The 142,872-nt window shown below is 33.2% G+C and overlaps 14 protein-coding genes across 18 annotated transcripts; 4 read left to right on the top strand and 10 right to left on the bottom strand.

Annotated features, from left to right (window-relative positions):
- Window positions 1-24: 24 nt before the first annotated feature.
- Window positions 25-2,928, bottom strand: LOC133293860 (uncharacterized). 4 transcript variants are annotated; one of them, XR_009749123.1, is made up of 8 exons: window positions 2,665-2,928; window positions 2,156-2,374; window positions 1,592-1,678; window positions 1,308-1,484; window positions 1,138-1,164; window positions 927-1,022; window positions 472-829; window positions 25-249 (listed from the first exon to the last, which is right to left on the bottom strand). XR_009749123.1 is itself a non-coding variant. In XM_061492479.1 (7 exons), exons 1-7 carry the CDS (start codon window positions 2,917-2,919, stop codon window positions 629-631), a joined length of 1,062 nt encoding a protein of 353 aa, XP_061348463.1. In that variant the 5' UTR covers window positions 2,920-2,928; the 3' UTR covers window positions 25-628. The 4 variants fall into 4 exon arrangements, 3 of the variants coding, with proteins under 3 accessions (XP_061348463.1, XP_061348464.1, XP_061348465.1); XM_061492479.1 differs by having other exon boundaries at window positions 25-829; XM_061492480.1 differs by having other exon boundaries at window positions 25-829; window positions 1,338-1,484.
- A 1,375-nt stretch (window positions 2,929-4,303) lies between these two features.
- Window positions 4,304-5,186, bottom strand: LOC133293828 (histone H2AX). Its single transcript, XM_061492428.1, has 2 exons — window positions 4,908-5,186; window positions 4,304-4,740 (listed from the first exon to the last, which is right to left on the bottom strand). The coding sequence occupies exons 1-2, from the start codon at window positions 5,106-5,108 to the stop codon at window positions 4,519-4,521; spliced, it is 423 nt and encodes a 140-aa protein (XP_061348412.1). The 5' UTR covers window positions 5,109-5,186; the 3' UTR covers window positions 4,304-4,518.
- Window positions 5,187-20,986: 15,800 nt separating this feature from the next.
- Window positions 20,987-23,008, bottom strand: LOC133293868 (histidine-containing phosphotransfer protein 1-like). Its single transcript, XM_061492491.1, has 6 exons — window positions 22,743-23,008; window positions 22,446-22,576; window positions 22,267-22,335; window positions 21,590-21,661; window positions 21,363-21,435; window positions 20,987-21,264 (listed from the first exon to the last, which is right to left on the bottom strand). Exons 1-6 carry the CDS (start codon window positions 22,803-22,805, stop codon window positions 21,217-21,219), a joined length of 456 nt encoding a protein of 151 aa, XP_061348475.1. The 5' UTR covers window positions 22,806-23,008; the 3' UTR covers window positions 20,987-21,216.
- A 6,794-nt stretch (window positions 23,009-29,802) lies between these two features.
- LOC133293894 (protein BONZAI 3-like) lies at window positions 29,803-45,347 on the bottom strand. The gene is made up of 16 exons (XM_061492515.1): window positions 45,204-45,347; window positions 38,259-38,306; window positions 37,385-37,533; window positions 37,209-37,257; window positions 36,264-36,320; window positions 35,569-35,748; window positions 35,336-35,470; window positions 35,152-35,213; window positions 34,939-35,035; window positions 34,705-34,819; window positions 34,546-34,622; window positions 34,161-34,298; window positions 30,456-30,623; window positions 30,243-30,356; window positions 30,035-30,131; window positions 29,803-29,927 (listed from the first exon to the last, which is right to left on the bottom strand). Exons 1-16 carry the CDS (start codon window positions 45,345-45,347, stop codon window positions 29,803-29,805), a joined length of 1,755 nt encoding a protein of 584 aa, XP_061348499.1.
- Window positions 45,348-51,329: 5,982 nt separating this feature from the next.
- Window positions 51,330-60,986, bottom strand: LOC133293891 (protein BONZAI 3-like). Its single transcript, XM_061492514.1, has 16 exons — window positions 60,843-60,986; window positions 58,922-58,969; window positions 57,423-57,571; window positions 57,246-57,294; window positions 56,216-56,272; window positions 54,687-54,866; window positions 54,453-54,587; window positions 54,269-54,330; window positions 54,065-54,152; window positions 53,861-53,975; window positions 53,702-53,778; window positions 53,316-53,453; window positions 52,474-52,641; window positions 52,261-52,374; window positions 51,564-51,660; window positions 51,330-51,454 (listed from the first exon to the last, which is right to left on the bottom strand). The coding sequence occupies exons 1-16, from the start codon at window positions 60,984-60,986 to the stop codon at window positions 51,330-51,332; spliced, it is 1,746 nt and encodes a 581-aa protein (XP_061348498.1).
- A 13,632-nt stretch (window positions 60,987-74,618) lies between these two features.
- On the bottom strand, window positions 74,619-81,202 carry LOC133293855 (uncharacterized). Of its 2 annotated transcripts, XR_009749122.1 has the most exons (4): window positions 80,982-81,202; window positions 80,753-80,887; window positions 76,011-80,011; window positions 74,619-74,746 (listed from the first exon to the last, which is right to left on the bottom strand). XR_009749122.1 is itself a non-coding variant. In XM_061492473.1 (3 exons), exon 3 carries the CDS (start codon window positions 79,886-79,888, stop codon window positions 76,661-76,663), a length of 3,228 nt encoding a protein of 1,075 aa, XP_061348457.1. In that variant the 5' UTR covers window positions 79,889-80,011; window positions 80,753-80,887; window positions 80,982-81,202; the 3' UTR covers window positions 75,867-76,660. The 2 variants fall into 2 exon arrangements, 1 of the variants encoding a protein (XP_061348457.1); XM_061492473.1 differs by lacking the exon at window positions 74,619-74,746 and having other exon boundaries at window positions 75,867-80,011.
- Window positions 81,203-83,712: 2,510 nt separating this feature from the next.
- On the bottom strand, window positions 83,713-97,841 carry LOC133293864 (bifunctional 3-dehydroquinate dehydratase/shikimate dehydrogenase, chloroplastic-like). Its single transcript, XM_061492487.1, has 11 exons — window positions 97,822-97,841; window positions 97,040-97,275; window positions 92,970-93,075; window positions 87,223-87,441; window positions 86,740-87,089; window positions 86,496-86,559; window positions 86,292-86,397; window positions 86,054-86,197; window positions 84,936-85,084; window positions 84,484-84,646; window positions 83,713-83,762 (listed from the first exon to the last, which is right to left on the bottom strand). Exons 1-11 carry the CDS (start codon window positions 97,834-97,836, stop codon window positions 83,719-83,721), a joined length of 1,596 nt encoding a protein of 531 aa, XP_061348471.1. The 5' UTR covers window positions 97,837-97,841; the 3' UTR covers window positions 83,713-83,718.
- On the top strand, window positions 91,866-92,753 carry LOC133293865 (uncharacterized). The gene is made up of 2 exons (XM_061492488.1): window positions 91,866-92,135; window positions 92,453-92,753. Exons 1-2 carry the CDS (start codon window positions 92,086-92,088, stop codon window positions 92,706-92,708), a joined length of 306 nt encoding a protein of 101 aa, XP_061348472.1. The 5' UTR covers window positions 91,866-92,085; the 3' UTR covers window positions 92,709-92,753.
- Window positions 97,842-100,643: 2,802 nt separating the features above from the next.
- On the bottom strand, window positions 100,644-105,359 carry LOC133293890 (bifunctional 3-dehydroquinate dehydratase/shikimate dehydrogenase, chloroplastic-like). Its single transcript, XM_061492513.1, has 10 exons — window positions 105,145-105,359; window positions 104,868-104,973; window positions 104,160-104,384; window positions 103,616-103,956; window positions 103,034-103,097; window positions 102,241-102,349; window positions 101,702-101,851; window positions 101,289-101,437; window positions 101,050-101,212; window positions 100,644-100,771 (listed from the first exon to the last, which is right to left on the bottom strand). The coding sequence occupies exons 1-10, from the start codon at window positions 105,357-105,359 to the stop codon at window positions 100,728-100,730; spliced, it is 1,566 nt and encodes a 521-aa protein (XP_061348497.1). The 3' UTR covers window positions 100,644-100,727.
- A 119-nt stretch (window positions 105,360-105,478) lies between these two features.
- On the top strand, window positions 105,479-108,072 carry LOC133293889 (uncharacterized). The gene is made up of 6 exons (XM_061492512.1): window positions 105,479-105,525; window positions 105,606-105,674; window positions 107,239-107,359; window positions 107,447-107,579; window positions 107,706-107,897; window positions 107,948-108,072. Exons 1-6 carry the CDS (start codon window positions 105,479-105,481, stop codon window positions 108,070-108,072), a joined length of 687 nt encoding a protein of 228 aa, XP_061348496.1.
- A 6,817-nt stretch (window positions 108,073-114,889) lies between these two features.
- LOC133293853 (uncharacterized) lies at window positions 114,890-119,147 on the bottom strand. Its single transcript, XM_061492469.1, has 4 exons — window positions 118,878-119,147; window positions 118,382-118,499; window positions 118,064-118,295; window positions 114,890-115,259 (listed from the first exon to the last, which is right to left on the bottom strand). Exons 1-4 carry the CDS (start codon window positions 119,027-119,029, stop codon window positions 115,231-115,233), a joined length of 531 nt encoding a protein of 176 aa, XP_061348453.1. The 5' UTR covers window positions 119,030-119,147; the 3' UTR covers window positions 114,890-115,230.
- Window positions 119,148-119,381: 234 nt separating this feature from the next.
- Window positions 119,382-121,577, top strand: LOC133293876 (acyl carrier protein 1, chloroplastic-like). The gene is made up of 4 exons (XM_061492501.1): window positions 119,382-119,515; window positions 119,856-119,966; window positions 120,953-121,075; window positions 121,212-121,577. Exons 1-4 carry the CDS (start codon window positions 119,444-119,446, stop codon window positions 121,338-121,340), a joined length of 435 nt encoding a protein of 144 aa, XP_061348485.1. The 5' UTR covers window positions 119,382-119,443; the 3' UTR covers window positions 121,341-121,577.
- Window positions 121,578-123,020: 1,443 nt separating this feature from the next.
- On the bottom strand, window positions 123,021-126,476 carry LOC133293888 (protein CANDIDATE G-PROTEIN COUPLED RECEPTOR 2). Its single transcript, XM_061492511.1, is given in 8 exon segments — window positions 123,021-123,098; window positions 123,236-123,520; window positions 123,522-123,573; window positions 125,031-125,103; window positions 125,106-125,174; window positions 125,177-125,189; window positions 125,526-125,668; window positions 126,413-126,476. Coding segments are annotated over 8 exon segments (777 nt in total).
- Window positions 126,477-126,784: 308 nt separating this feature from the next.
- On the top strand, window positions 126,785-142,574 carry LOC133293887 (coiled-coil domain-containing protein SCD2-like). The gene is made up of 21 exons (XM_061492510.1): window positions 126,785-127,105; window positions 127,229-127,282; window positions 127,381-127,434; window positions 127,524-127,577; window positions 127,675-128,060; window positions 128,344-128,425; window positions 128,665-128,706; window positions 129,098-129,160; window positions 129,914-129,967; window positions 130,853-130,876; window positions 134,250-134,315; window positions 135,756-135,836; window positions 135,921-135,981; window positions 136,407-136,514; window positions 136,657-136,772; window positions 137,018-137,078; window positions 137,438-137,479; window positions 137,816-137,856; window positions 140,138-140,264; window positions 140,713-140,817; window positions 142,282-142,574. The coding sequence occupies exons 1-21, from the start codon at window positions 126,785-126,787 to the stop codon at window positions 142,572-142,574; spliced, it is 2,235 nt and encodes a 744-aa protein (XP_061348494.1).
- The last annotated feature ends 298 nt before the right edge of the window (window positions 142,575-142,872 follow it).

Below are 142,872 nucleotides of genomic sequence, written 5' to 3'. Positions count from 1 at the left end.
ACTTCTCAATCAAGTTGGATATAAATGATCTAAATTAAGAATAAATTCTTAGTACTACTGTTGTACTATGATTCAGTACATCCAATCAATGGAAACATTACACATCATAAGAGAGAGAGAAAATTTAGCAGAGAAAAGAAAACTTTAGCTAACCAAGATGCCAGCGAATAGGGATAAAGCCTCAGCAACGGGGTCAAAGACTGGGATTTCTTTGGTTGAAATCTTCAAACAATGGTCATGATCTTGATGCTGTATTACCCCATGCATGAATTTAAATATGTTTCAACGATAATGATGAGCTATTTAATAAGAATACCTCAAAAATATAAATTTATTGACAAGTCCATCCTCTTAAATTTAGACTACTTTGAAGGGTTGTATCACTTGTTCTTTTCTCTATTCAAAAGTGATCTTTCACACATAAAGCCTCCGAAAGTGCTAACCAGAAGAATCAAGACACTATTGATTTACCTCTTTCCACTGTAACAAAAGATATTCATTCACATTTTTCTCCCAGAAGAATTGAGCAGGGTAACACAAAATGGAAGTTTCTGGAAATCTGAATCAATATATCCAGGAGCACAATTTAGAGGTGGTGAAGGGAATTATCAAGGGCGTCCAGCTTCAGTTAGAGCTCTGAAACATCGATAGAATTCTCTACAATGTCAATGCAGGCTCCTACAGAGTTTCCCATGGACATGGCCTCAGCAAGCTTAGCTCGAGCTGCTTCATGTCGACGTAAAAGTAAGACTGTGTTCAGCACAGACCATCTAACTTGAGAATCTGCCTTCTTCTGTGTGAAGCCCAGGCCCTTGAGCAATGAATCCAACTATTTACAATTGAAAAATTTACAATTAGTAATGCCAATGCACTTTGAGCTTTCCATTTGTCATGACTAAGAAAGTAAGTTTAAGAACTGCATAAACCTTTCTTATATCATCAAGACCTCCTTCAGCAAAACCATATATAAGATACTCAGCGGACAAACCAGCCAATGCTATACACGAAAATTTGTTCAATGTCTAATAACATGAAACAAAGGTTTTGTCACATAATAAAATTTTGTAATCTTTATGTTATCAATTAAAGCAAACTTATAAGCAGTGAAAATTAGATGTCAGTAAGACGACAACATACTGTAGCTGATAATTTGCCCGAATTAACCTGCAGACATGAAAGGTGCTACCAATCAACAGATATAGTTGTCAACTAAATGCAGTTCACAGGATACTTGATAAGAAAACAGTTTAATGCAAGGTAAAAACATTTATTCCCTCAATTACATAATTGATATGGAGTCACTCAACTGAAATAATCACGTAAATAAAGCAACCTACTTCTTCGAGAAACTCAAAATCCACAAAGGCTGTGCCCGCTTGAACATTGAGAGATCCCTCCATCTTCAGAGCATCCAAACTAGAAAGAGTATATCTTTTGGGAAGTATTCCTACCAGATAAGCAATTAAAAAATGGCCAGCTTCATGCTGCATAATTAAATTGAGATGGTTACTTCACAGTCATTAAGATGATGTAAGTTATTAGAAATAAAATTATTTGAAGGGCTAGCAATAAGAGGATGACTAAATCTGACTTGAATAACCCTATTGTGGTATTTCGGACTGAAGCTGTGACCAATTGTATCAACAACCAAGCTACCAAGACCTCCACCGAAAGACACCTGCAAACAATCAATTTGATGACCATGATCAAGAAAATCTTTCTGCTGTAAGTATTCAAGTAGCACGTCAGTGAAGTGAACAAACATGAATGTGATGGAAGTCTGAGTAACAGCTGATAATGATTCATAGAAAAACTTGATCTCCACTTTTACAAGAATATAATAGTTACAAGGTCCGTTATGACCAAAGGGGGTATATTAGGATGTTGCAAATAAAACCTTTCATTTATATCGGAAACGAATCAAAGCAGAAATAGCATTTCTTTTAAGGTTAACAATTTTCTAACATTGAAACAAGCCAGAATTAGCGAGACAAAGCATGAGAAAAGAGTTGAGCGCAGCCAAATATGCAAGTAGAATGTCTTATTTATCACAAAAGGAAACAAATTCTTATGTTCAGCAGAACATGTGAGGACTTCAATTCATTCATCTGGTCAAATGATGCACTAAGTTTGAGTCCAGGTGCAAGTACAGTACCGAGTCTAGTGTCCATAAAAATAGCAATCCCAATGAAATATAAAAGATTTGTTGTGGGGAAATTCCAAAGGCATTCCATGCAGTAAGCCCTCCAGCAATTGCAGCAATTTGCAGGTTTCTCTCAATCGAACCAAGAGTTGTATCAACCGGTGATAGAAGAGATAAAGTTTCTATTCCATTTAGCTTCAATTCATCCAAGGTGTAAAGCCTTTGAGGCACCTGCACATACATAATTAACACAATGAATGAATGAAGCAAGCCTTGATTTTTCATAATTTGAAACTGCCTGTACATGGGGCGCAGTTACAGAAATGAATAAGTAGCAGAGTTTTGATTTATAAATTAGAATACAAACATCTATGCCATATGATGTAAAGACCGTGACTAGGTTATAAATCATCTGATTGTCTTCAACCCAATTAGTTTGCTAAGACAAGATAATCCCTCGTTTTATATTCTCTAAAATCATAATCAAAGCACCATACAATCGAGGAAGCAACAAGACAAACCTGCCTGGCTGCACCAAAACATCGAAGCCCACCAGGCTTACCCTGTAAATCCTTGACAAGTGCGAGCGCAGCTCTATCATCCCCGTTTGTAAGCTCCTTATCCACTTTCTCCAACACTTGTCGCCGACAGACCCCAACGTTAGAGGAACATCGGATTCTGACCCTAAATTCACAAGATACAAGTTTCAGTTGCCTGGGGTATGATATCACACCCACACCCACACCCACACACTGCATCAAAGGCAAAGCGCCCATTTCATCGAATTTCTTATGATGGATGAAATGAAATTACCTCTGAATCTACTACCGCTTTTGCATTGCATGCGTTCTTCACCACATAAATAACAGATAACCATTTCTGAAATCAAAGAAAAACAATTTGCCTATCCCCCAAACCCGTTAAATTACAAATTCACTAAATATTATTATTTTCATTAAAATAAAAACAGACTAAAGATCATTATAAATTCTTGCCGAAATTTATTTCTTGCTCGGACAATGGACTAAACCTCGTCATTAAACGACGCCGTTAAAAGGGATATAGATGACAATCAGCTAGAAGCGATTTATCCCGCTTTTCTGGTTATTGCTACCCACCTACCCCTTTAGTCCTGAGTCTGAAATTAGTTGTTCACAACTTTAGTTAGAAAATTGAGAAATAATGTGTAGTTTTTCATCCATTTGATACCATTAATTTATTCTCTGACATTCTGATCTAAAACTGTTAAAAAATAATAAACAAAAATAGGCAGAAAAAATAAATAAATAGAATAACTTATCTCTTATTTAAATTACAATGCTTTCATCTGATTTATCAAAACATCCTTCAGTCATTAGTAGTTTTATTCCGGATAACATAAAAAAGACCCATATATTTACTTCCCTGGGAATCATTAAATCCTTATTTCTCATAACGCATTGTTGCACCCGCAAGCTCAATGGGTTGATGCTAAATGCTTTACACATGAATTAGTACTAACAGAGTAACAAACCAAAAAAAATCATGACATTTGCACTTCAAAGTAAGGTGAGTTAAGAAAATCAGGTAATTCGCTATCAGTTCCTCTCACTCAAGTGTTGGAAGCAGTAATGGTTTTTCATGCTTTTTTCCTTCTTCATGGATCCGTAACAAATGCATTACGAACCACGCGCGTGCTTATTTAACAAAGCCACAATTTGGAGGACAATAGAGAACCGAAAACTAAACTCAAATCAATTACCTAGTTATACAAAATTGAAACCATATCTTCGGGATAGATAAGTGAAGCACAACAGAACAACTTAAAGATGAACTCAACATGTACGCATGTTGATATATGTAAAACGAGACACATGACTTCTTTGACAAAGCCAGGAACAAACGACGCATTAAGATGACCACCAGTCTTCAACTCTGATTTTTGACATATTTAACAGCTCAATTAGTTAGGAATGGCCAAAAAGACGGACAGCAAACCTATGAGCAATGTAAAAACAAGTAACAAACATAACAAACACACGTTTCATCAGGCCCAAATTGACAGAAACGAAAAGGCATGACCGCATAAAACCGAAAAAACACAAACGTGAGCAAATATGGAGGACACATCAACTGTCTTTCTTGGCAGCCTAAAATTCAAGCTCAATTATCTGAGAAAACAAAATCATCGGGTGACTATTATTTTCAAACACATGGAACTAAGAATGATTTAACACCAATTTTTGCATTCACCTCATATAAACGACAGAGGTATCCAACCTCAAGTTCAGTGCACTAACAAACATTTTATCCATCCGGGTAAAATAAGATATAGAAAAGATACAAAACATGTATATTACAACTGCAATAAAGGACAACTATCGTCTAAACATATCCTAGAACTCTTGAGAAGCAGAACCAATTTCGCCTTTCCCTTTGCCAGTCTTCTTGGGAAGCAAAGTCTGATGAATATTCGGCAACACACCCCCATTGGCAATAGTTACGGATCCCAAAAGCTTGCTCAGCTCCTCATCGTTCCTCACCGCAAGTTGAATGTGTCTCGGAACAATACGGTTCTTCTTGTTGTCCCTAGCAGCGTTCCCAGCCAATTCCAACACCTAAACACAACACAAAACATCAAAGAATTAATTTTCACATTTTCAAAAAATTACATCCATCAAAATCCCCCAAAACAACCGATCATATTCGTAGCCATAACCCTAAATCCATCCAATCTGCAAAATTGAAAAGAAGAAAAAAGGGAAATTCGAGAAACAAAACAAACCTCAGCAGCGAGATACTCGAGCACCGCAGAGAGGTAAACAGGAGCACCAGCACCGACACGTTCGGCGTATTTTCCAGCCTTGAGAAATCTGGCGATTCTTCCGACGGGGAACTGAAGACCAGCTTTCTGCGACCTCGAAACGGATTTTGAGGCCTTGGGCTTGCCCCTTCCGCCCTTGGTTGAACCACCGGTGGAACTCATTCTCTGATCGACGAAGAAATTGAAAACCCTAAACCTAGAATTTGCAATTCAATTTCAAGGCTCGAAGATAGTGTCTGTAAAAGCACGCACACATTGAAAAACTCGGTGGTATAAGCTTATATAGGAACTGAGCCCCCACGCTGATTGGTCGACATGGAAAGACACGGATCGCCAACGTGGCATCCGCACTAAGATTCGCGGGAAACTCCTTTTTGGTTTTTGAGAATTTTCGAACAGCCCACGCCCAAAAATCTGCTAGGCTGCAATTTTTTTAATCAAGAGCACTTTTATAGTATTTTCATTCAAGTGTTTTTTTCAACACAAACAAACAAATTTAAATACGCACTTTTTTTAATAATTGAAAGGACTAATATTTTCAATTTCCTATGAAAAGGAAAAATTAGTTTCAATTTTATTATCAATTTAAACTTTATTTGTAACCCGTACATCATATGGATAAAAGAAAAAATAAAATAATTTATATTTTCTTCATATTTATATTATTATATGATTACTTTAAAAGATGTTTGTTGAGATTTAAGAAATAATTAATCACATGAGTTTTCTTATTAGAATTTAAAACTAGTTGCTTACCCAAAAAAAAAAAAAAGAATTTAAAACTAATTTGTGACTTAATTAAAATCACAAAAAATACAAATATTTCATAGTCTAATTATAGCTACCAAATATCTTAAGTTGGGATTAAGATTGAGTCACGTCTCCTTGTATAATAGCGTGATCAAGACATGGCAATTAAAAATTGAATGGATAGAGAAATTATGTGGAAACGAGAAAATCAATAAGAGGAATGAAATGATTAAAGGGAAATCTGATCAAGAATCATTGATAGATAATTTGGGAATATAAATAAAATCAGAGAAAGTGAGAAAGATATTGTTACTTATTTTTTATAAGAGTTTGTTTTTTTAAGTTATTTTAGATAAATTTGTCTAATATTTATTGAAACGATATCGTTTTGGGACAGAAATTATGGTGTGTTTGTAATTTTAATTTATTTCAGAATTATAATAATCTTTATCATTTTAATTTTTTAACCCCGAAACAGCATTATTTTGGTGAACATTAGACAAAGTTGTCTAAAGTAACATTAGATATGTTTTTCCTTTTTTCTGATTCATTTGTAAAGAACAGATCCAATTCAAAAATTTAAATTGTTAGATTATACTATATTAATGGTTTTATATTAGAGGAGGGATATTCTAACTACCAAAATTTTTCACTACCAACTTACTACCTATCTAATCACCATTAGATTAACATTTTCTCTCTCTTCAAAAACTTTTTAACATTCTCTCTCTTTAATCCAATGGTGATGTGATGGGTAGTAAGTTAATAGTGAGAGTTTTTGGTAGTTAGAATATCCTCACTCTTTATATTATATCACTTTAATGCACACCCTCATATAATAGCCCATTGGGGTTGAAGGGTGAACAATGCATAGGCCCTTCCTAACTAAGTAACTATGTTAAAAATCTTCATAATATTTAATTATTCATTAATAGAATGAGGGTGGTGAGATTGAACTCGTGACTAGGGCTGTGCATGGGTCAGGTCGGGTCAGGTTTTTGTCCGACTCGACCCAACTTGGTTTTTATAGGTCAGGTATTTTGACCCGACCCGCTTTAATTTGATCCAAGTCAGGTCTGACTTGGATTGGATTTTGTTGAACTAGTTCAGAACCAGTTTGGATATGACCTGACTTGGTTTCTGAAGTGAGTCTGACTTGGTTTCTGAACTGGGTCAAATCTGACCTGACCCGTTTTTGACTTGGTTTTCTCACAAAATTTTGTCGAAATTTTTACGTTGCAAAAGACGAAAATTTTGTCACAAAATAATTTTTTCGTCGAAATTTTTACAAAAAAAAATTTTCTATTGAAATTTAGTTTCCGTCAACAGTTTTGACGAAAATGATTTCTTCCATCAAATGTTTTAAACGAAAAAAGAATTTTGTCAAAAAATTTGACGGAATGTTTTTCGTTCAAAATTTCGATGGAATGTGTTCTGACGAAAATTTTGACAGAAATTATTTCGAGGGAAATGTTTCATTTGAAACTTTCGACGAAATTTAGATTCTCTAAAGAATTTTGACAGAATATTTTTTTCGTCAAAATGTTTTTTTTTGTCAAAAAAATTTACGGAATTTTTTTATAGAAATGTGTTTCGTTGAAAATTTTGATAGAAATTTTTTATCAAAAAGCTTGACGAAAATATTTAGTCTAAAATTTTCGATGGAAATGAGTTTCGCAAAAAATTTCGACGAAAATTTTTTTTGTTAAAAAATTAACGAAAATTTTTTCGTCGAAATTCGAAATCTGTAAAGAATTTTGATGAATTTTTTTGCCGTCGAAATTTTTTGATGACGAAAATGTTTCCGTCGAAAACTTTCGTCAAAATTTGAAATCTGTAAAGAATTTTGATGAAATTTTTTGCCGTCAAAATTTTTTGATGACGCAAATATTTCCGTCGAAAACTTTCGCCGAAATTTGAAATCTGTAAAGAATTTTGATGAAACTTTTTGCCATCGATATTTTTTGCCGTCAAAATTTTTTGATGACGAAAATGTCTTCGTTGAAAACTTTCGCTAAAATTTGAAATCTGTAAAGGATTTTGATGAAATTTTTTGCCGTCAAAAGTTTTTGATGACGAAAATATTTCCGTCGAAAACTTTCGCCAAAATTTGAAATCTATAAAGAATTTTAATGAAATTTTTTGCCATCGAAATTTTTTGATTGAAATGTGTTTCATCGAAATTTTCAATGGAAATTGTTTTGAGGAAAATGTTTCATCTGAAACTTTCGACGAAATTTAGATTCTCTAATGAATTTAGACAAAATATTTTTTGTGTCAAAATTTCTTATCGAAATATTTTTGTCAAAAAAATTTACGAATTTTTTTTACAGAAATGTGTTCCGTTGAAAATTTTGATGGATATATTCTTTATCAAAAAACTTGACGAAAATATTTAGTCGAAAATTTTTTATAGAAATGTGTTTCGCTAAAAATTTTGACGAAATTTTTTTTTGTCAAAAAGTTTAACGAAAATGTTTCCATCGAAAACTTTCGCCGAAATTTGAAATTTGTAAAGAATTTTGATGAAATTTTTTAACGTCAAAGAATTTCGATGAAAATGTGTTTCGTCGAAAGTTTTTATGAATATATTTTTTTGTGAAATATTTTGACGAAATTTAGATTCCGTAAAAAAATTTGACAAAAAAAATATTCCGTCAAATTTTTTTACTGATATGTTTTTAGTCACAAATTTTGATGAAAATATTTTTCGTCAAAAATTCTTGCGAAAATTTTTATGAAAATATTTTCCATAAAAAATTTTGACGTTACGTTAAGACTTTTCTTTTAATGTAATTGTGATTTTTTTTCACATAATGGGTATGGGTCAAGTTTTGGGTCAGTGGGTCAATATTAAAACTAGTCAGGTCTAAAACTGACCCAAATAAAAATGGGTCAGTATTTAAACCAGTTCAAAAAATATGGGTATTTATGGGTCGGGTCAAGGTCGGATCAAGGGTAGGGCAAGTGAACCAGTTTTTTTGCACACCCCTACTCGTGACCACTTAGTCGCATAGACTTCGATACATTATAAAGAACAAATTCAATCAAAAAACTTAAAATATTAGATAAGGTTACATTAATATTTTTATTTATGGGTAAAGTGTGTGTTATTTTAAAGGATGTAAAGTTGTATCATTTAAAGAGAGAAATAGATAGATAAAGAAGGAGAGAGAGTTGACAAAAAAATAAATGTGTGGGTCCCACCTCTTTGTGAGAGTGAAAGAATTAAGTTGTGTCATTTAAAAGAATAAACATTTCCCCTTATATTATATCTCTCAACCACCCTTTTTACTTCTATTGTCATTTTCACTTAAAAATTTGTAACATAATTGGATACGTGGAAGGAAATAGAGAACAACACAAGAACACTATTTCACATATGAATATTGAGTTTATCATCTATCATTTAACATGACCACAAAAAGTTTTCTACACACAAAATATTTTGTGGGGCCCGCAGCAAAAAAAAAAAAAAAAAAAACTTCGACACGCAAAACGAATCTCTATAACATAACACAATTACTTTTTCTACAACATAACTCTTATAAAATTCATGAATATTATGTTATCCACATTTTTTTTTTGGATACATGTGTTATATACATTTACTTCCACAATAAAACTAGCAAGGCCATACTTTTTTTTTGGTAGATAAAGAGAGCCAAATCTCATACAAACAAAACTAAGTTAATACATGATAATTAATCAATCAGAACCAGCATAAAAGAAATTATCAACTAATAAGAGTTGTTGAAGATCCAAAATTATCAACTAATAAGGGGCGTTTGGTATAGGAGAAATTTTTATTTGTCCGAAAATTTCGATTTCAAAAAATATGATTTTTACATTCAGTTTACGATAATATCTGAAAAATTAAAATTTTAAAAATTTCAATTTCTCATAAATTCGTGTACCAAACGGCTAAGAGTTGTTGAAGATCCAAGATCCGTGGGAGCTATATCGTTGTTTTTATTTTCTCTACTTCAAATTGCATCTTTATCAAGCCTATCAACAAATTGATTTTCTTGACTTTGTACATTGGTAATCTACATTTTCAATTCCTTGGCTAGCCAAGCCTGTATCTTGCTCCTTGTGTGATTAAGCTGGGATAGTCAATTGTATCGCATGCCATCTATTTGTTTCATGTGTCACGTTTAGCATGTGCTTTACAGGTGAAGCATAGCATGTTTGCTTGTCATTTCACTAGCGTGAATCATTTAAACCCATATTCACTTGTAAAGTTTTATTGTCCTTTTACATCTTAGTCTTCCACCCTTTTGTCTAGCTCCTTTTTTGACCACCTTTATTTGCATCTTGGCCAAGACTTGCCAAATATGGTTTGGATAAATAATGTGAAGATCACTAGATGTATTTATAAGAACAAAATTTTGTTATCAAGAGCTTTGACACAAAGAGGAGGAGATATGTAATAAAAAAAAATTTAATGGAGAGTGATATGGATTGATGGACGATATGTCTTAGGACGGATTAAAAAAAATCTATTAATATTATGGAAGGTTTAACTTATTTTTCTTCCTATGTTTAAGATAATTCCTCTGTAGTCAAATCTATTAATATTATGGAAGGTTTAACTTATTTTTCTTCCTATGTTTAAGATAATTCCTCTGTAGTCATTTTCGTCCATATCACCATTTATTTTTTCCCTCTTTTTCTTTACTTTTACTTTTTGTTCTTAATTTTTCTTCTATTATTTATTTATGTATGTATGGATGTATTTTTTCCTTTTTTTCTTATCTCTCTATTTCTTTAATTTTTCACTTTATTTTTACTTTCTTCTTATTATTTTCCTCTTATGTATCTTTAATCACAATTTATTTTTTGTAATTTTCCTTTTAATTGTTTACTACTATTTTTTTAATGTCTAGTTTTATTTACATTTTTTAATTTTACTTTTATCTATTTTTTCCTTAAGTTTTCATATTTCTCATTTGAGTTAATCTCCCATGAACCTTAATTAGTTTGGGATAAATATATGGTTGATATTGATATATAATACAATCTCATACAAACTATTCAATCCTCTTATCACTAGCTCACTCTTAGCGGGCTTAAAATAATTTCATCAAGATTGACAAAACTTAATTTTAAGACAAGCATATATATTGGGTGTACAACTGTGAATGAAAAATCCCAAATACTATTAATATCCTCAATCATGATATATGACATTTTTTTTGGCTTTTTGACCCTTTTATCTTTTATTAATTAATTAATAACCATTTTGTCCCTTATTTAAAACTATCTACCAATCTGCCCCTCTTTAATCGATTAACTTGAAGATTTAATCAATTAAATAGTCAAAACTGACAACAATTATTGACTTGAAGATTTAATCGATTAAATCTTTAACTTAATCGATTAAATCTCTCATCTTTACTATTCCAGAACCAGAGGGGCCATATAAAAGAACAGGGCACTTCTGACTCACTGCCAATAGAACTCTCATAACTTTTCTTCACTGCTGAAGTCAATATGAATGTATTACTTACACATATATCATCCCTGAAATTACAGAAGATACCAAAAATTAAGTGGTAATCCAAATGAAACATGGAGTACATTAGTAGAGTTACCAACGAGAAGCTACAAGAAATGAACCAAGCGAAAGCATAAAAAAGTAGCATCTCAGGAACCAAGCACTCTCCAGTATAAAAGTTGAACCACAAACACTATGTTTCAGGGAACTGTACGAGAAGAAGAGATACACAGTTACATTCACGTCTTCTTCTTCAATGCCTTTTGGCACAAACACCTTTGCTCATCTGGAATGGTCGGATGGGAAACATAAGGTCGGATGAGAGATTTAATCGATTAAATCTTCAAGTTAATCGATTAAAAATGGACAAATTGGTAGATAATTTTGAATAAGAGGCAAAATGATTATTAATTAATTAATGAAGGATAAAAAGGTGAAAAAGCCGACATTTTTCACACATCCAACTCTCTAATAAGCTTTTAAGTTGTGCGATGAAAGCACATTCATAATTTTATTATGTTTTTTAACAATATTGAAACACTAATATGACAATAGTTTTTTTTTTTTTTGAAGAAATATTTATTATATGATAAGTTTACTATACGAATCGTGAAAAGATTGTACAGAACTTATTATGATTGCCAAGAACAATATTTTCCACTCAATTTCCCGGGCTTGTTATTTGATAGGGCGGTAGTTATGATCATGGGACATAACTCCTACTATTACATGTGTTATGAAATTACACATTTATAGACAAATATGAGAGGGGCTTCATCTGTCAAGAAAAATTGTTCTTATGTAAGATCAAAATTGATCTATCATAAATCCAAGATGATGCTTATCATATGGTCTTATATAAGAAAGAGCTCACTTATGTTTTGGGCCTAAAGCCCAAAACCCAATAAATATGATTTTTCAATCAATTTGATCCGATATAGCAATTGGTATGAATTATAGGGAATGAGATATTATCATTTAACCAGTTTTTAGTAAACAAAAGAATCAATCAATAGAAGCCCAACTTTAATAAAATTCTTAAAATATCATCTCCGAACCTGATTCACTTACAATATTATTTGTCCTTTTAAGTTTACTTTTCGGGGGCATATACATGAATCTATCTCCCTCTTTTTATTAAACAATCCGAACTGTTTTATATATTGCCTTTCGGGGGACATGTTTGGGAGAAATCCTTGGCGCAGTGATTCTTGTTGCCCATGATCCTTACTTGATCCAATCATTTGAGCCTAAGCCAGTGAAGGTCTTCATAGATGATTACATACCAGATGCTGTACAGTTTGTCATTGACAAAACTAAAAGAAAGTTTGGTGTAAGTGTTGGAAATTTTGGGTACAGTGGCATATTATAGAAGCTTATTAGCAAGAATAGTAGGTGACAGTAGGTAGGTTGTGGTCATCGGAAGCTTTGAATAGTAAAAGAATAAGATGGATTATCATACCTGATGGAACTGATGCCTTTTACTCCCATACAAGGTTTTTTGTTTTTATTAATTTGTAATATGTCGAAAGCAACTTGCATGTGGAGCAGTACCATGTTGAAAGCAAAAGAATTTTTAACAAGTGAAATTTAGTCAATTTACTATTTCTCCATACACTAAAATTTAAATTCCAACCATCCCAAGTGTTATTCTAGTGGCGCTTGTCAATTGATAACTAGTAGGTAGCAGGCTTTAGCTACTTGAGTGGATAGAAATTTCGAGTGTTAAAATGCCATTTTTCTTCTTCTTCATAATTTTGTAGATTCTAGATAGATTAAGACACATCCTTACCCAGTATTTGGAGCTTTTATACGAGAAACCATGTATTTCCTCTAACTTGAATAATTAGTTTGCTAAACCAACACCAAACCACACACGGTTGAGATACCTGAAAGTTGATGAAGAGAAAGGAAATGTGGATATAGTTGCTGTGCTACTAGATGTACTTGTGAGATTTGACGGAGTGTTGACAAGATTGACCCAAGGTTCACCAAAATCTTCTGGATGATTGATGAGCAAATGGGGTACCTTGCAATGACACTCTGACACTCAAGTCAGTTTCACTCTAAGGAGTTCTTAATATTCAAAGTGTGATATCATACCTGAGCTAATGAGCTCTGTATTTATAGTGGTCGTGTGTCTTATTTATCACTGTCATTTCATTAGGCGGCATTCATGTTGATCGATTGAGAGGGATGGTCTTTCTCGCGCTATTGGGGTGTTTGGTATGAGTATTTTGATTAGAATGATGGAAAAGTGGGTTGGGTTTATTTTTTGACCATGTTTGGTATCAGGAAACATAAGAAATTCCCAGCCAAATAATTTCTTCAGCATTTGAGTTTGTAACTACAGATTGGGAAAAAAAATCCCTCCCTACACATGGTATTTTTTCTCCATGAATTCGGATTCTAATTTTTACGTTTTGGGACCAAAATGCCCTCTTGTTTCATGATTGACATACAATATTTTAAAAGATGATGGACAATTTGATAAATTCGATTCACATTTCCATCAACATTTTACCATCAACCAAACGTAGCATCAGTCAAATTAACTCAACTTTCTCAGCCATATTTTGGGCTACCAAATACTTTTTCGTTATTTTTCCGGGCAAAATATTTTCCTACCATATTCCTAAAAATCTTTTTTTTTTTCGATAAAAAAAAATCTTTTGTACCAAATGCCGAGATAAGCCTTTAGATTCATGGGTATGGGGCAAGATGGAGCTGCCAATGACTTATTGGCCTTTAGAAGTGACCAACTTGTCTGAGCTGCTAATGAGCTAATTACTGCCGTAATGATGATTTCTTATAGACTAAGTATTATTGACTTCGTGGCCAAGCATATGCGAGATATATGTTTCTCTCGCGATATAGGTTGTCCTAGGAATATGTCGCCATAGTACAACTAAACAACTAACGAAGGCTTTTGCCTTTTCTTTGTTGGGCCTTACCCTTTCCTATATTGGGTTCAGATCAGTTACATTTCTATTTGTAAATAATTACGTCGATTTTTATATATAAGAGATGTTCACTAATATAAGCTCACTTAAAGAACTTAAGCTAAATTGAGATAGGTATTCACTTCACTTTAAAATATCCTAGAATTATTTCAACTATTTACAAATTAATAGGGGATACTCTTTACCTTTTTTTTTTGTGTGTGTGGAAGGAAGACTACTCTTTACATTAAACTATAGAAGTACTTTTGCCACACACAAAAAAAGCCTACAGAAGATCTTGGTTTCATTTAGGGAATGGGTAGGAGTTAGCTACCTTGACATTGATACTTGCTGACGTATGACAATTTGGTAGACACACTCATTGCAAGAAGTACTTACATAAATGTAATGTACCCAAGTTGGTTATACAAGGCTAATCACATTATTAAATTTTGAAAGTTAATTATTAATAATTGTTATAATTATCTATACTAGGTACACTAGACTAATGAAGTAATTAATCTAGTGTACCTAGTTTAAATGCACTACGTTTATGTATATATTTATTCCGAAGTTGTACATTATTTAGAATTTGTGCCAATTCCAACATAGTTTAAATATGATTTCCCTTTTATTTCATATAAATTTTTTTTGTGCGAGACATGTAGCCTCTTCATGCATGAATCAAATCATATCGATCTTGTAATAAGTTCAAGACATCATGATCGTACATGAAGAATGCAGAACAAGGCACAAACTCCCCTTTTGGTGTGATCCGAAAAAAATAAAATATGAGAAACAACTTAAAAGTGGAATCTTTGCAGCTGTAACCTCTTTGCAAAAGTTTAAAAGTAGTAAAAGGCAATTGTCTGGCATTGTTAATTATCTCAAATGAGAACTCCAAAATAATGGTTTAGATCATCCCCGTAACTTCATTAAGAATCCACTTAACAGGGGATTTTTAATATCGGGAGATTCCTAAACAGAAAAGCATCAACTTCTCAGGTGCTATTAGGAGATAAGGGACAACGTGGGTTAAGAAAATTGAACTTGAAAAATTAAAGCTATTGACATCATGACTTGGAAATCTGACCACGAAACTGTAATTGTTTAATCCCTTGTGCCATATGTTAGGTATAACTCATATTTAGTATTGAGACGACGACTACTGTTGATGTGGGGGCTGAGCCCCTGGGACTGCTGAGGTATGGTAATGATATGTGTCTTTGACTTATTTTATTTTTTTATTTTATTAATAATTTGGGCCTGAACTCATGAATAATTTATGTTGTTTATGATTTTTAATAGAGGTGGTAATATGAATTAACCCGCTCCAACTTGTCCCGACCCACCATCAACTCGTCAAAAACAGGGCAGGTCGGGTTGACCCACCATTGAATACGAGTTAAAAAAAATGAATTCACTCCGTTTTATGGTGGGTTGACGAGTCAACTCACCAACCCGCCAATTAAAAAAAAAATTAATTAAAATTTAAAAATAAATTATATTTTATGAATTTTATAATATTATTTTATTTTATTTCACACTCCTTTTAATTTTTTTTAATTTCAATCTGAAATGTATACTAATATTCAGTTAAACATTCTTTAGAAATTCATTTGTCTCCATATATAGATAACATTTGTCATAAATAAAATTTTTATTCTTTATTTTTTCTAAGAAGTACTAAGATAATTTTTTTCGGATATCATAAAAATTTAATAACAAATAAAATAGTACTTAATTGTAAAAAAAAAAATTTAATTATAACCTAACGAGTCAACCCGCCTCGTGGCGGGTTGAACTCTTTTTTGACTCACTTTTAGGCAGGACAGGTTGAAGTGAGTTGGTGGGTTAAAAACCTCAACCCAATCTGCCCCCGTTTTGACAGGTTGACACATCGAGCTCAATTCATATTACCACGTTTGGTTTTTAATCTTATTTATATTTTCTTTGTAAACTAAATAATTTGTAATGTGTGCGGTGAAGAGAATATAATACATATTACTAAATGTAATTCACAAATCAAGATAAATCACTGTATCACTTTTCTTTCCTTTCTCTCGCTTTTTGTTTTGGATCGTGTGTATGTGAATGCATCAATTCCAACACCGTACCATAGGCATTGAAATAGCCATGTTTGTGGATGTGAATTAAGTTATTATATTAAGAAATCAATCAAAATATATTGGTTGTGTGAACAGTGTTAGCAATAGTAGTAAATAAGTTCAATGTGTACCTAAGAGTTATTAACCTTTTATTTATAGGAGTTAACTCTTAGATTTTGGCTGTGTAGATCTCCAGGACTCACTACTAGAAAAACCCAAATTTTCGACGGAAATTTTCGACGAAATTCATTTTACGTCAAAAATTTTCGACGGAAAATCAATTCTGTCCAAATTATTATATAAAATAAATAAAAAAGAAAATAAATTTATGAATTTTCGACGAAATTTAATTTTCGTCGAAAATCATTATATAAAATAAATAAAAAAGAAATTATATTTATGAATTTTCGACGGAATTAAATTTTCGTCAAAAATCATTATATAAAACAAATAAAAAATAAATTATATATATGAGTTTTCGACGGAATTAAATTTTCGTCGAAAACCATTATATAAAAAGAAATAAAAAAGAAATTATATTTATGAATTTTTGATGGAATTCTATTTCCGTCGAAAACCATTATATAAAAATAAATCAAAAAGAAATTATATTTATGATTTTTTAGCGAAATTCGATTTTCGTCGAAAACCATTATATAAAAATAAATAAAAAAGAAATTATATTTATGAGTTTTTGACGGAATACTATTTCCGTCGAAAACTATTATATAAAAATAAATCAAAAGGAAATTATATTTATGATTTTTCAACGGAATTCGATTTCCGTCGAAAACCATTATATAAAAATAAATAAAAAGAAATTATATTTATGATTTTTCGATAGAATTCGATTTCCGTCGAAAATCATTATATAAAAATAAATAAAAAAGAAATTATATTTATGAGTTTTCGACGGAATTCTATTTCCGTCGAAAATCATTATATAAAAATAAATCAAAAAGAAATTATATTTATTATTTTTTGACAAAATTCGATTTTCGTCGAAAACCATTATATAAAAATAATTCAAAAAGAAATTATATTTATGAGTTTTCGACGGAATTCTATTTCCGTCGAAAACCATTATATAAAAATAATTCAAAAAGAAATTATATTTATGAATTTTCGACGGAATTCGATTTCCGTCGAAAACCATTACACAAAAATAATTCAAAAATAGAAATTTTCGACGGAATTCAATTTCCGTCGAAAACCATTACATAAAATTAAATATAAAAAAATTCAATTTATGAATTTTTCGACGGAATTCGTTTTCCGTCGAAAACCATTATATAAAATTAATAAAAAAGAAATTCAATTTATGAATTTTTCGACGGAATTCGTTTTTCGTCAAAAATGATTAAAAAAATAAATCAATAAAGAAATTATATTTTTGAGATTTTCGATGGAATTCATATTTCGTCGAAGATTTCCAACGGAAAAATAATTCCGTTGAAAAACATTAGAAAATTAATAAATGAAAAAATAAATTATATTTATGAGTTTTTCGACGGAATTCATATTCCGTCAAAAACTATTAGAAAAAAATAAATCAAAAATGAAATTATATTTATGAATTTTTTGACGGAATTCATATTCCGTCAAAGATTTTCTACGGAAAAAGAATTCCGTCGAAAATCATTAGAAAAAAATAAATAAATAAAAAATTATATTTATGAATTTTTCGACGAAATTCATATTTCGTTGAAGATTTTCGACGGAAAATGAATTCCGTGGAAAACTATTAGAATAAAATAAATCAAAAATGAAATTATATTTATGAATTTTTCGACGGAATTCATATTCCGTCGAAGATTTTCGACAAAAAAGCAATTCCGTCGAAAACCATTAGAAACAATGGGCAATATATATATATATATATATATATATATATATATATATATATATATATATATATATATATGTTTGGGAAGTTTATTTCTACATGAAGGTGTTTTCTTCTTACCTGAACTTCCTTTTATATGGCATTATTTTATGCTAGAATTCTCTGAGAGCCTTTTTCTTAGCATAATTGTGGGAGGAGCCTAAATATTCCTTTAGCATTTGAATATTTCAATATAGAATTACATTTATGTTATTTTGATCAAAATTAGAATATTTAGGGATTCATTATGATGTGATTTTATTAATCAGGAACTTCCCCCACCACGGACAGTTTCAAATTGTTTTATAATGCTCCTGATGAAGAAGATGGTCAGAGACGGAGAAAAATGCCAAGGAGGGTTCAAGTCAAGTAGAACCTTGACCAGAGAGAAATATTTCAAGTTCACTCACTTAAAATCGTTATTCATGTGTATGAAGACGAGGCTTCTGATTCCAAGTTTGCAAAGCTTAGCACTCTTAGGTTTGGGTACTTGGTGAAGTTGAATATTATATGTATTGTAAAAGAAGGATTGTGTATTGATATGAAGTTCAAAAATGATTTAGAGGAAATTGTTTCTTGAATTATGAAGTCATTTTTACATTGTGTATTGATGTGTTAATTTTGTTTTAATTTTATACATGTTACAATATATACTAATTGTACATTGCTCGTTAATTGTACAAGTCTTTTTTGATACTTAGCCTAATCTATGATATGGACTTTTGTGCATTTACTGTATTCATTAAGAAGATTTTATTTTGATATGTTATTTACTTTGATTATATTTTTTATCAGGTAAATTATAGAAATTGGTATTAATTTTGTAAAGAGAATTTTTTAAAAAAAAATCTATACTTTTCGACGGAATCCAGTTTTCGTCGAAAACACTTACAACAATTTTCGACAGAATTTCATTGATTTTTTGTTGAATTTTTTTGACGGAATCCATTTTCCGTCGAAAATAATTACAACAATTTTCGACGGAATTTCATTGCTTTTCAGTCGAATTTTTTTGACAGAATCAGTTTTCCGTCGAAAACCATTACAACAATTTTCGATGGAATTTCATTGGTTTTCCGTCGAATTTTTTTGACAGAATCAGATTTCCGTCGAAAACCATTACAACAATTTTCGACGGAATTTCATTGATTTTCCGTCGAATTTTTTTGGACGAAATCAGTTTTCTGTCGAAAATCATTACAACAATTTTCAACGGAATTTCATTCATTTTCCGTTGAAAATTTTCGACGGAATTATTTTTCCGTCGAAATTTCCCACAGAAACTATTCTGTCGAAATTTCCGTCAAAATTTTCGACAGAATCTGTAATTCCGTCGAAAAAATTGTTACCCACGAAGATATATTCGACGGCTTCAATTCCGTCGAAAACATCATTTTCGTCGAAATTTTAACCATTTTCGACGAAATATTTCCGTCGAAAAAAATATATTTTCTAGTAGTGACTTAACCTCTTATTTGTAGGAAAAAGAGTTTTATCTTCATTATTTTTATTATGCTGTTAGAATAATTGTGTCATTATCCATTAAGGAATTCATAAGTAGGTGTTTAGGATATGGATATATTGCATGACAATTATATTAAGAAATCAATCAAAATAAAGACCTCAAAGCATATCAAAGTCCATAAATGCCTAGTCTCCAACAAACATGAAATTTCGTATCTTTAACACATCTTATTCTTGCATCAAGAAACACAGGTTCATAGGTTACCTAGGCAAGGCCACAACATTTATGAGTACGATGATATATTTCACTAAAATAGAAGTTGTTGCTTAATGCAACGTGGTCTTCTTAACTAAAGGAGAGAAAAAAAGAGCCAATCTGTCATTACAGCTTGTTTTTGCGATCTTGTCTGCAAATTATCTGCAGAGCAGGAGACATGTTATCTATCTCGAAGAAGTTGACCTTGGAATGCACCCATTCATTGAATTTAGTATATTTCTCAGACCAACAGAACATTTATTACTAGTGATTATAAATATTGCCCACACCACATGAAAAGTTGAAAACACCACCAATGTGGGTTTTCTTTTGTTTTTCATTGCTTGTAATTTGTATGTGCTTCTTTAAAACATGCCAACGAAGTGGAGTTGGTCTAGATTGTAGGAGCAGATGGTCAGTGCCGGTGCATGGAATATAATTGATATTAGGAACTTGAAATTTGAATCATAATCTCACGTTTTGCACATTCTATAAAATTAAAAACTCACACCCCAACACTAGGATGGGTAAGATATGGACTAAGACTATGCAGTTAATTAATGCTGAAGAAAAGCACAGGGCCTTATCAGCAGGTTTTGCACTTTAAGAAAACAAAAAAAAAAACTATATAATATGAAAAAATGTGTGTCATTTCATAGACACAAAAATGTGGGATCTATTGAAAAAAAAATAAAAACAAAAATAAAATAAAATGTGGGATCTACATCTTTTTGTGTCTATGAAATAACATACCTTTGTGTACCTAAAAAAATAAAAAATGACACACCTTTTTCCCATAGAATTAAAGGATAAGATTCCTACAAAGTGAAGTTGTCCGTGAAGTGCACAAGTAAGGGTGGGTATATATACCCTTTGATTTAATTTAAAGTGTATGGTTTAATTTGAAGTATATCGTGATTTTAATCCATGAAACTAGAAAAATCAATACACCCTTATTAGATGGACTCAACAAACAATTCCACTTTAGAGAAGTTATCTCATCATGAATGAAGCATTCAAGATTGGCGCCTTAAGAAAGTAAGAACATATTATTAAGACACTGTTAATAGTGCCATCTTCATCATCTTGCTTCGTTGGCAAGGCAAAGATGAAAGATACTTAACACTGCACAGCTAGGGGTCCAGCTTCTGTATTAACCAAAGGAGTAGGGATTATTCAAATTTCTTTTGGACTAGATATGGATCATTCTCTGGCTTAAATGATAAATTCAATTAAACGACCGAGTTACACAGGACAAAATCATAAACAAAGAGAAAATTACAACAGAGAAGTGGTTGCTTTGTAAGCAGATTGGACATGATTGATGCTTTCTTCTGGTTATTGCAAATTGCAAGCAAACATCACTCACTCCCTAGAAACCGAACCTCCTGCGGCCAACAGCTGCTGCTCCATCTACAATCAAATAATTAGAAACATATCAACTTTAAAGGACACAAAAACAGTTTCTCATGATTAATGCGTAGATCAAGACAGGACCCTCATCCCCTTACCTTGAAGAGAGTCTCAAACTTGCTTTTCACCAAAGAATACTCCTGTTTTATTTGTTGCAAGCTTTTAAGGCACCTGAATACCAAGTCTTTTTTCTTATCAGCACATGCACATTTTTTTTTTTTTTCAAAAATACTTATCAAATGCAGACAACTAGACATGACATTTTGACAAGAATCATATCCATAGTATAATTTTTTTTTTTATATTCAACTGTTTGGAAACTTACCCATCAACATTTTTCTCCTCACAGTAGTTTCGGAAGGCAATGCAAACATTCTGAACTCTCTGTGCGCCGATGCTGTATTTCCCAATAACACAATCTTCTTGTCAAAATTATGCTAGTTGTAGAAACAAGAGGGAGGGAAATGTGTCCTTTAGCAAGCTCTCTCTTGTTTTAAGAATATGGAAAGATGATATATACAAAAAAAAAAAAAAAAGTATATGGAAAGATGACACAGTCTTTGATTTAATGTGCTTCCCTCTCACTGAGGTGAATTTTTTTTTTATATATATACATATATATACCACCAAATTTGTTGTGTCATGCCTTTGAAAATGTTTCAGGAAAATTCCCGCAGTTAATATGTGGGTGTTTTGCAATCGAGCTACCCAAACCATGACTCTCTATTACATGTGCCTCCCAAAGTGCAAATCCTGGCAAATGGCAACTTTAATACACTACTACTGTGGTGAAGCAAGAGCAGCACTTACCAAAAAGGTAACATTTTCTACCAACGTAAGAAAGAAGACAAATACCCCAAAGTTTCTAACCATTTGTGCAGGCTAAGCTAACACTCTCCTGGTGAACATTTTTCACCATTAGCTTTTTTTTTTTTTTTTTTGAGAACATCTTATAATTTCCTGAGTTTTTAAATATGGAGAAACTACTCATAAAGCATATACCTGGAGCTGCTACCCTTCAACTGGTGAACAAGAGCATCCAGCCTTTTAAAATCAATGCTTCCCTGGCTTCTGTTTGAGATGAATCAACATTAATTATATGGAGTTTAGAAAGAGATTTCCAAAGATACTTTCTTTTGGTCCGAATACATATTAAAAAAAAGGTAATGGTGTGGCCTTACAGTGCTTTTGCCAGCTCATTAAGAAGCCTCTCTGCGTCCTCAAAGAAGAGAGTCACCACTTCAACCACAAAATCTGGGTTGCTTTCATCTTGAAGTTGCTGAAGCTGATTGAATTGATCATCTAGGAATCCCTTTTCAAAGAGAACAAAGATATAACCAAAACCATCACACACATACAGTGAGAGATAGAGAGACAAAGCAGTAAATAGATGCAGTTAGTAGTAATACAAGATACATAGTTTATGAGGCTTTCCTTTCTGCTCTTAATGTTTATTTGTAATTGTAAGGCATACTTACTTCTTGAAAGAGGGATGAAGTGTATTCAAGCAACTGCCTCTGCAGCTGACTCACACCATACATTGTTAGTCTCTCAAGTTTTAAACAGCAACTCAAGATCTCAGATATTTATTTCATCTTCCTTCTGCTATAATGTAATTTTTTTTGTTCTCAACTGGCAACTACTAATGCCTGCACAGAGATTTGGTAAATGTCAAAATCTGTGGAGAACTCTCATAACCCTGCCTCTGGAACTCCGCATGGTTGTTTTTTTATATATAGAACCCTTTTGTATTTAATGTCAGTCACTTCCTGTGTTTCTGTTCTTATCTTCCCCATCAACCAATCGTTTATAAACTCTAGTAGTTTAGTGTAGCTTATAATAAACTAACTACTTAGTCCAGTAAATAGCATTTCTCCTTAAAATACATTTCACTCGAATTTAGACCTTGATTTTAATTATATGATGATTTAGTCTTTAAATTCAAACTATAGTCTGACAGACACTAAAATAAAATAGTTTTGAATAATTTTTTATTTTATTTTTAGAGATATTCCAATCGGTTCATTATTTCGCTACTAATTCGATTCAGGACGGATCCTAAAATTAAGCCTTTAAATTAAATTCATCCAAAGATGATACTAAAAGGATTGAACACATATTCTCACCCCACTTACTCACTTCTTTTGCGACAACTAAGCTACCATTATATTTGGTTGTTGAGCCACAAGGTTTGAATAATTCAATGGTTGAATGTACATATGGTTCAAATAAAAGATTAAATTACAAGTGAGTTACATTTCCAACTACTAAAACATCGTTTTACTCGTTTAGTTGTTTAATAAGATGACGATATCCAAAACTCGTGTCATGTTCCATTCATCTTTTACATCCTTTTCACTCAGGAATTATCGCCTCCCCTCCCTCCCTCCCCATTTTAATTTGATCCCTCTATTATTTTCGTCTTTTTTATTTCCACCACTCAACCCAAGGTGTTGACTTGTCTGTTGGGTAGTGCCATTTTCGAAGTCTGGACCTCTCACTTCCTACCTCCCAGTAAACACTTGCTATGAATGAACATATCTTCCTATTTTTAACTAGTTAGAAGCATTTAAGCTAATCTGATATGACTTAACGATCAATTCAATTATGGGAGAATACATGAGGTATAAACAGAATGAAGTTTATGTAAAGGAGTAAATATTCTACAGTCATATAAGCTTATCTACAGTTACTTTTTATAACTATGTTCTCTCGGGAGAACATAATTATAACACTAAATTATTTTTTTTTTCTCTCCTCATTTACTTTTCAGAACCCGCTGACATGGAAAGAGAGAAAAAATATTCTCTCGGGAGAACATAATTATAACACTAAAGTTTTTTTTTTTTTTCTCTCCTCATTTACTTTTCAGAACCTGCTGACATGGAAAGAGAGAAAAAATAACTTTAGTGTTATAACTATATTCTTCCGGGAGAACATAGTTACAACAGAATAGCTGTAGATAAGCGTACCTAAGGTAGCTGTAGAAATATTTTTTTCTTATGTAAACCACACGACACAACACGAGCATAATAATAATACAATTGGTACATGAAAACTATTAAATAAATTAAATAATCAAGAGATAACGAGGTAAACAGTAATATTTCAATAATTACTTTAAGATAAACTAATTAGACTCCACTCTCAACTCACAAATTGGAAACATCAATTATGAGGGCAACATTCATTTTTTTGGCCACACGACAAATGGCAAATAAAGTTTAAACTTTATTACTTTAAATACGGATAAGCGGATGACGACATATTTTTCGTTTCGCCTTTTCCAAACGACAAATGAAATGTTTTATATAGTAAGTTGTGAAAATTTAACTTAAAATGTCTATAAACACTAATATGGTATGTATGATATACTTACATTTTTAGTTTATGTGAAGCATATCTAATTTTATCATATATACCTCTCATATTAAAACTTAGGGCAAAACTTGCGCCGTGTGATGATAAGACGTATACCCATTTAATATATAATGATAAGTGGAGTGAAGGTTAGCCTTGTTGATGGGACGTTTCTGGGAGTTTGGTGACCCCACAACAAGATCCATCATTGATTAAATCATTGAATGAATTGCTTAAAAAACTTGATACCACAGGTACAGGGCCTACAGCTTTTGGTTTCTTCACAAAATTGTTGTGACTGCATTATATTCCATTCCAAACTGAAGTGCATTTGCATACGTGTCAAGAAGCTAAGGTGGGAGATTGAGGAGGGCAATTTTTGAACAGTAAATACTCGTGCCATGTTGCCGCGTGCGTCCGTAAGCACGAGCTGTCTGTTTGAGTACCATCACTTATCAGAATGAACACCAAGCAAGAACAAAGGAAGGAGGCTGAACTAATGTGTTGGGTCCCAATTTCTGGAGCTGAGACCTGAGCTATTAATGCCATTTGTACAAACAGCTTATCCATTTTAATTTCCTCTACAAGTCAAAGACAAGTATTATTAATCCAGAGGGATTTGGAGGGAGCACAAGTATACTAGAAGCTGAATATGTTAGTCTAAATTGGAGATTTTTAATACTGCTAAAGGGACCACGTAGTCAACAGTGACGGAATCGGCCTTCAATTTGATTCTAGGTCAAAAAATTATATGTGTATTTATTTTTTATAATTTTAGTTAGTTAAAATTATATTATATTTAAATTATATTAAATACAGAGCACCTGAACAGGCAGTACTAAGAAGAATTATAATTTTATTAAATATTTTTTAATTTTACTAAAAATATATAATTTTTTATATAAATAAAAATTGAACACATAACCTAATACAACTTACCCAAATCTTTTACCAAAAATATTTTAAGTTTTAGATAAGGTCAAATTACAAATTGTAGCCCGGGCCAAATTATAATTAATTATATAATTATACATAATAAGTACAATTTGTTAAAATTTAACCTGGGCCGAGGCCACATCCAGCCAACACATGGCTCCGCCATTGGTAGTGAACCTCTTTGGTTATTTTATATGTAACGAAGATAAAGGTGTCTAACCTAATAGGCTAATAATCTTTTTTTAGATTTAGGTGCTTTTTATGTATGAGTTAGATATCCTTGAGTTTAACAGACTATTATCCTGAAATAAAATGTATAGAAACATCATAATAATAAGAGAGAGAATAATCCATGCATGTAAGTTTTATCTCCTATTTATAGAATTTACCTGTTGGTATTGGATTCTGGACCTTCTGTTAATATTGTCGTATTTATCTCCTATTTATCCCCAAGTCCATGTTTAATGTTGTCGTATTAGGATTAATATTTTTGATGAATACCCTCATTTAATTATATCATAAGATTGTCTCTTATTAAATTTAGTGTTAAATGAACATCAGATATTAGTCCGTAACAATTATTCATACCAATGATAGTGTGGTGGGGACAGTTAAAGTGGAGCTATTATTTCGTGCCATTACTGCAGCTTAATTGTCACGGGAGGACCCAGAGATAACAAAGTTGTAGGATGTTTCAGTATCCAAAGCCAGGAATCTCAAAATAAAGAATAATCTTATATCTTTTTAATAATCTTCACGATCATTAAAACAACAAAATATATATAATTTTTTAAAATTATTAGAAAAAAGTATTTTTTATTGTAAATAATCAAGGAAAAAAGTATTATTAAAAGGATGTAACATTGCTAAATAACTACTTTTTCGTACCTCCAAGCCACAAACAAAAATTGTGTATTACGATCAAAATTTTGTATTCACATGTCATTGTTTCCACAAGTCACTTCAGATACACAGAAGTAAACCAAGAATTAAAAGACCGTATTGCCATTGATGTGAACATTATGCTCTCCTTTAAGGCTACGATTATTGACTATTGACATTGACGAGAACTGCAAAGTGCAAACGCAGCAATAGTTGGCTACAAGTTCAAATTTCAAATCAAACATCAAATCACATGTTTTTTTCTTTAAGATAAAATTTTCAAACATGATGGGCCAAGGAAGAATGTCAATTTGCCAGTGGCTTCTTTCTAGGAGTAGAATATTGTTTTTGGTGAGGAGGAGTAGAATATTGTTAATATCTTGTAAAGTTGGTAAAATTAAATAATATTTTGTACGTCTCCAAATGGAATTCAACTAAGATCTTGATTTAGTTAACGAATTCAAATAGGATTAGAAAGACGAAAATTGCATGTAGTCTTCGTGAGGCTACAGAGAAAACACAAATGCAGAGAAACCGTCCTAATTCCTAAGGAAATCACAACGTTAATGGGCAGGAATCAACCGGAAATAATGGACTGAATTATGTAGAAGTGACAACAAATCTTCTTTGACGCAAAAGAGGACAGATTGAAGCAGACCTTAGCAATAAGCGCGTCGAAGCCCATATTTATAGCCCATCAAATTCTACCCATCTTTTACCTAAATTTTAAAACAATCAGCTCAGAGACACCCAACTATATAATTCAAATTTAAAACTGCCATCAATAACTTATATATATATATATATATATATATATATATATATATATATATATATATATATATTTTTGTCATTTTAAATGACATAAATTTATGTCATTTTAAGAGAGAGATAGACATAAGAAAATATTTTTTTATTTAAAATTTAAATTAAAAAAAAACCATCCACTTTCTCTACTATGATTTTCATTCTTTGTGTCTATCTCTCTTAAAATAACATAACTTATGTCATTTAAAATGACGAACACCAAATCCTATATATATATATATATATATATATATATATATATATATATATATGAGATTTATTAATCTTCTTTAATAGAAGATAACTTACATCATGACGTAGAAACAAATTATGTGGGTCACACCATTTTAAAAAAAAAATAAAAAAAGAATGGCACAATTTTTTATGCCTCACTAGCATAAGATACTTGTCTCCTTTATGTGCAAATTATGTGTGTCATTTTAAAAGATATAAAATTGTGTCATTTTAAGTAAAAGAAAGAGATAGATCATGACAGAGAAAGAGTGGACAAAAAAAAATAAAAGTGTGGATCCTACCTCTTTATGAGAGTGAAATGACACAAGTTGTATAATTTAAAACGACAAACACTTTTCCCATATATAAACTAGCATCAATAAGAGAAGTTGGTCAAGCATAGACCGGGAAGAACGAGAACCCTTCAATCTTTGGCTTTTTTTCTCTTCCGGTATGAATCAATTATTAAAGAGGCTTCACCCTCTTGTACTAAAAAAAAAAAAAAAGGCTTCACCCTCCAAAATAGTTTCTTTCTTTTAAACCATCTGGTTGGATCATTTTCTTATTTCTTACAGGGCCTTTTTCTTTTCTTTTCCTGAGTTTGGATATAATTCGATTAACCACTTTTGTTACGCTATCACTAAACAAGACAATGGCACATTGCTAGAATAGCTACTGCAAATGTTCACCTTCACTATTTTTTCACATTTTTTTAAAACAAATGTCATCATATGATTTATTATTAGAGAGTAGTATTTCTCATGTTTTATCTCCTACACACATAAAAATAGAGTTTATTTTTTTTAAAGTTACTTTAAATAACTTCATTTAATGTTCACCGAAACGACGTCGTTTCGAGGCGAAAATCATAGTATTTTTGTAATTTTAATTTATTTCAAGGTTATAGTAGTATTTACCATTCTAGTTTTTTAATTTTTCAACTCCAAAACAACGTCATTTCGATGGACATCAGACAAAGTTGTCTAAAGTAACATTAGATACTTTTTTTCCATAAAAAAATGTAGGATCCATACTTTTCTTTTGTTTCCCTTCTCTTCACATGACCCCACACACTTTTATGTATATGTATGATATGAAATTATCTTCTACAACGTAAAAAACATTAATCCCTTATTAATAACATGAAAATCTTTACACTTCCCAGCTCATTAATCTTGCTTGAAATTCGCTTTACCTTATAAATAAACAAGCTATGAGTAGTAAATAACTATAATTTTCTTTTGGTTGGATAGTTAATTGAAATTTGAACCTTTTATATTCTCTTCTATGTCAATATGCTTGTTTTATTTCATTCTACTCTCAAGTAATAAATAAATCAATATAAATTAATGAGCTTAAAAACAATATTTTGGTTGCTTGCAAAGGTAGGAGCGGGAAAAAGTGGCTTGGTGAAGAAGAATCCCGTCTCATTACACCAAGGTCTTAAAAGACTTGAACTGATACTAATTGAGCCACAATCTCATTCACAGAAGAAACATTATTTATAGACATACCTTTTAAGGATCAGATTTTTAACATTTTTTTTCTCTCCTTCTTTATTACCATTGATTCACTTTTGTATGGTTATGATTTCTCACATGTCATGGTCATGTGAATTTTCACATGAGAGAGGATCGAGATCCATTGAAATCAGAGGAGAACCTCTTCTGTATGGACTAGGGAGATAAGATGGCTGCCAGAGGGACCAGCAGCATGTTTGATTTAGCTGAAAGGGAACGCTAGGGGGTGTTTATTACAGAAGGAAGTTCAGACTAACATTGAGAAAATGTTGTCAGGAAGCCAATTTTTTTATCTCAAAAAATGTGTATTTTCTTCTCATTACAATCTGAAACAAATTTCTTAAAGCAACCGCAGGGGATGAATATTGCGAAGCCTGTAACCAACGTGAGGAAACAAAACATAATAATAGAAGAATTCAAAATTAGTGCTGGGTGCAGCGGATGCCCATAATGGAAGGTGATCGATGACGAAATCAGGCTAGACTCATTACCACGTGGATGAACGAGGACTATCCAAGTCATTATTTGACAATTTAATAAATATTATGTAAGTGGATAAAATCATGTTATATATGAAATATCCAAAGTATACGGCAAGAGGAAAAGGGAGAATATCACCAAACATATATTTATTTCAAATTTAGATCCCAAAGCAAACTTCACTCATCTCCTTTCCCCCCTTGTGCATGATTAAAAAATATTTACCCCCTGAAATCTACTGGAATTTGTGGACCATTTACAGGCAAAAAAAAAAAACAAAAAATGCAAATTGCTTCTTGGTGGTCTCTAATGATAAAATCTATTGAATAGTGGATGCATGAGGAAAATGGGAAGGAAATGGCTTGATGTCCCTGCTTCTCATGAAAGTCAAAAATTGATCAGGTAGTTCTTGCAATAGAGCTTGTACAACAGAGATCTGGCCACCTGTCAAAAACACATGAAAGGGGGTTAGTTTAAATGCACGGTAAAAAAGAAGTGTAAACAATTGAAAGACTCTAACGAAGTTAACCTCAGAAGCAACTGGTACTTACTTTGTACTTCTCTCATAGGGACAAACTGTACTATATCTCGTGTAGCTACACGACCAGTAGAACTCTCTAACCGACTCCCATTGTCAGCATCCAGTACCTGCATGCCAAGAAGTTACATGTTTTTCTCTCTGAAAGCAAAGCATTGCCATGCTACTAAATAATTGATGGAGCCTAAGGAAAAAACTTGAAAAAGGATAAGTAGGTAAACCTCCATGCTCGTGAAATCAGCATTTCCAACTCCAACTATGAGAACCGATAGGGGAAGGTCAGATGCTTTAACCAGAGCATTTATTGTTTCTTGTAGATCCGTAACAACTCCATCCTATAAAAAGATGGACAATTGATTGGTTATTAATAATCATATGTTACAAAATACAGTCATGCATTAGAAAACAACATAACCAGTTCATTATCTTCTCACCGTTATGATAAGCAAAACATAGTATTTGGAGCTGTTATGTGATGAAAGGGACTCGGTAGCCATTTCTGCAGCCATGTTGATAACTGGGCCAAACAAAGTGGGTCCAGAGAGGGTGACATTGCGTAAAGCGCTAGCATAAGCATCCATTATGCCTTCAACTCCTACAACCTAAACACAGGAAAAATATTAATCTTTTTAAAGAAGGTAGGTATTAGAAGCAAAGTAAAATACAAATCATATATTGTGGAGGAAAAGTATCACTTGACCCTGCTTTATCAAATAAGCATATGAACAAGCAGGGCAGTGGCATGTCATAAAAGGATAAGATGACTCCTAGTACAACATCAAGTTCACGATAAATGCGCAAGAGGGCAAGGGTCCTTCCCTGAACTGTATGTATAATAAAATGGCCGGTGTATGTATATATTATTAGCAGTTCTCTTGTCAACTCTAATAAAAGGTCCCGTGAGAGCGGACACCAAGGAGTAGTGGGGAGCACATAAATTCGCTGTTGACTCTCTTTCTTATTATATTTCTATTTTGTTACTGAACTCAAGGTCTCACTCCCAAAATTGCAAATGAGAAAACACGGAGATATAATTATTGGTTCAATGACTTGTAATAGAACATTAGAGTTGATGAATATAATGACCCTAAATGGTAAATCTTAATTAGAGATTTAATTTAAGGATTTAAATGCCATAATTAGATTTAGTGTGTGATTCCGAGTATTTTGACTGTAATCATGACTATGTTATGAACCCGGAGAATTTACAGTTTTGTGAATTAACCGGTAGAGCTTAAAAAGAGCAAAATAATTTTAGAGACATAATTTGATAATTCTGACGACAAATATGAGTTCAGAACGAAAAATTGTATAGTCTGACACTTTCCGTGAAAATCTCGTGAATAGTGTTTCTACCGGGTATTTTGTACTGCTGTTTAAGCAACCGGTAGAGTCCAGAAATAAATAATTGATGAAATAAGAATAAGAAAGTCCAATATATGCCAAGCAAGTCAATATAGGCCCAAGAAAATGATAAGTTTATAAGTGTTAAGTTTCAAAAGTAAATAAAGTACAGTTAGTGATTCACAGTGCATTTCGTCAAAAACGGTGCAGAAACCATACTGTGAATTATGAATATTGTTTTGTAACAAATAAAAATTAATGTAAATGATTTTAGAAAAATAAAAATATGTTCGTAGCTTTAAGTTAGTTACGGGTCAATTTAAGTTAAAATACGCGATAGAAAAACATCCGATGAAAGGGGCCACATGTGCCTATATAGCCTTGTCACTTAAATGAAACACTATTCATTTCAGATTTTCTTCTTCTCTCTCTTGCATGGCCGAGCTGCACTTGGAGGAGAAGGGGCTAGGGTTCCAAATTTCCTTTCTTTGATTTCTTAATCATCCATTCTCCAAATTCAAAGACCCACCACATGAAATTGATTGGAAACCACTCAATGAATCCATTCCACCAATCAATTTGAGCTATAGTTGAGTGTGTGAGGAGTTTTTCCTTCCCCCATTTTCGAGCTACTATTCATCAAGGAGGAGAAATGACATTTTTGGTGGAGCTTTGCTTGGTGAAGGCCTTCTAGGCTTTGGGTAGTTCATTGGAGGTAACAAAACTCTAACCTTATGGCTTTATTAGTGTGAATAATGTTTTGAAAGTCATGAGCATGGTTGGGTAAGAAATAAAGTAGTATAGAATGTGAAAATTATGATGGATTATTGTTATTTAGGAAGTTATAGTGTTGAGTAAGTATCCACATGTGATAAAATAATTGAAAAGCCCTATTGTATTTTCCCCCTAGGTTTCGGCCTTCATGGGTTATATAGGGTTCATCATGCAAATTTTTATTGTATGTTTGAAAAGGTAAAATATGTTGGAATGTAGTGTAAATGGATGAATTGGTGGAAATGCCAAAGTTAGAAAAAAATCCTACAAATACTTGCTCTATGTTTCGAACTATAGGATGTTTAGGGGTATATATATATATTGGTTACATTTTATTCTAATAAAATGTGTTGCATTTTAATATACCAATGGATGAGCTAAGAAGTGAAATGCTTTGACAAATGGTTGAAAAATACCTTGAGTCCCTAAGGGTATGCCCGCGACTTTTAAAGAAAAATAGCATGATTTATGTGAAAAATTCTTAAGTAAATGCTTGATTAAATTAAAGAACGCCAACGGGTGTATAGAGGTCTAGACTTGTGTATTGGCATAGAATTGGCAAAAATATAAAGAAAGGAAAATAAGCGATAAAATGTATGCTTATGAAATAATCATGGTATTGCATCATTTTATTGATGCATTGTAAATTATTCTCTAGGTGTACCTAGGGATTGAGAAGGATTGGAAATCTCTTGAAGCGATAAAAGTAACTTGTTCCACAAGTAAGCGTATTGGTAAAGCTTCAAGAGGTAAGCTCTATGTTTAAGGAGTCTTTTCCTGCTTGAGTGCTCCACCATGGTTAGTGAACTATGGTTGGACTGTATGACTGTAATTTAGATGCTTTGTATAGATGCATTCATATAGAGTTATTTGATAACATGATATGTTTTGCTCTGATATGACTTCTGTAATATGATTTCTGTAACAATCTCTGGCCATTGATTGTATAGTACCCGGATGTCCGCTTTGGGGTCCTCCCTCGGGACTGATGGTGTACGCCTCTGATATGTCTGGTTCCGCTTTGGGGTCCTCCCTCGGGAACACGTGCGTTGATTTCCGCTTGGGGTCCTCCCTTGGGAATGACGACGCACACCTCTGATATGATATGGATAAATCCTCTGTTCTGTTATGATATCTGTTATATGTTGTATTCGTATACTCTGTATCTGACTTTCGTGCAGGAGTGAGCCAGGGGTATGGAGAATTCTCTATAAACCTGGAGCTTATTGAGATTTGTAATCTCACCCCTCTTTAGGGACATATTTTCAGGTGCCCAAATTCCCAGTGAGTCCTCACTAGTGCTGAGGCAGTTGACAGATCGGATTTTGAGTGGCTGTAGGCTACTACCTTTTGGAGTGTTTGATGTCTTTTAGTATTTCCGCATTTGATGGATCACGATATTGATCCTTTATTTTGTATATGGCCTGTATATGTTTTGTACATGTCTGTCACTTGGATGCATGTACATTTGGGTATTCAGGCACGTTATATGATGATGTATTATTCAGTTTATGATTTTGTATTGGATTGCATGTTGATTAGGATAGTGGCACGGAGCCATATTTTGCATGCGCCCATGGATGGGTATCTGATGGTATCTGCATGACTGGTACTTCTGGATTACTATGTTGTATAAACTGTTTATCAGGAAATGCTTCTGAGTGGGATTGGAAAATCCCAAATTGTCCGATTTATAGAGGAAACTCTGCCCGATTTTCGTTTACCCCGAGTAAGAGTTAAAGTAGAAAAAGAAAAAGTTAACTCGTATTTTCGTAAGTTAAGTCTTCCGCTGTTTTCTGTTTTATCATATGTATGTTAATTGAACCGGCTCGAGACGGGGATGTTACAATGAATGAGGTGAAGCTGAGTTCATTAAAGAAGAAAAATGACAACTTTAACAATAGTTTTCTACCTTTTCAAGAATAGTCTAACATCATAACTGCACAATTTTGTCCGATCACTAGCGAAGAATATAAAAAGAACCATCGTACCAAAAAAAGGAAAGAAATTTTTTTTCTCACCTCAGAGCCACCTGGACCGCCATTCAGATTAAAGCAGTGGGATACGGTACCATCATATATCTTTCCTCCGAAGCCCCAAGCAGGAAACCGCTTGTCAGAGTCATAGAACTGAATAACTTCCCCAACCTCCATTATTGCCTACAAATAATTACTATGTTGATTAAGCAAGACAATGGATCAGATAATGTTCATCCTATTATTGAAGCTAGCCAGTACCAAAAAGAAGTTAAAATTTTAAAAATAATGGGTCTTGATCTGTACAAATACCAGACATAATATTGGATAATAAGCTGTAAGACCTTGAGTGTGATTGATTCTATTGTGTTTCCCAAGTCAATAATTAAGAAGTTCACAGTCATGCATTGAAAAGAAGTATCAAGCTTACCTTTTGGTATGAATTTAACCGACCAGATACATCAATGTAATGCAAAGAATCTGGATGTTGAGGACTTCCATTTGAAGCTGGACAAATGTTGAAGCACTTGAGCAAACTATAAAGATGAAATTAGTAATCACCTTCGCTAATAGAACAATTGTTACTTACCAGTGAAATCTATAGCAACCATGAAGTTCAGTTCAAACCCACTAGATATGTAGTCGATAAAACTGAACTGTTCCTTTTCACTATAGTGATCCACAAACAGTTGACCCTTCAGAACCTATATGGAAGAAATTTTAAGAAGTGCGAGGTTAAGCAGTGGAGTAGATCCAAAATGTAATTTATTGCATGGGTCAATAAATACCTTCTCATATACAAAAAAAATAAAAAAATAAATACCTTCTCTTGTCTGTGGTGTTTGGATGGTACGAAAAAATTTGCACCTGTTTTCTCTTTGTATAGTTTTTCAAGGTCTGCTACTGATTTCTGCAGTTTACTAATGTCAAAAGATTTTGATTTCAGTATGTTTTACATCTATGAACTAGAAAATGAAAGCCCAAAAAAGTGTAGTTCAAACAAAAATAAAACAATAACTAACAATTACAGAATTACCCAATAAGTACATGATTGCCACTGCTATTAAAATCAAAACACTCGATAACTAATGGATTATCCTGCACAGAAGTTCAAAAATTTGGAAAGCTAGATAAATATCTTGTAAGTGAGAAAGTAACTAAAATATCTTAGTAATCCATGATTTTACATCAAATGCTAAGCCCAAAGATGACAAGCTTACTTTACTTCCAAACTGCTGGAAGCTAATACAAACTGGTTTCCATTTTGGATTTAAATTGCTATCAATAACTTCAGTCTTGCAAATAGGAACAGAACCTCCACTCTCAACTACTCTTGAAATTCTTAGGAAAGGATCCTGCAAGAAAAACGAAGATGAGAAATTTTACTAATACCAAACAAACAAAAATAAATATGCACTTCAATGGGAATAGGAGCTGGGCATCGAATATGTACACTTTTAGAAAAAATGTCCTTGTTATCCAAGCGAGAACAACGGAAGATCAACTCAACAGCACTCCTTGCAGCGACAGTCTCCTCAGCATGAACAGTAATTGAACCTAGGTTTCTTAAACCACCATGCTCGCTTTTGTTTTGGAGCCTTAAGGTTAAGCTCCGGCTTGGTTTAGTCACAATCTGCCACAGAGGAACACAGACGTACACATACACAGAAGATACACCAGTGTCACACAATGTCCATAGTCTCAATTCTCAGTGAAATATAATTAGCAAGCAGCACTAATAATGTGATATTAATGGGATGAGCTAAAGACAAGTTTTCTTTTGCAACATCAAGGTCACATAATGCGGATCACTTGGAAGTTGCACATTATGGAAGCAGCGAGCTATGTATAGGGTCAATGATGTATCCCCAATGAACATTGTCATATTAAATGGCTGTGAGAGACAAAAAATGGAAAAAAATAAGAAAAATCCTTGGTTTAATTCTTGGGCAACGGGAATCATGGGAGAGGAACATCCACTTGGTGCCTTGTGAGTGTACCACCGAATTAAAAGCCTGATGACAATTTCTCTGTAGTTTAAAGTGCAAACTGAATGTTTTTGATAAAAAAAGAAAAGAATAGTGGACATATTACACCAAATTAACATGGCTGTCATCAACGAATGCAAATGAATGCAATGAAACTAACCTCTGATAAAGTGCAGCTGGTCATTCCAAGGAATTCTTGATCTTTCAGTTTTAGTGTCTGCAAGAGAAAAGGATAAAAACTTTTCTTAATTTTCATATATAAACTTCACCACCATAACCATTAACTAGAAAGTGAGAATATAAATTTGGAGGAATGTCACAAATAGTTTGGGATAAAGATGTTGATGTTGATGTCACAAAATAAAAGCTCATATCTGAACTTTTCATATCTCGTTTCATTTAACTTTTCATCATCTTAATCAGTTGATTCCCATTCCAATCTCATTATGCCATATTTAAATTATAAAAATATGCCACTAAATTTATTTCTTTAATCACACAAGTTCATATATAATTAAAAGTTGAAAGGAGCTGGATAGTCCTATTTTCAAATCCAACAAAGTGGATGTATGACATAAATGATTTCTCACCTATGAAGAAAATAATTTGCCGATGAAAATTTCCTTTTGCTTGAAATTGGCAAGATTAACAAGCTTATTAACTTCATCACTTCTAAAAACGCTGGATACGGTAATCAACTAATTGTCCAATTTAAGCAATTCGAAATTATAACTAGGAAGGCTGTAAGTTGTCCATTATCAGCTCTAGCTCTTGTCTATTATCAAATTTAAGTTATCTGTTATTATCTAATTATTCAGAATTAGCTAGCTACTTAATATTGTACCAGTGTATGATTTAGTGATTTTGTGAAACCATTACATATATATGTGGATAAACAGTTTTTATTGCAAACTAATGAACACTATAGCTGAAGATTTATCTTTTTAAAAGTTTACTGGACTACAAGTTGGCCGGCCATGTGTCTTTTTAGCTGAGTTGAAAAGTGTCACAGTAAAAAAACCTGATTGTGCAAACAATACAGGAAGAACTCATGGTTTAACTAAGCATAGAATGTTAAAAGGAAGAGTTATTGCGGTTAACAAACCTTAGTGGGAACGCTATGATATTTTGTATCAATGTCATACACATGAAATCTGGAAGAAAAGCAAAATGAGAGAGGGAGTTGTAAGTCAATAAGTCAAATCAGAAAGAAGCCTCATTGCTGTACAAAGTAGACCATTTATCTAGGAATAAGCACAGGACAGATCAAGGATAACTTACTGAAGTGGTTGCACAACCTCGAACTGAAATGCAAGGGTTATTTTCTCTATCCACTCTGGATTCAAGCAATTCATTACGACTTCAGTGCGACCTAATTCTTCCAGATTACCATCTCTTTTCTTTGCAAACACAGCAACCATGGGATCACTCTGAAATAAAATTAAAAAAAAAAAGGAAAAAGAAAAGGAATTCAGCTAAATTAGGCTAACAAAGGCCAATTTTGAAAACCGTACAACTACCCAAGAATACTTCCACGAAGATATTGAAACTTTCAGATAAGTTGCCACCAACAAAAGATTATTATTATTATTATGTTAATAAGAAAATAAATAATATTTGCAAGTACATGAATTTGTGGAGGAAATGTGGCTCTCCTCATAAACTTTTATATACAAGTTTACACAATCTAAAAAGTAAAATAATATACTTGATTGGCATCACTTAGCAGTCTGAAGGAAATAGCATGAATGCGTATTAATGATGTTTACAAGAAAAGTTCAAATTCAATGCAGCAACCATTCTACTCAAGTGTCAAACACAAACTAAAACAAATCCAATTGCGAAAAAGAACAATAGACACTAGAATTTGGGGGTTTTAGAGTTTGTAAGTTGACTCTATTTATAAGCATCTAAGGAACTACAAATTTATTAAAAATGATACTATAAACATCTAAGGAACTTTATTTTTGTCCAAAATAATTGAAAATTGTGATGCTTTTCCCAGCATAAAAAGAGGTAAGGACGTTAAGGTAAATGGAAAGGGAGTTCACGAAGAAAAGAAAGGTTACAGATAAATAAACAAGAAACATCAAGCAGCAAAGAAAATGAAAACCGTGTCAAATCATTGTATAACATATTCTGAAAGAAAATATACCTTTGAAACAATGTCCTGATCAAGTAAGTTAGATGCTGAAAGAGATAGCTGCAGCACAAGTTAGAAGACCATAAATATTTGTCCAACTTGACCAAGTTCCAACAATAACGAATAGTATATTTGAAAAAAAATAAAAAAGTGAACAGATAATAAATTGGAAGACAAACACTCATAAAATACAGAATCATGCTTTATCAAAGCGGCAAAAACATGATTATAAAACGTAGCTAGAGATTTGTTGGTTAGCTTTTCTAGAGCTAATGTTTTAGAATCATATCAATGTAAGGTAAAGCTTAACAACATAAAAAGCATGCATTTGCACAATTTGACTCTCTTTTCTATTAATATTTGACACTTTATCATGACTGATATATTTGAAGTACCATAATTTAGCTTCTATTTGTTTTACACATTCATGATAATCCTGATTGAAGAGCCCGTGTAAAGTCCACTTTATAAAGTTAATTATCTGGTCGCCCAGCAGGATATATAATGGTTAAAATTATGATTTTCAATTTTTTTACATCCATCACATCTTTTCTTTCAAGTTTTGCAGACTGTATCTGAATGCCATATCCAATGTCACACACAATGTTACATGATTTGACCCTCTGCAGGTGACAGACTCAAAACTTAAAACCTCCTTCCTGCAAAAGAATAAAATGTTTGTTACATATTAGTAAAGAAAATACTACTCTTATTTTACATGAGGTAGTTATCTCTTTTTCTCTCACTTCAAAAACGTACCCTTTTTTTTTTGCTTTTAAATAACGGGTCCTACTTGGATTCTCTCTGTAACATGAGAGAACTACTCTCATGTTACGTGAGAGTAACATTACCCTATTAGTAACGATAAATATTCAGAAAAAATAATCTTACAGATTTCCTGAACATGTCATCATTGTTTTCCTTGACTTCGTGAGGATTTCGTTGCGTAAATTCATTGCAAATATAATTAGCACTTGAATAATGCTTGTCCATCATTTATATTTTTTTAATGCTCATCAATGTTTTCCATGATTTTGTGAGAATTTTTTTTTTGCACAAATTCTTTGCACATATAATTAGCACTTGAATAATGCTTGTCCATCATTTATATTTTTTTAATGCTCATCAATGTTTTCCATGATTTTGTGAGAATTTTTTTTTTGCACAAATTCTTTGCACATATAATTACCAGTTGAATAATGCTTAAAGCACGTTAGCACCAAACTTGGTATTTAAATTTGAGTGCAAAAGTTTGAGAATATAAGTGCATAAAAAATAATACAATATTAATTAAAATTAAACAATAAAAATGTATTAACATAAAATAATGTGTATAAGTATGAATAGATAGTATTATTCTTAATAATTATTTATAAAATTGATCATGTACTATTGACGAGAAAGGAAATAATGAAAAAAGGAAAAAAAAAATAGGGTTATAAATTATAGGAATTTTGATATTATGCTTAACTTTTTTTTTTTGACGTCTTCTCTACATATTTCTCTTCAATACTATTAGATTATAATTTTAATTAATTTTTATATTTTTTTCTTTCTCTTGAGATTCTGATCTAACGATATAAAAGGAATAAGTGCCCGTTTGGATGAGCTTTTATTCCTAAAAAAGTTGCTTTTTTTTTTTAAATAAAAGTCCTTTTGAGAATTTTTAGATGTTTGAATAAATTTTTGAGAAAAGTTCACCAATGTCCCTATGATTTGCTTCAGAATCACCTATGTCCCTGTGGTATTTTTTTTTTATCACATATGCCCATGTGCTTTGTAAAAAATAAAAAACCACATGGGCATATGTGATAAAAAAACATACCCTTTTGCAAATCACAGAGACATATGTGATAGAAAAAAACCACATGGGCATAGGTGATTCTGAAGCAAATCACAGGGGCATTGGTAAACTTTTCCCTAATATTTTTTTAAAAAAAGTAAAATTTAAAATAAAAGTTAAAATGCTATTTTTTTTAATAGCTAGTAGTTGGTTGCTTTTGAAACAAACAGAAATCAAAAGATAATGTAATTTTTTTTTTTTTGGAAAAAAGATAATATAAATTTTTAAAATACAATTTTAACCTTATCCTATCATACCTATTTTATCTCTCCTTATCCCAACTATTTTATCTCTCATTTATTGTAATTTTATATTTAAAAAGTGTTTTTTTTTATTTTAACATTCAAACAACTTTTTTATGTAAAAGTGATTTTCAGATCATATATCCAAACGTAAAATAACTTTACCTTTTAAAAAAAATTATTTAAAAAAAAAGCAATACATAAAAGTCATTTTTTTAAAAGTTCATCCAAACGGACCCTAAGTAGAATAAGTATGAAAAAAATGGAAATGTATGAAAAAATTGGAAATGAATCCTCTAATGAGTTATTTAATATGAGACATGTAACACCCCGTTCTAGAACCGGATTGTTATCATTGCGTACGGCATTAAGCGCACTTACAATCACATTGGTTCAATTAGAAAATCGGATAAATTTTTCCTTTTTAAACATATGGTACCAGAGCAGGGCCTCTCATCCAATACGGTGTGGTTCGAGGACGAACCAGGCGGAAGCTGGTGGGCATGTAACATCCCGAGCGCTGACGAGGGCGGGGAGTGATCGCCGGTGCAAAGAGGCACGGACAAGGAACGGCTCCTGACAGGCTTCCAGCGTGGGGGTTACATGCATGAATGAATCAAATCGACACCCGAAAGAGAGGGATTCCAAAGACTGTGTAGGGGTGAGACTGCACAGTTTGGAATAGCTTATAAGAATTAATTGGTACTACCTATGCTAACAAGATGCATCTGCTTTTCGGTAGCCCGGATCAGAAGAACTCCACAGTTAAGCGTGCTTGACTTGGAGCAATTCTGGGATGGGTGACCTCCTGAGAAGTTTTTCCGAGAAGTGTGCGAGTGAGGAAAAAACACACTGAAAAGTCTCGTGTTAGTATGTGGAGACAATCGTTGATTCTTAAAGCGCGGCCGGGCGTTACAAGACAATTGTGTGATAGAATCTTAAATATCAATGAACAAATCAACTGTGTTAGGTTTGTAATTTCCTATCCCAATATTTTCTCTTTCTCATCCCTTATCATCATTGATTCATCAATATATAGTTAAGATTTTTCTAAATGACATGGTAATATTAAATAACACATAAAGGATCCACTAAAAAAAAAAACAGGCATAAAATTCTATCCCTAAATTATATGCAGAAACTTTTATATGTAGTTGATTTTGTCAGCCAAAATATTATGTAACCACAGCGGTTTCTTGAATCAAATGATAATAGATGTATACACAAATGTTTTCTTTTTTTCTTATTCATTGCTATACACTAAACTCAAAAAATCTCAACTAAATATATAATGAGGAAAGCAACCCTTCAAACGGAACCAAACAATGTTTTGGTGGAGGTTGCTAGCTCTTTCTTGTTCGTTAATAATTAGAAGAAGACTTGAAGCAAACCCAAACCCACGAAAACAAAAAAACAATAAGGATCTTGAAAAAGGGTCTACGCTGGTCAAAAACGGGAGAAAAAGTGACTCTAACCACCGAATAATAAATAAATAGTACGTTGACACTACGGACAGGAAGATACAGAATAAATAAAGAGTCAATCTTGTGGGCTTTTTGACCCTTATGCCCCTTAATTAATAATTAATTACCAAATTGTCCCTCATTCAAAACTATTTCGAAAATTTACCCTCCCCAACAAACATAACACCAATCTGCCCCTGTTTGACCGTTGACCACGCAGCCTACCCGGGTACACCATTACCTACCCGGGTAAATTTTGAAACTTTTTATCTACCCGAGTATGTAGGGATGTACCCGGGTAGAGTTCTTGAATCTGGAAAAATGTTTGAATTATTTACCCGGGTACGGAGCAGTGTACCCGGGTAAATCGCGTCCAGAAACCCCAATATGTATGGGTTTCGGCCATTGTTGCGAGGTATAGGGTTTTTGAAACCCCAAAATCTTTCTCTCTTACCCTCTCTAATCCGAAACATCACACATATTTCATCTCATCATTTCAGAAAGCTGAATCTTGGTGGGACATTGAGATTACATCTCCACACTCCCATTTTGTGCTAAAAAATCCGAACCAACCTCCAAACCCAAAACCTAGATCTAATTTTTGTGTGAAAGATGAGTTCAAGTCCAAACATGGTTCCTATAGTTGTTTACTACAATGGGAGGCATTTTGAAGGTCCGAACGGTGTCCGATTTGAAGGAAAAACAAAAACGATGAAAATCAAAGTGGGCACTACATGCAATGAACTGAAGGAGAGAATTCTTCAAAAAATGGGGTCAGAAGGCATACATTCCATCCACCGCATGATAGCCAGGTTAGAGACTGTAGTGGATATGGATACAATATACTACATTGGAAACGATATAAATGATGATGAAGATGTGGAGTTCGTAACAGATGCGTTTGTTGAATGGAAAGTATTAAAATATATTGAGATATATGTTGAAGTTGATGTTGGACAATCTTCATCTTTACCGGTGCATACAACCACTACTGCACACTGTACCGGTCAAGAAGATACAGTTGTACGATCTTCTGCACCTCCTCAGGTAGCATGGGATGAGGATGAAGAGGATGAAGACGAGGACTATGTGGACAGCGAAGATGAGGGAGAACCTGAAAGTGCTATTCCAGAAGGTGATTCGTCAGACACTGACGTGGACGGTAATTTTGAGGCTGACATGAGCGCCGTAAGTCTCGGTACCCCAGCCTTGTCACCACTTCATGTCGACCCAGTCAGTAGTGGTAAGTTATTAAATTTGAATATTTGCTTTAGACAATTTATTATTTGTGGTAAGTTATTAAATTTGACATGATCTTTAGATGCAGGGTCTGAGGAGCCATTCTGGAATGAAAGCCAACATTATTCATTCATTAACTGGGCGCACCCTAATGACGAGTTGGAGATCCTATATGGCGATGATGACTTGCACGGAGGTTGGAAGTTAGGAGATCCGTTATTTGTGCAACAAGAATTTGGGTCCAAACCAGAATTGCAACATGCTGTGAAGATACATTGTATGAAGGGGCGCAGGACAGCCATAGTTGAAAAAAGCGACGAGTCAAGATTTGTTATGAAGTGTAAAAACCATGCTGACGGTTGTCCCTGGTATATGTAATGCCTCCAGTTCACCTGCTGACTGTGAAGGAGGGCCCACAGGATGACAAAGTCCCCTTCCAGCACCTTTGAGTGATTATGCGGGCGCTGGAAAATAATATGTGTCACCACATAATGAAGAATGCGAGCAGAAACTGACAAGTTGCTAACAGGATAATGAGCAAAATGACCGGGCTCAGCGTCTGCCCTCCTAGTCTCTGTAACAATGGTCTCCCGGTTATAATCACCAAATATATGATGGCTGTCTCCATCATATAGTGCTGCTCCTGAGACACCATCAAAATCGAACCCCAGTAGCTCCGTCCAGATAGGAGCAGTCATGATGATATCAATCCCGCATACACGGGAAGTCAGCTCGCCTTGCGAGTAGCCAAGGTTCTGGTAGAAGGCTCTTACCATAACCTCCGAGTATGGGCACCGCATCTCCGCCAGGTGAAGTAAATGTGTCTGCTCAAGAAGCGGCACGATGTCAAAACGCTCTAGGTTGAAGAATGCCGAATCCAGTGATTTCGGTTCGCAGATCTTCCGGGTCATGAAAAACTTCACGAACTTCTCGTGTGAAGGAATGTCATCCTCAAACAAATATCCGAACGTCAAGTCCGGAGCCTGACTCGAAGCAGCCTGGGGCTGAGAGGATGACGACCCATCGTGACGACTCTTGGTTCTTCTCTCGGAATGGGTCACTGGCAGCTTTGAAACGCGTCGAGAGGTCATTGTGTCACACTATTAAACTGAAAAAATAACCAAAATCAGAAATTAGATACATGTTAGGGTTAGGGTTAGGGTTAGGGTTAGGGTTAGGGTTACATTCAGGGTTAGGGTAAGCGTATGACATACAAATTGATAAAATAATTCGGACAGAATCAAATGATATAAACGAAAACAATGAATCAGAACAGAAATCATAACATAATTGAAAAAACTGAAAAAAAAAATGCACCTTTGATCGATTTCAATCGGTAGAAGGCAGAGAGGTTGCAAGGTCCGCGAATGATGATCACAAACAAGACGAATTAGTGCAAGATTATGCCTGAAATCGCTCAAGATGACACTCCTCCAGCAGCTCTACTCGGGTACCCCTTTTGTGGGTTTTCGAATGGGGCTGCTGGGGTATTTTAAAACCCTACCGTCGCGATTTACCCGGGTACACTGCTCCGTACCCGGGTAAATAATTCAAACATTTTCCCAGATTCAAGAACTCTACCCGGGTACACCCCTACATACTCGGGTAGATAAAAAGTTTCAAAATTTACCCGGGTAGATAATGGTGTACCCGGGTAGGCTTCGTGGTCAACGGTCAAACAGGGGCAGATTGGTGTTATGTTTGTTGGGGAGGGTAAATTTTCGAAATAGTTTTGAATCAGGGGCAATTTGGTAATTAATTATTAATTAAGGGGCATAAGGGTCAAAAAGCCCAATCTTGTGTCTTCGCTGGAAAAAGACATAAAGCATAAACAAAACCCTTAATAAGAGAAAAAGAAGAAAGGTAGTAATTTTGTAACTACAGAATTCTTTTTTATTTTTTATGTTTTAACGAGAGTCTTAATAGGAAGATTAGAGTTTTTTTTAGTCAGACATTACATAAATAGTCTCTTGCAAATATAAAATACATATAATTAATTTAATTTTGAAAGGTTCTACAATGGCAACAAAATTATAAAACCATTGACAATAAAATAATTTTCAGAACATTCATAACATTCAATCTGTCATCAAATAGTGATTGAAAACAAATAGAAATTTGGGAGGAAATTAGAAAATGAGGTTGAACTGATGAGCGATAGAAATTGTACCTCAACTTGGGTGCACAATGGCTGAAAACCTTGAGCGGTGTAGAACATGTCGACGGCGTCGTTGTGGGCGGCATTGGTGTTGGATTGATGGAACCCTCCCACAGCTTGCTTTCCTCCTTCCAAATCTGAGAAACACCCTCCCATTCCTCCTTCAAACTTCAAACCCCAAACCCCAATGCCAATAGAACAGTGAAACAGTGAGCGAGCGAGTGTGTTATGTATGCCCTAATTAATAGTAACACTCTTTAACAGCGTCGCGAACTGCAAAATCGATATTCGCTGTACCAAACAACAAACCAAACGCTGCTTTCCTTCTCCCTTGGCTGCTTTTAAAACTCAACAAAACGCGTCTAACAGAAGAAATAAACTCGGAAACTGCGCGTTATAAATCAAAATCTAAATTGTTGATGTATTGTATCCAAAAAAATAAAAAAATAAAAAAATTGTTGATGTATGATTTTAATATCAAACAAATCTGTCTCGATTCCGTTTCTAAATACTTTGCGCGTGTCATTATTAGGATTATAATCACGGTTTTATAAGAGTTGCAGAGATTATTTTGCGTGCTATAATTTTTTTTTTCTTCAAAAACGTGTGGGTCCCACAAAATATTATGGGTAGGAAAGTTTAGTGTGTTATGTTAAATGACAAATGCAAACCCCTCGTAATTAAGGAAAAAATATTTGTTATTTTAAATGACAGAAAGTTATGTCATTTTAAGAGAGATACAGACACAAAAAATTTGAATTTTAAATTAAAAAAAACCATCAACTTCCTCTCTTCCATGATTTTCATTTTTCTGTGTCTATCTTTCTCCTAAGATGACATAACGTATAAATCCTATAATTAATGCCACAATAACACAAAATAAAAAAAGCTATATATAAAATAATAATAGAAGGTTAGAAAAAAGAACAAAAGAAAAGCTGAATCATACTGTATATAGCAGATATCTATCTAAATAGGATGAAGCTAGAAAAAGTAATGCGCGTCAGACCTGGGAAATAACCCCTGTAATTGAATTGAAAGAGTTTTGTTTGTGTTGACACGTTTTATGACTGGGTTTGTGTGTGTGTTAATTTGACCCGTTTTATGACTTGAGTATATATCATTCTGTTGTTAATTTGTTGTTCTTTAGCTCACGAGACATGAAAATCAATGCAAATTGTGGTTTGTGGAAATGCAAGCTTGAAAGGTAGAAGAGCTTAAAATCTATATAAACTTCACACCAAAATCTGGGACTCCAAGTCCTATTCCTTACCATAAGATCGTAACATATGATAACGGTTCGTTAGTTAAAAACAAACAATATATAGCACAAGAAAATGAGGCAGAAACTATAGCAGTCATATCATCGTTTTGTATCCCTAATAATATATACACAGACTACAATTCGTTTTCTTCACGTAATCGACATATATATGTGTATATAGGAAGAGTTTATACAGAGTCAGCAACAAATAATAAAAATTAATCTCCTAGGAGAGTTTGAAGTATATTTTCTTTTTTAATACCAAGCGCTATTCAAAGTCCTTACGGATTCAATTAATTATTAGTTATTGGTTAACTCTTGTCCAAAAATTAATTTGGGTAAAACAGATTTAAATTTGACTTTCTTCTTCAAAGGAATTTATAAATTTGTATATATGTTTTCATTTTGACACGTTGTGTGACATAAGAAAAAGCCAGACATTACCGGTGAGAAAGAAAGCAGAAGCATTTCAGATTAATTATCTAGTTATTTTATATCGAACTTGGAAAAGTTTCTTTGTATACGTGCTTTTAAAGTTTGAACCGATTATTCAATCTAAATTAGGAAGGTTGAAAAAGAAAAGTATAAATCATTTTTCAAATGTGGCGGTCGCTTCAAATTTAATCGCTCTGAAATGCTCGGGAAGTTTCTTAGAGTCTGTTTTTTTTTAAGTTATTTTTAAGTTAAAACAAAAAAATTAAAAATTACTTGTTAATTATATAAAATTTTAGTTTAAAAATTACTTAAAATCTCAAACCTCATTTTAAGAAAAGCTGATAAGAGCTTAAACAAAAACTCCTTCTAGAAGCTTTTGGCTTTTGACTTTTTTTCTTTATTATAAAAAAAGCTCTTTTATTATAAAAGCTTTTACAAAAATATATTTGGCCTAACTTCTATTTATAAGGAGAAAAGAAAGTAAAAAATAGAAGATCCAAACAAGTACTTACCCTAAACATATAACATAAAGGGTTATTTTTTGTCAAAACAATGGTGTCATATTATGAATATTTCTGTATATTTATTCTTCCTCTACTAGGGTAATTATATACATAAATGGGGAATCTAGGTCCATTACAAATTAGCTGTCAATCAGCTATGAATAAGGAAATGAAATAACCTGTTACTATTCTGTTACTATTTCTATTTAATACAAAACTATGATTATGTCAATCAACTGCAAATAAGAAAATTAATCTATTTAATACAAATTTCCTATGATTATGTAATTGTGTATGATTAAAATTCCAACAACTATACAACTCAGCAAATATTATCTCATTTCAACACTCCCCCTCAAGTTGGTGCATAGATATCAATTGTGTCCAACTTGCTAATTGCTTCTTCAATCACTTTTCCTGATACAGCCTTTGTCAAGATGTCAGCTAACTGATCTTCAGATTTGATGTAGGGAAATTGAATAATTTTTTGATCTAGCTTTTCCTTGATAAAGTGTTTATCCACTTTTACATGCTTGGTTCTATCATGTTGAACTGGATTATGGTCAATTTCAATAGCAGCTTTATTATCACAATGTAACTCCATAGGCTGATTGTAGCAGATTCCTAAGTCTTGTAAGATGCTCTTAATCCACAACAATTCTCACACTCCATGTGTCGTTCCTCTAAACTCTGCTTCTGCACTCGATCTAGTCACAACTTTCTGCTTCTTACTCTTCCAAGTAACTAGATTTCCTTCAACAAAAGTAAAATATCCCGAAGTTGACTGTCTGGTAGTTTTATCTCCAGCCCAATCTGAATCTGTGTAGCCTTTAATCCCGGGACTATTATTATTTGAGTAAAGCAGACCTTTTCCTGGACACCTTTTAAATACCTCAATATTCGATACACAGCAGCTATGTGATCCTCAATTGGGTTATGCATAAATCTGCTCACAACACTAACTGCATAAGCAATGTCTTGCCTAGTATGTGATAAATAAATTAGCCTCCCTAACTAGCCTCTGATATCTGCCAACATCACTCTGTACTTGATCAGGATATAAACCCAATACATGATTCATTTCAATTGGTGTTTCTGCTGGTTTACATGTTGTCATTCCTGTTTCTGCAAGTAGATCTAAAATGTACTTTTTTGTGACAAAAAAATTCCCTGATTTGATCTAACAATTTCAATTCCAAGAAAGTACTTTAATGATCCTAGATCTTTCATTTCAAACTCATTTGCTAAATGTCTTTACAATAACTCCATTTCAAATAAATCATCACCAGTCAAAACCATATCATCAACATACACTATTAACAATGTTACCTTTCCTCCATTATGTTTTATGAATAGGGTGTGGTCTGCATTACTTTGTTTGTATCCAAACTTCTTCATGACTAGAGAGAATCTGTCAAACCAAGCTCTAAGTGATTGCTTGAGGCCCTATAGTGCTTTTTTTTAATCTACACACTTCATTTCCCTTCAAGTTGGCATATTTGGCGCCTGGTGGAATTTCCATATATACTTCTTCTTTTAAGTCTCCATTTAAAAATGCATTATTTACATCAAATTGCTTGAGTGGCCAGTCCCTGTTAGCTGCTATAGAAATCAGAATACGAATTGTGTTCAGTTTTGCTACTAGTGCAAATGTATCTTGGTCATCAACCCCGTATTTTTGTGTGTATCCCTTAGCAACTAATCTGGCTTTATATCTGTCAAGGCTGCCATCTGCTTTAAGCTTCACAGTAAACACCCATTTGCATCCAATTGGTTTCTTCACAAAATGAATAGTAAGCTTCACAGTAAATACGGGTTTGAAGATTCAGAGGAGGTTTTGGGATTGTTCATTGGAAAATAGGAATTTGAATTGGGTAACAGAAAAAAAAAAAATTCGAGTCAGGCAATTTGAACAATACGATGTGAAAAGTTTAATGAAAATAGGTTCCTGGATCAGAAATGCTCTGATACCATGTCAAAACAATGGTGCCATATTATGAATATTTCTGTATGTTTATTCTTCCTCTACTGGGGTAATTATATACATAAATAAGGACTCTATGTCCATTACAAATTAGCTGTCAATCAGCTACGAATAAGGAAATGAAATAACCTTTTACAATTTCTATTCAATACAAAACTCCTATGATTATGTCAATCAACTGCAAATAAGAAAATTAATCTATTTAATACAAATATCCTATGATTATGTAATTGTATAATCAATGATTAAAATTTCAACAACTGTACAACTCAGCAAATATTATCTCATTTCAACATTTTTTTTAAAATTACTTTAGATAAATTATCTATAGTAATCGATTTTAACTATGTCTTATCGATAAGACATAGTTACAATAATAAAGCTGCTTTTTTTCTCTCCTCAGATATATTCGGCTAACAAGTTTAGAGTTTAGGATTTAAGGGAGAGAAAAAAAAACAATTTTACCATTATAACTATATCTCACCGATAAGGCATAATTAAAATAGTGAACGACAGAGAAGGTTATCTAAAGTAACTTTAGAAATCTTTTTTCCTAACATAAAAGATAAGTATGTCCACTATATTTAATTGAGTAAAGTACCTTTTGAGTCTTCAACAAAATTCACAGGGTCCAATTTAATCCTTTAGAAAAAAAAATCAACTCGTGGTCCCTATGAAATTCAAAATAGACCTATGTTAGTCAATTTGAGGAATTAACGTGAATTTTCTTTGAATTTCAGAGGGACCACGATCTCGACTGACTAGGTTTATTTTGAATTTGAAATGGACCATAAGTCGATTTTTTTTCCTAAGAAATTATAATAGGCTTCGTGATGCTTTTTTAGGACTCAAAAAGTAATTTACTCTATTTAATTTTTTAAACCTTAGCCCTCCTAGTAAGACTTTTTTAAAAACATAACATAGATAAGGTCAAAATAGACAAAAATATATAAAGCCATAGGATGTTTCACTTGCTATTTATGTTTCTAAGTTAATATTGAACTAATATACTTTTTATTTTAATATTTGTTTATTAAATTTTAATATGATTATTAAATATTAAATATAAAGATTGTGAAGCCTGTGACCATGTGAAGAACAAAAACATAAGAAGAGAAGAATTCAAAATTAGTGTTGAGTATGGGTGTAAATGGACTAGGCCGACCTACAGGGACCTATGACTTAGTCTATATTAGGCCAGACTTGGCCTATTATAAATAATAAAATAGAACAGACCTAGGCTTTTAAAAAAATCTATTTAAAAAACATGCCACATGCTTTTTTGTACATGTCGGGCCTATAAGCTTACAGGCCGACCTATAACATATTATTTATTTTAAACAAAATAAATAAAATTATTATTTTAATAATTTTGAATAGTAAAGTAATATTATTTAAGTTATTCTTTTAATTGTTGAAGTTTAATAGGCTTAAACGGGCTAACAGGCCTAAGCCAAAGTTTTTATTTTTTAAATATAGGTCAGAACAAACTTGTAATTTGAGGTCTACGAAGGCTAAAAGGTCGAGGCAGACCCAATGTGTTTTACACAAATTTGACCTATTTAAGTCAAAGTCTAACCTAGTCTAATCTATATATTATGTAAGTGGATAAAGTCATGTTATATATGAAATATCTAAAGTATACGGCAAGAGGAAAAGGGAGTATATCACCAAACATATATTTATTTCAAATTTAATTAGATCCAGCAAACTTCACCCTGAAACACCTTACCGAGATTTGCTTCTATTTACAATTCCTTTGAAGGAAAAATGCAACTAGCTTAAGTTTCCAGGTTAAGTTCTTCTGCTCTAGATTACAAGGACCTAACATCAAATCCTACCTTCACCCATATTTAAAAAATATTTACCCCTTGAAATCTACTGGAATTTGTGGACCATTTACAGGCAAAAAAAAATGCAAATTGCTTCTTGGTGGTCTCTAGTGATAAAATCTATTGAATAGTGGATGCATGAGGAGAATGGGAAGGAATTGGCTTGATGTCCCTACTTCGCATGAAAGTCAAAAATTGTTCAGGTAGTTCTTCCAATAGAGCTTGTACAACAGAGATCTGGCCAACTGTCAAAAACACATGAAAGGGGGTTAGTTTAAATGCACAGGGTAAAAAAGAAGTGTAACCAATTGAAAGACTCTAACGAAGTTAACCTCAGAAGCAACTAGTACTTACTTTGTACTTCTCTCATAGGGACAAACTGCACTATATCTCGTGTAGCTAAACGACCAGTAGAACTCTCTAACCGACTCCCATTGTCAGCATCCAGTACCTGCATGCCAAGAAGTTCCATGTATTCTCGCAGAAAAGTGAAAACAAAGCATTGCCACGCTACTAAATAATTGATGAAGTCTAAGCGCGTATTTGGTTAGGGAGTTTTATTTTGTTAATTGGAAAAGTTCACATATGATTTAAAGAAGACCATGTTTGGCAGGGATTTTCAAAAAATTTGACTATGGTTCTAATTTGCTATTGTGGGTAAAATTTTATCTAGATTACCACTTGTGAATACCACCCCGAGGGTGGTATTTTGATTTAGATGGGAATCAAAAAATCGGGGAGCGAAAATTTGGACACAAATATCCCTGAAATAACGTGCTAAAATTTGGTAGGCAAGAGTTATTTTAGTAATTTTAACTCATTTTTCTATGAATTTTTTTATTTTTAACCAAACATAAACTCAAGAAACTTAAATCAATTTTTTCGATAATATTTCTGTCTATTAAACAACATTTTTTTAATTTTTTCAGAAAACTTATTTTTCCACCGTATTTCCGATAATTGTGATTCCTCATAGAAATTTTTTTTCTCCTCTACTAAACACTCCCTGAAAAAAAAAAAAAAAAACTTGAACAAGGATAAGTAGGTAAACCTCCATGCTCGTGAAATCAGCATTTCCAACTCCAACTATGAGAACCGACAGGGGAAGGTCAGATGCTTTAACCAGAGCATTTATTGTTTCTTGTAGATCCGTAACAACTCCATCCTATAAAAAGATGGACATTTGATTGGTTATTTATAATCATATGCCACAAAACACAGTCATGCATTAGAAAACAACATAGCCAATTCATTATCTTCTCACCGTTATGATAAGCAATACATAGTACTTGGAGCTGTTATGTGATGAAAGGGAATTGGTAGCCATTTCTGCAGCCATGTTGATAACTGGGCCAAACAAAGTGGGTCCTGACAGGGAAACATTGCGTAAAGCACTAGCATAAGCATTCATTATGCCTTCAACTCCTACAACCTAAACACAGGAAAAATATTAATCTTTTTAAAGACGGTAGGTATTAGAAGCAATGAAAAATACGAATCATATATTGTGGAGGTTAAGTATCACTTGAACCTGCTTTATCAAATAAGCATATGAACAAGCAGGGCAGTGGCATGTCATAAAAGGATCAGATGACTCCTAGTACAACATCAAGTTCATGAGAAATGCGCAAGAGGGCAAGGGTCCTTCCCTGAACTGTATGTATGAAAAAATGGCTGGTGTATGTATATATAGTAGCAGTTCTCTTGTCAACTCTAATAAAAGGTGGGAGCAGACACCAAACAGTAGTGGGGAGCACATAAATTCGCTGTTGACTCTCTTTCTTATTATATTTCTATTTTGTTTCTGAACTCAAAAGCTCACTCCCAAAATTGAAAATGAGAAAACACGGAGATATGATTAATGGTTCAATGACTTGTAGTCGAACTTATGCTTGATAGAAATGTTATTAACTTATTATCATTAGAGTTGATGAATGAGGTGAAACTGAGTGTTCATTAAAGAAGAAAAATGACAAATTTAACAGTAGTTTTCTACCTTTTCAAGAATAGTCTAACATCATAACTGCACAATATTGTACCATCTATAGTGAAGAATAAAAAAAGAACCAAGGTACCGAAAAAAAGAAAAGAAATTTTTTTTCTCACCTCAGAGCCACCTGGACTGCCATTCAGATTAAAGCAGTGGGATACGGTACCACCATATATCTTTCCTCCGAAGCCCCAAGCAGGAAACCGCTTGTCAGAGTCATAGAACTGAATAACTTCCCCAACCTCCATTATAGCCTACAAATATATGATTACTATGTTGATTAAGCAAGACAATGGATCAGATAACGTTCACCCTATTATTGAAGTTAGTCAGTACCAAAAAGAAGTTTAAAAATAATGGGTCTTGATTTTTTACAAATACCAGCAGACATAATATTGGATCATAAGCTGTAAAACCTTGAGTGTGATTGATTCTATTGTGTTTCACAAGTTAATAATTAAGAAGTTCACAATCATGCATTGAAAAGAAGTATCAAGCTTACCTTTTGGTATGAATTTAACCGACCAGATACATCAATGTAATGCAAAGAATCTGGATGTTGAGGACTTCCATTTGAAGCTGGACAAATTTTGAAGCACTTAATCAAACTATAAAAACGAAATTAGTAATCACCTTCGCTAATAGAGAAATTGTTACTTACCAGTGAAATCTATAGCAACCATGATGTTCAGTTCAAATCCACTAGATATGTAGTCAATAAAACTAAACTGTTCCTTTTCAAAATAGTGATCGACAAACAGTTGACCCTTCAGAGCCTATATGGATGAAATTTTAAGAAGTGGGAGGTTAACTACAGGAGTACGTAGAGCCAAAATGTAATTCTATTGCATGGGTCAATAAATACCTTCTCTGGTCTGTGGTGTTTGGATGGTAAGAAAAAGTTCGCACCTTTGTATAGTTTTTCAAGGTCTGCTACTGACTTCTGCAGTTTACTAAAGGAAAAAGATTTTGATTTCAATATATTTCACATCTATGAACTACAAAATGAAAGCCCAAAAAAGTGTAGGACAAACAAAAATAAAACAAGAATTAACAATTGCAGAATTACCCAATAAGTACGTGATCGCCGCTGCTATTAAAATCAAAACACTCGATAACTAATGGATTATCCTGCACAGAAGTTCAAATTTTTTGAAAGCGAGATAAATATCTTGTAAGTGAGAAAGTAATTAAAATATCTTAGTAATTCATGATTTTACATCGAATGTTAAGCCCAAAGACGACAAGCTTACTTTACTTCCAAACTGCTGGAAACTAACACAAACTGGTTTCCATTTTGGATTTAAATTGTTGTCAATAACTTCAGTCTTGCAAATAGGAATAGAACCTCCACTCTCAACCATTCTTGATATTCTCAGAAAAGGATCCTGCAAGAAAAACGAAGATGAGAAATTTTACGAATACCAAACAAACAAAAATAAATATGCACTTCAATGGGGAACATGAGCTGGGCATCGAATATGTACACTTTTAGAAAAAATGTCCTTGTTATCCAAGCGAGAACAACGGAAGATTATCTCAACAGCACTCCTTGCAGCGACAGTCTCCTCAGCATGAACAGTAATTGTACCTAGGTTTCTTATAACACCATTCTCCCTTTTGTTTTGGAGTCTTAAGGTTAAGCTCCGGCCTGGTTTAGTCACAATCTGCCACAGAGGAACATGACGTACACATACACAGAAGATACAGCAGTGTCACACAATGTCCATAGTCTCAATTCTCAATGCAAAAGAATAAGCAAGCAGCAATAATAAATGTGATTAATAATGAGATGAGCTAAAGGCAAGTTTTCTTTTGCAACGTCAAGGTCAGATAATGTGGGTCACTTGGAAGTTGCACATTATAGAAGCAGCGAGCTATGTATAGGGTCAATGGTGTATCCCCAATGAATATTCTCATATTAATGATAGCTGGGAGAGAAAAAAATGAAAACAAACAAGAACAATCCTTGGTTTAATTCTTGGGCAACTGTAATCATGGGAGGGGAACATCCACTTGTTGCCTAGTGAGTGTACCACCGAATCAAAAACCTGATGACAATTTCTCTGTGTGTAAAGTGTAAACTGAATGATTTTGATAAAAAAAAAAAGAATAGTGGACATATTACACCAAATTAACATGCCCATCATTAGGGGTGAAAATGGGCTGGGCCAAGCTTTGTCCCGAAAAGTTCAAGCCTATGGCAAAAAATTTTAATTTGACCTGGCCCAAGCCTAATATGAGTCTAACAGTTAGCCTGACTTGGCCTGTTTATAAAAAAACAAATGGCCTGGCCTAGATCGCTAGCCTGTTAATTTTTAACTTCCAAGCATAATCATGAATCAACTTTACAAAATACTCAAATTATGTTGCTAAACCAAAATCATAATTGTAACATCCAAACAGAATCATAAATCACAACAAAATTCATACAATCTGCATTTAAGTCACTTTCAAAAGCAAAATGCTCAAACTAAATAACATATATTTCATCAGATTCAACAAACAAATCCATGCTATGTAAATTAAAATAACTACATGAATCCAACAAACACATCATGATGCTTGTAGTAAGTATAACCTCTCCCAAAAATCTTTTAATATATTCATATACACAATCTAACATGCTAAGATGTTGGTTCCTCCTCCATAAAAAATAAAGTCAGATTTCTATTAAAATATAATCGAATATAATTAAGTTGTGAATAATTACAATTGATTAAATTTATATCTTTTGTTTTTTCTTCAAGGAATACTTATTCTATTTTATTTTTTTTAGAATAAATATTATAATATAGGCCGACCTGTAGGCTTATAGGCCAAACCTTATGAAAGTAGGCCTACTGCTTCTTTATTAAACAAGCTTTTTCAAGGCCCGAACCCGATCTATTTTACGAAATATACTAGATCAGGTCGGACCTGACGTAGGCTGAGCCGTAAGCCCCTGTAAACTGGCCCGGCCTAGTTTCACCCCTACCTATCATCAACCAATGTAAATGAATGCAATGAAACTGACCTCTGATAAAGTGCAGCTGGTCATTCCAAGGAATTCTTGATCTTTGAGTTTTAGTGTCTGAAAGAAAAAAGGATAAAAACTTTTCTTAGTTTTCAAATATAAACTTCATCACCATAACCATTCACTAATTTGGCAAGAGAAAGTGAGAATATAAGGTTGGAGGAATGTCACAAAATAAAAGCTCTCTTTTCTTGTTTGTTATTTGGGTTTATCTGCGTTGATCCCAACTAGTTCGAGATAAAAAAGTTATTGATATTGATGTCACAAAATAAAAGCTCATATCTGAACTTTTCATATCTCGTTTCATTTTACTTTTCATCATCTTAATCAGTTGACTCCCCTCCAGTCTCATTATACCATATTTAAATTATAAAAATATGCCATAAATTTATTTCTCTAATCACACTGGTTCATATATAATTAAAAGTTGAGGGAACTACCAAAAAAAATTAAAAGTTGAGAGGAGCTGGATAGGTCTTATTTTCAAATCCAACAAAGTGGATATATGATTTAAATGATTTATCACCTATGAGTAAAATAATTTGCCTTTTGCTTATTTTCAAACTATTTTCCGATGAAAATAATTTTCCTTTTGCTTAAAATTGGCATGATTGACAAGCTTATTAACTTCACTTCTAAAAATGCTGGATAAGGTAATTAACTAATTTTCCAATTTAAGCAATTCAAAATTATAACTGGGAAGGCCGTAAGTTGTCCATTATCAGCTCTAGCCCTTGTCTATTATCAAACTTAAGTTGTCTGCTATTATCTAATCATGCAAAATTAGCTACTTGGTCTTGTACAAGTGTATGATTTTGTGAAACCATTACATATATATGTAGATAAACAGTTTTTATGGCAAACTAACATACACTATAGCTGATGATTTTTCTTTTTAAAAGTTTACTAGACTACAAGTTGGCCCTGTGTCTTTTTATCTAAGTTGAAAAGTGTCACTGTAATACAGGGAGAACTCATGGTTCAACTAAGCATAAAATGTTAGTAGGCAGAGTTATTGCGGTTAACAAACCTTAGTGGGAACGCTATGATATTTTGTATCAATGTCATACACATGAAATCTGGAAGAAAAGCAAAATGAGAGAATTGGAGTTGTAAGTCAATAAGTCAAATCAAAAGAAGGCTCGTTACTATACAAAGTACAACATTTATCTAGGAACAAGCACATGACAGGTCAAGGACAGCTTACACAAGTGGTTGCACACCCTCGAACTGAAATGCAAGGGTTATTTTCTCTATCCACTCTGGATTCAAGCAATTCATTATGACTTCAGTGCGACCTAATTCTTCCAAATTACCATCTCTTTTCTTTGCAAATACAACAACCATGGGATCACTCTGAAACAAAATTAAAAAAAGAAGAAAAGGAATTCAGCTAAATTAGGCAAACAAAGGCCAATTTTGAACAACGTACAACTACCCAGGAATACTTCCACGAAGATATTGAAACTTTCAGATAAGTTGCCACCAACAGAAGATTATTATTATTATATTGTTAATAAGAAAATAAATAATTAGAGGAGGGATATTCTCACTACTAAAATTTTCCACTACCAACTTACTACCTATCTAGTCACCATTAGATTAATATTTTCTTTATCTTCAAAAACTTTTTAACATTCTCTCTCTTTGATCCAATGATAATGTGATATGTAGTAAGTTAGTAGTAAGAATTTTTGATAGTTAAAATATCTTCACTTATTACAAGTAAAGTTTTTAAACTTGGCATTTACATGAATTTGTGGAGGAACTGTGACTCTCCTCATAAACTTTTATCTACAAGTTTACACAATCTAAAAAGTAAAAAATATACTTGATTGGCATCACTACACTTAGTTTGAAGGAAATGGCATGAATGCGTACTAATGATGTTTACAAGAAAAGTTCAAATTCAATGCAGCAACCATTTTACTCAAGTGTCAAACACAAACTAAAACAAATCCAATATTGCCATGATTAAAAAGAACAATAGGCACTATAATTTGGGACTATATAAGCATATAAGGTGTAACATCCTGGGCGTGACGAGGGCGGGGAGTGATCGCCGGTGTGAAAGGGCATGGTGCGAAAGGGCACAAACAAGGAGCGGCTCCTGGCAGGCTTCTAGGGACGGGGGTACATGAATGAATCGAATCAACACCCGAAAGAGAGGGATTCCAGAGACTGTGCTGGTATGGGACGGTATAGTTGGGAATGACTTATAAGAATTAATTGGTACTACCTATACTAACAAGATGCATCTACTTTTCGGTAGCCTGGAACGGAAGAACTCCACAGTTAAGCGTGCTTGACTTGGAGCAATTCTGGGATGGGTGACCTCCTGGGAAGTTTTCCCAGGAAGTGTGCGAGTGAGGACAAAAACACGCTGAAAAGTCTCATGTTAGTGTGTGGGGACAGTCGTTAATCTTTGCAAGTTGCCAAGCGTTACATAAGGAACTATATATTTGTTGAAAAATGATACTATAAACATCTAAGGAACTTTATTTTTGTCCAAAATAATTTAGAATTGTGATTGCTTTTCCCAGCATAAAAAGAGGTAAGGACGTTAAGGTAAATGGAAAGGGAGTTGATCATGAAGAAAAAGAAAGGTTACAGATACATAAACAAGAAACATCAAGAAGCAAAGAAAATGGCAACTGTGTCAAATCATTATAGAACATATGCATCCTTATCTAAAAGGAAATATACCTTTGAAACAATGTCCCGATCAAGTAAGTTAGATGCTGAAAGAGATAACTGCAGCACAAGATTAGAAGACCATAAATATTTGTCCAACTTAACCAAGTTCCAACAATAACGAATAGCATATTTGAAAAAAAAAAAAAAAGTGAACAGATAATAAATTGGAAGACAAACAAACACTCATAAAATACCAAAGCATGCTTTATCACAGTGGCAAAACATAATTATAAAACGCAGCAAGAGATTTGTTGGTTAGCTTTACTAGAGCTACTGTTTTAGAATCATATCAATGTAAAGTAAAGCTTGACAACATAAAAAGCATGCATTTGCACAAATTGACTCTTTTTTCTATTAATATTTATCATGACTGATCTATTTAATTTCCAAAAAGTAATCATGACTGATATATTTGAAATATTAAGTACTATCATTTAGCTTCTATTTGTTTTACACATTAATGATAATCCTGATTGAGAGCCCGGGTAAAGTCCACCATATAAAATTAGTTATCTGGTCGCCCAGGATATATAATGGTTAAAATAATGATTTTCAATTTTTTTACATCCATCACATCTTTTCTTTTAAGTTTTGCAGACTGTATCTGAATGCCATATCCATAGGCCATAGCCAATGTCACACACAATGTTACATGATTTGACCCTTTGCAGGTGATAGACTCAAAACTTAAAACCTCCTTCCTGTAAAAGAATAAAATGTTTGTTACATATGAATAATAAACTCTTATCTTATAATAAGAATTTGAAATTTTTCATGAAATTATATATTAAAAAAAATACGTAGTTATAATATTAATTTTTTTTTTATATTTTTCATAATTATATATTTTTAGGAATATATAATTATAATATTAAAAATTATTTTTTCTTATATTATAATTATATATTTTTTAGAATATATAATTTGTAGGAGAATTATAAATTCTTGTAACGTAAAAAATTAGTAGTAACGATAATTATTCAGAAAAATAATCTAACAGATTTCCTAAACATAGCATCTTCATTTTATTTTATTTTGTCCTCATCATTGTTTTCCTTGACTTTGTGAGGATTTTGTTGCGTAAATTCATTGCAAATATAATTAGCACTTGAATAATGCTTGTTCATCATTACTATCTTAATTATTATTATTATTATTTTTAATCCTCATCAATGTTTTCCACGATTTTGTGAGAACTTTTTTTTTGTTTTTTGCACAAATTATGTGCATATATGATTACTGGTTGAATAATGTTTAAAGCACTTTATGGGATATGGGATATTTGAATTTGTGTGTGTAAGAGATTTAGAATATAAGTGCATAAAAAATAAGATATATTAATTATAATTAAACAAGAAAATATATAATAACATGAAATAATGTGTATAAGTATGTGTTCAGAGATTAACAACGATGCCTAAATGGATAGCCAGTAATTATATCTAAAGGGCTAAGGTAGAGATGACTAGTATTAAAAGATACAGTACTTCTAGCCATCAGTCTGATGAAAACATTATAAGTGGTGTGTGTGTATTCCTATAGATGATGAGTTAGAGCTTAAGAATGCTTTGTAATGCAATGTGGTTCATGGATAGTATTATTCTTAATAATTGTTTATAAAATTGATCATATACTTCATGTAAGAATGAGTCATTGACGAGAGAAAAATAACGAAAAAACAGAAAATAAGAGTTGCATAAATTATATGCAAAAACTTTATACATAGTCAACATTTTCTGCCAAAATATTATGTAACCACAGCGGTTTCTTGAATCAAATGATAATAGATGTATAGATAAATAATTTTTTTTTTTTAATTTTCAGAACCTTCATTATATTCAATCTGTCATCAAATAGTGATTGAAAACTAAAAGAAATTTGGGAGAAAGTTAGAAAATGAGGTTGAATTGATGAGTGATAGAAATTGTACCTCAACTTGGGTGAACAATGGCTGAAAACCTTGAGCGGTGTAGAACATGTCGACGGCGTCGTTGTGGGCGGCATTGGTGTTGGATTGATGGAACCCTCCCACAGCTTGCTTTCCTCCTTCCAAATCTGAGAAACACCCTCCCATTCCTCCTTCAAACTTCAATCCCCAATGCCAATAGAACAGTGAATGAGTGAGTGTGAGTCAGTGTGTGTGTTATTTATGCCCTAATTAATAGTAACACTCTTTAACAGCGTCTGCTGCTTTCTTACGTTCTCCCTTGGATTTCAGGTTCGTAGCTGCTTTTTAAACTCAACAAAACGTGTCTATGTTCTTATCCCCCCTCCTCGAAGAAATAACTCGGAAGCAGCTCGTAATAAAAAAATCGAAACTGTTGATGTATGATTTTAATATCAAACAAATCTGTATCGATTCCGTTTCTATTTTTAGGGATTAAAATCTTGCAGAAGATTATATGTATACTTTGCGCGTGTCATTATTATGATTATAATTAATGCCACAATAACATAAAATAAAAAAGCTATATAAAAAATAATAAAAGATTAAAAAAAAGAACAAAAGAAAAGCTGAATCATACTATATATTGCATATATCTATCTAAATAGGATGAAGATAGAAAAAGTAATGCGTCAGACCTGGGAAATAATCCCTGTAATTGAATTGGAAGAATTCTGTTTGTGTTAACACGTTTTATGACTGAGTTTGTGTTTGACACGTTTTATGACATGAAAATCAATGGAAATTGTGTGATATGTGGAAAAGCTAGCTGAAAGCCCATGTAAATCCTACATCGGAATGTTATGTTTCTTATGTGGAATCTCAATTGCCTTATATTATACAATAAGATCGTAATTAGGATATTCACCGTATGAATTGGATCAGTTTTGAAGTAAAAATTATCTAATTCAATTCCTCCGGTTTGATTATTTAATCATCTATTCAGTTCGAATTTATTTTAAAATCCGATCTCATCCATTTCAATTTTATTATGTTTGAATTGGATCAATTTTCGATTTTTTAACAGGGTTTTATATTTGTTATGTTTTAACATTATATTGTTACACACACAATTTTATGTGAGTCCCACCCCTTGATTTCTCTCTATTTTCTTCTCTCTCTTCTCAATTGTATATGTAGAAAAGTTATGTTATATCATGTAACATAACTTTTGATCTACCTTTTTAAAAAGCCTAAAATTTCAGTCATACTAATTACTAACTATATCAAAATAAAGTAAGTTACAAGAAAACTTCTAAGTATTCAAACAAAAATAAGTTTTAAAACTATAGACAATAAAAAATTAAAACAAAATAGTTTGTTATGAATAACATCCAAGATTTTAAATCACCATTTTCTAAAATAATAAATACATAATACATTGGAACGTTTTCACTAACCAAACTGAAAATTGATCAATCCAATTAAAATATAGTATTTTTCGATTCGGTCATCGTGATTTGTATCGATCCATAAATACTCCTAATTGTAACATATGATGATGGTTTATTAGTTAAAAATAAACAATATAACACAAGAAAATGAGGCAGAAACTATAGCAGTCGTATCAGCGTTTTGTATCCCGAATATATACACACACTACAATTCGTTTTCTTCACGTAATCAACATATATGCGTATATAGGAAGAGTTTAGATAGAGTCAGCAACAAATAATAAAAATTAATCACCTAGGAGAGTTTGAAGTATATTTCCTTTTTTAATACCAAGCGCTATGCAAAGTCCTTACGGATTCAATTAATTATTAGTTATTGGTTAAGTCTTGTCCAAAAATTATTTTGGATAAAATAGATTTAAATTTGACTTTCTTCTTCAAAGAAATTTATAAATTTGTATATGTTTTCATTTTGACACGCTGTGTGGCATAAGAAAAAGCCAGACATTACCAGTGAGAAAGAAAGCAGAAGCATTTCGGATTTATTCTTTTATATTGGTAACTTGGAAACTTTTCTTTGTATCAGTGCTTTTTAAAGTTTGAACCGAATATTCAATCTAAACTAGAAAGGTTGAGAAAGAAAAGTATAAATTCTTTTTCCTTAAAAAATGTGGCGGTCGCTTCAATTTTGATTGCTCTGAAATGCCCGGAAAGTTTCTTAGCCCAAACATATAACATAAAAGATGAGCATTTAATTTCTTAAATCTTAGCCCACCTAAAAAGACTCCTTTAAAAACATAAACTTAACTTATTAGCTACATAGATAAGGTCAAAATAGACAAAAACATACAAAGCCATAGGATGTTTATGAGTTGCATAACTTGCTATTTATGTTTGTAATATACTTTTTTATTTTAATATTTGTTTATTAAATATTAATATGATTATTAAGATGATAGTAAAGTTCATATAATATAGAGTTTGTTTTTTCTGCAGTAAATGCAGAAAAGTTATCTGCATTGAATCCAAAACGATGTCGTTTTGGAAAGAAAATCAATGTGTTTTTGTAATTTTAATTTATTTTATGGTTATAATAGTCTTTATAATTATATTTTTTAATATTTCAACACCAAAACGACTTCAGATAACTTATGTGCAGTAAGTGTAGAAACATTTTTTTGTATAATATATGCATGATTTCTCTTCTTTGGTGTAACGGTGGAATCGTTAATTAGGAAAAACTCCAATTTTCCCTCTAACTTAGGATCATTTGGTCACATGTACTTTTGTTCTTCAAACTTAAAAAAAAAAAAGTGTTATGCAATGTTTAAATTATAAAATTGACAATTTCTTGATATGATCTTTATGTGTATTTCAAATTGTGTATTTCAAATTGTGAATTTTAATCATTTCATTTAATTTGTCGTCAAACATAAATGGAAATTATCATGGATAAATCATGTCACCTTTTTTTGTGTCAAATTTCTTGTTGTTCAAAAATTTAATTTAACTTTTCTAATTTAGGTTTTAATATGCGTTTGACACTAAAATTTGAAAGAAATTTTTTTGACAACTTCTGTTAATATTTAATGAAAAATTAGACACAAGGAATAAAATTTAAACTTAATGAAATTATAGAGATTTAGGTAGAAAAAATGGAAAAGAGAAAATAATAACTAAGTAATTTAAAATTGGCATTGATGATTTGATGAGTTATGATCGTGAGATGATATGATAAAAATTACAAAGCAATAATACGTATTTATATTAATATTTTGAGAAAATTATTTATCCTTTTAAATAATAAAAAATTACATCCTTCTAAGTGATACACTGTGTTTCTCTTAAGAAACAATCTCTTTTACCCAAAGCTCTTCGTGTTTAAAATCTCTTCCCATTCTGTTGCAGATTCTTATCCTTTCTCGCCAAACTTGATTTTCCCAGCGTTCTCTCCTCCATTCTCATCTTAGTTTTCTCTTTAACTTCGTCACTATTCGCTTTTCTCATCCATAAATTAATTAGAGGGAAACATTCTTTGTGAATTGTGGGTGTATTGGTTGAGGCATTTGTAGCAGTAGAAATTTGCATCACCCTATGTGTTATGCAGAAGTGTAGCCATCACCATGTTTCATTTTCGGTCTTTTAATTTGAATCACAAAATGCAAAGCAAATAGTTTAAAAAGGTAGCATCGAACCTAATAAATCTGTACTAGATTATAATGCAGAGCCATTTTATGAAAAGTTTTGTTAAGTGTAATTCATACATAGATTTGGAATCTTTTGAAAAGTATAAACTTTCCACCTTAAGCAAGTTTTTTAAAAAATTTAAATCATATTTTCATTTTTAAATAATTTCGTTCATGTTATAAATAATTTGATTGTTGATTGTCCATGTTTATTATATAATCGTTATGACCTTGTGACCGTTGGAGAAGTAATTGTAGCTAATGATATTATTGTCAATTTCATGTCTTCTGATCCTATAAATAAAGCATGTACAAAGCATCAAATAAAGCATGTACAAAGCATCGTGGATGTAAGGATATACAATGAGAACATATTCTCCTATCTCTCTTCTAATTATCTTTATCTTTTATAATAGTCCATACTGTAGTTCAACTTTAAGGGTGTGTTTGGTACAAGAGAAATTTTTTGGTGACCGAGAATCATGATTAATGGGAATTCAGTATAAATTGAGTTTACTTGGAATCTTACGAAAGATGTGTTTAGTTCGCCAAAATATTACCGGGAATATTGGGTAAAAATTACTGATTCCATATTTGGTTTAGAACGAAATATGACTTGGAATATGAGGTTATTTTACAAAAATAACCCCAAACTATTTTTACTTTTGTAATTGATAGATTGGGTCTAGATTTTTATGTGTATTGGGGTATTTTTGTCTCAAAATTTATTGTTGTGTTTTCCCTTTACTTGGTATTCTGATTGGTATTCCGAATTAACATATTATTTTTGGTAATCTGAATAGTGACTTTTCTTTATAAATCAAATTACCGGTAATCCTTGGATATCCGGGAATCGTAATTTATTCCTTCTACCAAACGTGGTAATTACATTTACCAAAGAAGAATTACCGGTAATCCTCTCCAAAAACTTGAACCAAACACCCTTAAGGTTATGATCCATTTTCCCAAATCATAAATGTTAATGAATGAATCCGTGAAGTGGGATTGGTTCATAAAACGGTAGGCGTGTTGGAATCAGAGGATCTTTCCTTCGTATTACATAAAATAGCTTTCGATTTCCATTTATTTTGCTTACAAAGTCTGCATCTTACCTGTTGTATCTTTCGGTTCTATTTCCTATGTTCTGGATTTGTTGTGAGGATTGTTTTGCTTACCTGTGATTCCCATGTGACCCCCTTGATAAAATATGCGTGAGACTTGGAGGGCGAGAGTTAGGGTTGTTTGGTTGTGGTATCTCCCAAGTTTCAACAATGCTGGAACCATTAATAGCATTGAGATAGTTTTCTTGGATGAGTTTGTCAATGTCTTCATTTCGTTTCTTTAATATCCCTCTTTTTAGTTATCAATATTTCTTTCTTATGTTTGTTTCGTCGACCTCTTTTACAATGGATTACGTTTTTTCATTATTTAATTATTCCAATGCTTTTGTTTTTTGGGTTTCGTATTGTTTGTGGACCACTTATGTGGTACCCACTTCCTATCCCCACTACATGGAGCGTCTCATTCCACCATTCTCTCTTAACTCCCATCTACTAGCAATAACCACCCACTAGCATTGCATCATGCCATTAAGTCACCTGCAAACTATCCACTAGGGGCACAATCTCCTAGTGCATTCATCTATATATAACCCCTTATAGCTAACAAAGAAGATCATCTCATGACTCACCTACATACTTGTGCCCAGAGCACATCCTATCCACCGCAGGTGCCTCACACACAGCCCTTGTTCATCCCATCGGACTTTGGCCTAAGGTGCAGGATTTCTCATTGCGTCATCTTTACCATAAGCTCCGTAGATACAAATACTAGCTATCCTGCTAGACCATTAATGTTCACTCCAGAACATTTGGCGCCGTCGGTGGGAAATTGATAAATTTTGATTCTCGCTCTATTACCATTTGAGAAGAAAGAAGACGCCTCATCAACGTATCCGCAGTTGACGAACAACGCTGCCAGTCGATCAAACCATCACAAAAGCCAAATGGATTCAGGAAGGAGAAAAACATTTGATCTTTACCTCAATCGCCGCTATGATCAGGGTGCTGACGTCTGTCTAAAGATTATAAAAGCTAAGCCTCCTTTATTTTTTTTATTTTTTATTTTTTTCATTTGGTTGTCAATCCACTGTTAAAAACATCATGTTAGTTGCAGAGTTTAACATATTACACAGATGACATAGAGGAATCTTTCAATAAATTTTTCAGAGTTGTTTTAAATTATTTATTTTTTCTTGATTGAAGAACTTTATTTAAGAAAACGTGTCTTTGGAGGTTTCTGTACCTATTTGGTTTTTTGCAAATAATTTTTCTCAACAAATTAGAAGAGATAGGCGGCGTGCAGGGGTATGATGAAAATATTTACTTTATTAAATTATAGAATGGAGTGCTAATCTTCATGATTTTGAATTTTAAATGTGAATAAAAGTCGACTTAAATTTTGTAAAGTGTGTAAAAAACAAATTTAAAAAGCTCATTAAAAGTAACGTGCATTAAGAATTCAAGTTAGTATGATTTTTATTTTATTCTTTGTAAAAATTTAGTCAAATATTTCAACAAAAAATAAATAAATATTAAGTTCCGTTTGAATTATAAAATTTTAAGTAATTCAAATTTTAATTTATATATGTAAAGATATATAAATAATTTGATTTCTATTGATGGCTGTTAGTGGTGAAGTAAATGGAAGATGCCAGGCTCTAACCACAATGGATGGTAGTCGATATCGATAGACTCATGGGATGGTCAGAGAAAGTATGGATGGAAACTTGGAATATCAAACCATTACACAATATTAACATATAACCACAGGTTAAAAAGGGCTGGTGAGCAACCCGCGCATAATCAGATTTTTCAGGGGGGAAACATATCTACTAGCATCATAAATTACGGATAAAACAAACATAATCCGGCTACAAATAAAAGTCCCTTGCCGTCTTAATTGGCCTCTTGGGCAGCCGTTCAATTCCTATCGGAAACGGGAAAACAAAGTCCCTTGCCGCCTTAATTGACCTCTTGGGCAGCCGTTCAATTCCTACTCGGAAACGGGAAAACAAAGTCCCTTGCCGCCTTAATTGGCCTCTTGGGCACACGTTCAATTCCTACTCGGAAGCGGGAAGATAAAGTCCCTTGCCGCCTTAAATGGCCTCTTGGGCACCCGTTCAATTCCTACTCGGAAGCGAGAAGATAGAGTCCCTTGCCGCCTTTAATGGCCTCTTGGGCATCCGTTCAATTCCTACTCGAAAGCGGGAAACAAAAGTCCCTTGCCGCCAAAAGAACACCGGCCCTCCGGGATAAAAATGGTTTATTAAAAAAAGACCGGTCCTTCGAGATAGAAATGGTTTACTAAAATACCTTTGGGAACCCTTCTTTTTCCTAATTGGAAGCAGGAAAATTATTGAACATTTGATTCTGAAAGATCCTAATCAGCGCGCAAGACATGATCATATAGGGTTCTCACACTTTGCTCAACTTCAAACTCAGAAGCAATTACAAACCCGGAGACGACTACAACCAACGAGCAACACGATAAAGCAACTTGGAACTCGGAAGCATTCGCAAGCTGGATTTTCCCGGCATTCATATCCTTTTTCACAACACTAAACATTCTTTGATAGGCACGAGGACTTTACTTTTACCCCGGCATTTCGACTATGCGCAATGCCAGGCTGGGGGGGCTTATGTTGTGGACCACTTATGTGGTACCCACTTCCTATCCCCACTACATGGAGCGTCTCATTCCACCATTCTCTCCTAACTCCCATCTACTAGCAATAACCACCCACTAGAATTGCATCATGCCATTAAGTCACCTGCAAACTACCCACTAGGGGTACAATCTCCTAGTGCATTCATCTATATATAACCCCTTATAGCTAACAAAGAAGATCATCTCATGACTCACCTACATACTTGTGCCCAGAGCACATCCTATCCACCGCAGGTGCCTCACACACACACCCCTTGTTCATCCCATCGGGCTTTGGCCTAAGGTGCAGGACTTCTCATTTCCTGTCATCTTTACCATAAGCTCTGTAGATACAAATACTAGCTATCCTGCTAGACCATTAATGTTCACTCCAAAACACGTATTATGTTCATATTTTTTTGTTGGTCTGCTGAAGCCGACTTATTTGGGCTTTCATACTCTTATCATGCTTTATTTCGTCATAATGAATATCCTTGTTTTAAGTTATAAGTACTTCTTTCTTATGTTTGATTGGTTGACCTCTTTCTACATGCTTCTGTATTGTTATACTACCAAATTTTAATTGTGATACTTAAAACAAATTTGTTGGTTTTAATATTCCTCATGGTTGTTCTGTATTGTAAACTATTTAGGGTACTACTATGCATGCATCTGTCAGGAAAACATTGCTGTACAAGTTCAAAGATTTGTTATCTGAAGGACAAGTGTATCTAATTTCTTATTTTGGTGTTAGGGAAAGTACAGGATTTTTTCTGAACAACTAGGCATGAATTTCGACTGAAATTCCTGCTTAGAACTACTGCCAAACCATTTGAAGAAAGAGCCATATTAACTTCAACTGTTGAAACAGTTCAGAGATGGTGAATGAATTTATCCTTTCTCAAGTCTCCCATGAAGAGAAAGAATATTTGAGTTCTGACTCATTGCATTGCAGACGAAGATGTTGGGATTGAACCTGATTGATTCACTGCAAAGTTTTTAAATGAAATTAAGTGTTCTGAAATTCCTAATCATAAAATTACTCTGAAAAAAGGAGTTTTCATTATGCTTTTAAGAAATATAGACCAATCTTCTGGCTTGTGTAATGGAATGAGATTGATAGTTGAAGAATTAAGAAATAACATCATTAGTGTAATTGTTGTAACATAAAATTATATTGATCATACAGTTTACATTCCACGAATGAATATGATTCCATCAGATCCTAGCATTTCTTTAAGATTCAAAAAAAGGCAATTTCCAATTAGTCTATTCTTTGAAATGGCCATTAATAAGGGTCACGGCCAATCTCTTTCTTATGTTGGATTATTCTTATTGAAACTTATTTTTACTCATGGAAAACTATATGTTGATGTTTCTAGAGTATTAAAATCTAGGAATGGTAATTTTAGATGAAAATGAAAATTCATGTAAAAAAACTAACAATGTTATTTACCAAGAAGTGTATCAAAAGATTTGAACTTTAATACATGAGTCTTTAGTCTTCTATTTAAATTTAGTTACATTTATTACATTCATATTTCCTTCAAAATTTATTTTTATGTATTTTACAATCTTTAGCGCATAATATTCATATCAACAAATATAATAAAAATCATTGCATCATAACTCCCCGTGCAACGCACGTGTTAAAATACTAGTTTGTTATCAATCATAATAATGTTTTGCTTCATAGAGGTAGAGATAGGGGCGGAGTCAAGGGTGCTAGCAGTGGCGGCCGCCCCTTTCCCCAAAAAAAATGTGAAGAAAAATTTGTGAGTCAGTGAGGCAGAAAAAACTTTTGTCTCCGTTAAAAACTAGAGATGGAAGAGTAGCATGGGGTAATAGTCACACCACACACAACAAGATGAATGAAACTCAGTTGTTATGTTGGCAATCTCAGAGAGAAAATTTGTGAACTACGATAGAAAAATTTGTTCTTTTTCTATGACTAGTTCTTTTTGTCTCACTGGAACTCTGAAAAGCCAAAAGAAGCATCAAGAGTGGATATCTTTCTACCTCAATCTTCTTTTCTCTACATCTTTAGGCTTGGCCTAACATTTTGAGAACTCAATTATTTTTATAAAGGAAAAATTATTTGTCTTTTTAAATGATATAACTTTGTGCCACTTTAGATTTTAGCCGTTGATTTTCGTCAACCAGTTAAATTTATTGGGTCAAACTTATTAATTAGTAATTGCAATAAATTATAACTGCTGATTGACGAAATTCAACGGTTAGGATCTAAAATGATACAAAGTTATATTCTTTAAAAGAATAACTATTTTTTCCTTTTATAAAATAGTTTAAAAGTTGAATCAAATCCAAAAAATTGATTTAAAAAATAGGTTCAGAATCAATTTAAAACCGGTTCAAAATCGATTTAAAATCAATTTAGAACTAGTTTGTATATTCAAACTGTTTCACATAAATCAATTGTGAACCAGTTCTTAAAAAATAAAACCGGTTGAAATTAAATAAAGCAGTTCAATTTTTTTCACCTGAACTGATTTAAAATAATTTGGTTCAGTTTAGAGAAAAAATTGATTCGGTCCAACCATGCCAACCCTTAAAAAAATTTGGTATAAAAATAGTTGACTGATAAGACTGAAAATTTATTTGTAAATATGATACCTTTTAGAAAGGGTGATCATTTAAATCGCACTGACCAAACCGAATTAACTGATAACCGAATTAACCAAAAATAGAAAATATGAAAAACAAATTTTTTTTGCATATTTTAATTGGATTGGATCAGTTTTCGATTTGGTTGGTGAAAATCGTTCCAATCTAGATAAATCCAATATATTATGTATTTGTTATTTTTAAAAGATAATGGCTTGGAATCTTGTAATTTTGTAGACTTTGACCTTGGATGTTATTGATAGCAAAACTATCTTGTTTCAGTTTTTTATTGTCAATTAATCTATTTTAACTCTTCATGATTTTTAAGACTTATTTTAGTTTGAAGACTTGAATTTTTTAGTAGTTTGTAACTTTGTATGGTTTTATTTTGATATAACTAGTGATTTGTAGGACTAAAATTTTAGACTTTTCAAAAAAAGCAGAAACCGATCCAATTCAAACCGGATAAAATTGGATTGGATTGGATTTAAAAAAACTCTAAACCAAATAATAATGAAACCGAAGAGATTGAATCAAATAAATTTTTTTTTCAAAATCAATCTATTACAGACCGCGAACACCCCTAGCTCTTAGTCTCGCTATAAAATACTACTTCTTACAAAGCGGTATATGATAATATCCTAATTCTAAAGCTATATTAAATGAAAAGAGTTTATTAAACTTTAAATCTTCTAATTATTTGAGTTGCAAAATAATATTTTGACAGTTTACTAAAATATTATTGATAATTGCATTGTAGGAATTGTGAAATGGTAGAAAATAAAAATGGAAAAACTTTATTTTCACTCACTGTGGTTTTGTAATTTATCATTTAACCCACTGTGATTTTAAACTTATCACTTAAAGACATACTGTGCTGAAATAATTTATTATTTAATCCCCGATAATTTCAAATTTTCACTTAGACCCCTTGCGGTTACAAAAATTTCTACTTAAACCCCTTGTGATTTAAAAAATAAACATTTAAAAAAAAATATCTAAAATAAATTTTCTCTCTTTTTTTTTTTTTGGTGGATTCTCTCTTTTTTATTTTATATCCTCATGCAATGCATTTAGGGTTTGAAAAATATTTTAAGTTATTTATTCTGAAATTAATTTATAAATTACCTTAATTTTTTATTTTAAAAATATATTTAAAATTAAAAAGATATTATTTAAGATAAATTTAATATGTATTATCAAAATAAGATATTTACTTTCTTTAGATAATTTTATAATCATACCGGATAAAAAATAGATAAAATAAAAAAATTTGATTTGAATTTATTTTCTTGATAAAAATAAGTGAACTTTTTTAGAATTTATTTTTATTTTTTTAGGTGAGGATATAAAATAAAAAAGAGGATAAATTTATTTTAAATATTTACTTTTTAAACTATTATTTTTTTATAACAAGGGGTCTAAGTAAAAATATTTTTAACCACAAGGAATCTAAGTGAAAATTTAAAATCACGGGGGGTTAAATGATAAATTATTTAAGGACAATGGATCTAAGTGATAAATTTAAAACCACAGGAGGTCAAATGATAAATCACAAAACCACAATGAGTGAAAATTAAGTTTTCCCAATAAAAATTTATTTGACACATAATTAGGAATGTAAGAGAATATAGTATTATATTAATGGAAAAATATATTCTTATGTTGTAGGAGAGTATTCTCTCCTACACATACATCGACTTCCGTGTTTCTTTTTTTCTTTCTTGTTTTATAAGTGAGTGAATCACACACATGACTATCTCTATGACATAAGAGAGCTTCTCTTATGTTGCAAGAGATTAATAAAGTCCTATATTAATTATACATATTTTTAAATTGAAATGAAGTGATTAATTAAACATAGGGATGTGAGAAGTGAAGAAGAATTATTGAACACTTAATTTGAGAAGTGAAATATTCTAATTATCTTATTAATTTCCTTTAATTTTAATATTATCAATATAATTAAGAGGAGAGATCGAAGTGAAATTCACTTTTACATCATACACAAATTTTACGCCCGTGCTATGATTTGGGGAGACGAGTGGTTTATGTTGACGCACGGGATATTAAGTTCATAACATGAGAATGGAAGAGTCAAGCACATATTGGAGTTTTCTTTCCATAAACAGCTAATAGGTTGCATTTGAAATGCACCAAGCATAACAGCGCTTGTTTTTTTTTTTTTTACCACAATAATAATAGGGCATGTTTAGTGCATATTATAGGATAAGGTCTGATAGTATAAGATCTGATAGTATAAGGCCTGATTGTATAAGACCTGATTGAATTTTAATACTGTCAAGCGTTTGGCACAGTATTGTATAAAATAATATATTGTATAAGATAATATCATCTAGTATTTGGTAATGCACTGTATAATACTATATATGATAAAAATAAATATTTTTAATAAAAATATCCTTTAATAAATAATTTATATAATTTTTCAAAAAATGTCATATGATATTAATTTTTATAAAAATTTATTGATCAGTGTGTCCAAAATATAAATTAACTTTTAAAAAATTAAAAAGATTCAATTTTTTAAAAATTGATATATTGAAAAATAAATTTTTATTTTAATAGATTAATATTTTTTTTTTGGAGGTTACAAGGAATTGAACACAACACCCTACACTACACACACTCCTAACACACACACCCCACACCACTAGGCTAACCCTAGTGGTGCTTTTAATAGATTAATATTAAAATAATATATTAATTTTTGAGAATTACATTGGTCAACGATGTTAATACATCAATCTCTTATTCCTCACTCTTAGGCCGGATTAAGTTATACATCGTTTTAATGTATTAAGGGATTATGCTGTATAAGCTTATACTAAACGGTGGTCAAACCAAACAACTGAAAATGTCATAACGTATAGTATAAACTTATACTATTATGCTTTATACGTCACACCAAACAGGCCCATACTGACATTCAAACTTATAACATAGGGAAAAAGTATCTAATGTTACTTTAGACAACTTTGTCTAATGTTCATTGAAACGACGTCGTTTTGGAGTTGAAAAATTAAAAAATTAGAATGATAAAGACTATTATAACCCTGAAATAAATTAAAATTACAAAAACACCATGATTTCCGTTCTAAAACGACGTCGTTTCGATGAATATTAAATAAAGTTATCTGAAATAACTTTAGAAAAACCAAACCCTATGACATGGGTTCACTTTTTCTGCAGTTACTGCAGATAAGTTATCTGCAGTAAGCCTAATGAAATATTATTCTAGGACAAAAATTATGATATTTTTGTAATTTTAATTTATTTTAGAGTTATTATAGTCTTTATAATTATAATTATTTAATTTTTCAATTCCAAAACAATATCGTTTTAAGAGTAATACAGATAACTTATCTGCAATAACGGCAAAAATATTATTCTGATTTTTTTTTCCAGCCGATGTAATGTTTAACCAATACTTAAATTTATGGAAAAATGACTTCCATTCCAGTTTGTATATTAATTAATAAACTACATTGATTATCTGCAAATAATTATGTTTGTGTTTTGAGTTTAAATTATGGTATTATAAGGTGGGATAGGATATTGTGATAATCAAGTCATGTTACACTCATGTGACAACCAGTCAATCTCACTGTTAAATTAGATTTTTGATCTAACGATCCAGATTTAATCTTTATATACACCCTTATTTCCCCTTCTCTCTCCCCTTTCTCTCTGATCATACTCTCTCTTTTCCCTTCTCTCTCATCACAATCTCTCTCTTCCCTTCTCTCTCATCATACCATCTATCGCCGCCGCCGCCGCGCACTCCACCGCCGCCGCCGCACCTCCCTCTCTAATTCACCGCTGCCGCCACAGGAGGAAGGAGAATGTTCCCCCAAAGCAAAATACAAGCGTGCCCTTGAATTCTTCACCTTGCAACGAATCAAATGTCCTTCAGTCCAAACCCCTATTGCCAGGAATTGCAGTTGATTCTAGTCTGTCAAATTGGTTGATTACTCCTAATTATAATGTCTCCAAGATCACAATTCATTGTCAATGATGCAGATATGTCATTGAAGAATCAGAGACTTGGAAGATATTAACCTCATGAATTTCACACAGGAAAGTGCAATATGATACTACCAGCCTATTATTGGTGGAAACCAATTTGAAAGGATAACGCATCAAAATTTGATTCTTCTGTTGATTATTCATTCAACAAACCAGTATAAGCCAGTTGGGATGATTTTCATTGTATTTGTGTGTCTAATTATTATCCTGTATTTTGCTTTGTTTTGTTTTTTGGAAGAGTTATGTTGTGATCATTGCAGTGTATTTGTCTGTGTTTATGTCTTTCATTCTGCAAAGCAATGTTTGAACCAATTTGGTGAGGTTCTTGCAAAAATTAGAAGCAGGGCGGAAGTTACAAACACATGATTACAGATAAGAAGCGGGGCGGAAGTTACAAAACCCGGAAGGTTGTAACAATCAACTCCACAGATTTTGGTTCAGAAAGTTATTAGTTATAGACCAAAATCTACAAAATCCAAATTAAGCAATATCAAACAATAAGCGCCAAATATTAGATTGTTCATATCAAGAAGATCCAGGTGATCGTTTCTCCTGTGGCGGCGGCAGTGAATTAGAGGGGGAGGCGCGGGGCGTGGCGGCGACGGCGGCGGCAGATAGTATGATGAGAGAGAAGGGAAGAGAGAGATTGTGATGAGAGAGAAGGGAAAAGAGAGAGTATGATCAGAGAGAAAGGGGAGAGAGAAGGGGAAGTGAGGGTGTATATAAGGATTAAATCTGGATCGTTAGATCAAAAACTTAATTTAACGGTGAGATTAACTGGTTGTCACATGGATGTAACATGACTTGGTTGTCACAATATCCTATCCCTTATAAAAATACCTTGACTTCAGCTCCAAAACTACGTCATTTTAAGCTCAATGTAAATAACTTATCTACATCTACATTGACAGCAGGAAAAAAAAATCCAAAAAAATTACGGGACCTGAAATGATTTTTTTTAATTGTTTTTTTTTTCTTATTTTGATTTTAAAGCGAACTTAATAGAAATTATTACATTCGGCCTACTTCAGAACTCCAATGCATACCAAATACTAACAATTCGACGAGAATAGCTATTAGTTAATCTTGGCCTCCAACTCCCAGTTGGAAAACAAAACAAAATCATAATTCAAATGCAATTGAAGGGGTGACCTGTACAAACGGATAAAACATGAGTGAGTGAAAAAAACCTTTCAAACGATGGAGCATTGTCGCGTGTTGCGAGCGTTAAGACATTGCTCTCTCCAAAGAAGCTAACATGCATTATGCCTTGCCCCAATCTGCCCAAGAAAGTAGAAAGTGTATCTTATCCTTGTTAAGAGCCTTGGCCGAGTATCATGGGTAACAATGTTGGAAAGTCGTATTAGAAGAGGGACACAGTCAATCCAAGGAGCACAATTAGCAATATATAAAGATAAAAACGTAATACCAGGAAAGGTCCCATTTCTCCCTGTCATGATGCCCTATCAGAGTATTGCCAGACTTATTTTTCCTCTGGCGAGTGGCATAGTAAAAGTATCTTATTGGGGGCAAAATCAGGACATCATAGGACGTTGACACTGTTAAGGAATGAATGTCAAGTCCCAACACAAGACTAAGCGTCCTGTGTCAGAAGAACGGCACTGAATCAAGCATTCACCAAAGATAACGAAAAAGATGGCCAGAAGATAAAAAAACATTAGTTGAAATTATTGTGAATGATCAAATCATGGAATGAGGAAATCTCTTGAACACATTTCCATTCAATGCTTCTTCATAGAAAAGCTGGTTAAATCATAAGAAAACACAAGTTCAGAATTCAACAAAAAAAGAGGGCAAGAGAGAGAATAAAGGCAATATTTCAGTCTATTTGTATGACAGAACCAGGAACTGAAGAAGGATCAAGCTCCCAACACCCTCCGATATCTTCCCCACTGTGCTGAAAAGCAGGAATCTGATGCGAAAATCTACCAACCTCTTCTCTTAATATTTCAATTACAGCAGTTTTAGATCTCTGGCTTCTAGGAACCTTGAAAATTGGCCGAGAGCTTTTAAGAGGCCTCAGAACAACAACTTGTATACTCTTGTCGCCATCTGCTAATACTTCTACTATATGACATTCACCTCTGCATCGGTTTGAAGAAGTCAGTTCATAATTCCGGTCCTTGTATACAGCCCAAATCTCACCTTTTCTAGGGTAAATTTCATATATATTATTTGCCATGGGTTTAACATTCAATTGATGGGAGAACGCAGATAGAGAGACAATTTGTGATTCAGCTTTTTTCACTTTGAAAGTACCACAAGATATTCTTTTTAAGCCTTTTGATGGTGAGCAGGGTTCAAGTAGGGATACGTACAATCTAAAATCAGGGGTGAATTCAATCTTCCTAATTTGAGCATAATTGTCAGGCATATTATCCCTATCACCATATATTGCCCATATCTGATCACACTGAAACATTTTTTCAGATATTTCCTTCTTAAAGTCAAAACACAATGCTCCCACAACTCTGCAATCTTTTTTCAAACATGCACGAACACTTCCTGGCGACTGAGAAATGACGTTTGAATGATTATCAGTCAACTTGCAAGGTTTCCATTCGCCAGCATCTCCTTGAGCATCTTTCTTGCTTAAATCTCTAGGCGACCTTCGTACTTTCAATGTCTCTCTTTCATAATTATTTTTCTCATGTTTCTGTGGTGTCTTGACCTTCTCATTAGTCTGACATGCAGCAGTGATTCCCTCAGTTTGACTGTAGTCCCTGTAGCCAATATCTTCGTCATCCTCTCTGACAACATATTGATTAAAGCTTGCTTGACCATTTTCCTTACCTTTTTGGTTTGACCGAGGTGATCTTCTAAGGATTGACGAAGCTCTTTCAGCATCATTAATCTCATGCAACTTTGCCTTGTGAATACTCTCATTAGACACTGACTGTTCAACTTTCCATTTAGAGGATTCATGGCACGGAAAATTGACTCCATTGTTTAACATTTCATGCTCTTTTATTACATCACCAGGATCACCAACTTCAAAAAGACTATTAGGCAGGCCAGCAGGGTCAAGTTCAAAAGATCCTCTTGGAACACCTTCCTTTTCATCACCAGCCATCTTATACGAAGGAATCCGATGCGAGAACCTATATAGCTCATTAGGTGGAACACAAAATAAGCAAATTCCATTCTGCACATTTTGCTGAAAGAGACTAACAAACCCTTTCACTTTGCCAAGATAAGCAACTTTAATGCCAACATTCTCATCAAAATCAGATAGGACTTCCACATATTCAAATTGATACTCTGAATGATTTTCTGGATTAGAACTCCATCCCATATCCCAATGTCTAAAAATTGCCCAAGTTTCACCCTTCTTAGGATATACCAGATAGGAACCTCTGGCGCTTCCTCTTTTGCAATGTATCTGATGAGAGAACATCTCACGATTCGTAGTTATCTGAGAACGACCAAGTTCGAACTTACCACAACCAACAGGCAAACCTGCACAATGCCAATCAAACTCACCCTGGTCATCTGGGTTAGCTTCCAGCCATTTAATCCGCAACTTGAAAGGGGAGAACACTTCCTTGACAAGAGCATAGAATCTAGGCATACAACCATTATTATCAAAAATAGCCCAGAATTGATCAGCAGCGAAACAATCCTCTGCCCTATCTTTCTCAAAATCACTAAAATCTGGATCAGGACAGCAAATCTCTGAATCGGGAGGGAAATCTGGATTCAGTGGAGAATAATTATCGGCTTTTGACTTTCTATCATCAAGATCTGACTTGGATACATCCTTTCTTTGCACTTTTGACTGCTCAATTTCGATTTTATTCCTTAAGAGCGTTTCTTCAAGTGAGGCACTTGCTTTGTTACTCACGTCACCATTTTGACCACTCACCCCCACAGTGAAACTAGCTGAATTTTTGTTATTGAACAATCCACTACTTGCAGGCACTTCTCTTTTCTCCACTTCAGTGGCATTAAATGATTCATATTTTTGTGTCCTTTTGGAAGAACTCTCAAAATCACCATCTTGAGCAGTTTCTGTGCATGAAACATGTTGCTTTTTCCTGGAAGATCTCCTAGGGTGTACTCCTGCATTAAGTCCAGATGGATCAACACCATTTCCAGCCTTGTTATCATCTCTCGAATCTGATGCTGACTGCCTTGCTCTCTTACTTCCAACATTTGTTGAGGATTGTGATTCCTTGGCTTTAGATGTAGCACGGTTGGATGTTTCAACACCACCCTTTGTCTTAGAGACAGGAAAAGACCGCACAAATTTATCCTCCTGTCCTCTACCACAAGGTTTTCCACCATTACTTTTTGATGCTGCTTTTGGTGACACATGCTTTGGAGCCTCTTTCTGGTTATCAAATGATGACCGTGTATATCCTGGTGACACACCCTGGTGCCCCAAATCATGAGCTCTAAAGGATTTAGAACATTGTTGACAACGTAAGGTAGCATTTACAATGGTTTTGTAGTACTCATACCTAGTATTACAATGTTGGCAAGATGTCCAGAATGTCTGCTGTTCATCCCGCTGATGGGAACTCCAAGTACGGGAGTGTGAATTAAAAGTATTCTGATAATTTCTTGCATTTCCATCACATTTTGACCCAAATGAGCTCCCATTTGAGTGATGGGATGGAGCCTTCGGTGCTGTATTTCCCCCAAGGACTCTAATCCTTATGTCATATGAAGAACGCTTTGTTTGGTCACTCAACATTCTGTTAGCTTCCCCAATCAACTTGAAAGCAGCCTCTGCACCAGCAGAATTATTTTTATCAGGATGAAGTAACAGTGCAAGCTTCCTGTACTGTTTCTTTATAGTTGCTTCATCAGCGAATCGTTCAGTCTGAAGAATTCCATACCAGTCCATGTCAGACCCAGAGAGTTTGTTCTGTGCAGCACAGTGAACCTCACAAACAGTAAGGATCTGAGCAATGTTTTGAATGTCAGGGAACAGTCTTTTGGCTTTTGTAGCAAACTTCAGTGCCCCTACAAAGTCACCACTTTGCATTCTATTTTCAGCAATTTGCTTAGCCCTTAGAGCTTCATCCTTGTTGCATTCCATGGGAGAATTGAAATAAAAAAACCCAATTACCTCAGCTCTTAAACCTCAGAACAATACATAGACAGGGAAACTTTTTCTGTCTGTTCACAAGTTCATAATCCAGACGCGGTGCACCATTTTTACCTGATTTAAACAAGCCAAACCCCCAATGAATCATTTAACAAGAACACTATGTATTACTTGCATAAACAAAAACACATTAAATATAGACAACCAGATGATGCCTGCACATGAAAAGCCAGCATCCTAGAAACAGAGATTTAGACTCTGAAGCAGAGACAATAAAACTGAGACAAAATCTATCTCCTTCAAAACAGAAAGGTTTGATTTAAGCGATCAGCCTCTTTTGGAAATGCAAGGTAAGGGTGCCTACCACCTACTATACGCCCTTACTTGGGCGGTGTGGGACCTTTTTTTTGAGTTAACCCAATCCTAATTACCTCTTTGACGCGAGTTGGCTCCCTCGGGTATCCCCACAAACTTCGACTCTTTGAGGTGGCTATGCGACTAATCCGGAGTGCGGGACGGGTCAGGGATGAAGATATTTAGACCCCTCCTAAAGGTGGCATCTGGGGATCGAACTGAGGCTCTTTCCTTTCCACTTACACAGCTCTCTTGCTACCAACTTAGCTACCACCATTTGTTTATGTGGGAGCTTTATTATAACCCCAGAAGTCCTTTATAAACTTAACAAGTAAACCCAGGAAGCATGAGATTTTCATTTCAACTCTACAACTACCAAATTTTGCAATTAGAAAAGTAAAGGTATGTGTTGCAGCTAATTATACAGAGAACAGATCACAGGTGAGTATAATAATATGGAAATCGAAATGAACACATAACATATAATAATATAATAAGTACCTTAAGTTTAGGCATGAACATGGAAGTTACCGCAGCTACCAGACAGCATAATCTAAAGTCTGAGTTACAAGATTGGAACCGAACAATCCAAACAGAAATAAAGAAGCAGCAGTGCAAACAGTTTCACCTAAAACCCTAAATCGCAATCCAAGGAGGAAATGAGTTGCGAGATCGAAATATTTGGAGGGATATCGATGGAAAAGGAAAGCGAGAGATAAAGGGAACTTACTTGCACCGCGAATGCGACTGTGACTACGGTGGTCTTGTTGATGTAGCTCAGAGTTAGATAGTTGAAAACACCCAACCCACAACACATTCCCTCCCAAGTCTAGCTATGTATACTAACATTAATATACAATATAGTGAGATAGTGTGTGTTTGTGTGAGCTGAGAGCAGGAAGTGAAAAATGAGACAAGATTTCAAGAGAGAGAGGGAAAATGAGAAGAAAGGACGAAGGCTTCAATGTAGAAGGCCCCTGCAACTTGCTCAAATTATTGTTTCTCTTACTCGAATTCAAAGAAACTTCCAGATAAAATGCAAGGCCAGTCATGTAATTTCCACCTACTCTCGTATCTCATTTAATACACGTGATAAGATCTTGCACGCTTAAACGAATTTCATACCACGTGCCGACACGTTAATTTTAAAAAATATTATATTTTAATAAGTTAGGATACGTTTTGATATTAAACAAAGCTCTAATTAAAATTAAATAGGCAATTACACATGGAACCAACTAGCGCAATAAAATGCATAAAAATAGAAACCACCTAAAACTACCTCTACTACGACTCTACCCACTTTGTTAGGCTTATGAAAACTGTCAAGACTTATTCAAACAAAATTCAAATACTAATCTAGTAACTAATTAGCAACAATAACAAAATAATAAAATAAAACTAACAAATCGTAACAGTTATACTTATCACTTTTTTTCTTACTATCTCTTACAACTAATGTTGGATCAAATGGCATCAAGTTAGAGGCATTAATTTGATTTTGATCTAACAATAATCGTAAGAGTAAAAAAAATATATGGTAAGTATAACCCCCGAACGTATTATGCCTACTTTTTTATACCTATTTTATCTACTATTCTCAAATATCGGTAAATTATAATGTCAACCAACAATGAAAAGAGAGAGAAATGGTGAAAGTTGATTGAAATTATGATTTAACCATATTTGTGAAAAGTAAATAAAATAGACATGAAAAAATATAAATATAATATCTTATCCCTTAATATAGACATGCCATGATTTGTTTATAAACAAGTTAAATCAATGGTTGTTTTGTTTATTAATAATTAAACACCATTGATTATCCTAATGTTTTTTTTTTTCTCGTGTTTCATCACTGTTGATTTGTTTATTAATAATTTAAATGATCTCACATGACTTTGTAATATTAAATGACATATGAGAGAATCCATTTCCTCTTGAGAATATTTAAGTAGTGAATTTGTTAGAAATTAACAAAGTGAAGACCATATAAATCTCCAAAAGACCTATTAACATATAGTCTTAAAGTTTAGGATTAAGATATGATGTCAACTCACTTATTGTGGTTTGTCATTTGGTCCATTAGTGAATATATCATTTGTAAATGATTTTGGCCTCCCCAAAAAAGTTGCCCTTAAGGTCACACTTGAGGGAAGGATATTGAAAATATTCAAGTGAGTAGTGGTGAAGTTCCATATCGGTTAGAAATAAACAAAGTGAAAATCGTATAAATACAAAAGACCTATGAACCTATAGTCTTAAGGTTTGAGGTTGAGATGTGATATTAGCCTACTTATTGTAGTTTGTCATTTGCCGAAGACTAGTGTGACTCCCAATATTTTGAAGAGTAGAAACCTCTACTAAAGCTGCCCTTAGGGTTACACTAGAGGGGATGATGTTGAAAATAACCAAGTGTGAGTAGTGGTGAAATCTCACATCAATTATAAATAAACAAAGTAAGAATCATATAAGTACAAAAGATCTATTAACCTATTGTCTTTAAGATTTTGAGTTGAGATGTGGTTTGTCATTTGACCCAATGGTAAAGACATTATTTGTAAAGGATTTTGGGTTGAAAATATTCAAGTGTGAATAGTGGTGAAATCTCTATTGGTTAGAAATTAACAAAATGAGAATCATATAAATGCATAAGACTCAATAAATTATAACCTTAAAATTTTGAGTTAAGATGTTGTGTCAGCTAACTTATTATGATTTGTCATTTGTCTCATTGGTGGAAGTGTCTTTGCAAAGAGTTTTTAAAATGTTTTTGTGAAAGATAGGCTTGTTAGATTAAGGTTGATTGGGTTACATTCATAAATTTTACCCTACTCGATTGAATGAGATTTGATCTTGAAGCTTCAAGATGGAGTAAACTAATGCTGAAGCGTCACGTATATTAAATTTTTAAATATGAATAAATGGTTTCTGACTTTGCCACTGCTAGATTGTTCTTCCTTACTGTATTTGTAATTTGGATTTCATCGTCATGAAACAGTTGGAAATATTTAAGTGTGAGTAGCAGTGAAATTTCATATCGGTTAAATATGAATCAAGTGAAGACTATATAAATGCGAAAGACTTATAAATTTATATATTTAAAGTTTTAGGTTGAGATGTGATGTTAGTGCATTTACGATGATTTATCGCTTAGGCCCGTAAGAGGAAGAATCATTCATGTAGGTTTTGAGCTCCCCTGCCATTCTCAACAGAAACTTGAGTGGAAAAAGTTAATGAAAGGGTAAAAATAAGAAAATAACTTCTCATCTACTTGCATCAAACAAAGATGGGAAAAGAAGTCCATAGAGCACCGTCATACATATTTAATAACCTTCTACAAACAAGTCTTCTTGCATTGGCCCATTTCAACTTATTACAAAAACCGAAGCTAGTTTTAAGCTGCATAAACCAATGGCGCGCTAGTCCACGACATTTGATGTGTGAGTATCAAAGCAAATTTGCAATTATGCATGTTTCTCCATCAGTTGTCTAAATAAATCTTCAGGTGCTGGAATTGAAGATAAAAATAAAGTCATGTAAATACTGAATAGCAAGGGAAAATGAGAAACTCAAAGGGTATATATACGGGGTTAACTTTTTCTACGATTACTTTAGATAAATTATCTGTCGCGCGCGATTTCAACTATGTCTTACCGATAAGACATAGATGAGATAATAAAGTTTTTTTTTCTCCCCAGACATTGTCGGCTGATGTGACAAAAAAAAAACAATTTTACCACTATAACTGTGTCTGGTAAGCTCCAGAAAAAGTTATCTAAAGTAAATTTAGAAACTTTTTTGCTATATATATATATATATGGGAAGGATCCACTCACAAATTTTTTTTACAAATTACACTAAATATGACCAGTCATACACTCTTGATTAAAGTATGACTGGTACTTATTGTAGTTTGTAAATAAAAAGTTTGTAATAATATTATATATATTATATATATATATATATATATATATATATATATATATATATATAGGGTTAGGATCATTTTACACCAGTGTAAGTTACACTCTTAATCTTGTCCACTGATCCCATTTATATCTAAGAGCTCAAATTTTTTAGTAATGTGAGCCATTGGATACAAGTGGATCAATGGTCAAGATTAAGTGTAAGACTTCTAACTCTTACACCTAAGAATATCCTGCCATATATATATATATATATATATATATATATATCCTTGTTGGCTAGTTTAGTTTGTTTCATGTTACCAGGTAAGCCGGTGAAGTTTTTGTACTGCTCAAAGCCTTGGCGGATCAACATCTCTGTCCCGTATACAATAGCAGCTCCGGTTTCTTTTGCATCTCGCAATAGCCTGGTGTCTTTGGGTGTGTAAATAGCATCAAACACTAAGCAATAATGCTTCAAAGCATGCTGCAGATCAACAATTGAATTCCTCACAATATAAAAGACGTGAATTTGATTAATGCCAAATTTAATACGCATGAAAACACATGTATTTGCAGGAAAGAGTATAAATTATACAGCGTGCCATAGACTGCCGTGGAATGTGGTAGATATTATTTGAGTAAGAGGAAAATGGACATGGGAAAAACTTAAATTAAAATCAATTATTAATACTTGCTATTTTGGTTTCTCTCAAATTTTTACCTACTCAAATTGGCATCATGGAGAAGGATATTAACCGAGATGGGGTGCAAACCTTTGGTACGGGGGTTTGATCAATATTAGGCTTCATTCCTACAGATGTTGTATTTGCAAGCACCATCCCTTCTTCTGGGTGGAAATTTTCCACTTCACTCAGAGTCATAGCCTTTCCACCAACTTTGTCAGCTAATTCTTTAGCACGTTCTGCAGTAAGTAGACATCACTTTATGGAGCATATCTTTGGTATCACAAAGTAAATACTTCTTTACTAAAAATAAATAATAGAACTTAAAGTAACAATAACCATAAAAGAATGGATACAATGAATTAAGTCGTTTACATTATTTTTTTCTTCTAAATTTAGTTCAAGATATTTAAGAATGGATACAATGTACTTAATCGAATCTTCACTATTTACTACGAGAGTATTAAAGATATTTTTCACTTTGTGATTCGAGTCTCCGAGTTATCACAAGTATATCAATTTCCAGCTCATTGATTATTTTGCTCTTATTTTGAATTATTTTTATCATTTTGCCCTCTTCCTAAACTACATTCCCATTGGTCATTCTTTTTAAATTATATATCAATATGTCTCTATTTAATCAAAGTTTGATCGACACTAGTCCTTGCTAAATCATTTACTCGAAAGTCATTTACTCGAGCAAGTGTCGATTGATACTTTGATCAAATAAAGACAAATTGATATGTAATTTATAAAGAGAGACAAATTGATATATAATTTATGAAGAAGGATAAATTAGTGAATTTCTTTTAAAATAGGGACAAAATAGTTGATCAACCACAATTTTCCTCTATTCTTGGCAATAAAAAAAAAGTCAAATGTTATATGTATGCACCTAACATTGTTTTCAAGGCAAATTTTCTTAGGGAAAAGCTAATATCATGTTACTGTAAAATCTTGTTTTCTCCTACTCTTAGATTGTTTTCCGTGCTAGCTTTTTTGTTTATTTTTTTTTCTAATATTTGATGGGCCCTACAAAAACATGTCTCTATGACATGATGTATTCATTTTGCTGTTACATAACATTCACGAAACCCATTTTCTTAAGTCTGCCAATAATGATTTTTGAGGAGCATTCAACTCAACAGTCAACGCCACAATAGGTTTCATGTTATCTTACAATGTGGAACTACATGCTAATGTATTACCAAACGTGCGGTTAGCAACTACAACTCTTGCCCCTTTCTGTGCAGCACCATAAGCAAGTGATTTCCCAGCACCACCAGCTCCTAGTACAACAAACAACTTGCCAGCCAAAGGTGATCCAAGTGCTGGTATTGCACCATCCAAACCTGTAAAAGTGAAGAAAATCAAATAACCATTGAGTTGAGAATTTTATTTTTTTAAAATCTGATTTTACATTAGTTGTGGAAGTCAATTAAGAACCTCGTAATCCATCCTCAATGGCAGTGATAGCTCCGATGTAATCAGTATTAAAAGCTATTAACTTTCCATCGGGTCTCCTAACAACGTTATTGATAGCTCCTATTTTCTGTAAGAATTGAAAAAATCATTTATCAGGTAACATCTTATTTCTGTGCTGATACATTTAACTAGCACTTTCTATTTTAAGAGGATAATGACCAGTACCTTGGCAATAGGATCAACCTCATCCATGCATTTAATTGCAACCTCCTTATGAGGAATTGTGCAACTGCATTTTATAATTTAAGTTATATTATTACTAAACTTCATGACTAAAACCATGTAAAAACAATTGAATTTTTTGTTGAATTAAATTTTATTTGACACTTTTTTTTCCAAAAGACTGAAGAGAGGACAAAGGAAGAAAAGAAGTAAAAATATGTAGCATCGAATCAGAGAGATAGAGAACCTGCATCCAGAGGCAAAGTCAGGGGATGAGTAAGTATTGAAAAACTTGTCCACATCATCCACCAAAAAGTGCATATAAACTGCATTTAGCCCAACTAACTTGAAGGCTGCATTGAACAAAAGAGGACTCTTACTGTGACCCACTGGCTTTCCTATAATTCCATATACTTTAGTATCAGGCCTTATAAGCCTGAAATTGTACAGTTCTAGCAAATCTTTTACTGTTGTTTGTCCAGGAGCTGAGATAGCATCCGCATCTAGTGCACCATATGTGAGATAACAACCAAATTTGGGACTTAGTAACCGAGAAATTGTACCCCTCTCTCCCAGTGCAATTCCTATTGTTGGGATCTGCCACTTGTCATGTGCACATATATATATATATAGAGGCAGTAATCAGAAACAAGATATCAAACTAAAGTCCAAGAAATGCAACATAGTTTCAGGCTGCAATACGGATGTAATGTTATTATGCATAACTTACCTGTGAATGTACAGTGATTTGGAAAATACGTGCACAATCTGTAATGTCCAATGCAGTGGTCACTATCTTCACAATGTCGGCTCCGGCGGCTTGTATTCTTGCTACCAGATTGCCAATGGCCTCAGATGACGGAGTATCGTAAAAATTGTGTGAAGATACTATCACCTTAAAATTATCGGGCTTCTTTCCATATAGGGAACTATTGAAGTCATGAGCAACCTATATGCAAGGGTAGATACACATTAAAATTGTAACATCTTGCATAATATCTATTTTATACACGTGGATAATCTTTGGTATCTATATTTTTCGTAATATATGGATGATCTTTGACTTTACATAACCTTCTATGTACAATGTAACCATCCCAACAATGAGGAACAGTGACCATTTTGTCACGCTTGGCAAAATTCTTTTCCAAACTGCCACGTCAACAATAAATTTTGCCAAAATGTCACGCGGCATATTTCGCTACACTGTGTAGCGAAATATGTTTGCAAGTAATTCGCTACACAGTGTAGCAAAATATGTCATGTCAGATTGCACAGTCAGCAAAAATAACACGTGTCAAGCAGGCCGAAATTCGCTACACTGTGTAGCGAATTACTCTTGAATTCTGCCTGCTTGACAATGTCATTTTTTGCTAATTGTGTGTCCTGACATGACATATTTCGCTACACTGTGTAGCGAATTACTTGCAAACATATTTCGCTACACAGTGTAGCGAAATATGTCGCGTGGCATTTTGGCAAAATTTACTGTTGACGTGGCAGTCTGGTAAATTTTTTTGCCAAGTGTGACAAAATGATCACTCTTCCCAATAATGATGTATTGAAGTATAATTACTTCTATATTTATGTTTAGAGAGTCCCATCTAAGAAATGACTTCTGTATAGAAAATTTCATGATTTGTGGAATAAGAATTTTGGTTATATTCTCATACTTTTCTCTCTCTATTTCTCTTCCTTCATTTTATAACATGTTATCAACACGATTTTGTTTATACAATAACTAACAAAGGAAGGCTTTTTTCTCTACATTAATAAAGCAAACATGAATCTCTATCAACCAAGTCTTTAAAGTGATCAAGTTGAACGATCTCTGTAATATGTCCTTAAAGGATATCCTTCAAGTATTATGACTAATGAATCTAAAATATTAAATGATATTGTTCCTTGATAGAAATAAACCAACTTCAAAGTGACACCTCAGAAGAGATCAATGATATTTCATTAATACATTAACAACTTCAAATCTCTAGAAAAGTAATGCTAAAGTAGTTCCTATACCCAAAAATTACAAGATCTCATTAAAATCTAGAAATGTGAGGGGGGAAATATGAAGTTATTAATTATGTATATGTAATTGCTTCTAAAAATAATCATTATAAAAGAATGTTGACATCAAATGATTGACCAAAAAATAAAAAGAAACAATAAAAATTACGTTGGATTCATTAGGCCAGTATAAAGTATAGTCATTAAAACACCTAAAGATATCAAACACAAACAAATAAAGAAAAAGGGATAAATTAAATGAAAATCGTGAAATATATATTATCAAAGGCATATTCCCTTACTTTTGCATTCTTTTTATTAGTTTGGTCTTGAAAGACTTGCAATACATCTAATGAATATAGTGACAACATACTCCATGGTTCATTGGGTAATAACTTTGAAAATCCTTGAAGGACAACAAATGTGTACTGGGAGGCCCTTTTTTGGCCCAATATCAAAACCTGCATCTAGAACCTTCTAAAGGGTTCCCCCATCAACATAGGATTCCCTTCCCCCTATTTTTGCATTGTTGCCCCTGTACATAGATAGTGGGTTCAGCATGCCTAGTCTGAAAAAGCTAGGCTGACTAGGTGACAACTCTGGACATTCTCTCTCTCATGCTTGACAGAGACATCTCTCCCTAAATATCCCCTCACACATGAAAAAGGGGATCTTCTTCTCTATTCTCCAAGAGAACTATTACTCTGCCTTTATGCAAAGTCATTCTAACCATTCACACACGCTCCCACTTGGTGCACGTACATGGGAAGCTTTTACAAAGCCTTGGTCCATACCATGACTGTTGAAAGTACCCCTAGATTGACATATTACACTCTCGAAGGGTACATCTATGAACCCCCACCGGTTCAAAGTGCAACATATGGATGATGTTATTTATGGATCATTATATAACGCTATCAACATGAAAGTCCGTGAAGGATTAAAAAATGCCTGAAGTGTATTACTCAACCTCAAGAGATGTATTCCATAAAATTAAAGAGTATTTAAAAATATCTCCATTCATCTATATGTTTTTATCAATAGTTACTACTATTGCAATGTATGATTTAACTATCAATGAGAGTCCTGAAGAAATTGAGAAAAATACAAAAATATTTAATGAACTTGAAATGAAATAATCAGGAATTTGCTTCGGAAGAGCCTAGTGTTGTGCTAGATCCCAAAAAGTATGTTACCCTTGAAGCGATATAAACCCATGCAAAGATTTTTAACCCCTAGAATACTGAGAATTTCATTAAATATTATAAAGAGATTTGGTATCAGAATGAAATCATCGTTGGTAATGTTTTTTATATTCACAGTTACTTATAAAATTATGGTAGATGGACATGAGCCAAAATCTATTATTGAATGTTGTCAAAGATAATATTGGCCTAAGTGAAAGATTATGGTATTGGTATGCAATGAGTACACAAGATGAAAGGTTAATTAACTCCAGCAGTAGCTATATGACTCAACTGAGGATGAGTTACTACGAATGATGATCTATATTCTTTTTCTTTTAATGAGGTATTATCATTCAATGCATGATGACACTACTAAAAAAGCCTTTTTTTCGACGAAAAAATTCCCTCGAAAATGGTTAAAATTCAGTCGAAAATAAAATTTTTGACGGAATTATCGACGGAAATGTAGTCGTGGTGTATATCTTCGTTGGTAATGATTTTTTCGACGGAATTAGCGATTCCGTCGAAAATTGTCGACAGACATTATTTCCGTAAAAAATGAATGAAATTTCGTCAAAAAATCTGGTAATAATTTGCGACGGAAAATGAATGAAATTTCGTCGAAAATTTTCGACGAAAAATGAATTAAATTTCGTCAAAAAATGTTGTAACAATTTTCGACGGAAAATAAATTCCGTTGAAAATTTTCAACGAAAATGTATGAAATTTCGTCGAAAACTATTCTATCAATTTTTGACGAAATTGATTTTCCATCGAATTTTTTTATCTCTCTCTACAAAATTAATATCAATTTATGTTTTGCACCTGATAAACAAAAATAATTAAAGTTAATAACATATCAAAATGAAATAATCTTAATATAATTATGTGTACAAAAGTCTCTGCTATAGACTAATGAAAAGAGTCTTATAAATATAAAAATCTCTGCTATATACTGATCGAAAGAATGTTATATGTAAAAATGTCCAAGACTATAATGAATATTAAGGAGGGAGATCTATACGCACTTCACTCTTTCCCCTAACAAAGTTTTTGTGCCATCGGGTTTTTCTTAAAAAGATTTTAGTGTGGCAGTCGAATAGGTGTATGACAAAATGTGAATATCCAAGCAAGAATGTCATGAAATTATTAAGTGGATGTTTCACCTTCTAACCTAATGTCTTCCCCTATTTTCTCCTCTTTTTCTTTACATTAAATGATGTTATCATCAGGGGAGTAAAGTATGTGTTGCACTATTTTTTCCTTCACCAAGGTTTTGTTCTATGAGATTTTCCTAGTAAGTTTTTAAATGAGTCTGTCTCTAATAGCGTTACTAGAAATATATAAAAAATTTCCTTCATTAGGATTTTTTCCAAAAGATTTTTTCTTGTAAGGTTTAACGAGGTTGTTATCTAAATGAACTTTCAAGTGGAGTGTTATGAAATTATTAATAAAGTATATCCGTATATCAATTGATATTAGGCGAAATATGTTATCTATGAATATTGTATTCTTTTACATTTGCTAAGTTTCTATTCCACTGGATTTTTCTTAACAACGCTTTAACAAGATATATTTATAGTATATAGCCATCCAAAGGGGAATGATGCTCTCATGGTGACCATCTCAGAATGAGCTCAAACTTGGTTGGGCTCTCGGAATCTGCCTTCTGAGAAAGAATCATCTTTTTACGATGAGCACTAGTGTTTTTTGGGCTTTTAGGGTCAATTTTATAGAGTTTTTAAATATTTTTTATTTATCTTTTTTATTTTCATAGGGACAATTTCATAATTTTTATTATTTTGCTTTTCGTTGCCTATTTAAGGGCATTGTGAACCCTAATTTATTTGGTTATTTTTATTAAATAAATATTATATTGAGAGTTGTGGCTACTCTAAATTGTAGTTCATTTTTTTAGTCAATTTAGTATAACAACTAGGATTCAGAGTAGTCGCAACTCTTAATATAATCTTTATTGAATAAAAAAACAAAATAAATTAGGGTTCACAAGAATCACAATGCCCCTTAAATAGGCAACGAAAAGTCAAATAATTGAAATTATGAAATTGTACATACAGAAATAAAAAGATAAAAATTAAGTAAGAAATACTTAAAAACTCTATAAAAATGACACTAGCCCAAAAAACATTGGTGCTCATTGCAAAGGATTAGCCTTGACCATAAGGCCAATTCCAAGGGCTTGATCAAGTTTGAGCCCATTCTAATACGGTCACCTCAGGTGCATCAGGCAGGGGCAGATTTAGGAGGACTAGTGCCGCCGCCCTGCTCCCCTAAAACTTGAAAAAAAATTCGAGGTTGTCTCCTTCAGCTTCTTCCTCTTCTCTTCGTTGGTGGCGCAAGGGTTGAGGTCCGCGCTCAACTTGCTCAACAACAAGGACATGGATGAGGCTTTCAGGGCACACACAAATATCAAGGCTCTTAGTCTTAGGTTTGGAATGTTGGGACTGTCTCGGATTTCCTTTTCTTGATGGTTTCTATGGTTAATGTTATTAAGATTCGCTTGGGGATATGTTGTCATATGGTAGTAAATATGCTACTCATGTTGTTGCCGCCATGGTTGTCTTGGTTACAAATGCTCTTCAGTCTTTTGGTTTATATTTCCACTACTATCTATGCTTTTACCCATTGAAATTAAAAAAAAATAGCCAAAAATGTTTTATTTAGTTTTGCAAGTTTGTGTTTCAATGAGATAATGGTTGTTTTTTTATGGTTTTGTGATGGATCTTTTGTTCTATATGCTTGTAGAGAAGTATTTGCCCAAATTGGCGTTGAGAAAATTTTCACCACTCTTGTAGTAAACACTATTGTACTAAAATTAGAAAGATATGAACCCAAATCAGAGAGCATTGATTTGGAGAGGCTTGAAGCTCTTGTTGATGCGGAAAATATTGGCTCTCAAAGAGTGTTGGAGAAGCATAGGTGGGCATACGGGGGAATAACTTTCCCCCTTCCTCCGTATAAATTCATGGCTCCGCCACTGGCATCAGTGAGTGTTGTATAATTACATCCCTTATTGATATTTAGAGTCTTATATAAAAACATGATTCCATGTATGAAAAATTTGATAATTCATGAAATAAGAATTTTGATGATATTTTCATATTTTCCTTCCTCTAATTTTCTCTCTTCATTTTATAACATAATAAACCAACTTGTATGTATAAAAAAAATAAAAAAAAATAAACCAACTTGTAAAATTATTAGAGATAGTTGATCCCCATATCCTACTAATGGTGGGAAATGATTCTTATTAAATAGCTACCTGAAGTTCAACATCAATATAATCAGCTCCCAGTTCCATTGCTAGTCGAAGTGCATTCTGTCTCTTGGCTTCATCTCCTTCATATTGACCCCCTTCCCATAACGGTCTGAAAAAGAGCATACACTTGTAGATTCATCGTAACTAAAGTGATATAATGCATGAAGTAATATTTTTTAAAAGTTTAAAATTATTGTAAAACATGCAAACTGTGTGGATGACTATCATATATAATTGGATATTAAAGGTTCATGACTAAGCGTTTATGTTATAATCTTTGATTGAAGCTTGCTGCAAATATTTTATGCATAAAATTTTAAGCTATTAAAGCAGAATTTTGTGTCAAAAAAATGGCTCAACTACACTTATAATGGCTCAAGGAGATTGAAGCTTTTAGGTTGACGGGCTTGATTTTATTCATTAGAGCTTATAAAAGATTTCGGCAAAAGAAATATTTGCCAAATATTTTTTATTTTACGAGAGAATGGAATATGTACAAAAAAAAAGTGAAAAGAAATATCTTTAATCATCAGATAAGGAGGAACAGTGAAATTTAACTATGTACTGCAGTACTGTATCTAAAAAAATTAGAAATTTATTGATGCACTTACAGTTGGTTCATTGCTCATAGCACAACTATTGATTCAAGAAATCCGGAGTCAAACAGAATTATGGCCCAATAAGTATGATCCAATTATTAAAAGAAATAGTAATTTGAAATATAACCCATTACGATCAAATCCAAGACCAAATGAAGTAACAGATATGATTATTATTTGTTTGGCAAGAAAAGGAAAGCAACACATTTGACATGATTTAAGATTTAAGATTTAGGACGTGTTTTGAATGATTTAATTATAATTATCTAATTATTTTTAAAAGTTAATTACCCTTATATTTATTTTAGGAATTTTCCTTATTTTTAGGATTTTAAATTTTAAATTTTGAATTTTGGATCAATTTGTAATTAATCTATAGAAGGGTGCTTATGACCCTTATTTGAGTTGAATTTTGTTATTTTGTTAATAGAAGTTGAGAATCAGAGGGTTACTCTTTTATAAAATTCTAAATTTCCGTTTAGCCACTTTTTTATGCTCTTTCGGCATCATTTGGTGTCAGAGCACTAGGTTGTCTTCAACCAATGGCTGAACAAAATCATAGAGGTCGTCGATGGCGAAGTCGTGAAGGCAAGGGACATGGATTCATTCCTAAAGAAAACAGACAACCGAGTCAGATGAGTGTTATATAAAATGAAGAGCTTGGAAGACAAATCCAAGATTTGAAGCGACAACTTGAGCAACATTGAACAATAAAATCCAAGTTTTTAAGCGACTACTTGTGCAGGCGCAGAGAAAGAAAATTCAAGATTTATAGTGATAACTTATGGAGGCGCAGAGCATGAAAATCCAAGATTTGGAGCAGCGACTTGCGCGAACAAAGTGAGGCATTCAATCCGAAGAAGGAATGAAATTAGAGGAAACATTTGATGACGAAGAAGATGATGTCAATCCATTTGGGGATTCTAAACCAAGGACGAAATTGGAAAGTATAACTGGAGACCAATCCACCTTTCAAGATATCGATGCAACTCAACATTCCTAACTTCGATGTCTATGATCATAACACAGTTTTTGATAATTATGCGATTTATGATGATTTTTCCATTTATGATAATTATCCATTTTATGAAGAAAATTCATTTTATGATGATAATTCAATCAATGAAAAATCTGATGGATAATTTGAAGATCTAATAGAGAAAGAATTATTAATTGAGTTTTACCTGAAGAGATTGATATCAGTGAAAATGAAAAATATTCGAGGACGAATCTTTTCCAAGTAGGGGAGAATGATATGCACTCACAATTGACCCATTGCGCATGACACAACCATTGATTCAAGAAGCCCAAAGCCAACCAAAATTATGGCCTAATAAGTATGGCCCAATTGCTAAAAGAAAGAGTAATTTAAGATATAACACATTATGATCAAATCCAAGACCAAATGAAGCAACATATATGATTATGATTTGTTTGACAAGAAAATGAAAGCAACACATTTGACATGATTTGAGATCTAAGATTTTATATGTGTTTTGAATGATTTAACTGTAATTATCTATTTATTTTTAGAAGTTAATTACCATTATATTTATTTTAGAAATTTTTCTTTTTTTTAGATTTTGAATTTTGGATCAATTTGTAATTAGTCTATAAAAAGGTGCTTATGACCTTTATTGTAAGAGTTGAATTTTGTTAATAGAAGTTGAGAACCGAAGAGTTACTCTTTTATGAAATCCTAAATTTTTGTTTAGTCATTTTTCTATACGCTTTCGTCATCATTTATAGTTGCATTATCCAAAAAAAAAAAAAATTATAGTTACATGTCGTAGAGTGCAGGAGTATCTTTACGTGATTTGTTAGTATTTTATAGAGTAAACTATGAGTCAATGAATTTATAAACTATCAATCAATAAGGGTGTGCATGACAACCTTCCCGAAATCAATTTTTTTAATTTCTGTTCCCGGGAAAATAAATGGATAGAAAACTCGTTTTGTGAAACCGGTTTACTTTTTTGTTCCTGTGATGAACTGGATTAATTTTTGTGCTCAGAAACAAAAAAAGAATCAAAAAATTTATATTTTTTTGTTTCTGGGCACAAAATGAGAAACATTTGTCTCTCTCAATCACTCTTCACCACTACTATCACCTCCACCAACCACAACCATCATCGCAGCCACTACCGTCACCACCACCACCACCACTACCATCACCACGCCACCGCCACCTCGCCACCACTATCATCATCACCACCACCATCACCAACCACCACTACCATCGTCGCAGCCATTGTCATAGCCACCGCTACCAACTACCACCACCATTGTTGTAGCCACTGCCTTCGCCACCACACCATGCCACCACTAGCACTGCCAGGCCATCACCATCACTACCGCCACTACCACGCATCACCACCACCACCATTGCCATCAATATTGTCGTCACCACCACCACAATCATGCCACCACTATCGCCACCATTACTGCCATCACCACCACCACTACCACCGCTACCGCCACCACCACCATTACCACGCCACACCGTAGCTGCCATCGTCATCACCACCACCACAACATATGAAAAGGAAAGTGATGATTCGAAAAAATTTATGTTAATAGTAATTGTTTTTTATTATATTATTTGTTGTGTTATCAAACGCAATTCTCATTCTCAGAATAAAAATAAAATATGTTATTAAACACATATTTTTCTCATAAACTGTTCCAAGCCACAGAAATAGAAAAAAATTGTTTCTTTTCAGAAATAGTGCCAAGAAACAGAATAGTTACCTCACACATCCTAAAAGCTACTAAAGCATAATTTTGTGGCAAAAAGTAATAGCTCAACTACACAGGTTTAACTTTTAATAGTTTGTTTGGCCTTTTGTTCTTATTAGAGGAATTTCACAAATTTTGTGTGAAACTGGAAAAAATTTGTATGGTAAAAGATCCTTGCAAACTTTGGAAAAAAAGATGACACAAGGTAGCTAAAGTATAACTTTGTAAGAAGGGTAGAATAGTTATATTAATTATAAACTCTAACAACTTGAGTGGAAAAAAGCATAGAAGAGTAAATGATAAAATAAAAAATAAAAAATAAAAAAATATAATGGAATAAGTGATTCAAAGGCAAACCACATGGGGTGGGGGTATTTGAACTTTTCTCAATTAAAAATATTCTTACCTAATATTTCTAATCTTAATATATACCATTCATTTTTAATTCAGTCTGTATAATTTACAGAGTTATAACTCCAATAGACAATCTTATAACAGCAACATATGTCGAGGACCAAATTGAAAACAATTATACATAGAGAGACTAATTTTCTTAAAATAAAATAAAATAAACAATTATTACATTGAAAATGAGGGTAACATTAACATGTGACCAAAATATATTTTAACGTATAAAAAAATTTGAAAAACAAAACTTGCAAATACGAGGTATATGGTTAAAAGTGAATGTACATAGATATAAAACTGTCTTAACTAGGAGGTTATGTCCCCTACCTGTAAGTGACAATAGTGGGTAAAGGACTGTGCTTTATGAGAGTTTCAAGATCGGGTCTTGCGTTAAAGCTTCTCAAACAATCAAGCCGGATCTCAACGAGGTCAGCGCCAATTTCCTTGGCCCTTCGCATCTCAATCAGCATCTGTGTGATTGTGGTTCCAAGAAGCGGTGTGCATACAAGTGTAGGACTGTTTCCAACTCCACTGGCACCCTTTTGTGGATTGGAGGAGTCCAACTAATTCACATTTATAACATGCACTCCCATTAATGTAACGAAAGATTTGATTTAAGACTATGTAAACTTTTAAACATGTTCATCATAACTACTTGAATGCTAGTACAAGCTAGACAAAAAAAAAAAAAGAACACAAATTAATTTGTATGTGGCAATGTTCGATACGTGATCTTTCGATCATAAAAGGAATAATTTTATCACTACAGTTAATTATATATATCAAAAATTAAAAAAAAATCTCAAAATTGAATCAAGTGAGAAACAACTGCGGATGAGAAAAATCTTATGAGAGTTTAGATTCAAACCCTTGTTCAGTTACCCCTATTTGAATTCGTAACCTTTTTAATTAAAAACAAAACAACTTATCATTGCAGTTAGTTATATTTATTAAAATTAAATAAACGTCAAAATTGACTAAGTGGGGGACAATGATGCCAAATTGTGTCAAATGAACTTACGAGTTTGATCTCCATTGACATTATTAAAATCAAAGTTGAATCTATTTTTTAAATTAAAAGACAAAAGGATGAAAAGAGAAGAGATTACCGAAAGGCTTCCCATACTGAAAGAGTATCCAGCTAGGTAGTACTAGTGTGTTGAGTGGTTCTCTTAGAACCTACCTAGATCAGCTATAGAAGATATTCCAAGTTGGTGCAAGGAGTTGGCTTGGGTGTAAATATAAAAAGAGAGCACTGGTTTGGTTGATCCACAGCACATCGAGTACCAACGGGTGTTCACGAGAATATCTTGTTGACTCGTCGTTCCAAACCTGCTTGACTATTTCGTTGACAAACTCGTGCCCTGCATTTGACAACCAGAGTTAATTAGGACGGAACTCTAAGAGGGTGTTTGGTAGGCAGATAGAAATCTTGGAAAAGTGGAGTAGCTAAAATATGTTTATTATGTTTAGTACGAGTTGCACTTAAAAATTACTAGTATATTATTTTTTCCGTGAAAATCGTTTTCAACTAGACTATGGCAAAATAAAAATGTCATTTGAACCATTGTATTGTTCTAATCCCATGAACAGAGAAACACTTTTTATAATTTGTAGACAAAAATGTCCTGAAAAGTCTATTTTTCGGTACAACTTGTATGAAACACGATAGATACCCTAAAAAATTGTGTGGCCTTAAACACCATAGCATAGTTTCAATATTTTAACATAATAGTTAATTTCATAATGTTACTGTACATTTTCATCAATATTTTACTATCAACTAAATATAATATTAATAAAAATAATCCAACTTTTTCAAAAAAAAAAATTTACATCCCAAACATCTTTTTATAATTTATTCGGACAAAAAAAAAATTCATCATATTCCAAGATTTTTTCAATAATAAAAAATTTCTCTTATTCCAAATACTATGGAGTTTGTGAATAATACAGTAACTACTTTTATTTAATGCAGTGTGTACTCTGATATTAATTCATTAAAGTGAGTTTTCAAAAGCTACCGAACTTTTGGGAGGGTTTTTAATGCAATACCAACGATGCTCTCAGACTTTTCATAAAACGGAAAATGTCTTAGACTTATCGACCTAAAAATATATGTCAAACACTTTTTACATGCAAATATTCGATTTTCACGGAGAATTTCTTTTCAGCTTTAGAGGACGAGAATTCATCTTCCAAGAAACATAATCGCCATTAAATAAGGGAATTAAGCCCATACAACATATGGACTCAATGGTGAAAGTTCTTCGATTCCAAGGCTTCATTAGAACGTCTAGATTTTTTTGTGGTTCCACCTTCCATGCTGCCCTTTGTGTTAGTAAAAAAATAAAAATAAAAAATTGCTTTCTTTTTAAAGAAGTGCTATTTTTTTCTTTTGATATAATTATTAACATTGATAAGACTCACATAATTAGGGAAGTTTATACAATCTAGAGGTGATTATTTGAATTAAAAACATGTTTTTAATCTGTATAGATAAAACAAAATTATTACTGTTGAACGACAATATTTAGTGGTGATGAACTGACACTATTAAGTGTTTTTAAATTCTATTTCTCAAAAAAAAAAAATTAATTTTAGGGTTTGGTATTTGTCCTTTTAAAGGATATAGAATTGTATTCTTTTAAGTGAAAGAAAGAAATACAAAATGAGAATCATGGGAGGAGAAAATGAGTTATTTTTTTAATTTAAATTTTAAATAAAAAATACTAGTTTAACTAAAATGACCATCCTTTAAAAGAACAAATATTTTTTCCTTAATTTTAATGGTATTGCGTGAACACTTTTTCAAAATTCAAGAATGTTTATGCCTGATAAATAATGTAACTCTTTCAGTTTGATATAAGCCTTTTAAGTTGTAAGTATATACCAAATAGTAACTCTTAATAAAAACAAATCAATATTTCAAGAATTTGGGAAGTTGATAACTCCATTTTTAGTCATATTCATTAGTTACAAATCACTCTAATGCGTTTTCTCAACAAAAATAATCAAAATCTTTGCCAAACACTTTTTTTAAAAAATTTATGATCTTAATAATTAATGCTTTTAGGGAGAGATTATACTTATTATCTCTTTTTTTACTACCTCTTATTATCAAATCTTAATCGTTAGTTTCTGTCAATCTAACGGTTATAATTTATTGGAAATTAATAAGCATGACCTAATAAATTACAATCGTTAGATTGAAGGAAATCAACGGTTAATATTTAGTACTAAGAGATAATAAGAAAAAGAAGGAATAACTATAACATCCCCATATTTTTAATGCACTTTTTGAAAAGCATTAGTCACAAAAATTATAGACAATTATTTTTTAGCATTCATTTATTACTGATTATATTATTTTCGCCACTTTTTACCTTTTCGGTTTGGTCTTAACAATAGACTTCGTTTTATTTTTCTTCTTCTTTAATATTGTTGAACTTTGAACAAAAATTTTTTTAGGTCTGAACAAAACAATAAACTTTTTTGGGGGTTAATAAAATCAAACACAAAAAACTTTCGAAAAGCACATAATTTCCAAATGGGCCCGCAGCCAGCACCCTATGAATGCTCACTATCTGATTTACGAAGAAGTGCTTCTTGGGGTCTGACGTTCTATACTCGGTTTCACAAAAATATTTCAAACCACGTAAGATCAGAGCGAAGGCCCAGAGAAACTAAGCAACTACGAGACCCAAGTTGACAACATCCCATTCCTAAGACCACAAAATAAATTAAACAATGCCTTTCAGAGGCATCCCTTATAAATGTTGCCTATTATTTCCACTTTTTTTTTTTTATTGCATTATAGTTGCAGTCGCAACTAAGAATAAGGTTCTTAATATATATATATGTATATATATATATATATATATATATATATATATATATATATATATATATATATATATATATATATATATTACGAGAGATGTGATGTATATGAAATTCTTGATAGTTGCAGCCTCCATCAAGTGGCATGATCAATTATATGTAAGCGTCACCATCAAAATTTGGATAAAACAATTTCCCGCATAAATTCTTCAGGTGCTGCACAAAGAGAAAACCACCATGAATGAAAACTATTTAAGGTACCTTGGTTGCGTTGCTACAGGGCAACCAATATACTGAAAGAAATTTATTTCTGAATTGACCAAGAAAAACAAGTTGTATTTGCTCATGTTTTTAATTAAACATATTAAGTGAGCATAAGTACATTAAACAATAAGTACATGTTTGCAAAATTAGTTGAATTAAAAATGCCATATCCTCTTTTAATGTAACAAATTAACTCTTAACATGAAAGGAGAAAATCAATAAGATGGTACCTTGTAGACCTGTGAATAAATTGAACTGAGCAGTAGCCTGCCTTAAGAACATTTCTACCCCACTTACGGTTATTGCACCCGCAGCATTTGCTTCTTTCAATAATCTGGTTCTTCGAGGTGTATACACAGCGTCAAACACTAACCGGTAATCTCCCAAAGTGGCCTTTAAGAAGAGAACAGCAATAACAATTAAACTCACGTCAAGCATTCTCTTTTTATTTAAATAAAGAGTGTAGAACCTCTGCCACTGAAATTCTATCTGTATTGGGATGCATCCCTATAGGTGTTGCATTTGCAAGAATTGCCCCTTTCTCTGGCTGAAACTTGACCAAGTCTTTGTAAGGATGAGCTTCACCGAACACAGCACTAGCAAGAGATTTTGCTCTCTCTTTTTGTACAAAAATAAGAGAGTAAGGTGACATATATACTTAATAAAGCCTATATGTCTATAGCAGTTTGTGTAACAATAAAATTCATGTATATAACCATAACATGCTGCATCAAGGTATACAAACTTCATTTATCAATATCATGCAGATCGAATTAAGGGTGCTTTTAGGGGAAGAAAATTGCATGATGTGACATTGTGACTCCAACATGAAAATGAACTAAAGTGAAATTAAAATTAACATGATATGCCTATATTTTATACCAAAATCAATGTCAAAAATGACTACACGAGCTCCTCTGCTTTTAGCTCCAAATGCCAGTGCTTTCCCAGCACCACCGGCACCAACAAGTACAAACAATCGCCCAGCAAGGGGTGAACCCAAAGATGCTCCACCATCATTGCAACCATGCTCTGATAATTGGTTCATGGGAATCAGTATTAGTTAAATTCATTTCAATTGTAATTTGAGCTTGCTAAAAAAGAAGGCCTTGATCAAAGAATATTTTCATTGAAATCACAAGAAAGAGAATAAGTCAGTGTCCTTCCGTAACAAGTAAAAGTGAAACATGCTCAATAACTACTGTTAAAGATGGAAAGCAATCTTGGGTCTGCATCTAACAATTCAAGTTTTAAAGAAAGTTTGTCCTTGATATTTTGGCCAAGTGATAAGGATTTTGACCTTTCACCTTTAGGCATATTCACCTAAAAGAAGCTAAAGCTTTTAGGATAGTTTGTTTTTCACAAATACATTTGATAAGTTCAAGGAAATTTTAATAAAAATAGTATTGGAGGAATATTACCTATGAGTGCATCCTCAATTGCAGTAATTGAAGCCTCACAATCTGTATTATAACCAACAAGCTTCCCATCTCTAGGTCTCCTTATAATAGTATTGACAGCTCCTATAGACTGGTGTAGAATGACATGGAAGAACAACCATGTATTAAATCCATTTTAATAGATTGTCATCAAGCAACAACATGCCATACTGCACTGATTCCCCTTAAAATCATTTTGGACAGATTAATGTTCCTTCAAAATAACTTCAGTTGCAGATGGTCAAAGAAAGATATTATGTTCAATTCTTAGAGAAAAAATATACAAAAATACAAACTTATTAAGAAGACACACTTAGCTAGATAGCTTACGGAAAAACATCTTCTAGTCATATTTATATCACCACCAAAACATATGTTTACATAATCATGTTATCAAATTAGGAATAATTCATTAATTCCATCTAAGAAAATTTTCTGTTGACTTTAATAAGCCATAACAAACAGGAAGGGTTACCAAGACAAGAAGCAAGAAAAAGATCCATAAACAGTGTAGAAAATAATTAAAGTTCAGCACGTCAGCCAAAAGTGATTTAAGCTTAAGTTTTCTTAAATTTATATCTTAAAGGAGAGGAGAGGAGAGGAGAGGTGGGCGAGCAGTGATAAAACTGCTCTTTTGTTACTGAAAAGTTACGGATACTGAGAAGAACTATTATGAAAGTACAGACCGAGCAATAATGCTGGTAATAAATAACAACTATGGAATATGGCTGAATTTTTACATTATCTTAAATGTTACATGGAAGAATAAGCCAACCTGGGCGAGTGGATGGACTTCATCGCAAAACCTTATAACTTCTTCCTTATATGGAATCCCAACACTACAGTACAAAAGAAAGAAGTAGATGAGAAATTTCCAAAGAAGAAAGAAATACGAACAGTTAAATGGTTGATGTGATAACAAAAAAATTAAAATGACATGGGGGGAGGAAATGTATCTGCTTAAGTTATTGTCTCAGAAGAGATTCATCCAAACCACAAAAACAAAATAGGAGCAGGACGAACAAAAGCTAGCTCAAAGGGTGATAGTGTCCCCTCACACGAGAGCCCTTTAGGCTAGAAGTGTGGATATTGCACGGACCCTTTGTGCTTTAATTTTAATTCCACTTTAAAGTGGGGGACGGTGAAGATCGAACTTGTGACTTTGTAGTCACTCAAGCTCTGATATCATGTAAAGAACCTTGGGATACACCACCCCAAAAGCTAGCTCAAAAGATGAGAGTGCCCAACGCCTTATAAAAGCCACATTAGTTGCCCACACAATCAACGTGAGACTATATATCTCAACAAAATATGACTCACAACTTTCAAGTAGATTAATTGCTAATGCGTGACATACCTAAAACCAGCAAAATCAGGGCTTGCATAGGTGTTAAAGAACTCTTTAAGATTATCAACAAACATAGGGACATAGATTCCATTATAGTTTACATGTCTGAAGGATGGATTATGCAATATAGGGCCCTTGCTGTGGCTAACTGGTTTTGAGATGAGCCCAAAAACTTTAGTATCCGCATTTACATGCTCCAATTTATAGGCTTCTCGGAGACTGTCCAGAGAAGGCAGACCCGGGATTTGATTTCCAGCCAAAGATCCATACACGAAAAACCCACCAAATTTTGGACATAGAAGCTGGCTTATCAATCCCCTTTCTCCAACAGAATAAGCAATTAGTGGTGCCTGCAAATTGTGACCAAAGCAGGTGTTCCATTAGTGTTTGTCACATTTCCAAATTTTTATATTAGAAACTATGCTTCTCCCTTCAAAATCATTTCCCTACTGAATGTCCAAACTTTGCCAACCCTTTTTTCTTCCTTCACCAGGTCCTCAGACCTCCTTTGAACCAATAAATAAGTTGAAAAAAAAAAAAAAAAAACTCATGCCTGACAATAAGGAAGCAAGCTAAATATTCTTGTAATTTCTGTTATATCAGCTGCATGTGTGACAAGTTTGATGATACATGCTCCAGTAGCTATTATTTTGACAATAAGTTGAAGGAGTTCTTCTTTCGGAGGAGTGATGCCATCCACACAGCAGGAAACAATTATTTTGACAGGACTATTATGATTTCTCTTATGTCCCACCATGGTCTTAAAACGAGAAGCAGCCTGAACAACCAACCATAGAATGTAACTAAAGGAGATTTACATAATAATAAAAAATATTATATACACAGTTTAAGTGTTAAATGTTGACAACCCTGTGAAATACCACTCTCTGCATGCCAGGGTCAATCTAAAAAAGCATCTTTTGTTGGTTCTCAATCTCAAATAGGACCTATCATGTTGACACATTTTCTTTATTTTATTAGCTAACAAATGATAAACATTTGTAGAGTAGAAGCAATCCATCACATTACTAGTGCCATAGAAAACTGATATACCATGGGGGAAGGATCCGTTTATCATTTTTTTTGAAGTATGACCGGTCATACTTAATGTAGTTTGTAAGAGTTTGTAAACAAAAAAATTTGTAAATATAACATTTGCCAATTAGTTTAAACTATGAAAGTGGAGGGGAAAAAGTAAGCAATGAACAAAGCGGCACTTTCTCCAAGAAACTAAAAAATGTCAAGTGCTAAAAGAATATACCTTCATCTCAACATCTATGAAATCAGCCCCCAATTCCAGAGCTAGCTGTAATGCTTCCAACCGCATGTTCTCGTCGCCGTCATATAAACCACCTTCCCATTTTGGCCTTTTAAAAAAATGCAAAGAATAAAGATAATTGACCCTTTAATACGACTCTCACAAATCACAACTTGTAAAGCCTTGTGTCACATACATATATAATACGTATACATTTTTGCCAAATTAGGAAGAGTAAGATTTAATAGCTAAAGAAACAACAGGGCATGAGATGTATCACCGATAAACAATAAGCACAGGGAGGAGCTTATTTGTGAGGATGATTTGAAGGTCACGGCTAGGCTTGAAGTTGGTGATAAGGTCGAGCCTAACCTCCACTATATCAGCACCTTGTGCCTTTGCCTGATACATGTCACTCACAATCTGCTCAACAGATTGGCTTGTGAGTGAAGCACAAACCATAATAGTTTGATTGGAAACTTCTTCAGTACCCATTTTGGAATGAAAGAACTATTGAAGAGAAGTGAGAAGAGTAATAACGTCACTCAGGTGTGACCATTGCATATTAAGAGGCAAAAGTTGTAGTTGGTAGTAAGTCCTTTTCCATTGCTGATATGGGTGAGTCAGATGCGTTGAAACTTGAAAATGCCAACAACTACAAGTATAACATAACAACTAAGGACATGAGACGGAGGACGACAAAATGAAGTTTTTCATTTATTTATTTATTTATTATTATAGTGCTAACCTGCCACTTGCAGCTGATAGGGAAGAAACTGGTGTGGTGAGTGAGGCACTGAGGCTTATGAGGTTCAAAGCATCAATCACTTCAAGGAAAGAATTACACATAAGAAAAGGTGCATGCCAGAGAATGCTAGGCCGGTGAAAATCTACAGCACCATACTGGTAGGTGAAACTAGTAAATGGGAAGATGCCGCTGCTTTTTGTACCAGAGTGAGACAGTGAGAAGAAAAAAATATTTTTAATAATTTACACATTAAAGCACAACACGCTCGTCCAAAAATATGTTCGGGGACACGTGTTCAACTTTTCGACATGTTTTTTTTGACACACGGTTAATTTTTTTCGACACGCGGTCAATGTAGGACACATTCGGACACATTTTTTTATTAAATCTTAATTTTATTTTGTTAACTAAATATAAAAGAAATAATTTATAAATTAATTTTTTTCTGTTATGAAATTTGACATGAAAAATTAAAAAAGTACGAAAAATTATTTATATTTATATTTATGTTATAAAATTTAAATATTTGATTGATTATATGACTTATTATGAACTCTTATATGTATTAAATATAAATTATATTATATATATTAAAAATTTTATTTAATATCAAAACGTGTCCAAATATGACATTTTTTTAGAATTAACGTGTCGGCGTATCGTGTCGTGTCCCGTGTTTCGTGTCCGTATCCGTGCATCATAGATTTACACTATATATTTTATGTAAATTTGGATTCTCTAATGTGAAAAATGATCGTATAATCATATTATTTAATTATAACTATTTATTTAAAAATTATATTTTTTTTTCTCGGATAACTCATTTACATGTGAGTATTCAAATCTACTCCCAAAAATACAGTTCAATACTACCGTGATATTGTAAATGCGCTCGCTAGGCCGGTGCCTTTGTAAAAAATTTAATATGCTCCGGGTCCACCATTTATTTAGTGGTTTTTTTTCTATAAATGAAAATTTTTCTTATATTTCAATCTTTTTCTTTTTGATTTTTTCCTCTTCCGTCCTTCCTTTTTTTCTATTTTTGGGAGGGACCACCATGATTCCGTCCCACAAAAAATCTTCTCGTGCCTTTGGAGGTGTCTGCCAAGTACAAAAGAGTGCGACGAAAAATATGACGAAGAGTTAATATTTTCTTAATTATTAAACTAAGAAAGTATTAAATATTTTTTATATTATTAACATATAGAGTACGTACAATTATTGATAAAAATATTAATCATTAACACATATATGTATAGTAAATAATAAAGCTATTAATTTTTTTTAAATTTTTTCTTAAACAAATACAACTCTTTATTTTATTTTATTTTATCAGTTAATTCATTCATTTTGAGGAAACTGTTTCTTGATGCTTTAGGGTGTCCATGACAATCATTCTGTTACCTGACACTGTTTCTGAAAAGAAACAATTCTTTTCTATTTTTGTGCCTTGGAACAATTTCTAAAAAAAATGTGTTTGATAACATGTTATATTTTTAGTCTGAGAATGAGAATTGCGTTTGATAACACAACAAATAATATAATAAAAAATAATTTCTATTAAGCATAATTTTTTCGGATTATCACTTTCCTTTCCATATGGTGTGGTGGTGTCGGTGGTGACAGCGGCGACAGTGATGGTAATGGTGGCGATGGTGGTAATAACGGCAACGGTGGTGGTAGTAGTGGTAGTGATAGTAGTGGCTGCGATGATGGTGGTGGTAATGGTGTCGGCATAGTGGTGATGGTAATGGTGGCGATGACGATGGTGGTGATGGTGGGTGGTGGCATGGTGGTGTTGGTGATGACATGGTGGTGGTAGTGACGACAGTAGTTGCAGCGATGGTGGTGGCATGGTGGTGGTGGTGGTGGTGATGGCAATGACTGCGACGGTGGTGGTAATAGCAGTGGCTGCGGCGATATAATGGTGGTTAGTGACGATGGCGGAAGTGGTGGTGGCAATGGCGGTGGTTGTGGTGGTGACGGTGACGGTGATGGTAGAGGTGGTGGTGATGGTGGTGGCTGAGGCAATAATGGTGGTGGTGGCGTGGTGGTGATGGTAATGGTAGTGGTTGCGGTGATAACAATGGTAGTTAGTGACGGTGGTGGAAGTGGTGGCAATGGCGTGGTGATGACGACGATGGAAGTGGCGGTGGCGGCAATGGTGGTGGTCATGATGGGTGGAAGTGGTGGCGATGATATTGTGGTGGTGGTGGTTGTGATAGTAGGGTGGTGTCGCCGTCGTCGTGGTGACGACGACATTGGTGGTACAACGACGGCGGATGGTGGTGGTGGTTGTGTCGAGATAATGGTGGTGGTGGTTGTGATAGTATAGGGTGGTGTCGTCGTAGTCGTCGTGGTGACGGCGACATTGGTGGTACAACGACGGCGGATGGTGGTGGTGGTTGTGTCGAGATAATGGTAGTGAATAGTGATGATGACGATAGTGATAAAGAGTAATCGAGAGAAATAAATATTTCTCATTTTGTGTCCGGGAACAAAAAAATTAGAAATTTTTTTATTCTTTTTTCTATTCCCCAGCACAAAAAAAAATAAACTGATTTTACTAAACGAGTTTTCTATCCATTTCTGTTCTCGAGAACATAAATTAAAAAAAAAAAATTGATTCCAGAAAAATTTTCATGCACACCTTTATTTACCATGTTTTCTATCCTTACATATTCGTGAACAAGACTCTTAAAATTTTAACCGTTAATTTTTTTTTGCTCACTCCTTCTTTTTTCATCATTCAATCTAAGGGTTGAGATATTAATGGAGTGAAAAATGGTACAGAAAAGCACGCTGAGCGATAGTAAGTGGAAATTTGATAGTAAAGCTAAGTTGTTGGTTTAAAGAAAATATAAAGGAGGAGTAGGTGAGCTGTACTCACTTGGACTTTGCGGTCAATGACAGTGAGCATGAGTTGTACGCAACGCAATGATAGAGAATAGAGATCGACAAATTTAGAATATAACAAGTCACAAATTTGGCTGCCGCACCCCTTCCTAAGTGAAGGATGGTGACTTATAAATTAAATAGTTTGATAAGACGACAGATTGGGGACTTTGTACGCAATATAATAAAAAAAAAAAAATTATTAAATTATATTACTTTTAATATTAATTATCTGTTTATAATAATGAATTATTAAAATCGTTTAGTTACAAGAGAAAAAGGAATTATAAAAACGGGATAACAGATTATTTTCTGAAAGGAATTTAATTCGGCAGATATAAAATAATTTTATTTTAAAAAAATTCAAAGTGTGAGGAATCAGGAGAAATTTATGTTCCATCATCCCAAAAATTTGCTCACTTGAAGTCTTAAGACTTTATAAAAAAATTTGTCTTTTCGTATGCAATAATTCTTCCCAAAATTCCGAATGATTAAAAAAAATCAGAATCATAACAGTATGGATTCACAAGAATCATAATATTTCATCAATAACTTTATCATTTAAGTAATTATAAATTATAATCATATTAAATATTGAATTTTTTGAAAAAATCAATTATTAAATTATCATTAAAAACAATAAATTTAATATTTTTGAATTTACAAATATTTCAAAAGATTGTGCTAATAAATAAGAAATATTTATCGAATTAATTATTATTTAACTCAAATAACTTAATGTTATTTCTCAAAATAATAATAATTATATTATCTATTATATTAATTATTATTCATAATGTTAATTTGTATTGAAATTTGAAATGAACGGTTTGAATTTTGTTATATGACAACATCCTGACAGTAATGCTAGAGGAGTAGCCAGATTGGTAATTGATTTTGAAGTTAATACACTTTTGTATATATAATAACTATACTCTGACAGAAAAAACCATAGAGTGGAGTATAAAAATTAGAAATTAAAAAATTATGATATGGATTGGTTTATAAGGTCCGGACTCCGGACCACATATAAGTTTAAAATTAGAGTACCCTTTTTAGTCCCTGACAATATCTACGAAGTCCTTTTCAGTCTCTGACAATAAAAAAGGATCAAATTGGTCCCTGAAAGTACAAGAAAAGGGTCACTCTACATATTTGGGAGTTGACATAAGGACTAACATGACCATTTTTTTGTAATTTCAGGGACCAATTTAGTCCTTTTTTATTGTCAGAGACTAAAAAGGACTTCGTAGATATTGACAGGGACTAAAAAGGGTGTTTACTCTTAAAATTATTATAATTTTTTAATTTTATAGGTTTAGAATTTTTAACACAAGTTAATCAAATAAACTATATTAATTAATATATTTAGACTTTTATTATATAAATAAGAGTTTTTTTTCAGTGAATGCACATAAATTATTTACATTGAACTCAAAATAATATTATTTTCAGGCAAAAAGTAAGGTGTTTTTGCAATTATAATTTATTCCAACATTATAACAGTCTTTATTATTATAGTTTTTTTAATCTTTTCATTCAAAATGATGTTATTTTGGAAGTGATGTAGATAACTTATCTGCATTCACCGTAAAATCTACATATAAAGAGTTTAATGCTTCTTATGTTGTAGGAGATAAACGCATAAATTTATCTCCTACACACACATAAAAATATATTAGGCCATATGAAGAGAAGAGATAGAAAAAGAAAACTAATCCCCAAATAAACACTAATCTCACAAATAAATAAAGGGAAATAATTATCTCATGCAACAAGAGATTAATAGATCCCATAAATAAAACAATACAAACTAACGGGTTAGCCCAAATAACCCTCAATCCCGCACAAAGTTGGCTGAGTTAATAATTTACTAACCAAAATTATTCCAGGCTTGTTATTTAAGCCAGCCTACCTTAATCCAATCCGTAGTTAATGGGTTACATGGATATTGTAATAAAAAAAATTATTTTCTTAATCTTTCATCAATAATTATATATAGCTCAAATGAAGATTACAATTTTCTACTAAACACATAAAAATAAAAAATAGTTAAATGTATAAAATAACGACAAAATTTTTATTCAGTTACTGCATATAAATTATCTGCATTTATTCTCAAAACGACGTTATTTTGAGATTGAAAATTTAAAAAATTATAATTATAAAAACTATAACAACCCTGAAATAAATTAAAATTAAAAAATATCATGATTTCTGCCCCAAAATGACGTCGTATTGGGCTGCAGTAACTGCAGAAAAAGCGAACCCATAAAATAAATGCATTACACATTTGATTTATCTAACAAAAAGTTAATGATTATTAATAATAAGTTTTTCTAGAAATGATTATTATTTATTAATACAAATATACGTGTTCAAGGAAGATATCAACCATTAATTTAAGGGTGTGCATAACAACCTTCCCAAATTTTTTTTTTTTTTTAATTTATGTTCCCGGGAACAGAAATGGATGGAAAACTCGTATGGTAAAACTGATTTAATTTTTTGTTCCCGGATGAACCGGTTTAATTTTTGTGTTGGGGAACAAAAAAAAGAATAACTTTTTTTTTGGCTTTTTTGTTTCCAGGCACAAAATGAAAAACACTTATTTCTCTCAAACACTCTTCACCACTATCATCGTCACCACCACCACCATTATCCCGACACGACCACTGCCATCATCGTCGTCGTCGCCGTTGTACCACCAATGTCGTTGTCACAACCACCACCACCACCACGACGATGTCATCGCCACCATCACCACCACAACTACCACCATGCTGCCGCCACCACACCATCGCCACCACTTCCACCACTGCCATCACCACCACCATCATGCCATCACCACATCATCGCCACTGCCACCACACCAACATCATCATCGCTGCAGCCACTGCCGTCACCACCACCGCCAGCACTACCACCACCATCATCGTCACCATTACCACCATTATCGTCGCAGTCACTTCCGTCACTACCACCACCACCACTATCGCCACCATTATCACCATCACCACCACCACCACCATGCCATCACCACGTCATCGCCACTACCACCACGCCACAGTCACCAACCACCACCACTATTGTCGCCACTACCGTCACCACCACCACCATGCCATGACCAACACCACCACGCCACCAACCACCACCGCAGCTACTGCCGCCAGTACCACTACTGTCGCCACCACCATCGCCACCATTACCACCACCGCCGCCGCCGTATGGAAAGGAAAGTGATGATCCCAAAAATTTATGCTTAATAGGAATTATTTTTTATTATATTATTTGTTGTGTTATCAAACGCAATTCTCATTTTCAGAATAAAAATAGAACATGTTATCAAACATATTTTTTTCTTAGAAACTGTTCCAAAGCACAAAAATAGAAAAGAATTATTTCTTTTCAGAAATAGTGTCAAGAAACAGAATGATTGTCATGCACACCCTAAGTTGGTTTGTTTGAATTTATGAGAATATGCTTACAAGCAATGGTAAAAATCTAGCTAGAACTTGTACCAACAAAAAAAATCTAGCTAGAACATGCATTTACTTACCGAGAGAAGGCAGTTGTTGTGATGATTGACTGGTTAAGGGTATGCATGGCAATCATTCTGTTCCCTGACACTGTTTCTGAAAAGAAACAATTCTTTTCTATTTCTATGCCTTGGAATAATTTATGAGAAAAAAATGTGTTTGATAACAGGTTTTATTTCTATTCCAAGAATGAGAATTGCGTTTAATAACACAACAAATAATAGAATAAAAACCATTCCTATTAAGCATAAACAATTTTCGAATCATCACTTTCCTTTTCATATGGTGTGGTGGCGGTGATAGCGGTGGTGGTGGTGGAGGTGATGTCATGGTGGCGGCGGCGGTGACAATAGTGGTGATGGCATGGTAGCGGCGGCGGCGACGGTAATGGTGACAACGATGGTGGTGGTAATGATGGCATGGTGGGGGTGACGGTAGTAGTTGCGGCGATGGTGGCGGTGATGGTAGTGATAATGGTGGTGACAGTGATGGTAGTAGTGGTGGTGGTTATGATGGTGATGGTGGTGGTGACGTAGAGGTGGTGGTGATGACAGTAGTGGCCGCAGCGATGGTGGTGATAATGGTGGTGATGGTGTAGTGGTGGTGGCGGTGACAGTGGCAGTGGCAATGGCGTGATAATGGTGATGGTGACAGCGGCAGTGGTGGTAATGGTGGCATAGTGGCAGGGTCGAGGGTAGTGGTGGTGGTGGTGACGGCAATAGCTGCGACGATGGTGATGATGATGACATGGTGGCGGTGATGTAGTGGTGGCATGGTGGTTACATGATAATGGTAGTGGTGGCGGCGATGGTAGTGGTGGTGGTGACAGCAGTATCTGTGATGATGGTGATGTAGATGGCATGGTGGCGGCGGTGGCAGTGGTGGTGGCGGCGGCGGCGGCGGTGGTAGCGGTAGTAGTGGTGGCATGGTGGTGGTGATGGAAGTGACTACGATAGTGGTGGTGGTGGTGGTTGGTGATGGTGATGATGATAATGGTGGTGGTGGTGACGTGGAGGTGGTGGTGGTTGTACGATGATTATTGTAGCGGTGCTAGTGTCAAGATGGTGGTAGCAGTGGTGATGATGGAAGTGGTGGAGAGTAATTGAGAGAGATAAGTGTTTCTCATTTTGTTGCCTAAGAATAAATAAATAGAATTTTTCTTTATTCTTTTGTCTGTTTCCTAACACAAATTAAATATTTCATCCGGGAATAAAAAAATAATCCAATTTTATCAAACAAATTTTTTTATCCATTTCTATTTTCAGGATCGGAAATTAAAAAAAAAAATGATTTCGAAAAAATTGTTACGGAAAGTGCCATGAAATGTGATAATGACTTCCAAAAAGACTATTCTCCCCTAATGATTCCGTGTATCAATTGCCAAGTTATCTGGTTCATTTCCATGCATACGTACATATGTTCTGCGTCGTATATTTTCTAGACACTGCATGTTGGTGGGGTATGCCCAATTGCCAAGTTCTGTTGTTGTTTCTTTGTGTACCAACGGAAAAAAACAAAAAACAAAAAACAAAAACAAAGACGCACTTGACCTCGGATGAGAGAAATAAAAAATATTAACTTATTTCAAATTAGTTGAATCAGATAATGAATCTAAATAGAAAACAAAAAAAAAAAATACTTGAGAAAAAAAATAAAAAAATAACTAAAAGAATCATATGAAATATAGAAAATAACGAATAATAGCTGGTTTCACGAGTAGCTTATTGATTTGGAGCTTGCGTTTTAATCCCAAACAACTGGGTTCAAACCCAGCACAAAAGTAGAGGAGAAATAATGGATAACATTAATAATTTTCCTCCACTTTCAAAATATTTATCATCAATTAAAAAAAAAATTGATTTATCTCTTCCTCTCTCTCTCTCAGCGGAGCTTTAAATATTTTAGTTCCATACAACAACAAAAAATAAAAGAATTTTAGTCCCCTTAAATGATTATTTTACTCAAAAAGATTGAAAATTATTATTAATCATGTCACAAATTTTAAATGAAAAAAATATTTTTGCTTTTATGGCAGAAAAAATCTCTCTATCACATTCACATAAAAATAAATAGATTTCATTAATCTTTTCTCTTTCTTCTCTTAATAATGATTAATGAGACCCATTCACATTTTGTGAATGTGGCAGAAAAAATTCATAAATTGAAAAAAATATTTTCATCATACTCACATAAAAATAAATAGATCACATTGTTAAGAAAATAGAAAGAAAAAATTAGTAAAACTCCTTCACTTTTATGTGAGTGTGATAGATAAATTTTTTCAGCAAGAAATACAAAAACATCAAACCCTCATAAATTTACCTACAATCACAGCTAAATTATATATATATATATATATATATATATATATATATATATATATATAAAAGAGAAAAGTCTCTAGCTATTCTTATATCGATTGTAGATTTTTTAAAACATGGGTGTTACAATACAAGTTATATAAACATCTATAATATTACATTTTAATACAAAATAAAAATAAAAATTGGCAACATAATGAGAACAGATCATGCACCAATAAATGGACCAAAAACTGTCGGGGAAAAACAAAACGACAATATACGCAAAAGAAACGTGACACCCACATTGATGCCCCATCACATAGGGTCTGATCCCCATTTAATGGATTGGTATTATTGAATAAACCGATTTCTTCGTCCCATCCAGATGCATACAAGCTTCACCACCGACAAAGTCCGGTATACTTGAAGTGACTTAAAGGGTTGCTATAGAATCTCAGATGAGATTCATCATAATCAAGAATTTCTAATAGATCAATTCAAACTCATGTTTAAATAAGCCAGGCTCGGGCAAATTGGTGATCAAATAAGGAAAAAGTATTATAATTGTAAGGTTAGCATTCAATACAAGAGCGATAACATTACACTGACTTAAATTCCCAACGTCTTGCCACACACCGCCATAATTTTTTACGAAACACATTATCGTAATCTCCACACAATCTGCATCTGAAAGAACCAAATCCTCGTTCTATCAAAATACTTGCTCAGGATCCCTTCCTCTACAACCAAATCGATAATATTTGACAGTTTAAATACGGCAAAGAAACATTCCCCAGTCCAGCAAATTTACGACAAAAGAGCTCACAAGCATCAAAGCATGTTTTGATTCCCCTCCTATCAGTAATACAACTATGAACTCATCAAGCTTTTATACGGACCACAAATGAACCTGCTCAATGATGTGCAAAAGTAGACTGATCAGAGCAAATCAAGCAGACAAGGCAAATTTTCATACACAAACATACACATTACTCATTAGTGAAATATTGAACACAGAGCCGGTAAATGAGATGCTTTAACAGATATAAACATGGAAAGCAAAGACCAATTAACGTCGTAATGTCTATATATGTGTGAGGAGAAACAATCTTGTTTGAATTGTCCCAAATTAACAAACACAGATTAAAAAATCTAGAGATTAACATAAACTTTATACAAACAAATGCACAAACTTCCTAATTGAAGCAATTATTCCAGGGGCTATTAGAATCAAAGTATCCCACTTTATCGTCAGCACCATCCAATAATTTTATTCCACAATGGAAAGACCCACAGATCACAAATTATTTGAGAACTAACTTGATTGACATGATTTGTTGGAATCTCATGGGTTATGAATAAGAAGTGGTTTAGAAGCAAAAAAGAAAGGGAAGATAAGAGGGTGTGTGGGTTATAAACTAAAAAGTCCCACATTTGACAACTAGTAAGAGATGGAAAGTTTATAAGCTCCCACCATAAACTCCTAGATTGCCCCTTGGGGCACTCCATATTTTGTGGAGGAGAGAGGACTTAGGTGGGAATTGGTCCACCACACACCCGTCCCCTCCTATCAGTAATACAACTATGAACTTATCAACCGCCGTCGTCCGTCCGGTTTGGTTCGGTCAGTCGCGCGTGAGGGCGGATGAAATTTGTTTTCTTTTGTCCAACCGTTGCTTCCCTCCAAATTCAAACTGAAACGTTATTCCCCGCCAAATTCTTAACTGAACTGGTTCTTCCTTTCGGTTTCGTTTTGAACCGAACCGGTGCGTTCGATTAAATTTGAACCAAACCGGTCACCGATTGTGATGGTTCGCCGCCATCAGACACGGCAGTTCGCCGGCGGCGGTACATCGTGCCTTATCGGAGTCTCTAAATAGGCGTTCCCATCGTCAGAAATTTATCTAGTTTTTTTGCATCGTTATTCCCACATTTGACAACTAGTAAGAGATGGAAAGTTTATAAGCTCCCACCATAAACTCCTAGATTGCCCCTTGGGGCACTCCATATTTTGTGGAGGAGAGAGGACTTAGGTGGGAATTGGTCCACCACACACCCGCCCCCTCCTATCAGTAATACAACTATGAACTTATCAACCGCCGTCGTCCGTCCGGTTTGGTTCGGTCAGTCGCGCGTGAGGGCGGATGAAATTTGTTTTCTTTTGTCCAACCGTTGCTTCCCTCCAAATTCAAACTGAAATGTTATTCCCCGCCAAATTCTTAACTGAACTGGTTCTTCCTTTCGGTTTCGTTTTGAACCGAACCGGTGCGTTCGATTAAATTTGAACCAAACCGGTCACTGATTGTGATGGTTCGCCGCCATCAGACACGGCAGTTCGCCGGCGGCGGTACATCGTGCCTTATCGGAGTCTCTAAATAGGCGTTCCCATCGTCAGAAATTTATCTAGTTTTTGCCATCGTTATTCTACCGGATTTTTACTTTGTCCGTGCATGCATGCATGCATTTATACCGTACATGGTGTGATTCCTCAGGCATCCAGTTGTGTTCGTTCGGGCTCTTGATTGATTGTTGCCATCATTCTTGAACCGAACCGGTCACCGATTGTGATGGTTCTCCGTCAGACGCGGCGGTTCGCCAACGGCAGTTCATCATGCGTTATCGGAGTCTATAAATAGACATTCTCACCGTCAGAAATTTATCCAGTTTTTTGCATCGTTACTCTGACGAATTTTTACTTCGTTCGTGCACACATGCATTCATACCGTACATGGTGCGATTCCTCAGACATCCAGTTGTGTTCGTTTGGGCTCTTGATTGATTGTTGCCATCATTCTTGAAACGCAAATTCGTTCTATACTGGGAGACAAGTGTTCATCAACCTTCGGCACCTTAGTGAGGGAACAAATTGTCTTAAGGAGACAACTTCAGTTGGGCTCGGATTCATCATCATTATTCTGCATACTTCTGCTTCTGATCAAGTTAGTTCGTTTTATTTTATTGCACTCTGCTTATACCATTAATTAATATATCTGGTATCATACACAAATTAGAATCTATACTTGATTTTCACCCACTGTCTTTTACAACATGATTATCATCGAGCAGGACCTAAATAAACTAAATCATTAACTAAAAAATCCAGACTTTTTTTCTGTAGCTGGAAAGTGAGCCTTGGTGCAATGGTAAAGCTGTTGTCTTGTGACCTGGTGATCATAGGTTCTAAGCACAGAAACAGCCTTATGAGCCTCTTCAGTCTCCACTAATGGGGGTAGGGCTAAACACAGTCCATACCCCACAAAGGTGGAAGCCTCATGCACTAGGCTATCCTTCCATGGTTTTTTCTGTAACTAATCAGTCAATGATGAAGAATGATTCATCTATTTGCAAAAGCATACAAGTTTAAACATGATAAAAAACACACACGCACAACTTCACCCAACATAAATTTGATCAGGAAAACTATAACCAAAATCTAACAATGATACTTTCAAAAGTAATGATGCTCTCACACACTTAAATTTCTCTATGTAAGCCACTAGATATCAAATGGACAGGAACCTATTTAAACTATTCAAAACAGATCAGATTATTCACATCATACTTCTCACACGCAATGTGAGATAATCATTACCTGACTTAGAAGGATATAACTTGTACATCCACAAAACATTCATAATGAAAAGGAACTCTTCTCCATCCCTGAAAAGACATCTCTTATCTGTGTGTGTTAGAGAGAGAGAGAGAAATACGTACATGCTGGAAGGTTTGATATATCTGCAGAAACTGCACAAGGAATTCCCAAGTTGGAAAGAGCTCCTCTAATGATCCCGCATGGGAAGTATAGATGCATGCTCATTGCATGTGCTGCCTTGTTTTCAGCTGTAGGTGAAGAATTATCTTCAACTAAACTACCATTATCAGCAGATGGATCAACTGACATCCGTGCAAGCCAGGGAAATTTATTATCTTGCAATACAAAGGTACCCTGCAGCGGAACCAAATACCATGACGATCCCAATCAAAAACAATATAGCAATATATACCACCTTTTGAGTTCAGCTTTTAAATCACCCTATGGTTTGTCTTCAAGTTGTCTATCTGCTTCTTAAAGAGCTCAGACCAAAAATCCTTGCAGATGAACTTGATTGCCTCAAGATGATCACTGAACCGAGGCCGCTCCATGGTATACCTGACAACAAGAGTTAACACACACACAGAGCACATTTTTCCCAATCCATTAATAATTCACTACATAGAGCCGTAATGTAGAATTAGAATAGAAACATCACAAAGTAAACCTACCCAAAATAATCAATATCATCAAAGTAATGTAGGTTTATCACGAAAACATAAGCCTAAATATTATCTTAGTGTAATTTGGTTTTGGAGCTTATTTGTGTAATTCCATAACCTTTCTAGATCACACTATTACTATCATGTCTCAGCAGAGATCTCCATCCAGAAATTTCAATGTAAATGAAGCGATAGAGATATAGATAACTAAAAGCATGAAATAAGGAAGCGTAAATGAAAGATGAATTAGTTGAAATTAGGGTTTGGAAACAACCTTTCAGAGAGCTGGTGACCGACCTGATATCCAATGGCCTCGATCCTGCGGGCAGCAAGATCGGGCTTATTGGCGTAGAATCGATTGCAATAGCACGCAACCATCTCCGTCAACAGGCTATCCATGCAACTCTCTGACACTTCCCTCACCATTCTCTCTCTCTCTCTCTCTCTCTCTCACTAAAGCAATGGAAATGGAAGAATCAGAATCACTATGCACTCTGAACGGGATTAGTCATCATCATCGTGCTTCACTTGCCTCACCCCGATCTACACCATCACTGCGAAAATGCAATTACGGGCCTTAAAGTTGAATTTACAATTGGGCCTAGCCCTACACTATAACTGGGCTTACTGTGTTTGCTATCTATCAATGTTTGAAAAAAAATTAAAATCCACCTTAGACTCTCTTTCTCTTACACCCAAAAATCGCGGGTCCTACTAAGTCCAAGGTACCTATTTATTTCTTCTTCGTCACACTCTTCGCATTCTCCGCCACCTTCTCTCCCTCTCTCTTTTATCTCCATTTGTTCTTTCTGCGCCTTTGCACTTCCACACCACGCCACGATGGCGACCAATGCAGTTACTGGAACATCAATCTCCATTTGCTCTCTCCTTCCTCGCTTTAATCACACACTGGTATCCTTTTCGACCCTCCTTTTTAATCAATCATAAGCACTACTGTGCGCTTCACTTTGCTTCTTTGTGTAATGATCTGTTCACCATTTGGCAGCTGTTTTTTATTCTCATGAACAAGTTTTCTATTATTTCTGCTCAGTCATATACAGTTTTGCGTTGATTAAGGTGTTTATAATTTGTGTTATAGGATATGATTTTTATGACCGCTTTCGTCTGTGTCACGTTCATAAAAATAATATAAGCTGCTTTAGTATCTTAGAAATGTATTTATTTATTTTTTTTCATTTATCTGTATATTAATTCCTGAATGCACTTCTTCTGGATGAATATGTTTGAGCAGGCATTTAATTCAATTTCTGGCCCAAGGTCTGCTTTAATTTCTAGCTACGGGAAGAAAAACGTTTCTTTTAGCTTGCAGCCACCCTCCGTTCGCCTTACAGTTTCCTGTGCTGTAAGTAGCTAGTGGAATGTTTGATGATCTTTCATACTTTAGAGATTAACTTCTGCTTGCATTTACATTAAATGACTAGATTTAAGACTTCTTGAGACCATAGCTAATAGGAATTTCCTCATATGGATTGCTCGTAGTGAAATCTATCTGTTTGAAGCTGAGTCTGAGAAATGATTAATTGATAGAAATTGTGATGTTAAAGGTGAAACGGTATGCATAGTCTATTACCTGAGATTACTTCCCAATTTTCTGTTTTTAGTAAATTAAGTTTTGTTCTTTGTCTCATTTATCCCTTGGCTATGGACCTGTAGTTACCTGCATAAATTCCATGCTTTGTAAGACAAGAGATGGTTTCAATTGAAGAAACTCCAGCATTTAGAACTTCAATATATTACTGTTTGTTCACTTTTATGCAGATATTGCTGCAAAGATCTTCAACCTTTTTATTAGAATCTTTAAATTAAATAATGCTCTGGATTCTTGAACCTTTTGTTTTTTTAAGCTTCTGGATGGTTTATAACAAGCTAAGTGTATGCTGACAATTCGTTACTTGTCTAAGTATATCCACATAGTTAATTAGTCCATATGTATGTTTAAGTGCATTATGTGCATACATATATTTAATAGGGGAAAATTATATTTACAAACTTTTTGTTTACAAACTACATTAAGTATGACCGGTCATACTTTAATCAAGAATGTATGACCGGTCATACTTAATGTAATTTGTAAAAAAAGTTTGTAAACGGATCATTCTCCTATTTAATAAATCAACTCTAGCAAGTCAGAATTGAATAATGTGATGCTCTTTCTAGAAGTGACTAGTATTACCCTGTGCCATTAGTCGATTCCCAGATTTCTTATGAAGGAATAGCTTTTCATCCATGTAAAATGACCGATTAAATTATTGGGACTTACCTTCTCTCTCTCTTTTGTTTGGGTATAGTTGCTTCTTTAATATCTATGTTGAAAGCTTTATTGAGCAGGCAAAACCAGAGACAGTAGACAAGGTATGCAAAATAGTAAAGAAGCAGCTGGCTTTACCCGGTAATTCTAAAATTACTGGGGAGTCAACATTTGCAGCTCTTGGAGCTGATTCCCTTGACACGGTAATCAGAAACATCATGCGAACTTTCAACATGTTACTTTTTTATGCTCATTTCTTATATGTAGTATCTTGCGTATAAATTAAGAGCCATGACACTTAAATGATTGTGGATTTCATTTAAATGCCCTGTCATTTAGGTTGAGATCGTTATGGGGCTCGAGGAGGAATTTGGTATTAGCGTGGAAGAGGACAGTGCGCAGAGCATCACTACAGTTCAGGATGCTGCAGATCTTATTGAAGACATCATTCAAAAAAAGAATTCTTAGAGTAAACATGTACCAGAATGTTTTGGTTAACATGAGCTCATACTCTCCATACTCGTCGATACTTATGAGATGGGGCAATTTTCAGTCTCGAGTGTGATAGCGGTGAACTCTGCTATTGCTATTTTAGCAAGTTGAGAAGAAAAACAAGTTAGCCCAGCCTTTATTTTTTTGAAATTATATGAAGTGTTTTTTTTGGGTAGATAACCTCACAATCTACTCCCGTCACCTTGGTCTCGGAGTACGCCCTGTAAGACTATCTCCTTATTAAAATAGAGGGTGCATTGGACCATTGTTACCATAGATTTATAAATTACTATTAAATTTGTCTTAGTCATATTTTATGTTAATATTACTAGAGATAGATTTATGTCTGGGATATTTTATGATAATTTAATTGGAACCGTGAATGCAGTCTCTTAAATTTGTTGTATAGCTGAGGTTTGAACTAAAATTCTCACTATTAAATTACTTAGTGGAAAGCCAAAAAACCTGAAAATAATACTAGGTAAATAAGAAGTTCTAAGGAGGCGTTTGGTTCAGGAAATTTTTTTGGAATAGTAGGGAAATGAGATAGATAGAGAAATGATTGAAAAGATAGATAAAGTGAGATAGGTAGAAAAATGTAAAAAAAAGTTGTTTGGTGGGGAAAAATTTTACTGGGAAAATTAGGTAGCTTTATGAAATTAACAGTGCATTAAAAGCCAGATAACCGGTTTTTCGAAAAATTCCACCTTCAAATTGGGTTTCTAAACAGTGTGGATATCTATGTTTCTCATAAATCCAGACAAATTGGATAGATGGGTTTTTGGTGAAAAACGTTGAAACAAACATGGTGTTTCTAAAAGTCAATATTTGAGAAAGATAAATATCCGCTGAAAAGCTCCCAACCAAACACCACCTAAGAGGCATTTACTAGAGGTGAAAAAAAATTTGACCAGAGAAATACAATTATTGTGAAAATAGTGGAAAATGTGGAAAAGTGATTTTTTTGGGAAAGTTATAAAAAAATTGTTTGATAGGTCGAAATATTACCAGCAAAATGTTGGTATAAAATTGTTACAAGTTTGAGTTTGACAGGGAAATCAAAATATAGAAAAATGTTAGTATAAAATTGCTACAAGTTTGAGTTTGATAAGGAAATCAAAATATGTCTGTCAATGTGGTATTCTCAAGTGGGCATTTTCCTTTATTTTTATACTACAAAAAAATTTTCATCAAAATATTTTTCCTAGGGCAAATTTTCCCTACTCCATACCAAATATAAGCATTTATGAATTATATCTACCACTTTACTAACATTCTCAAAAAAATCCAATCTATCAAACAACCGTTTGGTACACGAGAAATTTTTATTTGTTCGGAAATCTCGATTTTTAAAAATATGATTTTTACATTCAGTTTATGATAATATCTAAAAATTTAAAATTTTAAAAATTTCAGTTTTTCGGAATCCGGAAAAAATCCAATCTATCAAACAACCCCTAAATGTTTTACATCAAATCTGGTAAATAACAGAACACGTATGGTGTTTACTGTCCATTAGTATGGTGTTTACTGTCCATTAACATCCTTTCATATAATAACGCGATCTTCTAACATATTTACTTTATTCACATAATGTCTTGATCGGGATGCCTTGCGATGATTACACTGTAACCACATTTAACAGTTGATACAACATCACTCCCAATTAGCTTCGAATAAACCAGCATCTTTCGTCTCCGAATAACAGACATTTTCCAAGTGAAAATTTTCCTCCTGTAATCACGACACAAAGAACAATCAGTCAGAGTCTCAAACCAATACAATGAAAGCTGTCTTTGAACAATGGTACTGTACAAAGGTTTGAAAAGTCGAAACTGAAGTTCAGATTATCAAGTGAAGGAAACTATAACCTATAAAAATTCTGGCAGAAATGTTAAATGCAAAAGAGGAAGATAAAAGGCACGGTAAGTGATAACAGACAACTGTAACAGAGAGAAATAATATAAAAATAATTGAAGGGTCTTCACTTAACAATCATAAACTAAGAATAGACATAATGTAACAATCCCAGCAATTAACTTACCAGGTAACCTTTCTCTACACCTGGAATGGTACATGAACAATATGAAGCCACAAACGGCAGTGAGCAACAGCTTGTGGACAACCCACAAGTTGCGCTTCACATGATGAGTGTTGCTCATTGCTGTCGACGAATAATACGATTCCAAATCAAAATATATACAGGGCCGATTCAGTTTAATTGTATTAAAGATGGGGGAATATGATGACAGTAAATGTTTTCCACGTGAGGAATGATGTTTCAATGTAACAATAGTCTAATGGATGAAGGTATGAGGAAGGCTGAGCTCAATAGGGAAGTTATTAAAATACAAACAACACACGATTGATCCCGAGATCCCTCTTCCAGCATGGAGAGGTTGTTTATATAGGGAGCCAACAGCCAAGAGGACGGAGAAGAAAGAGTGGTTCATTTTTCTCCGTTCCAAGTAACGACATGCGCTCTGCTTAACTTAAGGGCAATGTACTCTCACAACAAGGATGAGGTATGTGCGCAAGGGAATGGGAAATTAGTCCAATAGTATTGGGCCTAGAATGGGCCCATTAAATTTAGTCCTGGCTGGGTGCCTGTCCAAAACAGATCCTAGGGGCTAATCCAGGATAGAGATCCTAGCGGCCCCGAATCCCTCCAGTATCACTTTTGAGAAGGGTTTAAAGTCTTAATCCTGAACCCGTCCTGAATCGGATTAGTTGCGAAGTGATGAACCGATTGAAATATTTTCAAAAAAAAAAAAGATCCTAGCAGCCGGTCAAAAACAGGAGCAAATATATAGTGGTTTATGCGGTCCAACTCATGTGGGCCGTCCAGAGAGAGGAAGAAGAAAGAGAGAGAAAATGACTTAGGGCCTCTTTGATAACTGTTTTAGAAAACAGTTTTTAAATTTTAAAAACAAAAGTATAAAAGAACTTGTTTGATTGATGGTGTTTTTTGAAACCTATTCTCAAAATGCTTTTTTGACTTTTAGAACTAAAATTATAGAACACCTCATAGGTGTTTTTATTTTTGTTTTGAGTTTCAATTCTTAAAGAATGAGAAGACGAGAACAAATTGTTCTCATTAATGGCACAATTGTAAATAATAATAAGTCATTTTCATGTATCAGGTTTGACACTCGTTTATTGCAAACAAGTTTTTTTGTTTTATAATTTTTAAATCTCTTTTCAAAATTAATTTACCAAACAGAATTTTTTCTTTTCTAGTTTTGAAAATCAACTCTAAAAAACTATTTCATAAAATAGTTTTCAAAACAAAAAAACCAAAACACTTTCAAACATAGCCTTAATTTCCCAAAAACAGGTTCTACAAAGGAAAAGGTGCAATTATTCTTCAATTACATCAGTGCATGATTAATGCAGAAGTTCCCATAAAAAAAATTGGAATCCACAATCCCCTTCCCTTTGGCTAACCAGAAATCCATTTTCTTCCCACATACGCGTATATGGCATGAAAAAACAAGTTAATTTGGCTAGTGAGATAGCATTTATGTTTTAAAAAATAAAAGAGAGTTTCTTCTCTCCACCTAATAGTATTGATCACATTATGAAAACATAATTACAAGAAGCACAAGCACACGTATAGTAAAAATCAAGAAATACAGCTTACCAAAAAAAAATCAAGAAATACCTTCTAATAATATATCCAAACCAACAATGAGCCCTGAGATACTTAAATTTCGTGTCATTGCTTCCAAGCCACCATGCTTACTTCCAAAAACAGCATTGCGGAAGTAGTAAACAAGGATAACAAGTTCCTTGCCAGCTCTTTCCCAGTGTACACTCCCATGCCTGAGCCACCAAAGATTAAAGCATGTTAACCTCTCAAGTCTCAAGTATCATGGCATCACGGGTACTAATAAACTAGAAAAGAGCACTAGAAAAATCAAAGTCCAACGCATATACGACGCAACACAAAATATGTGAAATAAAAGAGCTCAAGTAACAATTCTACGTCAGCTGACAACTTAAGTAACACAGAGCTTCCATAGATTAAGAAGTGAACAAAGAATTTTGAATCCCACTTCCTCTGAAGGACTAGTCACTACCAAGCACCAACCCATGGAAGCGGTGTACAAATTATAATCAAAAAGATACTAAACCAAGTAATTAACATATGAACCAAACCTGGAGAAAGCACCAAGCAAGATTGAGCAGGGTGACAAGCCAAAGGCATCCGTAATATGAAATTATGATAGAAGAGGGGGCGTGTGAGATCTTGAGGAAGCTAAGCCTTGCTTGCAGTGCCAAGTACAATACGAAAACAAATGCTTAGGTTACTAATTTAATTAAAAATATAAAACAATAAATTTTAAAATTTGAAGGTAAAGATTAAAATTAAAAAGCAAGAAAATGAGATAGGTAATAATTTGCCCATTAATCAAATTTTAACATCATAATTAATACAATCCATTCTTAAAAAATTGTTGACAAATTATATGCTAGGATTTTGTAAAATAAAACATATATTTGTAGATAATTTCAATTCTAAAATATTTAAATTGAAATACTCTTAAATCACGGAAATAATTTCAAACTATATTTAGCACTGAATATGCAAAGACTCAAAGAGAGGGGGGGAAAAACAAAAGGAAAGCGAAACATTAAGGAAATGTTAATTGCATGTAGCTAAGAAGTTGGGAAGATCATAAATTTTATATTATGGTAATATTCTTTGATAAAAAAATAAGGGAAGATTATACTTATTATTTTTTTTATCACTTCTTAATATCGATTTTATTATTATTAGATTAAAATTAAATAACGACTCTCACTTGATATTATTTTGACTATTCATTTAATTTTGATCTAATAATAATAGAATTGATAATATGAAATACTAAGTATAACATATCCCGTAAAAATAATAAGGAATAACTAAAGAGAAAGGAGCAAAAAAGAAAAATAATTGATCTGGGCCAATGGTTTTTCTAATTACTGGAAGTTCGGAGACCGTTATAACATGGAAGCATTCCGGACTGCATCCACGTCACACCTCCCAATCTCTAACGAACGGATCCTTCGTCCCTCCACAATAGCAGGACGCCACTCCATGCTCCTCCTTGCCCTCACCCTCATCATTTCGTTTTCTTCCACTCTCTCTAACCCTCATCATTTCGTTTTTTTGTTTCTTCTCTTCTCTAGTAATAATTGTTCTGATTTTAGGCCAAAGAGATCCATGAATTCAGTAACCAAATTTTCTGGATTCTTTTTATTCTGTGATAAGTTCCTATTCAAGGAGATATAATAATCCGAGAACGCAAGAGCAAACTTACAACCAAATATTTCTGAACCAATCAGAGGCAAGTTTCACCAAATATTTATGATCCATGACTAGGAGATCATTCCTTCTTTTTTTTATGTTTATTTTTCTTTTGGTTTTCTAGATGGATCGGCGGAGAGGAGCGTTTGAGAGGCAGAAGAGCTCAACGGGGACGCCAACGACGCCGTCCTCACCGGTGATGATGTCGCCGCTGAACCGTCACGCTCGTGCAGGTTCCACTGGCTCTGCCATGACCAACGTCAGGAGAGCGCAGAACACCGCCACCAAAGCTGCCGCTCAGAGACTTGCACAGGTTATGTCGCATCAAACAGGAGTTGACGACGACGACGACGATGACGACATTGCTCTTGACTATTCCACGATTAGTGGCGCCGGAAGTATTGGTCTCGGTGGTGGAAGACCAATGCCAACTCGCTCTCCCATGGTAACTGCCTTCACTCCCTTCCACATCACTGTATACTATTAATCGCTTTGCTTGCTTAATTATGTTTATAATTATATTCCTTTTAAACGTCCTTCGAATTCGATGATATTGCTATTCTATTAGGCAGTTCGGAACGTTCAAGAACAACCTCCATCCGCAAGATCGCGGTCACCAATGGTAATTTGATTTTCACAACCTTTGAATTATTAGATCATTATTGAGGTAGTGGTTTATTTCAATTCTGAAATCTTCGGTTTCATTGCTGTTACTATTAGTCAGTTCGCTCTGCTCAAGAACAACCTCTATCCGCAAGATCACGGTCTCCAATGGTAATTTGACTTTCACAGCCTTTGAGTTTTTAGATCATTACGCTTTACTTGAAATCTGAAACCTCCGGTCTCCATGTTGTTTCTATTAGTCAGTTCGCTCTGCTCAAGAACAACCTCCATCTGCAAGATCGCGCTCCCCGGCGGTAATTGGCTTCTTCATTCATTAATGATCTTATAGTCAAGTGAAAAACGCTGCTTAATTGGAACAAGTTGATGAGGCTTTGACTTTGTTTCTATTAGGCAGTTCGCACCGCTGTAGAACAACCCCAATCTGTAAGAGCCATATCGAGTGTTCGATCAACTGTCTCTGCATATGCTGTTGAGCAACCTCCACCTAGAACAGCCACGCCTGTGGAGCAACAACCACCCTCTGCTCGTTCAACAACAGCAAACCGAACCCTGGATATGTCTCCCTCCACTCGCACTATACTCGTTACTCGGTCTTCTCAACCCAGTAATGCGAGCAATGATCAACCTCCATCTGCTCGCTCAACCTCAGGCCGCCCCAGTGGACTTTCTAAGGTGGTTCCCATGGTGCCGCCTAGTGTACCTATCACACTCAGGCCAGCCTTTTCTGGTGGTATTCCTCCTTCAGAGTCTCCTTTTGATATTAGAAAAGACAGGAGGTATGCTGCTGTTCCTGTTCTCTCCTTTTTGAGAAACGATAATACACAATGGATTCATATATGCTTCCTCTTTTCTTGGTTCTTTTCTACGTGCGTCTATGTCTAAGTCTTATTTACTCTGTTCAAATTCCAATTAATGTATAATAGAGGAATCATACTCCACATTTCTTTAATAATAGGTTCAAAATGTATGCCATAAAGTTAGGAATGACATTGAGATCCAAAATTTACTTTCCAATTCATATCATTTATGTAATGCTATGTGCTTCTGATGAACATGTAGATTGTCACTTGATCTGGGGAGTATGAAAGTAAGAGAAGCTGCCAATCAGCCGCAGCGTCCAACTTCTGAGCTTGAGGATGAGGTATGGTCCATGGTTCTTGGACACTCGATCTAAACATTGTATTCATGCCTTTTTTGTTTGTTAGTTGTTTCGTTTCAATGTCACACATGAAGCAACCCGCTATGTGTTTGTACTTGTTCCTCCCCCCATCCCCCTTTAATTTTGTTGCACCTGAATTTCTTATTCTTCCACTGCCTTGGACATGCATCACTGCTATCTCTTTTCAGGATTTTACTAATGAGGTGCAAATTTTAATGCAGCTTGATATGGTACAAGAGGAAAACGACAATTTGGTCGAAAAGGTGATTAAATACAACGGATTGAGTGATTGTTCTCCTTATAGACACACTAGTTTTTTTGAGATTCTAGCTGTGTTGCTGATAAGTTATAACATGACACTGTAGAATAAAGAATCGAGTGTTACCTCTGCTTTCTTGCTTTCATTGGTTGAAACACTCGGTTCTTATTTGGATATTGATGCCGTAGCTTCTTTTTAGATTCAGATATAAATTTAGGGTGGATTGGATGTAATGTAACCAACTTAGCACTGTCATATGAATATTGCTGCTGCTTCATTAAGTGATAATACAGCTAAAGGGTGATAAATAATATCAAGATTTTTCATTATGAAAATTGATTTTTTTTTAATATATACTCTCTTTCTGGGCTCACCATTTTGATGTGTATTGACAGCTTCGACTTGCAGAGGAGAAGTGTGAGGAAGCTGAATCAAGGGTTAGGCAACTAGAGCAACAGGTACTACATTTAAGGGAACAGCCGATATGTGCATCTTACTTTGGCAATATTTGTTTCTTCGTTGGTCTAGTTGGACAGGTCACTAGGAATTTGCTAGTAACGGAAGGCTTGAACATCATTAGCGTTGTTGTACAAAAATAAAAATAAAAATCTAGTGCACAAGCGTACATATGATGTCCTTGTGCCAGCCAAGTACATGTAATCAAAGTTTGTGGAACAAAATTTGTTGTGCTTACAGTTTTTTGTCAAAGGAAATTTGATATACAAAATGCTTCATTTGCTACAGCTTATTTATAACAGAATGAAGAAAAATGAAATAGTTCTAAAATGTTCATAATTTTGATGACTGAGAGTGTTACATTTTCAGATTTATGATTATAATGTTATTAGTGCCCAAAGGTGTGTCCACTTCTGATGTCCTGATTTAAGCTAAATATTTTTATTATATTTTGTAATTTAGTTTGAATGTACTTTCACTGTAAATAAGTAAGTTTTACACTGTTATCGAATATAGTATTGTCCCAGTATTCAACGAATTTAAAGTCTCATGTATCGTAAAACTCATTAAATAATGTAATAATACACCATTATGTAACGGTATAAAATTTATTTACACTAACCATATAACAAAATCAAAGCAAATTTTTTTGGAGGACTAGCAGACCAGAGTACGTTCTGCGATACTAGAATCGCAGGTGGGGTAAAATTAACATTAGTACTAATTATCCCTGACATTTGATATACTTCCTATAGGTTGCTAATCTTGGAGAAGGTGTGACTTTAGAGGCTCGGCTTTTAAGCAGGCAAGTTTAGCATTGAGAAGAGTTGGTATGGTACAAAATCCCCCAGGCAGACGACACACTTGAACACTTGTGGTTAGGTTAAAGTTAATTCCCCTTCCCATTTGGGTAAGGTTTAAAATATGAACATTGTTGTCCAATTGTAATTTTCTAAATCCTCTTTACTTTTCTGTTCATTAATCCTTTTATTTTTTGTGTTTTATGATTTTTCTTCTTCTTAGATTAGACCTAATTTGCGCCATTTATTGAATCTATTCCAATGCATATAGTGAAATTTTGAAGGAAATACATCTACTATTTGATGGGTGAGTGTTTTCAAGAAGATTATCAACTGCACCAGAAAAAGTAACTAACATTAAAAAGAAAGACCACAGTCAAGCTGAGTGTTTTTATATATATATAACATGAAAAAAGTGTGTGTCATTTTAAACGATACAAGTTGTGTTATTTTATAGACACAAAGAGGCGGGATCCATACCTTTATTTTTTTGAGATAAGTTATTCTACTTACTTTTTTTGTTTTTTGCTTATTTTTACTTACCACTCTCTAACATCATAATCTCAACTACCTTTATTATTTCTCTCTCATGATAAAATTTTAATCTAATCGTATTGGAGAGTAATAGATAAAGATAGGCAAAAAAAAAGAAGTAGATAGAATAACCTATTTCTATTTATTTATTTGTCTTTATTTTTATTTTTTAAATGGGATCCACGTCTCTTTATGTTTATGAAATTACACAATTTATTTCATTTTAAATGATAGATACTTTTTTCTTATAACATTGGAATGAATGTGAACTTAAGCAAAACCACAAGTGATCGGGTAAGTTCAGTTTCCCTAACCATTTTTGTATTCTGACTTGTGTTGTTCGTTTTATTTTTCAGAAAGGAGGCAGCACTGCAGCGAAGAGAGGTTTATCTCCTTTTACTTTCCTTAACTCTTTCTCCATTTCTTTATGCATTATATAACCATGCTGCTAGGACCAGGAGAGGTTTCTGTTCCCAGTAGCTACGCATCTATTACCGACATATTAATTTATCAAAGAAACTTGTGTGTGGAATCGTGGTGTAATAGTATATATCTCTATCATAAGCGGTGTTAAATAACAATAACTCGCGCACTTTTCAGTTTTTTATACATTGGATTTTTACTAATTCGTACATTCAGGTTTTATTCTCTGAATTTTTTGTCAGTTAAATCCACCTTTTTTTGGTAGTTAGTTAAACCCACCTTTATTGTAATAAAACTCAGTCTTTATGTTTCGTAACGAGATTATTTTTTATTATATATTTTAAAAAAAATTTAAGTTATTAATTATTTTTCATTTTTTACTTGATTTTTTTAAAACCTAAATAACAACTATTTATATTCTTATTATGTTATTTTTTTCCCTAAATTTCATTTTCTTATACTCTCTAATTAATTATTTTAAATTTCTATTTTTACATTAAAATTTGATAATTCTCTTAAAATCTCAATGGTCTTATTATTGTATATTGAATTAGAGTTCGTAGTTTTTGCTGCAGTTACCGCAGATAAGTTATCTGCAGTAAATCCAATATGACGTTATTATGGAAAGAAAATTATGGTATTTTTGTAATTTAATTTATTTCAGGATTATTATAGTCTTTATAATTATAATTTTTTAATCCCAAAACGACGTCGTTTTGAGAGTAAATGCAGATAACTTATCTGCAGTAACTGCATAAATATTTTTCTGATTGAATTATAGTATATATTCTTAAAAGTGGCTTTATTTTTTAATCAACTCGCTCTTAAAGAATAAACATTTAAGACTAGAAATAGATCAAGCAACCTATCGGAGCCTATATAATTTGGTCTACTTTAAGCCTAATCAGGCCTGGTCTATTTAGTAAATAAAATAAGTTTAGGCTTTTAAAAAATCAAAATCTAATTTAAAAGCCTACAGGTTGACCTATTAATTATTTTAATAAAATAATATATTTATAATATATATTATTCACTTTAATTATAACCCTAATTTGTTTTCTTCTCTTGTGCTTCTTTAATTTTTACACTCTCACGCAGTCACTGCACCTCTATCTTTGCTCTTTGTATGACAAATTCATACCTAAACTCATTTTCCAATACATAAATTTTTTGGTACAAAAGAAGATATGGTGTTAAAATTTTGCCGATTGATCCTCCTCCCTCCCTTCTCTCTTTTTATACTACATCATTGTTCTGAGTTTTTTATTATAATTTTGTTTGTAATTTGGCAGATCTAAAAAGTCTTTTAGGTCATATTAGGCTTTTCAATTTTTTATAATAGGTCAGGTTAAGCTTAATAGTTCAGTATAGACTTTAAAATTTTTATATAAATTTAAGCTATTAAAGCTAAAATTTGGCCTAACCAAGTCCATTTCCACCTTTATAAACTTGTTATTCTACAAAAAAAGGGAGGATAGAAAAGAAGAAAAAAGAGATTAAAAAAAAAAACTAGCTACTAAATAGAACAATAGAAATTTTTCAGTTTTTAATTTAAAAGAAATTATGCATAACTTTTATATAATTTTAAAGCTTTTTTAATTTATAGTTGTTAGATTCTACCTGAGTTAATAAGTATATATTTATTATAATTTTAAATATTTCTTTTTTTATTTTTTAATTTATTTTTTCAAATTTTATCTAGGGTTTAATGTTTCTAAAGTTATTTTAATAAATTTATCTAATGTTCATCAAAATACACACACAAAAGTGTACATGGCCAATGTTTTTTTTTTTCTCTCTCTTCTCTTCACATGGGTCCACATAGACCCATGCATTTTTTTGTTTATTTTGATGAACATTACATAAAGTTATTTAAAATAATTTTAGAAACTTTAAACCAAAAAGTCCCACACACTTTTTTGTGCATATTTTCGTGAATATTAGATAAAGTTATCTAAAGTAACTTTAAAAATTTTAAACCAAAAATAAAATAAAAAATAAAAAAAAATACAGGAAAAAAAGTCCAAAAATATCTAAATCAAAAAGAAGAAAATAAATTTAGGACCAAAAAATAGAACAAAAATAAGATCAAATATATCCAAAACTTACAATTGTAATATAAAATACTAAAAATAAAAAAAAAATGAAAATTGCCTATATCAAAAAAGAAGAAACAAAATTGAAGACAAAAAAAAACAAGGCAACATATATCTAAATCAAAAAGAAGAAAATAAAATGAGAACAAAAGAAATTAGAAAAAAAAAAATCAAATACAGAAACTTATAACACTTTCTTTTTCTTCTATTTTTTTTGGGTCTTATTTTGTCTTATATTTTTTTAATAGTAATAGAAAAAACTAAAAGTGAAAAAAATGAAAATAGAATAAACCACAACTATTGTTAACCAAGGAAAAAAAGAAAAAAAATTAAATATGTATAAATCAAAAAGAATAAAATAGACTAACGATATTTTAAAAACTTGAGGAAAGATCTGTTTACAAACTTTTTGAATTTTTCTTACAAATTACCATATCTTCTCCTATAGTGTAATTTGTAAGAGTTTGTAAACAAAAAAGTTTGTAAATATAACATGTCCCTAAAAACTTAATGTTACATTCTTTAAAAGGGACAAATATTTTTTCCGAAACTTATAATACTAAAAAACATTTCTTCTATTTCTTTTAACTGTGATAAAAAAAATTAAATGTCAAAAAATTAAAAATAGATGAAAAAAAGACTAAATATATTTAAATCAAAAAGAAGAAAATAGATTGAGGACATAAAAAGAAAAATACGATAAAAAATATTGGAAACGTACAGCATTAATTTCTTTTTCTTTTTTATCTTATTTTTTCTTCTATTTTTTTTTTTTTGTCTTGAGTCTATTTTCTTCTTTTTTGATTTAGACTATTTTCACTTTTTTTTTACTTTTAGTCTTTTTTATAAGTTTCTAATATATTTGGTTTTATCTTTTCTTTTTTGTCTTGAGTCGTTTTTCTTCTTTTTTGATTTAGATATATTTGAACTTTTTTTTTCTATTTTGATTTTTTTTTCTTTTGATTTTTTTGTAAATGTAGTAAGTTTTTAAACCATAATAAATAAGTGATAAAAAAAAATAAAGGTATAAGTTATTTAGAGCAAAATCACGGGACAATTTTATTTTATGTTAGTTTATTCATATAAAGTGAAGAGGTTAAAGCCCCAAAACAAACTACACTGCGATGGATAAATGTGAAACAGTGGCCGAGCGAGCAAATACGAAATTTGATATCATGTCACGAGGCTCTCATAAAAATGTGATTAGGGAGAATGACGAACATAGTTTCCTTTTTCAGGCTGCTCTGAGAAGTGCGTCAAAGAATCATGGAGGCTTTCAAGCCGTTGCAGCGGGCGATGCTGAGGTATCCGGCAATTTACCTTGTACGTTTTATGGTTTTGTTTCAAAAAAATTTGCAAATTGTATATATTGATTTATTTACATGCACTATTTCATTAAGCTGAGTTAGAATGTAGTCTGTTAAAGTTGTTAGTGGCTGTTAGCACACTCTGTTTTCCATTTTGTTATTATTTCATGCACGTGTAAATTAGTTAGTAGTGGTACTGTGTATATAACACACTTTGTATCTGAAGTTTAGCATAATGAGAATTATTCAGTTTTCTCAATTCAAGATTCTCAACTTTCTCTCAAATGTTACGGGGAGGCTCACCTTCATGGGCCAAAGACTATATCTCCCAAATGTAAAAGTGGGAAGCCCAATTGTTAGTAGAGCTTTTAGTAGTCCATTTGTAAATAGCAGCAGATAGTGTATACTGGGGTTATCTGTCAGTTGGGAAAAATGATAGGAAATGGTTCCTATCTGAAGAATATGAAGGAAAAATTCAAGAACTGAGAATAACAGAAAGAGAGAAGAAAAAAACGAAACTGAAAAGAAGTTTATTGATACTATTCAGATGTGTTCCCACACTGACACAGGGTTCTATTTATTACAACTCAATCATATCAACCAATTAACAATTTGCCACGACATCTCACTAATGGCAGCCTCAGTTCCCAACTGACAGATAACCCCCCCTTCCAGTAGATACTATCTGCTGTTATTTACAAATGGACTACTAAAAGCTCTACTAACAATTGGCTTCCCACTTTTACATTTGGGAGATATAGTTTTTGGCCCATGAAGGTGAGCCTAACATTCGTTCAACTTTGAGTATAGCTTACAAGTAACGAAAATAAATTATCTCATGTTTAGATTTTAACGTGAGAATTTGAGCTTTTTTTTGTAAGGGTTTGTCTACTCTCATGGTAGGAGAGAGCATATTTTATGCTAAGACACAAAATGATGGGACCCACCACTAAAAAAGAGAAAAGAAAAGAAAAGAAAATAACAGTACACTTATCGAAGTGTCTATGACATAAGATAGTAGTCTCCTACAACATAAGATTACTATTTCTCTTTTTGTAATTAGACAAGAATAAAACTACCGACAAGGATTGCCGTCATCCTATTTTCATTACCCGAGATTTAATAAAGAATAATTTTTTAATGTGTTATGAAAATTTTGTATTTATTTTTTTTTATTTTTGAAGTCACAGGAAATCGAACACATCTACACACACTAAATACACTCCCTATTACACACACCCACACCACTAGGCTAGCGCTAGTGGATATTTTTCTATCATAAACATTCATAACTCTTATATAATTCGATCTATTTAATGTTTCATTAAAAAAGTAGACTTCATGATTTTTTTCATGTAAAAAAACCTAGGATTATTCATTTCCTAAAAGCATTGTGCTTATATAATTTAATTCAAATTTCTCATTCTTTTGTGTCAGGCTGCATTGGAGGAGACGACGTCTGCATTGGAGAAGCTACGGCTTATGACTCAACGAATGATACTTACCTCAGAAGAAATGGTTAGGGTTTAATTTTAATAACAATTTTTTTTCATTTTAATAATCTTCTAGATAGTTTATGTGATTTTCAGTTTTGTCTATTAGGAAGAGGTTGTTTTAAAGAGGTGTTGGCTAGCTCAGTATTGGGGTCTATGCGTTAAACATGGTAAAGTCATCTGATTATTTGGTAAAATATAAGTATGATTTGCTTTTGTTTACATTTGAAAGTCTGGATTATCTACATGTATAGTTTTCAATTTCATTATACTTTTAAATAACTAGAGGGATAAATATTGAATACTACTATCGCACTAAGCATATCTTGAGTACTACCCGATAATCTCGTATTATAATTATGTATTTTGAAAAATATATAATTAATATTAATTTTTTTTTTTTTCTACTTAAAGTTTAATAGAAAGAGAAAAAAAAATTAATATTATAATTATATACTCTCTCAAATATATAGTTATAGTCCGACTCACTCAGAGTGCGTGGTGCAAGATAATACTAAAAATTTGTTTGGGTGGGGAGGTGGGATAGAGGGTGGAAATCTCACATTCCATTTAATGCCTCTGAAATATATGGCAGGTATTCTTGCTGAGATTGCTGAAGCAAGATATAAATACTGGTCTAAGTACGCTCCCAATCCGATTGCAGTTGTATTAGCTGCTGGAGAGAAAGCTAAAGGGGAAACAGGTAATTACTCTGTATCCCCCCCCCCTGTTTTAGTTGTTTGCTTTCTATATTTTTTCCCCCCCTCAGTTACGTTATGTACCTCTTGAAAATAAGTTGGAGTGATTAACTAACAACTGCCCTTAATTTTTGTGCAACACTACAGACCTCGACTTAGAGGATACAGAAGATCAACGTGACCTGAATGAACTTTCTGGAGAGGGAAATATTGAGAACATGCTTTTTGTCGAGCAAGGTTTGCGGGAATTAGCTTCACTAAAGGTGTCTATCATATTCTTACTTTTAAAAATGTGCAGGCGCCATGTCCTTTATTTAGTTAATTTGCCTAAAGTCTAAACGGTATGGAGTGAATGGAGAACCTCTGAAAATTGTTTCACGTGGTAGATAATACTGACTTGTGCTGTTCGAGCAGTGTTTTCATTAATATTCAATGACATTTGTTAGTTACCGAGGAGAAAAAAGGGGCTTTGCCATGACTGGCTCTCTTCTTTGTAATTGTTTTAAAGGTAGAAGAAGCATTGGCAGTTGCATTGGCTCAACATAGGCGACCAAATATGCTGAAAGCTGGTTTTTCAGGTGCAAAGTTCTATAATTCATGCACTAATTTTTTTATCTACAAATGCAGCCGTCATCTCTCAATTAGCATGTGTATTGTAGATTTGCCCCCGAATCGTGCAGATTAACAATTTTTTACTGAGTGATTCAAGTTCAGCTTCGCATTATTTCTTCTGTAAAGTATCACATGCTCACTATCCTCGATACAATCAATCAGAAATTTTACGTCCTTTGCTAAATAAAAAATAAAAGACGGGGGAGAAGCCAAGTCCTATTATTAAGGGATTTTTTAATCGATTTCGTGGGTTTCATTCTCTCAATGGTTGCTATATGCATGGGGGTCTGACTCTGGTCTTGATTTCTTGGTGTAGATGACTTGAAACTACCAATTGAAGGGCAGTGTGATGCATTTGGTAAGTTTCCTATGACAAACTTTGCATTTGCCATGAAGATGTCGTAAAAAGTTAAGTGCTGGTGGAGTCATAATATTATTTGATAGTAAACAAGTAAGCTCAGCTTTGCGTCTTGTCTGTAATGAGAAGACCAGCTCGTGGCACTTTAGTTTTGTTACACCCACTACCATTTTTTTCTTCCTCGAGTATCATCGTCACACCTTGCATGTCTGTAAGTTGATTCACATTGAGACTGTCACAGTACCTGAAATGATTTATTTTTTTTTTTAAATAACTCTATTCTTCAATTACATTAATGTTGTATGTTTCATTTAAAGATAATTTTTTTACTTTCAGAATTGAGCCAGGAGGAGGCTGAAGATGTATCATTTAAGCAGGTACATGCAACAATATTTTCATTGTTTCTTCAATATTTTTCTCCTGCCATTTCTTTAATATTCTCCTCCTTTGTCAACTCTCCTCCTCCTTGCTATTTTTCTTGGAAAAGGAAAAATAGAATGGTGTAAATGGGTTAGGCCAGCTTATAGGGACTTACGGCCTAGCCTATATTAGCCCAGACTTGACCTATTACAACTAGTATATAATAGGCCTAGGTTGTTAAAAAAATCTATTTAGAAAACAGGGCCATAGACTTTTTTTACATATCGGACCTATAAGCTTACTGGTCAGCTTATATCATATTATTTATTTTAAATAAAATTATTATTTTAATAATTTTGAATAATAAAATAATATTATTTTAATTGTTCTTTTAATTGTTGAATGTTTAATAGACTTAAATAAGCTAACACGCCTAGGCAAAGGCTTTTATTTTTTAAATATAGGTCAAGCCAAACTTGTAATTTAGGGCCTACACAGGCTAGTAGGCTAGACTTGACAAAACATTTTTTATATAGACCTAGCTATTTAACTCAAAACCTAACCTAACTCAACCTATTTACACACTACTCACATCCAGAGGACTTATTTCTTTGTGTTTCGAAAGGGTTAACCCAGGAAGCAAGACTTTAAATGTAAAGATAGCAAATTTGAGGTTGGGGGTGTGGAGAGAGAAAAAGGAAGAGAAAAACAAGCAATCAGCTTGCATCTTGGAACAAGCTTACTGTATGTTACTTAAATTATCTGCTGAAGCTCGGGAAATTTTATCAGAATGAAGGAGGTTCATAAAAGCTGGAAAATGTGTTTTCAGTGAGTTACTTGGAATAAAATCTGGGAAAATTTTTATAAATTTAAGTGACCAGAGTTTGTTTTTTATTTGTATTTTTAGCTTATATTTTTTTATAATTATAAGATATCATATTATTTTCACATTATTAGTTGTTTTTAAAATGTTATAGAAGAAATGATAAAAGTAAAGATTTATTTTCACCAATTTCTTCATAAAAGTTAAAAAATAGGAAACAAAGTAAAAATAAGAGAGTATTTTTATAATTATTGGTATACACATAGGGATAGGATATTGTGACAACCAAATAATGTTACTACCACATCTTAACCGTTGATTTTCATCAATCAACGGTTATCATTTTTCAAATCAAACTCATTAATTAATTATTAATTCACAATAAATGATAACCGTTGATTGACGAAAATAAACGGTTAAGATGTGGTAGTAACATTGGTAGTAACATTATTTGGTTGTCACAATATCCTATCCCATAAACATATCAACTAAAAAACTAAAAAATAAACCAAACACCACTTTAAAATTTTGTTGCTTTCATCATTCTCTTTGTAAAATTTTTAAAATAAAAAATAAAGTGGTACTTTTATAATTATTAGTAAGAATATATCAATTGAAAATGAAGTAATATAAACCAAACACCGCTTAAGTTTTCTGTTATTGTGATCTAAAGTCAAATAATATATTATTCCTTCGAATGAATTTTTAAATTAACTCTTAAAATATTTAGCATCAAGTATATTAGTTCTTAAAAATGAAAAAATATCACCTTAGTCCATGAAAATCATTAATGTCAAACTGTTAATCATATTAGTCTTTTAAGTGTCAAACAAATTAGTTCTTAAAAATAAGTAATGTACCATATATTTATGATTATTATGGATGGGGTAGAACTTTTAAATTTCAAATAAAAGTAAGTGCACCTGCTAGTTGGTGCATTGGAATTTAGTAGGTAGTGAAAGGATCGGTTTGATTCTCATCAGTATCGTGTTAGGAAGGAGTTTAAAACTTTAATTCTTGACATGTTTTAAACTCTGAATTAGTCTCATAAACAGTTCAAAGAATCGAATTCCTGAAAATATATCAGGTGATCCGATTTAAAAAAAAAAAAAAAAAATAGAAGCCAGTACACACGTAACATTTGCAATGTACTTTCTTCTCTTTTGGGGTAATTTATTAAGAAGGATACAGATTTGACTATATTTGGAGTTTTTAAGTGTCTAACATATTAATTCTTGAAAATAACTAATATACCATATATTCATGATTATTATGTACCGGGTAGAACTTTTAATTTCCAATAGAAGCGCGTACACGATAAAATTTGCTAGGTACTTTCTTATCTGTTGGGGTAATTTATTAAGAAGGATACCGATTTGACTATTTCGAGCTTTTCTGGACTATTCTTCTTTAACGTGTCCGCATCAGCTGCGTTTGATAATGTTTATGGGTTCTTGTCTACCTGTTCGTTTTAGGCTTGGCTTACTTATATTTGGAGGAGAGCAAAACGGCATGAAATAGAACCTGACATAGCAGATGAGCGTTTGCAGTATTGGATCAATCATAATTCTAGGACTCCAAACTCACAAGATGCAGTTGACGGTACAGTCCATCTTTTTCCTCCATCCCTTGTAATTTACCTGCAAACCTCAAAAGTATTACGGTATTGGTTCCGCCATATTCATTTTTGGATGAAAATTAAGACCTTGTTATTGTAGTTTTGTCTTCTGTAGCCAGTGTTTATGGTTCATTCTACGTGTCTAGGAATAAAGAGTCGTAGATAAATTTGTGAGTTATTTCCGTTTATACTAAGTCACCCTTTATGGATGAAAATTTGTGAAGTACTTGGAAGATTGAAAGATCTACTCTAGTATATATTCTGCCAACTGTAGTGGTTTTACCTGCGAATAGTATAGGCTATAGCATGCTAAACAACTCAGAATTATCATTTTACTAGTCTGTGGTACTTTGTAAATATTAATAACCATCTCTTGTAAATTTTTTACATCTGTTTCGAATATCATCTTCTAGTACTTTATCCTTTCTGCAGTTGAGCGTGGACTTGCAGAGATCAAAAAGTTGGGTATTGAAACGCAGCTGTGGGATGAATCTCGCAAAGAATTGGAGCAAGATATTGACAATGCCAAAAAGCCCAGTCGCTCTGATTTCTGATATAGACAGCTGAAACCGATTTGTTCAAAGTATTGTTCCTTTCACAAACTATTCTAAAATGGGCTCTCTCTTTTTTTGGTATCCAAAAAAATGGGCTTTGTTTAGTTACATGCGAAGGGTTGGAGTAAAATAGGATATATTTTCACTTTATTATATTTCATAAAACAGAACTATCAGTTATTATGATAATGTAAGAATCTTTATATTAATAATAGAATAGATTCATTTCTTTATAAAAAAAAAATTCATATTTTTATTTTTACTCTGGTGCATTATGATTGTGTTTGATAAAAACATTGTCAATAATTTGTTAATTCTTTCTAAAAATTACTTTCTCTTAATTATAATTTTATTTTCTAGTTTAAATTGTATTTGATTTTTTTTTTTTGGCTACAATCTATCGATTATATTTTATAAAATCTGTTTGTATAATTTTTATGTCTGCAGGAATATTATATAATATTTTGTACTACATTTAATCGAAATGGAATTTTGAATAATTTTTATAATTTTTATGTCTGAAGGAATATTTTATAGTTATGATTGAATATTAAAAGTGGTTTAACTAAAATAGTAATGTTCTTTTTTTTTTTGGATAGTCAAAATAATTAAGTTCTTTAATAATATACGAATATGTGACTAAATGATAATATAAACAAATTTAAAATTAAAATTATTAAATTTATTACCTGAAGTTATCTTGATAATATTTTTTGAGACTTTGACCTAAACTACTCCACCAACATTGAAAAATTAATTAACTTAAGTCTTACTCAAAACAAGAAAATGGTAAGAAAGAAGCACTAAAATATATATATTTTTTTCTCAGTATTTGTACTCCTTTAAAATAGGAACTTAATCTCATTGAAATTGTGATTCGGGAATTAATAACATGTTTAATATATATATATATATATATATATATATATATATATATATATATATATTCAGCAAATAAATTCAGAGAATCATGAACATACAAAGGGGGTGAAAGCATTAAATGCGATGAATCATAATTAATCATCGGTGTAAGATTTATTGCTGGACGTCCAGCGACCAGAGAAATATAACAAATCTGAATCGTTGATTTTCGTGCATCTAACAGTTGAGATTTATTGGGTCTCACTTATTAATTAATTATTAATTTCCAATAAATATCAACCATTAAATGTACGTAAATCAATAATTAAAATTTAGTGTAAGACTTATAATTTTTACAACAGTATAAAATGATTCTGCCTATATATATATATATTCCTTTAAAAAAATATAAAATTATCAGATATCTAACTCTTTGTCAAATAAATGTGAGCTAAAAGCAACAATTGTTCAACTGCTGGGAATTGGTCAACTCTTTTTGGTATTGTGTGCTGGTTAATTTGTAAAGCAAGAAATGAATGGATTTTTTAGCATTTGGAGACTGATCCTGCTAGCATTATTCGTTCAGCTTTTCTTTTGAGAGATAATTACTTCCAAGCTCAATTGCTACTGAAAGAGGGCGGTCTTCGGTTGCAATCAGCTAGGATTCAAACTTTCACTAATTGGAAGTTTCCTTTAGAAGGGTGGATAAAGATTAATACAGATGGTTCTTGTGCTCGAGGTGGATTACAATCTGGATGTGGAAGGGATATAAGAGATTATAGAGGTGATTGGTTAGCTGGTTTCTCAAAGAATTTGGGGCATAATTCATCGGTTGCTACTGAGATTTGGGGTTCTTATTTGGGACTTCAAATAGCTTAGGAATGTGGCTATAGAAAGGTGTGGCTTGAAGGTGACTCGTTGCAATTAATTTATTTTCCAAACAAAATACTGAGATGCATCCTTTACATGGACTGATTTTACGTATCAAGGAATTATTGGGGAGAAGCTGGCAGGTTTATGTCTCTTATACTTATAGAGAAGCGAATGGGGTAGTTGATTGGTTAGCTACGCATGCTTTTTCTGCAAACTGGGATGTTCAGTTTTTTAACACACCTCCTGTAGGTTGCAAAGATAGATTTCTTCAAGATTATAGAGGGTAGCTTTCCCTCGCTTTGTT

Source organism: Gastrolobium bilobum, unplaced genomic scaffold (genome assembly GCF_033153095.1).
Source record: "Gastrolobium bilobum isolate Gb01-03AN ecotype WA unplaced genomic scaffold, APGP_CSIRO_Gbil_v1 utg4431, whole genome shotgun sequence".
In the NCBI taxonomy this organism is placed as follows: Eukaryota; Viridiplantae; Streptophyta; class Magnoliopsida; order Fabales; family Fabaceae; genus Gastrolobium; species Gastrolobium bilobum.
Note: the sequence above shows the minus strand (reverse complement) of the source record. Positions and strands in the feature narration are given on the sequence as shown.

Excerpts from the sequence above, each read along its gene's own strand:
- LOC133293860 (XM_061492479.1), bottom strand. The coding sequence starts at position 2,919 with ATGGGCGCTTTGCCTTTGATGCAGTGTGTGGGTGTGGGTGTGGGTGTG. Across the intron at positions 1,023-1,137 it reads CGGGCAAATTATCAGCTACA|ACATTGAACAAATTTTCGTG; the intron begins GTATGTTGTCGT and ends TCATGTTATTAG. Across the intron at positions 830-926 it reads GTCTTGATGATATAAGAAAG|TTGGATTCATTGCTCAAGGG; the intron begins GTTTATGCAGTT and ends AATTGTAAATAG.
- LOC133293828 (XM_061492428.1), bottom strand. The coding sequence starts at position 5,108 with ATGAGTTCCACCGGTGGTTCAACCAAGGGCGGAAGGGGCAAGCCCAAG. Across the intron at positions 4,741-4,907 it reads TCGAGTATCTCGCTGCTGAG|GTGTTGGAATTGGCTGGGAA; the intron begins GTTTGTTTTGTT and ends TGTTGTGTTTAG.
- LOC133293868 (XM_061492491.1), bottom strand. The coding sequence starts at position 22,805 with ATGTATGGTGTGAGTCAGCTGCAGAGGCAGTTGCTTGAATACACTTCA. Across the intron at positions 22,577-22,742 it reads CTTCATCCCTCTTTCAAGAA|GGATTCCTAGATGATCAATT; the intron begins GTAAGTATGCCT and ends CTCTTTGAAAAG. Across the intron at positions 21,662-22,266 it reads TTGAAGGGTAGCAGCTCCAG|CATCGGCGCACAGAGAGTTC; the intron begins GTATATGCTTTA and ends TGGGAAATACAG.
- LOC133293894 (XM_061492515.1), bottom strand. The coding sequence starts at position 45,347 with ATGGGAGGGTGTTTCTCAGATTTGGAAGGAGGAAAGCAAGCTGTGGGA. Across the intron at positions 35,749-36,263 it reads CCAGCTGCACTTTATCAGAG|ATTGTGACTAAACCAAGCCG; the intron begins GTTAGTTTCATT and ends CCTCTGTGGCAG. Across the intron at positions 35,471-35,568 it reads AGGACATTTTTTCTAAAAGT|GATCCTTTCCTAAGAATTTC; the intron begins GTACATATTCGA and ends TTTTTCTTGCAG.
- LOC133293891 (XM_061492514.1), bottom strand. The coding sequence starts at position 60,986 with ATGGGAGGGTGTTTCTCAGATTTGGAAGGAGGAAAGCAAGCTGTGGGA. Across the intron at positions 54,588-54,686 it reads AGGACATTTTTTCTAAAAGT|GATCCTTTTCTGAGAATATC; the intron begins GTACATATTCGA and ends TTTTTCTTGCAG. Across the intron at positions 51,661-52,260 it reads CTGATTTCACGAGCATGGAG|GTACTGGATGCTGACAATGG; the intron begins GTTTACCTACTT and ends CTTGGCATGCAG.
- LOC133293855 (XM_061492473.1), bottom strand. The coding sequence starts at position 79,888 with ATGGAATGCAACAAGGATGAAGCTCTAAGGGCTAAGCAAATTGCTGAA.
- LOC133293865 (XM_061492488.1), top strand. The coding sequence starts at position 92,086 with ATGGATGAGGCTTTCAGGGCACACACAAATATCAAGGCTCTTAGTCTT. Across the intron at positions 92,136-92,452 it reads ATCAAGGCTCTTAGTCTTAG|AGAAGTATTTGCCCAAATTG; the intron begins GTTTGGAATGTT and ends ATATGCTTGTAG.
- LOC133293864 (XM_061492487.1), bottom strand. Across the intron at positions 86,198-86,291 it reads CATTGAGGATGGATTACGAG|GTTTGGATGGTGCAATACCA; the intron begins GTTCTTAATTGA and ends TCACTTTTACAG. Across the intron at positions 84,647-84,935 it reads ATCAAACCCCCGTACCAAAG|CATGCTTTGAAGCATTATTG; the intron begins GTTTGCACCCCA and ends GTTGATCTGCAG.
- LOC133293890 (XM_061492513.1), bottom strand. The coding sequence starts at position 105,359 with ATGGGTACTGAAGAAGTTTCCAATCAAACTATTATGGTTTGTGCTTCA. Across the intron at positions 101,438-101,701 it reads CATTTTTGACATTGATTTTG|AGAGAGCAAAATCTCTTGCT; the intron begins GTATAAAATATA and ends TTGTACAAAAAG. Across the intron at positions 101,213-101,288 it reads ATAGAATTTCAGTGGCAGAG|GCCACTTTGGGAGATTACCG; the intron begins GTTCTACACTCT and ends CTCTTCTTAAAG.
- LOC133293889 (XM_061492512.1), top strand. The coding sequence starts at position 105,479 with ATGGGTGAGTCAGATGCGTTGAAACTTGAAAATGCCAACAACTACAA. Across the intron at positions 105,675-107,238 it reads GAGGCACTGAGGCTTATGAG|CGGCGACAGTGATGGTAATG; the intron begins GTTCAAAGCATC and ends CGGTGGTGACAG. Across the intron at positions 107,580-107,705 it reads AAGTGGTGGTGGCAATGGCG|TTAGTGACGGTGGTGGAAGT; the intron begins GTGGTTGTGGTG and ends TAACAATGGTAG.
- LOC133293853 (XM_061492469.1), bottom strand. The coding sequence starts at position 119,029 with ATGGTGAGGGAAGTGTCAGAGAGTTGCATGGATAGCCTGTTGACGGAG. Across the intron at positions 118,500-118,877 it reads GGTCACCAGCTCTCTGAAAG|GTATACCATGGAGCGGCCTC; the intron begins GTTGTTTCCAAA and ends TCTTGTTGTCAG. Across the intron at positions 118,296-118,381 it reads ACTTGAAGACAAACCATAGG|GGTACCTTTGTATTGCAAGA; the intron begins GTGATTTAAAAG and ends GTTCCGCTGCAG.
- LOC133293876 (XM_061492501.1), top strand. The coding sequence starts at position 119,444 with ATGGCGACCAATGCAGTTACTGGAACATCAATCTCCATTTGCTCTCTC. Across the intron at positions 119,516-119,855 it reads CTCGCTTTAATCACACACTG|GCATTTAATTCAATTTCTGG; the intron begins GTATCCTTTTCG and ends ATGTTTGAGCAG. Across the intron at positions 121,076-121,211 it reads GAGCTGATTCCCTTGACACG|GTTGAGATCGTTATGGGGCT; the intron begins GTAATCAGAAAC and ends CCTGTCATTTAG.
- LOC133293887 (XM_061492510.1), top strand. The coding sequence starts at position 126,785 with ATGGATCGGCGGAGAGGAGCGTTTGAGAGGCAGAAGAGCTCAACGGGG. Across the intron at positions 127,578-127,674 it reads CAAGATCGCGCTCCCCGGCG|GCAGTTCGCACCGCTGTAGA; the intron begins GTAATTGGCTTC and ends TGTTTCTATTAG. Across the intron at positions 129,161-129,913 it reads TTAGGCAACTAGAGCAACAG|GTTGCTAATCTTGGAGAAGG; the intron begins GTACTACATTTA and ends TACTTCCTATAG.